The 124,507-nt window shown below is 42.4% G+C and overlaps 2 protein-coding genes and 1 long non-coding RNA gene across 7 annotated transcripts; 2 read left to right on the forward strand and 1 right to left on the reverse strand.

Annotated features, from left to right (window-relative positions):
• The first annotated feature begins 31,952 nt into the window (after positions 1–31,952).
• LHX8 (LIM homeobox 8) lies at positions 31,953–43,477 on the forward strand. Of its 2 annotated transcripts, none has more exons than XM_066193044.1 (9): positions 31,953–32,052; positions 32,597–32,758; positions 32,961–33,119; positions 35,886–36,007; positions 37,458–37,678; positions 38,155–38,258; positions 40,862–40,957; positions 41,992–42,175; positions 42,890–43,477. In XM_066193044.1, the coding sequence occupies exons 2-9, from the start codon at positions 32,678–32,680 to the stop codon at positions 42,964–42,966; spliced, it is 1,044 nt and encodes a 347-aa protein (XP_066049141.1). In that variant the 5' UTR covers positions 31,953–32,052; positions 32,597–32,677; the 3' UTR covers positions 42,967–43,477. The 2 variants fall into 2 exon arrangements, with proteins under 2 accessions (XP_066049141.1, XP_066049142.1); XM_066193045.1 differs by lacking the exon at positions 31,953–32,052 and adding an exon at positions 32,151–32,192.
• A 9,139-nt stretch (positions 43,478–52,616) lies between these two features.
• On the reverse strand, positions 52,617–116,726 carry SLC44A5 (solute carrier family 44 member 5). 3 transcript variants are annotated; one of them, XM_066193048.1, is made up of 22 exons: positions 116,666–116,726; positions 87,898–87,946; positions 86,383–86,456; positions 84,456–84,540; positions 80,196–80,280; positions 77,715–77,843; positions 76,910–76,970; positions 75,174–75,297; positions 74,301–74,384; positions 72,070–72,182; positions 71,516–71,647; positions 68,162–68,261; positions 65,275–65,367; positions 64,255–64,342; positions 62,308–62,570; positions 61,132–61,226; positions 60,653–60,756; positions 59,355–59,428; positions 57,433–57,503; positions 56,289–56,377; positions 55,577–55,661; positions 52,617–53,656 (listed from the first exon to the last, which is right to left on the reverse strand). In XM_066193048.1, the coding sequence occupies exons 1-22, from the start codon at positions 116,682–116,684 to the stop codon at positions 53,541–53,543; spliced, it is 2,133 nt and encodes a 710-aa protein (XP_066049145.1). In that variant the 5' UTR covers positions 116,685–116,726; the 3' UTR covers positions 52,617–53,540. The 3 variants fall into 3 exon arrangements, with proteins under 3 accessions (XP_066049145.1, XP_066049144.1, XP_066049143.1); XM_066193047.1 differs by lacking the exon at positions 116,666–116,726 and adding an exon at positions 116,241–116,423; XM_066193046.1 differs by lacking the exon at positions 116,666–116,726 and adding an exon at positions 115,930–115,976.
• On the forward strand, positions 98,280–108,784 carry LOC136294327 (uncharacterized). Of its 2 annotated transcripts, XR_010722367.1 has the most exons (5): positions 98,280–98,406; positions 98,667–98,804; positions 103,409–103,754; positions 104,391–104,547; positions 106,353–108,784. It is a non-coding gene; the product is annotated as an uncharacterized lncRNA (long non-coding RNA). The 2 variants fall into 2 exon arrangements; XR_010722366.1 differs by having other exon boundaries at positions 103,409–104,547.
• Positions 116,727–124,507: the final 7,781 nt, after the last annotated feature.

Consider the following 124,507-nt stretch of genomic DNA (forward strand, 5'->3'; position numbering starts at 1 on the left):
TCAAATTTACATTAAAACACAAATATCAGGCTGCCACAGCCTTGCAAAGGGTGCCCATATTGCCAGCATTTACATGGAAACCCCAGAGTAAACACTGGGATGTTCTTCTGCGATGAAGGAAGGTGCAAAAAGAAAGGACAAATGGGCCATCAGGTACTAAATAAGATGCCGGGTTTTCTTGGAGAAGTGTGGCTGTGCAAAGGCCATTTGTCAGCAGGAGGGACTTTGGAAGAGCACGCTCCTTACCACCATGCCGTTTGAGTATGAACTTTGAAAGTCTGCAGGGTCTGGTCCACAGCCTCTGCCAGGGGAGAAAATGAATCCTCAGAGCGTAACCTGATGCTCTGGACACCCTCTGCCTCTTCAATCCCTATACCACAAGCCAGGATTACATTCCTGGCTCAGTGTTGCCTTGGTCACAGACAGGTCACTGTCACAGAAATGCTCACTAACAGCAATGTCCAAAACAGTCCCACAGCCCCCTGAATTTACAGCAGGAGATGATTTTTGAAGTGTCGTGACATCTTGTAAAAACAATTAATTGTTGTCAGCATTAGATATTCTATTGTATTCTCCAAGCCTTGAAAAAGATCTCCAATAGTTTCAGTGAAAATTCCCTGAAGTGCATGTCTGATGGCAGAGAAATGTAGTTTAAACACCGTTAACTGATCACACATCATTTGTGAGAACTCTAGATTAAGTGATAGGGCACTCCTTGCTAAATGAAAGCCAGCTTCTGCCAATAACCATAAATTTGATTGTGCAAGTGTTTAGTGCAGATCGCAGTAGCTAAAAGGAGAAAAACCAGAAAAAAAGAAGAACCCCCCCGACTCCCCTGGCAGAGGCACCGGCACCTCCTGCTCCTCTGGCTCTGCTCTCCAGCCAGGGTTCCACCAGCGCAGTGTGCAATTCCACAGCAGCTGGGAGCACACACGGAGCACCTCTGTGCCAGCCCTGAGCCAGGGGCACAGCACCAGCCGCTGAGCCTGCACACACAAAACTCTCACTCCAAAACGCTCATTCCAGTTCTCGTTGACACGGCGAAAAACCACAATGAAACGCAACACACTAAGAAAGCCAGAAGAAGTATCCACAGAAAAGATTTGCAAGATAATTTTGGCTCATGGCAAAACTGAAGAAAATCCCAACTCCCACAGTACAAATACCAGGTCCAGAAATAAATTTCTTTCTCTGTGCACATGCTCGCTATAGCTATATTGCCTGCCAAGTGTCTTTAGAGAAACGTTTATATAAAAAAATGTGCTGATTCATCAACAGTAATTTTGTATGGAGGGAAAAAGGTCAGTTATGAAAACCTGACAGTTTCAATATCCAATCCAAAATCCAATTTCAAAAGTCTAAATTACAGTTCCAAGTTTTTATTTAAAGTCCATCTTTTAGTATGAAAAATTGATCATTTTTTCACAAATTTCAAAAATATGAAAAAAAAAAAAAGAAATTCCGACCAAAATATTTTAAAATATTCTAAGCAAGCAGCTACAACTGACTCCCTTAATTTTTGCATTTTCAGTTCTTCCTCACACCTAAATGGTACAGGCAGTAATATGGATAGCGGTCTTAAGTCTTTTCTCATTATTTTTTCCCTGCAGCATCCCTCTAAGCACTATCCACAGATGCCAGAGCTTCCCATCAGCATGATTCAGACCGACACAGAGGGCTCACTTCGCAGGGAGTCAAGTCCAACACACTGCGGCACCCCGTGAGTGACAGGTCTGAGGACCTGCTCTGACAAACATTTCCCATTACAGCGTCCCTCACCCTCCGCTAATGCTCCATCACAGCGTGGCACGGCGGGGCAGCCCTCTGAAACCGCCTTTGGCTCTTAAACTCATTCCGGAGCCCATTTTTCTCTCCCCGAGTGTCCATTTCGCCCAGTTAGTAGCAGCCGCAGGGCAGCGATGGTTGATTGATGGACACCGTCTCCTTTCCCCGCCGTTCCTCCGCGTCCCGCGGGAGCGCGGGGAGCCGGCCGGGCTCGCAGGGACCCTCTCTGCCCTCTCTGTCCGGGGTGCCCCTGCAGTGGCCGGACCCGGCTGAGGGCTGGGAGAGACTCCTCCTCATCCCGCGGGGCTGGCCGGGATGAAGGCTGCCCGCCCCGGCGAGCCTGCCCGGGCAGCGCAGCCTTTGCTGCCCCTCGGGGCTCGCCGGCCCGGAGACAGGCACCCTTCATCAGACACACAGGGTGATCTACAGCTCCATAAAATACACCGAGTTACTGAACGCTGTGTGCTGCCTGCTGTCCTGAGCCACCAGCAGCAGCAGCCACCCAAGGACAGAAGCCTAGACTGGACTGCAATTTGCTTCTACATTTCATCCAGAACTCCGAACCAAGCTTTCCTCTAACTCCCCACTAAAACAACGCCATGGAGGGTCTAACAGCATCCGCCAAAGTTTCTTTCTACAGTTTTATTTTAAACGAAACAAAAAGTGAAAGTTGCACGGGATATGTGTTGCAGGTCTCAGTTTTCAAGGCAATTAAATCCTTCTGCTTTAAAATCCCCAGGTTTTTTTACTCAGCAGAGCAGAGAAAATCTCTCTGTTCACAGGGAAAGTGACGACTGGGATTTACTTACTGGTTCTCATTGTGAGGCACCCCACTGCTAAAGCACTCCTCCCACCCTGACCATGCACCTGGGAAGGGCTCTCCCATGCTCCACGTACTGGAACATGCCCTTGGCTTCCCACAACCGTCAGTACCAAATGTCAGGAAAAAAAAACGTGAAGGAATTAAATTAAACAAAGGCAGTACTATAGGAAGGGTTCCTAATACATAAGATAAGCTTTCACGCTTTAACAAACATTTTACTTCCAAAGGACAGCAATCTGGGCAGCCCAGAACGTTATGTAGGGAAAATCGACAACAGAAGAATCATGAAGTTTAAAAGTCTCTCTTAATCAATGATGAATTTAGTACTTGTTGCTACAATTACAAAGATAATAGTTCCTTTATGTCAGTGCCTTTGGTTTTGCAGCTGTAAAATAGCTTTGAATTCAGCATTTCAAGTAACAGAAATTAATAGGAGGTCATTTCTACCAGAGAAATTTCAGGGGCCCATCCTCTCTAATCATCATTAAAAACTAAATCCACAGGAGAAGAGGCACTTTACTGATTGTCAAGTGGAAGCTATTATTCATTTGATGAAGCTCTTGGCACTGTGCCATTTATTCTGCTGTAGAGCCTGCTGGTTGCTCTACTTCATCTCATGCAATCAAGGTTGTTTCTGCCTGCCAAGAGTTATTTATAGAGTAGGGGAAAAAAATAGCAATATGTTCTCTTGCTTCAAAAGCAAGTTTCAAACTTTCTAAGTGAACAACTGCCTCCCTTCCCCATAGTGATATTCTTCTTTTTGACCCACACTTGTGCAAAAACAAAAGCACTTTCCTAGATTTCATCTTTCTTGAAACATGCAAACAATTCCCATGTCACGGAGATTTTCATTGAGAAATCAGGTGATTTTCTCCAGTTAAGATTCTGCATAGGCACACAGTTACACACCTGCACTGGTGCCTCTCACTGTCCCTGCAGAGTAGAGAAATTTGTTGGTGATGGGGACACTTTTCCTGTCTTGGTTAAGCTGCCAGGATGAGGAGGTAGCCAAGGCATTTGGGATGAGGGATGATTAATTTCTATCCCAAAGCTTGATTCTCCAGGTCCAGACCACGCACAATCCTCAGACCCAGGTGGAGTGGCCTGCAGTGCTGTAGAAGGCCTTTCTATCCACTTTATATCCGCTTGTATATTGATGTGCAAATGACCATAAATTCCTACACAAGAGATTAAAGTCTGGTTTTGACCTCAAGGACAGTTTAAATTAGGAATCCTGACTTTCCTGAACTGAAATAAAATCAGAAACAGTCTTTAAAGTGAATGTAGTAAAACACCACTAGTGTTGAGTTTGTAGACAAAATCGGAACCAACCCTTTATCGTTTTGATAGTTTTTACAAGTAGCTCCAAATAAAGCTCAGAATAAACATCTGAAAACGGGGGAAAGTAAGTTTCCTGCATGGTAAGACTAGAAGTTTTAAAAACATTTGGGAAGCAAAACTATCAAAGTGTATTTGAGTAATATTCAATTCTGATTTATTAATCTCTGTGAAACACAAAGCAAACCATGGTCATCTCCACTCCAGAAAATATTGCTAGCCCTCCATTTCCAGAGCTATTAATCAGTTTACTTGAACAGACGTGGTTATTTCAAGTTTACTCATTGCAATTCTGATACCTTCGCTCACACAAAGTAGCACCCTATTTCATGGGTGTTTTCCCTGACATCACACAATTATTTCCTGAACTATCTTACTCCACCTTAGGACTCCAAACATAATAAACAAAGCACAGTCCTTGCACCAGTCTCCATCACCCCTAGACCAAACTAACTATTCCCTAATAAAGTCTGTAACAAAGTCTCTCTGGCATCTGGTTTAGGGATGAGTAACAGCAAAGGCAGGGGCAGGCATGTGCAAACAGCAAGGGATGCAGGCAGCGGCTCTGCCAGTAATCACAGAGTCGTTTGGGTTGGAAAAGCCCTCCAAGACCTCTGAGTCCAAGCATTCCACAGCACTGCCAAGGCCACTAACCCGTGTCCCCAGATGCCACATCCACACGGCTTTTAAAATCCTCTGGGAGCAGGGACTCCTCAACTGCCCATGGCTGACAAATTTCTTGTTTGTTTTGCAAACTTTGTCTGGAGACTAACAAAGATGATTAAACTAGCCCTGTTTCTAAGCTATTATTATTATTATTATTATTATTATTATTATTATTATTATTATTATTATTATTATTACCATCTTTTTATGAACCTCATAGACAAAAAAAGCAGAAATTTGATTTTAGATCATAATTTCCTAAATAAAGTACCAACCAAATGCAGAAATCCTGTTTTCTGATGGGTTGCATTCCCTTCCTTCTGACCAATATAAAATTTGCTGTAGTTTATTGGATTGTTAGTCAAACGGAACTCCTAAGACATACAAAGAGCTACTTATATACAACTGCTATGGAGAGACTATCAGGAAATCCCTGGAGTAAAGAAAATGTTGAGCTTGGGTTAGCCAGTTTCCTAGGGGTTTTATACATAATAAGCAAAGTACATTAGGAGCTCTTGATTTAACAAAAACCCCTGAATTATACATTTGTGTAAGGACAAGTATTGTAGGAAACCTTCCACAAGTATGCAAATGTTATGTAAAATATAGTTTGCATATGGCGTAATACCCATCCCCCAAATAAAACATGGTATAATTTCAAGGAAGAATTTTCAGCACAGCGAGCTTGATCAAGAAAACACAGTTTTCTAACATAACCAGCAAAGCTATTGTTAAAACCGAGATGTGAAAAAAAAAAAGATGCATAAATCACTGGAAAATCATGTATGCTTTGAGGATTATGTCTCGGAGCTGGTTTTCCCATTGGATGACATGCCAAACCCCAGACACCAAAATGGGTTATGCTGAAGAGCAAATACCAGTCATTAACTTTCCTGTGGTTTAATAATTACACCTCTTCCTGGGGATGTGATTAAACCACACACAGCATTAGAAAACAGAGGGAATTAAGTCAATATGCCTTAGAGCTGATGAGTAAGTGAATGTGTAGACTCAAGAAAAAGCTGGATCAGATGGCTGGCTGTATGTTTCCAAGGTCCACACTGCAGTGCAACACATGAATGCAATAAGAATAACATCATTACCAGATGTAGCAGCACTCCCCCCTCCACAAGGAAAATGCAGCGTTGCATTACAGATCAGCATGAGGAGCCCCGTGGCCAGCGGAGACCTGAGCCCCCAGCACCAACTCTGGCTCTCCCAACAGAAGGATGACTCCCTGACAAAACATTTTGGTCCACTATTTATTTCATCACCAATGCTGTGGGTTTGTGTTCCTTCCTGGAATATAGGGGGAAAGCACCTGAAATGCCTGGCAGGGAATTGAAGCCCCTGAAATCGTAAATACAATCAAACTGGAGTCTGTGGAAAGAAGCATTTGGCTCAAAGACAAACACTCCCATTCCATACGTGCCTGGCCAAAGACTAACTGAGGGTCCAGACATTTGTGTTTTCTTCCCCTTCACCACGACTTTAGCTCTGCAGTGCTGGAAACAATCCCAACCAATGCAGTGCTGCAGCATCGTGCCATGGTCCGCGTGGCACTGTGAGATGACATAAGCCACAGGAAACGTCATTTCTGAAGAACTGCATTAAGAAAACACTCCCCCATTTCTCCATTTTTTAACTGGAGTAACTCCAGGAAATTCACTCTAGTTATGTCTGGGTGGGAAGCAAGAAAGGGGGAAAAACAGTTTCTGTGTTCCTGCCTGTGCCTGTAAGACAACACTGCACAGCACACTGGCCATGGGAAACTGGCACAAACCAAAGCATCTGGAGGGAAATAGTAAACTCAAATTGTGACACTGGCAGGGAGAGTTTCCAGCCCTACTCTGACACGTCTCTCCCTCCGCACATTTTTCTCAGCCCACTTGCTTTCCAACCCACGACCTCACTTTGTGGCTGAAGACCAGTGTGGCTGCAGGGGAGGCTGGAGGAGGAAGGACTCATTCTCCAGCAGCCCTTGGCTCACACTGGGCAGCTCCACCACATCCCCCTGGGAGGGCAGCTGTGGGTTATCAATCTGCTCTGGATCTGAACTAGTGACCAGGAAAGAAGGGACCGTGTCAAGCTTTTGTCTGCTGACCCAAACCAGTGCTTCTTAGGCTGAGCAGCAGCTTCGCTGCCAAGTGTTTGTGGACTCCAATGAGTGAGATTATTTACCCTGTGTCATTTTACATTCTCTGGAGAAGAGAGTATTTATAACAGCTGGCAGGATTTGATGCAAGCAATAAATAACAAATTCTGAAAACCTTCCAGCTTTATTAGACCCATTGCTAATACATCGTACATAATCTCTTTGGGTCAAGTGTAAATCTGAAGGCAGGGGACAGCTCTTTTCCTAGTAACATGCCTCTGCCCACTGACCGTGCTCTCTGACTGTGGGATGGGAAGAGGACTTGTCCTAAAACCATTTCAAGCAACAGGAGCAAGCCAAAAAGGCTTGGCAAAGTTCAGAAGGATGCTGGCTGAGGAGGCCAAAGTAATTGGCTTTGATGAAGCAACATCAGGGAGGAATTTAGGACTAAAGCTTTTCATTTGTGAGTAATTTCGGCTCCAATGTCACCATCTGGTTTTGGACAATTCTGTGACTGTGCTGCTCAAGGCTATGCTCCTGGGAAGAGCTGGCAGCCAGAGCAGGGACCCATAGCTACCCAGATGATATTTGCAGTCCCCAGGGAGGGGGGAATGACAAAAGTGACAATGTTTTTGAGCATTTTTCTTTAATAGTTTTGTGATTCTCTTTGAAATATGCAAGAAGACATTGCATCTTTCCATCATTTGAGAAATCATTTTCCGCTCAGTGGTAACATCCCCAGAACTTAATTGTAAGTGACTGTCCCTGTGCAAACTTGCACTTCAACAGAGAAAAAAATAGAAGAAAGAAATTTCCCTCCCAAAAAAATTTTGATCTCTCTTCACTTCCAAATCCATCCCTGAGTGACTACAGTAGATCCTTGGCACTACCCTACTTAAACCCCTGGTACCACCTTTTCTCAAAATTATTTCAGCTCAGACTAGCCCTGCAGATGAGCCACTGCGGCCAGGCCACTTGTGTGCAGCCTGACCCCTCAAGAGTGACCCCACACACTCCCAGGGGCAGGGAACCTGCTGCACATGATCCCACAGCCCCTGTGTGCTGCCCCAGGTTCTGCAGTCATCTTCTGCTCTCCCCACCGCTGGGAACCACTAACTTCAAGGCCGGACTCCAGGAGAGAAGAGGTCCCCTGCCCGAGGCGGCACTTCCCAGCTGCTGGCATTGGAACACCGGGGCTGCCCAAATCACACCTCTGCAAAACACTCAAGGCCCCTGTTTATGGGGCTTGTGAGTAGGGTTGGGATCTCTGCAGTGCTTAGCAGAGGTTTTCTGCCTGTCCTGTCTCTACTTACAGAGTTCCCCTAGTATGGAAATATTCTGGTTTGTTGCAGACAGGAGTCCTGAAAGCATAATATGGGAATGGAAGAACATGCTGATGGTGAAAGCACTGGAGAAATGCATTGTTTCGTTGGCAGCAAACTGAAATATTTTGGACCAGATGTATCCAATGCATCATTTGTTTAAATTGTAGGGGTTGCATCAGGAGTGGAATGTGTCACATCCCCAGAGCCAACAATGTGATATTTTATACTGCAAGAAGGCCCAAAAGCACACTCGTTTATTTGATAGACTGGTCTATTATTTAAAAGTTATAAAGATAACAGGAGTAAATAAAAATATAAATTGTAAATAAATGCATTTATTTGATAGAAAGATGATAAGTACATAATTTTTAATGAAGATGCATGCCTCTGAAATTCCTGTGACCACTGAAGCAGAAGTGCCATTTATCCCATCTTGATAGTCTAATCAGGAGCCTTTAAAGAACACCTATTTCACTGAATAAATAGTCATTCACAGCCCTTATTATCTAAATCATATGGATTTACAACATAAGCAAGGGACCCAGGAAGGGTAGGGAGCTCAAACACTTTGACTATAATGAGTGAGCTGATTCTGTATTTTCTTAATGTGAAAGAGACTGAAGAATTAAAATAAAGTCACGTTTCATGTTCTAAGCTTCTGGCAAGAGTCTGGCTCTTGTAAAATTCAGTAGCTCTTTCCCTGTCAGTGTCTCCTCTACCTGGACTGCCCCACTATTTTCCTTAATGAATTAAATCTACTCTGTAATCACAGTAAAGGAGACCACTCAGGTGATTGTGGTTTATTAGAGGATGTCACCTTTAGCCAGCCATCAGGCCACACTTCCACAGTCACACTCAGCCCGTATATGGCACATTCTCATTTTCTCCTGAGCTCTAAGGAAGTACACAGGACTGTGTGTGGATACTCTCATTTTGAATGAAGCTACGTTATTCATACAGACCCACAAATGCCAAGCTTAAATGTTGACATTCACGAAGTTCTACTGTGAACCCTATTTAAACAAAACAGATTTACAATGCATCTTCACGAGAAGGGATTTTTCTGGCAAATTCGGGGATTAGCCTAAAGGAAGTGTGAGACAATAAATGTTACCACTTTGATGAACATGTGTCTCGCTGGGGAAATAAAAAATTTAAAAAGAGAGGAGTCATTGTGGTCTGCATGCCAGATCGTTTCTGTGCTTCTGCCCTGTTACTCCATCTCGACGTTCCCACCGCGTTTAATGGAATAAATGGGCAGCCCTTCTGCACCTCCCTGCAGCTGGATGCCGCGTCTCCCGCAGGATCACCTGGGGACAGCACCAGGCGCAGCTCGGCAGGAACAGCCGAGCCCGGGGGCTGCCCCTGGGTGTCCCGCACCCAGCCCAGGGCACAGAGAGGAGCCGGCGTCCCAGCGCTGCCCCGGCACTGCCCAGCGCCAGCGCCAGAGCCAGCCCGGGCAGGTGCCCCTGCCGTGGCTCAGCGGGGCTGAGAGCAGGGTGGGCTTTGCCCCACGGCCCCTGCACGCCAGGCTGGACTTGACAAAGCGCAGAAACAGCTGCCACAGCCGCAGCGCCCAAGCCCTGCAGGCTCCCGGCTGCTCCTCGCCCGCTCCCGCTCTTTGGCTTCATCCTGCCCTTCCCTTCGATACAAGCGCACACGGGCTGGTTCCCTTGGAGCCAGGTAGAAGCTCGAGGATTCTTTTCCCCCCCTGTTATTTCACCCACAGTTACCCAGGGAATCGGGTTGTATAAATATTGACAGAGAAATGTACCTAACAAAAATATTTATCATTTCTGTTTCCCTCGGCACTGGAATTTTGCTTCAGGACATGAGGTGCCTGTTTCAGTGGATCTGCTCACAAGTAGACAAAACAAACAGGATTAGAAGGCCTTTTTTTTGAACAGGATCAGTGATGCATGCCCTGATTCAGAAACTGTCCCGCTGACACCGAGGCCCGAGTAGCCCCTTAGCAGAACACGGTCCCTGCCCTGGGGGAGCCGGGAGTGCCCGGGTCCCTGCTCGGGGCAGGCTGCACGGGAGGAACTGAACTGGCAGCTCTGCTGATTGAATGGTGGCAGCTTACTGGGGCAGACGCAGGGCAAGAAATGCATTCCTAAGTTTCTTGTTCTGACTATATTTAAGAAAAAAGCCGTTTTTTCCTGGCATGTCCTTCCTAGGATATTCCGGAGAGACTAGAGTATGTCTGAGTAAATATTGAAATGCACACTGGGATTCTCAGGATAGCACCAGAGCAGCATCATTCCCAATCCAGTCAGAGCAATTTCACTGCTAACAGCACAACTTACGGAAGAACCACAGTGCCCAAGTCAGAGCAACTGGAGCCCTAAGCCAGATGTCCATAACTGGCTGCAGCCAAAAGGAGAGCAAGAATAGCAGAGCAGCTGTGATCTCCAGCTCCTGCTGCTCCATTCCTGCCAGTGCCATTCCACGTTCACCAGGAACCCAGTGCGCAGAGCTGGGAGAGACTGAGGGTGCTGTCCTCGAGAACCTCAAACAGCAGTTCGGTTTATTGAGTCAGTTTTGTACCACCTGCCATAAAGAAAATAAGGGGAGCCATGCTGTATTTCTGTGAGTGGCTCAATTCCTATGCAATCCAGGCAAAACAGGAGCCCATGTTATTTCTGTCATTAGTTATAATTAGAGAACTCTAATCAACCCCCTGCCTGCCTCAGTACTCAAGTGTTTGAATCTGCAATTTTACTTGTGTTCTTCATTAAGAGTAGGGAGAAAGGAAAAGAAATTCATTCATGAAATTTCCATCCATATCAAAGACTTTTATTTTAGGATATACTTCCAAGTTATGTATATTTAGACCTTTTAAGCAGGAATACAGTCTCTTCCTCTACCATTTTCTTTCATGTAATGTCTTTCACATAATGCCTGTTAAAGAGCAGAGAATTCTCTTTCCTCTGTAGCAGTAAATATAGGACTTCAATGCAGAGATGGAGAAGAAATACTAAGAGAACATAAAGATCTTTAAGGCGACTGGAGGTATTTGTTGCACGTACTTTCTGGTGCAGAAGGGCAAAATAACTATAAAATCTTCAACATCTTAAGTCAGCTATTTCCAATAGATGGAGGTGGTGAGATAATTACTGGTGATTAAATTTTAACATTTATTAGTGAAGGATTTTTAAAGGCACAGGTTAGCAGCATCAAGCCCAGAGGGAGATCTTCACCATGACTGCCCAGATGCCATGACACCAAATTTCACTTCCACCCACTCCACTGCTTTGACACTGGGTGTCATAGATTTCATAGGCTTCTGGATTTCAGATGTTCCTAAAGATCAGAGTCAGAGTGATAAATAATCATCCTTTTGCTCCGTCTTATACTTGCCCAAAACCATACCATCCATGGAGCTGCATTAACCAAGGCTCCATTTAAGCCATGTGTTTCTCTCCTTTCTCACAAGCAGAACCACGTGTTACTAAGAGAGAGCCATGCGGACCAAGCCACCTGAGCCTGACACATCTACATTTGCAGGACATTGATACAAGAGACTTATACAGCAGATTTCAGACACCAAGCTGATCAAGGGATGTAAAAGTAGATGGAAAACCACACCAAAGGTTCTGCTTTAGAAAACACCACTCAACTGCTGACTGCAGGAGTCACCAATACGTACCGAAACCTGCTAGTCAAATATCCGAGAGGAATACCTTTTTATTTTCCAGAAACCCAGGACAGTTTACTCAGAATGTGCCCTCAGACACAGCTAATTGCCTATATATTTTAAAGAACTAGTAAAATTTAATTAATTTTTTTATGCTGCCTTGTGGAGAAGAAAAGTCCTCTCAACCTAGAATAGTCAGAGCCTCAGAGTAGAGAATGTTCTAATAAATACCCCAAAACATGTGGCCACACTTCCATCCCTGAAATCCCTCCAGCATGCTATGAAGTCCAGCAGTAATCAGGACAAGATTTACTGGGTGTTTGGATTCAAGGGGCTCAGTGTTACCAGGTGTACATCCAAGAGCCTTTCCATAGAGGCTTTCCAGACTGGAATGAGGAAGTGTGACACCGTACAACAGCGTCACCCTCTTTCTGGAAAAAAAACTCTGCTGTGTTCACACCTAGCCTGCGTCTGCATTTCCCTTACCTGAAGTTGCATGTTTTTGCTTAACTATAGCCAGAGCCCTGATTCTTCCACAAGATCTCCAAAAGCCTGTTCCGTTTTGTGGGAAAGTCTCTTAGGTACCAAGCAGGTACAAATCTAATACCAAAGGTATGTTTTTCCAAAAGCACCTGGTAGAAACTGAAACAGCAGGCAAAGAAAAATGTTTTTAGCACTGGCCATCCCCTGAATTTCACCCACACGGGAAATGGAAAATGTTCACTCTGCAAAGTTACTCAGGAAAAAATGCACCCAGATTTCAGTTCTGTTCTTTAACAAATCAGGCTAAACATCTGGGAAATTCAAATTCCCTGTAAGGACAAGGACAATTTTAAACAGTACTTACATTTGTCAGAAATACTTAAAACCTGAAGTCTACCCTTAAGGATAGACGTTTCATTTTATTCATCCTGAAACAAAGGGATGATAAGAAGTATCACCCAAGTCAGGAATAAACACAAGTACACAAGGTCAGGACCATCTGAGAATCTCAATAATGCAGATGGAGCTTGGAGACAGTCCACTTCAGACACTAAATGTCAAACTTCTACTAAGTACAAAAAAAGTTTGTCTTCAAACTTAAAGTGAATGGGTGCATATTGACGTTTATGATGATGCAATAAAGGAATGGCAGATTCGAGAAAAGGGTTAATAAGGAATTATCTGATTACAAATGTAACTAATGTAAAGAGTACATCAGAAGAAAGTAGTAAACACTTCCAGTCTGTGGCACATTTTGATTTTAAAACAGTTGGTTCCAGCAAACAAACTCAACCTGTTTCAGTCACTTACCAAAGGGAAAAAAAATCAGTTGACTTTTCAGTAAATCCTTAGCGTTACTGATTTACTGAAATTTGACAAAGGACTGATAATGAAACATTTGAAGAAGGTTTTGTAGTGGGAGATTCAGCAGAGTTCAAGCCTCAATAGTCTGGTATTAAGATAAAAAGTCTGCCTCCAAATACTCTTACTATCCTCAGTTTCCTAAAACCTGTGGAATTTATCGTGGTCTTAGATGCAGCAACGGAAAGAATATTTTCCAGTGTAAACAGATTTGAACAGAGTTCAGCAAACTGCTGAACACAGGTTTTTCTGGGACTGGGCTTAAGGTTAAAGACAAAGCAAAAAACTGTATTAAAAACTTCCTTGTTTGATTCAAAACAGCCACAACACGCGAGCGCAGAAAGCAGTAGTCCAAACAATAACATTAATAATGAAACAGAGTTGTATATTTGAAGAGAGTGGAAATACACACCAGAGGGAAAAATACATGTCACAACAGGGAGCTGCTGCTTCCCTAAAACACTTCTTCAGAGAATTTCCCCTTGCTTTTCAGGCAGTCTGTTCCTTTCAAGCAAGAAAGAGAGAAGCTCGCCGAGGGTCAGAGCAGGCAGCGCTGTTCCGGACACACGGCACGGTCTGGGTAATCCATCGCAGGAAGGGAGTGTGAGGGTGCGTGGAGTTTTGGGCTCGAAATGCTGGAGGGCAGAGTGGGGGCTGCTGGCACGTGCTTTCCCTGCACGGCTCAAACTCCTCCTAGCCTGCTGCTCCCAACAAGAAGCCATTTTCTGTACCAAGCGAACACTACCGACCAACTAGAAACACCCCTGACCCATTTAAGGTAGCTGCCTTTTTGTTGGGAACCACAAAAGTGAGTGCACGGAGAAGAAAGAAGGCAGTCACACATCACGTCTGGCACAAAGCCCGAATCCAGCACAGTCTCTCGGGGCTTGGCTGTCTCCAGCCTGCAGCCGGTCCTCAGCGCGGCATCGCAGGCTCGCACGGGCGGCACGGGGGGCTGGTGCCTCTCTGCGGGGCGTGCAGATGCCGGCAGCGGCTTTGGGAGGGCCGCCCGTGCCGGGAGGTGCTCGGGGCACGGGCTGGATGGAGCCACAGCCGGAGCCGGGACACGCAGCCTGTGGGTGGCAGCGCTCGGCTCCCCCGGGGGCACACGGGGACAGGGACAGCGGCATCGCTCCGTGCTCAGGGGACACCTCCGGGGGCGGCAGGGCCAGGAACCCACCCCTGCAGAGAGGCGGGATTTGGCCGCCAGAAAGGGAAGGGATGAAGTTTTAGCTTTGGATTAGAGGAACCCTTCGCCACCTCCAGTCAGCCCCGCGCTCCCGATCGCTCCCGCGTTCCTCGGCGCTCGGGCTGCCCGGGCGATTGTGTCATGCGAGCAGCAGGCTGCACAGATGTCAGATGTCACGCTCTATCTGATGAAGAGGTCTCTGCCTCGGGCTGTTTATATATAACCTACCAGAATTTCCTGCTGCATGATGAAATAATTAGGGGGCCCTCATGCAGGGAACAATGTTTCGAGTAGGTTGCAAAGGCATTACACATACAAAAAGAAAATTCTAAGCATTTTCCTTATCTGTGATACAATCTTCTAAGGCTCCTTAGATACATTCAACTCGTTTGTTCTATTTCTTTTAATGTTCTTCATACAGATGCTAAATGAAGGCTTCAGAAAGTTCAGCAGCGGTCTTTCCTCTATGCTCGGATTACACATTGGGAATAACAGCATGGGGAAACCAGAAAAAAATGGAGATTTATTTGGTTTTTTTAAATCAAGATTGCTTTTTGTATTGTAAGTCAGTGAACTCTAAACTGCAGATGCTTAATGGAAGTTGATCCTGTCATCAGACTCTCATTTGGTGGCTCTCCTTTTTTCTAATCAGTTTTAATTCACAACTGGTTTTATCCATGAAGAGATCACCCATATGCCCACAGATGCTTCATGTGCTGATTCATCTCAGCTCTCTCCCCTGCCAGCTCACTACATTACAAAACCAGCTGGATCATAACCTCAGCTGCAGTCCAGATCAGCTTCCCCCGGCTGTCAAACTTTCAAGTAAACTTTGGAATCTGAGGTTTCAAACCTCCCATGTCCTAAACGTGCCCAAGGCAGCTGAACTGGGCAATTCTGCTGGCTGGCACAGAAGTCTGTCCAGAAACACCCCCAGAGTGGAGACCCCCACGGCCACTCAGCCCTGCCAGGCTGTGCCTGAGCCCTCGCCCTCTGCTCTGTGGTGCAGAGCTCAGGCTGCCAGGAGAGCTGCTGGCAGTGAGCGGGGCCAGCTGGACACACTGGCCCCTCTAAAACCTCCTGGGGTCTCACAAACCCACTTTTAATGAGGTTGGCACATCTGAGGCAAAGTTGGAAGTCATCTTAAGGGAGAAAGTTTGTTGACTATTTGGCATTGGGGTAGGCTGCCCAGGGAGGCTGTGGAGTCACTCAGACCTCAGCTTGGTGCAGCTTTCTCTGTGTGAGAGTGAAGGTTTTCTCAATGAGAGCAGGCACTCTGGTGTCCCTCCAACCACAGCCATCCTCTCTGACTCTGTGGAAATAGCAGCAAGATTGTTTGTTAGCATAAAAACACTTTGAAGGCAAAGTCTTCCTGGATTCACGTTTAATTTGTGTTTATTCTATTAACTACTTACATGCAGTGAAGAACATTATTACATTATGCTTTCCCAGTCTGGAGACAGACATACAGTTGTCACCCTTCCCTGATGTCCTTATCTGGTGTGATCTCATGGGCATTCCCTCCATCCTCCTCACAGCAATTACCTGCTTGAATGGATATTTTGTTCAGAAATGTAAATATTTTCTTTTTGTCTTTCCTGTTTCCAATGCACATTATCTGTGTTCTACTAAGAGAGGCTTAGAAATGGCATTGTCGTTTGTTTTGAGAGGACAAAAATATTTGATAGATCCCATGGTTCACATTAAGAAAATTAATGAATATCAGTTTTCAGATTGGGTGTGTTACTCATAGCCAGCCACCCAGCCTGGATTTTGACTCTCTCATCTGGGGGGAACATGAATAAGTAATAAACATACCATTAAACAATCAAAAATATGTCCAGAGAGTTAATCAAAATGGGGTATTCTCAGAGAAGTGCAGTAGGAAAAAAGGATATGCTGAAGAAATAACTAGATATGATAAATTAGTAAGTCAGAGGTTTTTTTCTTGTAAATTCCTCTTATCACAAATCATTAAATAATTTGATTGGAAGGAACCTTAGATGATCTAGGGACCTGTACTCAGAGTAGGGACACTTTGAAAGCGGATCAGGTTTGAATGTGTCCAAAGGTGGCAGCAGCCACCACATTATTTACCTGCACTGCTCAATCTTTCCAACAAAGCAGCTGAGTGAACCTCTGTGACCCAGCTACACAAAATGTCAGCAATAAACCAAACAAGAGGTAAACACACGTGCCCATCAACACCTGGCCTAAGCTGCTGACCAGCCAGCCCCTGTGCGAGGGAACCAGTGGGGGACACTGAGAACACCTCAGCCTCTCGGCAAGTCACTGAGGAGGGCTTGGCTGCTACCAAGATCAAACCACAGCAATCATGACGGACCCCAGTGTAGAACAAACCAGGATGAGCCCTATTACCTTTTTTACTTCTTATACACCCTCAAACTACCCATCAAGGCATACCAAAAACCTTTTCAGAGTTCAGAATCAACCTATCTTCCAAATTGCTCAAGCAGTTGCCATAAGTGTGTCACATTTACAGACTTTGCTTGATTCAAATGACCCCAAATAACTGGAAATAGGATAACATGTGACCAAAACATGCAGAAGAGTTTTCAGTGTGGTGGCCCTCTGTATTTTCATGGTTAGGAAAACTAGATCCATGCTTTTGTGAGAACACAGCATGGAAAAGAAATTTACATTTCCCAAATATCAAAAAGTATATATGTCACTGTTTTACAGATACATAATATAAATCAATTTCTAAATTATCATGGCCTTCCTATGTCTATTTAGCATCTCAGCTGTCTTCCTTTACCTGTCTTCTTCTCTAAATGGATCCTGTCTTTCACTAAGCCATGGTTCAGGCACAATAAACAGACATTTGAGTGTGCTGTCCCTACAGGTACCAGTTCACATTATCACTTCTGAAGTTAGCTTTGTAGATAGCACAGCTTACAGCACTACCAAGGAAATCCATCTTAAAGGCTGAAATAAAACAACATTTCTTTGATCTTAGTTCTCCATTCAGCTCGCTATTTAATAGCTGCATTAACTATATCAAGGAGACAGACCCTCATTTTTTCGCCACCATTAAAATCACACAAGTACTGAACAGCAGTGGAGGTTCTGGGTGGGGGCACATGGGAGGCAGGAGTGCATCTCATACCAAGAGCAGCAGCACTCTGCCTCCTCTGCACCAGACAGCAATGTATTCCACTGTGCTGCTATTCAGCCACTGCCAGCTCATTTTAAGTTCCTTATTCTCAGTGCACATTCAAGAAAGAATAAAAAGGCCGTAAGAGAAGGAAATTTTTGCTGCTCATGTATTTGAGGACTACAACCATAACAGACATCAAGCCACCTATCATCAAGGCCAGGACACCCTCGACAGCAGTCATTCCTCTCTGTAAGGGAAAATCAGCAATGATACGTGATGATGGAAGGCATTGCCTTCCTCAAGGGCCAATTTAGCACAGCAGGAGAAAAGTAGCTCAGGCAATATGCATCTCAAAGCAGGAGAGAAATTAAAGGCAGGAAGAGGAAGAGTGGCTTTGGAAGGGAGAGAAAGGGATGAAAGCAGCAGCAGTAACTGTGGGAAAGATAACCATGGCAAGGGCAGTGGATAGAGTGGAGAAAATTTCGTCCTTGCATTTTGTTAGTGTATAGGATACGTGGACTGAGGAAATTGGGACACCACAAGAAGGGTTGGAACCTAGACAAGGGTAAGTTTACAAGAGCAGCTGTTTCTTTGTTCAGCTGCTTTCTACCAAAAGGTAAAAAAACCTTTAAGAAGCCAATACCTGGTGTCAGGTATCTTGCAGCAGGATTGCAGAGCTGTGGCTCTCACTGAGCTCTGCCTTCATCACTCATCTGCAAGTGCCTTGAATAACGAGGAGCTGCTTCTGGCCCGGTGTGTTTGTCCCCAAACCCAGCCCAGATGGGGCTGTCTCCCTGGTGGTCCCTCCACCCTTCTGACCCATGCTTGGCACAACCACTTCCACACAGGGCTGCCTCGTTCTTTCCTGGGCAGAGTTCTGCATGGTGGTGCCAGCTGACCACACCACCTGTGTGTGCCCACAGCACCACGTGCTGCTGGGGTGGCACTGTGCTGGCAGACCCCAATCCTCCAGGACCCCAGGAAAGTCATGAATCTCCCTGCATCTCTGTTTCTGCCTCCATTAAATTTTACTGACTTACCTTACACAGTTGAGAAGAAGAAGTATTAAATTAGCATATTAAAAGTTGTAGAGAATTCCTTTCACCACTGTCTGCTGCCAGAGTTGTGAAACTGTGTCTCAAACAATTTACAAGCCCTATAAGTGCCTGCTATTTGAATAAAGTATTTGTTGAATGAGCATTATCTTTTGACCTCGAATTTGTAACATCAAGTTACAACTTCTGCCTAAATGCACATATTATACAAAAACCCAGTAGTGGTAGGGTAGAGGAACAACAAAACCTTATACAAATTAAATATGATCATTTGAAGCTGACGTATGTAACACAAAATTTTTCACCTGTTGTGCTGCCCTTCAACCAAAAAATTTCATTAACTGAAATTTTTCCAGGTTTCTGTGGATTTAGGCAGCCTGTTTGAAATTGGACTTCCAACTGTTCTGTAGGCAAAGGACACAAAACAGAAACAAGGCCATTTTTCCAGGCTCACAGGAAATTTTATCTTGGTGGTCCACTAAATCCTATATATTGAGGGACAATACCAAAACCTTTTCTGTGTGAATAAGACTCTAGTCTAGGGGAAATCTGAACTCTCTTGCTGCCCGTCCTGGGAATTTTTGTGGTTGTTTACATATATCCTCATCTTAGTTTTAAGCCTATTCTTAGTTTATTTCATTTGCAACATTGCTAAGCCCTTTTCTGATAATAATTTTATTCCCTTGTCTTCATTTTGTTTGGCAACAGCTGAGCTGGCAGCAAGCCCAAAGCCTGGTAAATGACAAATGACTACCAGATGAAGCTGTGAGTTTTACACGGAGCGTGTCCTCCAGCCATGGAATACTTTTGAGGTCCAATAAAAATTACCAAACTCACCGAGAAGCCAAATTCAAGCTTTATGTGAAGGACTGCCGTTAACAAAAAAACGGAATAATTCTCCAAGCAGTGAAACTAGTTTGGGCTAACAAAGCCTCTGAAAAGCTGAAGAATCAGAAGCAGAGATAGAAATGCAAATCTTCAGCAGGGCCCCCCAGGCAGGGTTTAACACTTGCTGCCTCACAGGAGCAGGAAGGGCCCTCTGTTCCCCAGGAAAGAAGGCAGCCACAAACCAAAATGATCCACAAGAATCGCTAATCCCCCTTCCATGCTCCATGTCCAAGTTACAGCTCTGGAGCTGTGCCAGGTGTGCTCCCTTCCGAGCAGCTCAGCGCTGAGCTGACACGGGCACAGAAAGCTCCCCAGCAATCCAGCATTTGGGCCAGAGGGGAAGGCGACACTAGACAGAATTACTGCTGCTAATACCTGCAACAAATCCTTCCCTGCAGACTGTATCCCCACAGAGCGACAGCAGAGCGGGGTGAAGTTAGGATTGGGAAGGAGGATGTTTCTCCTGGGCACCCTCCAAGCAGGCCAACACTGCCCTTTTCCTGGGAGTCCTCCTTGTAGAGTCTAGTAAACCCAGCACTGAAACCGCAAGGCACGGAATACGAATGCTTTCCTGAACCTTGTTTCATCCTTCCCAGGTTGACACCACAGGACATCACTTTTTGTTACCCAAAATTATCAGACAACGACTGAGGAAAGCCACCTCGCAAAAAAGTCTCCCTATCTTTTGCTAGGTAGCTGTTTCTAGTCAAGGGTTTAGCACCCACAGTACCCTTGCAGGTCATGTAGAGAGGATCATTGCTGACTCTAGTAGTATAGACAGAAAACCTGTTTCTGTGTGTAGTGATTTTGTGGTAGATACAGAATGATACAGTGGATGTAAACCAGCACTGTTCTGAGTCCCGTAACAGGCTGGACAGCACCTGTGGACACGGCCAAAGATGTAGAGTGGAGCCATCAGAGTCCCGAACCCTCCTGAGGAGCACCCTTCCCACATTGTCATAATGCACGATATATCCACACAATGAATGTTGCAAAGTAACATCAGAGGGGAAGGAAAAGACTCAACAAAAAAGTGGCGTTTGGCTATAATCCTGTGCACCTAGATGTCGCACGACAACACAAATTCCCTGCAGCCTCTCCCCTGGGCTCTGTGAAAAGCACGGCAGCTCTCACAGCCCCCAGGAGCACCGGACAGGGAGCCCCAGCGCTGCCACTGCAGCAAGCTGGAAGGTGGAGGTGAGAGCGGCCTCAAAGGGTTAAGTCCAGACAACACTTTCCTGTCCTGGGGGCGTCAGCCACAGTCTGGGAGAGGCCTGTCAGCCTTCATTGGCCACAGGTAATGGAATAGGGTAATTTCTCCTGATAATGTCACCGGAAGAGGAAATCCTGCAGACTAAACTCATTAAGGTCTGAGGGGAGCACTGTGAGAGGCTCTTTCTGCAAGAGGAAGGACTGTAGGCTGGGTTTGTCTGAGTGGGAGAGCATCGCTTGTGGTGTGTGGTTGGAAAGCTCTCAGGGATTTCAAATACCCTTCTTTGGCGTATGTCAGCCTTAAAGTCCAAGCTTTCCCTTCGAAATCAAAACTCATCCCTCCTTCCAAAATGCAGCCCCCCAAAGGAAAACAAAAATACCAAAGGGAGATGGTAGATTGATGCTCAAGAGCTGTAATTTAGAGGCGTTTGGATAACCGTCATTCGTTTGCACTCTTCTATCAAGTAAAGGAATAAGACACTATAGTGCTGTAAGTGCTTGTTCCAGAGGCCGTTAAGGCTTTGAATCGACTGATAACGCCTTGAGCTGCTGAAGGGCAGCATCATCCGCCAAAAACAAGCGCTGCTATCCTAACAGGGCACCTGAGGTACACACAGGATTTAGCCCCTAGCTGTCGCCTCCTGTGTGCATGATCTGAGCAAGTCCCTTGTGGCACAGGAAGGAGGGGGCACCAGGACACTGGGCTGTGCATGGGGTGAGCGCCCGGTGCCCACGGGGCACCCATCCTATGGGCAGCCCTGCCAGCCCTGCAACCACCAGCTGCTTTGACCCCAATAAGCTGCCCACACTGGGCGTTCAACACTTTGGCCCACACCTGCTGTCTGACCTTGAGGTGTTGCCTTGCACATTTGAGAAAATGTGAAGTTCCTTCACTTTTGAGAAGCACAATGGGACACGTTATCTACTCAGCTCAACTGAAAAATGCCCTTGATTTCAGAACCAAGGCAGCCTGATCCCTGATCTTTTATGGGAAAATATTTTGACAGTGTAACAGATGAAATTAGCTAAAGCTAGGATGACTGGCACTAAATCTGATAATCCTTCTAGGAGCAATTACCTTGAAAGTGTCTGATAAGATGTGTTCAGTGTGTGTCTGGGCTGTGGCAGTGCAGGCACAGCCCAGCTGATGTGCAGCTCTGACCGGACCACCTGCCTGGGGACAGTGTCCAGGTCACAATCTTCTCCTGCACCAGCACGCCCATCCCACCCCTTCCTTGACAGCACAGCTGGTTTCCACACCTCTCGAGAAACATGGGACTTGATACAGGCAAAATTCAGTTAACTGGTTAGAGGACTTTGGCTTCATCTCAACACAATAAAAAATTGTGACTTTATACCAGCACCAGTCAGAAAATTTCTGAAGGACAAGCACTTTAAAAATCAGCTTGTCACAAGGGAAAAGATTTAGGGAAACAAAATGTCACATTTACAGAATGTTAAGCTTCCTTCAGTATCCCATTTGCAGAAGAAGATATTACACCATTTACTGCATCCATCATTCTTCCAATGCTTTCCTAAAATAACTTTTTTTGGGGGAATTTAAATGGAAGGAGGCATATTTATCTAGTGCAGAATATATTTAAATCATCACTTCTATGCACTGAGCTGGTCTAATTCTGTTTCCTTTTTCATTCCTGACCACGGACTTTAAAGCCTTTTGCATCAGATCCACGAGCTTGTGCTTTTGCCTAGATATTACCTCACACCTAAAACAAGAGAAGGAGGGTTGGCAAATCCTGCACCAGTGCGGCCCATGGGCACTCAGCATAGGAGGACAGTTCTTCAGGTGACCCTGAAGGAGGTGAGAGCTGTTCTCTCTGCTGGACCAAGCTGGAAGGAGCCTCCTGGCACACCGTCACGTGCACCTGGCTAAAGGCTGGCACAAACCCTGAAGGATGCATTTTGTGGGAGCAGATGATCTCAACTGAGCTTCAAAATTATGAACTTTTTTATTCCCAGTGCTTAACTGTCCTCTGAAAGTGAGGCTGAAGGAATCTCTTGCCTCATCCCCTGTGAGAAAATGAGAGATGTTGTGGCCAATGAAACCACAAAGATGCACTTGGAGAGGAGGCTGCCCTATCTTAACTGCCCTTGCTCTCAGAATGCAACTGGTGCTTACACAGTGGGTAAAACTCTGTTGAGCAAGTTTCATTTGCCAAATCAAACTGGTGAAAACATATTTGGTTCTTGATTTTCTCTTATAGTAAAAACAGAGTTCCTACAAGCCCTGAAAGACAGCAGAGCTAGAAAGAAGGCATGCTTCAGCTGCACCAAGCAGAACTCTTTAGTGATATGAAATTCAGAGAAAGCTGGATCCAGGAATGTATATAATACAATTTCTTAAGACTGACCCTGAAAATACATTCTATTTCTCTTACATACCTATTTTAAAACACTTTTCTTCCTACTCAAATAGAAGTGTTTCTGTATTTGAGGTCTTAATTATATAATTAGTAACAACAACAAATTAAAATGAATTAATCCCATTCTGATTTATTTTGCTTGCAGTGTTAAACAAGAGGTACACAAAACACAATTAAGTAATTTTAGGTCCTCCCTTTAAATCCTAATCAGAAATTGCCATATCCAGAAAAAGCCAAACCAAAACAAAGCTTTTCATTTGTTATGAGCTGAGAAGTGTGTAAAGTGCACAGTCCCCACTGACTCCATGATAAACACTTCCACTGCTTCTTAGGATTTCTGGCTAAAAAGCTGCTCAACAATTTCCCTATCTGCTATTTGGAATAATTTGTGCAAGGAAGCTTTAACCACGGTGTACAACATCCAGACAGACATTAGCCTGAGGATGGGGAAGGTCTGACACTCGCTAAAATAAAGACAGAAATGGCTTGTTGACTTGCACTGATACCTCCCTCACGTTGTGTACTGACATTTCCGCACGCACCTCACCCCCAGGCAGCCTGCTTTGTTCTTTTTTAAGCACCCAGATAGAAGCCAGACTTAAGTCTCTAGCTAAGGCACTGCACACACCCAGGTAACGACCAGACACGTGGCACACAGACCTCCTTTGAGGGTCAAAGCGCTCGCCCAGCTGCCACCAGGCACAGAGAGAGGTGGGTGCTGACGTGAGCAGAGCAGAGGCCGTGCAGTGGGGCTGGGGCTCGGTGCCAGCACTGCCACAGCCGGGGGCGCTGCCTGGGCTGGCTCAGGCTCTGCCTGTGGGAAAGGCGTGCACGTCCCCAGGGCAACGCCGACACCTGGGCTGCTGGCAATGTGCCAGCGCCGGAGGACACAGCCTCACATTCCTTCCCATCCCACATACCACATCGTGTGCTTGTGACAAGTAGAGGTCCAAGAGCTATTGACCCTTTTTGGGTGTTCTAAATTAGCCCACCTGTGCTCACACAGGGACACCAACTGCCTGCCCACAGACGTACACATGTCCCACCAATGCCCACTGACACTCACGGGGTAACTCCTGGCACAGAAGCTGGTAACCCTGCCACAAAGCAGAAAAGAAAATAACATGAAGCAGAAGACTCTTGTTGGATGGTCCAGCTGCTCTCCCACCACCTTGATGCAGTTTGTGGGACCCCCTTCTCATCTCATTTTTCTCCAATGGTGCCCAGACTTCTCCCCAACACGGGTGGACAAACCTCCCCCCTGAAGATGGCAAATGTGACCCTGCACTGTTGGGCTGCTCCTGGTGCCTGATGAGAGCCAGAGCTTCTCATTTGTGCAGCATAAATGAGAAGTTCAAGAATGGGAATCAACGTAGCTGTTGATTTTCAGGCAGCCCGAGCACCAGAAGGAAAGCGTTGTTCCCCTGAAATGCACAAAGATACAACTGATGCTAACCACAAATTCTCCACATGGCAGAAAACAGCAGAAATTAAACATTGCAGAGAAAGCTCTTAACTCTTCCCTGGGCAGCAGACAATGGGAAAGATACCTCACATGTCAGTTTGGCAAGCATATCAGTGAACCGATATGCCTGCCAAAACAAGTCCCCTCGAGGAGTGTCATCATAGACCACACTGGTTACCCTCTTACTGCAGGGATGAGTCCTGGCTGCTGCCTCTGTCGGCTCCAGAAGATGTATTTGTGGTTAAACGGGCACTGCACATTTGACTTTTTCATTTTTCGCCTGTACCAATCTACATTCTCAATCTACATTCACTATTAATTCAATATGGGAAGGAGTCCTTCATTATACCAACACCTACTTAGGTCGTTACATGTAATGGCTGTCTGGTCGGACTCCATTCTTTTTGTATATATCATCTAGTCACACATATCATAGCTGAATAGCACATTCATAGCCTCGAGCACTGAATAGAATCCATATGTTCTCCTCTTGTACCCCTGCAGAGATTTAGCTGTCTGAAATACTTGCTATGGCATCATGCATTTCCCATTCTACACCAATACTCAGACATAAAGCAGTATCATGAGAACGAGGGGAACAATCAAACATCATATGAAAAGCCCCCAAAACACTGGTATGAACTGCAGTGAAGATGGGATTAAATGTAGTTTCCATTTCTGAACTCTCTGTGATTTTGTCTCACCAGAAAGTGCAGATTTTCCACAACAACAGTAGAAATATCTGCAAAAACATTGCAGAATACAATCAGTAAACAAGGCAGAGAGGGGCCATGTCTCCCACTGTTTGCAGCCCCCTAGGAGGCAAAACCAGACCGACCCTGATGACCTCACATCTGCTGCTGTGACAGGCACAAAACCAGCAGGCGTTCGCAGAGTTGTCTTTCCACTTTGCCAAAATCCTGGGCTCCAGCCCAGCTGGACTTCACACACTGGGAGACTTTCAGTGGGCAGGAGCGTGGCAGTGCAAGGGCTTTACTTTTGTGACACTCTGAGCCACAAAACACTGAGCAAGGGCCCATTGCACTCTTTATTTTGTTAATCTGCTTCTCAGTGTCACCAGGGGCTGATTGAAGGGGGTGTGTTTGGATATTTATAACAGAGCATTAGAATCACAACAATATTATAGTCTGCATAACCCTGATGATGAGTCAGTGTTTCACTGAATTCTAAGTTTCATTTCATCCATCAAAACTTATTTCCCTGAGAGCTGGTGCAATAATTTTTCTCCTTCTCACGCACCAACATTCAGATTGGTACCAAGGAACAGCAAAACATTAAACAATGAGGTGCTGTTGTATGTAAACCTTTTTTCAGATAATCAGCCAGAGCTGACTCATCTTTGAGTGTTTCCTTATATATATTAAAATGAACAGTTGCTTTTAAAATTAGTGGTTCCTTCTGTCACTCTCTAGTCCTTCTGCAATCTCAAACTGAAGCAACAAACAGAAGCTTATCTTAGATGACCAGTAAAGAAATTCATTTTCTGCCGACTTGTGGAGTATAAAGAACAGTGAGAGTGCATAATGAGAGCACAGCATCTCCTGGGCCCCAAAAATGGGATGAGTAGTTTTGTGTGGAGCAGTGGGGGTGAACAAGACTGCGTTGTTAACATGCTGTTTAAGTAATCAACCTCTTCAGCTACTTTTTCTTTTTTTGCATATGCTCAGTGAAACCCATCCTTGCTGTCCTTCAGAAGCGAAGACACGATAGCTGTGGCACTGCTGACTGCAGCACGACTAGGACTGGATCCAAATTTCCATAATTAGAACCAAGGTACCATAGAACAATGATTTTTCCTAGAGTTACCATGTACTCACAGACAAAAGATGTTTTTTAAATCCTGACCAGTGTCTTTTCCTGTGTGAACAGGTTAGTTAAACTCAGAAAACAGCTCAGACCAAGCAAGTTGATAAAGGGAGTTGTGTTAAACTTACCATGGTATCTCCCCCATTTTGCCCCCTGCCCAAAAGCACTGGACTGCTTTCAGGCACTAAGCTCAATAAAGGATGTCTGAGCAAAAGCATACACCGTTCAGGCATTTCATTCTCCTCCAGAGCAACATCACTCTGCCACCAGCCAAAATTTCCCCACTCAGTTCTGTGTCAGCCAAGAGATAAGGTTGACATATCAGTTTAAAAAGAAGAAAAAGATTTCTCATTTCTACTTAGAACACAGCACTTCTTGCTACTTTAAACCTGCAGCCTCGGCACTTTCCAAAGAAATGTATTTTATTTCAGAGCATTACAGTAGCACTTTGTAGACACCAGTTACAAAACCGTAAATCTTGATTTACGCGTAGACACAGGCAAACATTTTGTCAATTGTAACTTGTGGGTAGCAAACCAGGATCTCCTTTCTGGAGGCTCTCGGTGTTTTTCAGACCTGGTATGAATGAATCGCCTTTGTTTCATGAGCTCCCTTCCCAATTTGCCAACTTACCAAACAAAACATCTCTAGCTCGCTGGTCCCGAATGTGCTCGATCTTTAACAGATATTTTCACTTCAATACATACTGTATAAAGACGCAGTCATAAATTGACTGGGGAAGAATTTGAAAGATTAATTTGCCCTGAAACTCTGACTTTTCTCTGAACAGCATTTGCTGTTCTGCGGGGAAGGGAGCTGTCGCTCCTCACAACGGTGTCGTTCCTCACGGCGTGTGTTCCCCCTCGGCGGGGGCTGGCACTCGGCAGGGCGCCCTGGAGCCCAAGCCAGCCTCCTCCGCAGGGACCTGGGGCCACCGGCGCTGCCCCGCTAAATTTCGTCCTTGCTAAATCCCGGGCCGGCTCGAGTCCTTCCTCTCGGGGACAACCGCCAGTGCGGCCAGGAGCAGGCTGCGGACCAGTCGGGCCCCTGGGGCCCCGCGGCCGCCCGCCCTCCCTGCCCGGGGCAGCCCAGGTGCCCGTCGAGCCGCTCCCGCAGCCGCGGCGGGTCCCGGCCCGGCCCGCCCCGCCCTGCGCTGCTCGCCGGGCGTTCTCCGCCGCCGGCTGTCGGCTCTCGCCTCGGCCGCCCCCTCTCCACGCGTCCCCGTCGCCTGTCCCTCCACCGCCGCAGCCCCGGCAGCGATCGCGGCCCGCGGGCCGGAGAGGGCCTGTAGGAGCCCCGGGGCGGCGGCGGTGCGGGACGGGGCCCGGCGAGCCCGCGGCGGCTGCTCACGGTGCCGGGCGCCCCGCACGCCGCGGGGATCGCGCTCGGCTGGACGCGCTGACCGCGCCGCCGTAGGGCGCGGCCCCGGTCCCGTCGGGACAGGGTTCCTCGGGGCAGTACCGGGTTTCCACAATACCTGCGCGGGTGCCGGCGCAGCCTTCCCCCTTCCCCCGGCCGCGCGGTGTCCTGCAGAGCAGCTGCGGCACCAGCGGCCGGCGGCGGCACCAGCCGGGCGCGGCTCCGGTGGAGGGGGCTCCGGAGGAGCTGGGCAGCCTGCGGTGGGCAGAGATAACTCCTGGGGAAGCTCTCCTACTGCCTCACCCCTCGGGTGTTTCCCGAAGCCCGTCCAGGGAGGGGTTTCCGCGTATGCCCTGTCCGCATGGACGACGGCCGCAGGAGCCGAAAATTTTCCGAGCCTACTGCGGCCCCCGGGTCCCCGGCTCCCCCGCACGGGCCATCCCGCCTGCCGGCCCGGGTCTCCTGCCAGAGAGTGATTCTTCATCGCAGGAAAAGAAGCGAAAGGAATCAGGCAGGCAGACCCGATGTCTTTCGGGCCCTCCAGCATGGATTTACCGTGCTCACCGAAACCAGGACATCCTTACGACGTTGTGCCTGTGTATCTATGGACAACCCGCCATGGTTTCCAGTTTGGCTTTGCCTTCTATTACGTTTAGGGGCAAAATGCTCTTTTACATAATCTGATGGGTACTCTAGTTCCCTCTGTCCCCAGCACTTTCCCTAACTGAGTGACAGAGGGACACAATTAGCACAGATGCTTAAAAAGTCAACTTTTACATCAAGTGTTCACCGCGATTTCAGGAACGTAGAGATGCAACACTCGATTTGGACAGGCACGGCTTTCATACAGATTGTGTGCTTCAGAGTGCAGCCACCAAGAGTTGAAATAAATGAAGTTTCGCAATGGGATGTCGAAATTACTCCCTGCACATCTGCTTGCAGTGCGAGGGCCAGGGCTCTAAAAACATGCAGGGCTGCATCTCACTGACTCCCTTCTTGCCATCTGCCTCTGCGCCCCAGCGCCCTCTTGAAGGGAAGGGAAAAATGCTAAAAATACTAAAAAAAACCTAAAAATAATTTAAAACAGCAAATTGCATCAAATTCTTGGTCTTGGTAGGGGAACCACAGACTCAGGAATCCCGTTAGGAAGTAGAAATTTTTCCCTTTGACTGATCTTGCCACTCAAAACTAAGCAACAGATAGCTCTACACTGGAAGAGCTGTAAACAAAAGCTACGTCTGCAGCCCTGGAAGATCCTGGACCCGCAAACCGGAGACAAACCGCCTGACCCAATGAAAGTGCCTTGCATTGATTTGGAAAACGAGTCATTGGTAAGAGACAGGGTTCGTTTCCTTCCCGTTAAATCAGCCCAGAGTCAATTATTCAGGGCTAGTCCAAACCCTGCATCTTTCACCACTGGTTGGGATCAGTGGGGGTGCAAACTCACAGAGAGCAAGCCTGAGGGCGCTGACTCGGTTCTTTCTTCCACAGCCCACAGAGGTTCCACAGCCCAAGACACGGAACTCTACAGATGAAAAACCTCTGGATATTTGCAGGTGTACAAACACCCAAGTAGCGCAGAGAGATGGCCGAGACAAGAGAGGGGAGCTTCCGGGGAAGTGAACCTTGTCCCGCACGGGTGTCTCTGAGCCGTCCCGCCTCTCCGGGAGGAGAGGCAGCAGCTGCTGGGGGGAGATGGGGTGGCGTTCCGCGGAGGGGACGGCGTGTCCCCGCGGTCTCTCCAGCCCTGCGACGCGCCCGTCCCGCCGGCAGCGCGGAGGGATCCGCCGGGCGGGCGCTGGGATGCGCCGGGCGGGCACCGACAGCGCCTTGCCCAGCGGGACCGGTCGGGGGTGGGCACCCGGTTCACCTGGTCTCGGTGCCCGTTTTTCGTAAGCTGACCACAGTGGCGGTATTAATTTCTTACAGAAATTGTTTTAACGGCAGAACCGGTGTCGCTGAAGAAGGCTCCAGAGAGAAGCACCCAGCCGCATGCCCTTGCAGCACGGTGCAGTCTCTGATGAAGGAGTCCATATGCCAACACCCTCTCGTGAAAACAGCCCTAATACTCCGCGTTCAGTATTTTCTTCGTGCTGTATCCTATCCGTCAAATATTTAAGAGATCTCTCCTATGTGCAGCTGGTCAGCGCTCCCACCTACATACATCCTGGTGTAATTCTTGAGAGAGGGGAACCAGAACCAGACACAGCCCCGTCGGAAGGTCCCGTCGGAGTCCTCTGCTCTTCTCCGCTCTCAGCCTCAGCAGGATCAGGCCAGGGCCACCCTGCCCGCCCCACGGCAGTTTTCCCTTCCCTCCCGTCTCTGCCGACACCGAGACGAGCCGCCGGGGGGTCCTACCCGGCGCCCCAAAAGGGGACACATCCTTCTGATGTGCACAGAGACGGCAGTGGCAGAGCAGGGTGAGCAAGAGTCGGAAATTCTCTAGAGCCTGCGTGTCTGCCTGTTTCCATCTCTTCAGCAAACGATGCAGGGAATATTCATTAAAATATCGAGGGCATGAAATTTAAGCCGTGAAGTTTAGACCGGACTTCGGAGACATGGGTAATAAAGGTGCACGGGCCAAGGTGTATGCCGGATAACCAAGCCCAAATACTTTCCCACGTCCACCCTGTACACGTTATCGCGTTTCCGACCGCTTCTCAGAAATAACGCCTCTCTTCGATTAGCTCGGCAAAACCGCTCACCTCTTGCGAAGCCCCTTCGGCCACAACAATAACCCGGATCTGCAGACGGACTGTTCTCTGGGCGCGTTTTCCTCCTGACTCCCGGAACCTCCCGCGCCCCGGGGCAGCCGAGCCAGCCTGCGGCTCAGCAGCCATCGGAGAGGCCCGGGGGGAGCCCCGCCGAGCCCCGCGCCCCGCGGCGCGTCCCCTGCCCCGCCTCCGCTGAGACCCTCGCACTGCGCGGGGTCGCTCCGAAGCCTCGGGGCGGGCGGAGAGACCGGGGCGGCCAGAGCGCAGCCCGGCCCGCTCGTCACCTGGCGGAGCCGGCTCCGGACACATACGAAACGCGGAGATCTCCCGCACGCTGGTTTTCCTCCAAGACTCACCGTAATCTCACGATCGCCGCGGGAAACAACGCGCAGATTGACTTTGTTGACTCCTACCGCTGTGTTTCCGGAGAGAAAAGGTGCACAGGAAGGGGGTTATTTCATAGAAATCTAACCCGCAGCCTTCCTCGGAGAGCGCACCAACCTTTTTAATTATCTCGTTGAAGGCACAGGAAAAGCACCGAGGATCCACAGCCTCGACGCTGCTCCCGGCCGTGCCCGATCCGAGGCGCCCGGGCTCGCCACAGGCTCTCATCACGGTGGCCCGGCCCCGCCGCAACGCGTCCCCCGGAGCCCCCCGCCAGGTGCTCATTTTCTGTCGTGCTGCCTGCGACAGACGACAGTAGTGCCATCGTGCCTGCCAGTCACGGGTGGGGAGATCCGCGCGGGGGACAGGACGGGGGCTCGGCAGGGTCCGCGCTGGACCTGCTCCGAGCCCACCGCTCCGGGCACCGGCCGCCGCCGCCCCGACCTGCCCCGCTGCGGGCAGGAGCAGAGCCCAGGGGGAGCCTTGGGCAGAGGGACAGGGAGCGGAGCGAGGTGCGGTTACCGGACGCTCTGCGGGGCCGCCGCCCGTCTCCTGCGGGGCGGGTGCTCGGGCCGGATCGGGGCCCGCATTTGTGGGGGAGGTTGCGCAAGAACACCCCGGGCCCTCGGGGGAGACGCCAGAAAGCCGGCTCCGGGCCAACACAGGTGCTGTCCGGGGCTGGGCCGGGGCTCCCCGGGGCCGGCGTTGTCCGTGTTCATGCCGCCGCTCGGAGCTCTGGACGCCGGGCCGGGGGTCGGTCGCGCTGCGCCCGAGCCACGTCACGGCTATGGCGAGCCCCAAATCCTGCTTGCCTCGCTGAGGCAGCGGTGTCAGGGACACCGAGGCTGGGTGTCAGAGAGATTCTGCCCACGGTTAGATCGGTTGGACAGACCGTTGCACAAACGAGTAATTGACGGGACATTCCGGCCTCACCGGGGCTCGGCACAGCCGAGTTACGGTTCCCTAAGATCGGGTCCTGGGATTTGAAACAATGATCATCTTTTATTAGAGGGAGAACAATAGGGGGCTTCTCCTTTCACACAGCTCCTCAAACGCTTTTATCAAAATTTCATTTTATCAAATCCATCATGTTTTTAAACGTAGGGACAATTCTCTCATATCGCATTAACGAGGCTCAACAACACGTCCTGCATCTATGGTGAGGTGAGGTTGAACCTCAGAGGTGAGGGAAAATATGGAAACTAAACGATAAGTTTAATTGAAAGCAGCTGGCTGGTTAAACACGTGCCTAGAAGCAGATACCCTGTTATTTACCTCACCTGCGAAGGACAAGCTACTGCTTTATTCTCCTCTAGTGTCCCGAGAGCACCATCAGTGTTTGGTGCGAGGGAACTCTGCGGACAAGATTTATGATCATGAAGAAAAGGTGTCTGTAATCCACAACTTCTCCGCGGAGAGACTCCGGCTGGTTCTGCAGGTAGCGAGGGGCACCGGCCTCCGCGCCATCGCGGTGTTAATCAGCAGCACCTGTGGGAGCACAGATCCTTCTGTTTTAGCTAAACGAGGGAGGTTTTATTACGGGATGTCGGAGGTGGAAGTAGGAGCTGAGGCAGTGAGGTGGGTGCGGGAGCTGTGAGTTTGAGCTACAGGATTCGCTTGGGCTTTGGGATTCAGGAGTGTGGTAAAATCGTTCCCGTCGCACGGGCTCTTGCTTTCCTCCGTGTTTGTTTTCTTCGCTCACTGGGAAATGTAACTGGAACGTGTGCTTAGGCTGGGGTGGTGGGGGGAAGCTGTAGCAAAATATAAATACAAGCGAGGGGGTTCTGGGGAGGCGGGGGGTTGCTTTTTTGTTGTTGATGTTGGGGGGGGGGGGGGGGGTCTGTGCCTCCTCCCCTCATCAGACCCGCACAGGCTCGCTGGTGGAGATAACGGCCCCGCCGCGCTGGAAGGCGGGTTCTGTGCAGGAGGTGAGGCCAGAGGGGCAGGTCCACCCACTTGAAAACAAAACTTTTTTCCTGCAGGCGCTGAGAGCAGAGACCGGCGCGGGGTCCCCGGAGCCGGCTCGCCGCCCGCCGGGGGCTGGTATGTGGTAGGGTAGGGCCATGTATTGGAAGAGCGACCCGATGTTCGTCTGCAGGCTGGAGGACAAGGACTTGCCCGCGCTCGGCGGCCCGGCGGAGAAGGTGCGCGGGCGGGGGGCGGCGCGGCTCGGGCGCCTGCTGCAGCCCGGCGGGTCTGGGGCCCCGGGCGCGGCGCTCCCGCCGGGGCCCGCGGACACCGCGGCCGCCGCCAGGGTCCCCACAGGTGTCGGTGGGCCAGGCCGGGCCCGCGCGGGGCTCCTGGGCGTGGCCGGGAGCTGACCGTGGTCTCCCCGCGCTCCCGCAGGCCAGCCCCGCAGCAGCTGACGAGGACTCCTGCTCTTCCTCCGCTGCCCTGTCGCCCTCCTCGTCGCCGCGGTCCATGGCCTCAGGCTCGGGCTGCGCCCCCGGCAAGTGCGTGTGCAGCAGCTGCGGCCTGGAGATTGTGGACAAGTACCTGCTCAAGGTAAAGGCGCCCGACCCGGAGCCCCCTTCGTCTGGCGAACTCCCCCACCGCTGAGGCCCGAGGGCCGCCCGCTTAGGGAGAGCCTACCCGGGCCGCCGGCAGGGCCCGGAGAGCCTGGGGAACCGGGCCCGGTGGGACGCGAGGGTACGGCCCCGGGCGGCGCGGAGCTGCCGCGGACACGGGAGTGCGGAGTCCCGGCGCGTTTGTTCGCGGTGTTCGGGCCGGAGAGGGAACCCCAGCTGCGGTCGGAGTTTCGGGTGACGCTGCTTGCTGTGGGCGGCGTGTTCCTCACGCGACGGGAGAAGCGGGGAAGGGAACGGGAACGGGCGGTCCCGACCGCGGTGACTCCCGCGCGCTCTCGGTCAGACACAACCTTCATTGTACTCAAGTGGGTCTGGGGGAACGTCGTGAGTCTCAAAGCCAGAAGTGCCTCTTGAGAAATGTGGAAATACGTTATTCATGCAAAAGGTGGTCAACAAACTTACTCGAAGGAAATTATCTGCGTGCGGAGTAGTCCTCTTGTCTTAGCAATCAGGACCGAGTAAGATAATTTAAAAATTAACAAACAAACCCAGGTGGCTTTGAACATGAAGTGTTACTGCGGAGGGGGGTCGGGGGTCGGGCGACGGGGGAAGTTTATTTGGCTTTTCTATTATAACCGTTAAAATTATTCTGGGTTAGGTTTTTGCTGTCTTTCCTTTCAAAAGTGAGAGTAATGATCGCGGCAAAAGTCGGTTGATTTCATCAGCCTTAAACAAAGTTGTTGTATACTTGCAAAGTGACAGCGGGTGACACCCCTGGAAGCGTATCTGTGCTGTTATTAAACCACCCGCTTAGGTCTTGTTTGAGGTGTGGAGGTCCAAGGAAAATGTCTGTGAGGGCTAGTGTTCAGTTAAAATGGGGTTGGTGCAGGAGCTGCCACACATCCCTGGTTCAGTTGACCTCGTCCCCTCTGCAGTAGCCTGGGCTGGTACAGAGCGAGTGGGTGGACAAGGAACAGAACTGACTTGAATTCAATTTCAGTTCTGTTAACTCCCGCGACATTTTGGCAACTCATTTATGGTTTACTGATCACTGCTGTCTCCTATCTGAACAACCAGGATAACAGGACTTGGGGCAAAAGACCTCTTAGTTATTTAGCCTTGAGTTTAAATTAGCTGTTATGCTTCTTGTGTAGGCAGAGGAATCGATGCTGGCATGCTCCTGTCGAGCAGCAGCACACCTTCCAACTTCAGCCCTGCCAATTGACAAAGTAGGAGCACAGACAAATGACATCAAATGGGACAACGACAGAAGCTGCTGGTCCCGCTCTTGGGAAGAGCGCTGATCCCTGCAGAAGAGGCAGAGGGGTCTAAGTGGCTGGGATGTCAGCCCGCGTTGTGCAGAGCTGTGTGCCAGGGCTTGGTGCTGACCTGGGGCAGCCCAGGGAGCCCTCGGCACGGCGGACTGGCCGCAGGGCAGGCTCAGTCTGGCTCAGCGCTGCCCCTCTGCTCTGCGGCCTTTCTGAGACGGTTGGGAGGGCGAGTTTGGTGGCAGCTATCAACTGCTGTCAACAGTTTCATTTATTGTGGTGTTACTTGTCGGCATACGGGAAGGTGGCTGCCAACAAGGATAAGGGTTAGGAAAGCATTGGGCAAACTGCAATATTACAACCCGAAGAATGACTGAAACTGATGATCCCAGCATGAGTGTTGGAGTCCATGCCTTGCCTTCTCTGTGGTTTGTCTGGCCATGCTCTGATGAAAGGCATATCCTGGATTCCTTCAAATCTGCTTTCTCATAGGTCATATATGGGCTGTTTGGTGTGAGATGAGAAATTGGCTCAGTGGGAAAAATATTAAACTTAGTCATTGTTTGGTTTTCAGAATTCCTCCTATACAGTATGGGATTATCCAGAGGGTTATTACTTAATTTTTGTGGTCACTAGGAGTCTTGGTTTGTCAAATGATTTATTTAGGTGATGTGCAATGTCTGCACAATTAAAAGTTCCTTTTATAGGAAAGTAGAAATTAAAATAATTTCTGTCATTTTATTTATTTTATACATTCCAAAATTATGTGCATTTTCAAAAACGCTGACTACTACGGCATTCCATTATGATGTCTAGTTTTGCTATGGACACATAGCAAAGACTTGATATTAAAGAAATACCAAATTTGCCATTAAAATACCTGCTGTTGTTTTGAAACTCAGATGCCATTCACCAATTTTGCTTGAATAGAAATGTGGCAAATGGAGGAGTGGTTCGTGGTGTGTATCTATTAGACAGATTTTTTTCCCTTTCAATTTCCTTTTAATTTTCCTTTCACTTTAAAAACAATACTCACGTTTCAAAATTTTAAATAACTGTGCGAGGTTTTTTTTTTTTTTTAGGCAGGAATTTATGCAGACTAGGAAATAGAAATGTGTAAGTTAGTTGCCTTCCCAAGGTCATATAAGGCCAAAACTTGCTTTCTTACTCTAAGGCTGTGAGAACAGAACTGGACACAAAATAACAGCATGGAACTTGTATCTCTTGCTTCCTCTTCTACCGCTTTTAATTACAAACTCATGAAAGCTTACTCTGAAGACCAGAATCAAATTAGTTAACCTTCAGTATGCATGCAGTTCTATAGAGAAAATGTTTTGCATTCAAGATAATTTTTCTGTGAATCGTGGTACATAAAACTTTGGGCCATTTCTGGAAAAAAGCGGGGTTTGTAAATACAAAATGCAATATTGGTAGTACAAGTTATTGAGGGGTCTTTTTCTGTTGGGCTTTTGCAGGTAAATGACCTCTGCTGGCATGTGCGCTGCCTCTCGTGCAGCGTTTGCAGAACATCCCTGGGAAGGCACACCAGTTGCTACATCAAAGATAAAGATATCTTCTGCAAACTTGATTATTTCAGGTATATCATCCAGGAATATAATTTATCAGATAACTTGTTATACTTGCTTGTTGCTTTTCACTTCAACCACAACTTAAATTCACTTGAGGCTCTTTCTTTTTCATTTGCTAGGTTTATTTTCAGCAGTTTGAACTCTGACTTTTCTTGAGGAGGGACTTGGGGAACCCTAAGATTGTGTAATGTGACTGCCTGCTAAATCTCCCATCTGCCCTTCCCCTGTTGTGCATAGCTGCTGTATTTATGCCATCACTCACTTGTGTTTGCACCAAGGGAAAAAAAGTCAGGGTCCCTGTCACAGTGTGGTATGTGCTATGACAGTCCCTGCTACCGTATGTGCAAAGAATTGTCCTTGGGTAATGCTGGCTGAGGGGGCAATGTAAAATTAAGATGATCTGCTTGGAGCAGTGCTTCACTGGTGTGGTGCTTAAGGCATCACAGGGAGCTGCAAAATCAAGCCAGAATAAATCCCATGATAGTTAAAAGAAGCTTTCAGCAGTTATACCTTCCTGTGATCAGTTTGATTTAGAATGTGATTCTTTCAAAATTACAGGCTAATCTTGCAAGGAAGAATATTATTTTTGTTGGCAGTGTAGTATTCAGGATGCAAAGTCTTGGATCCAGAAAGCAGCAAAAATTGTTGCTGTTAATTTTGATGTGATTGCTAGTACTTCTCTAGTTTGATTGCTAGACCAAACTATTTCTGGAATTCTCAGCTGTGCAGTGAATAGATTGCATCCAGCTAGTCAAGTTTGACACTGAGTGGGAGGGGGCAAGCCGAGTGCTGTAAACTTCTGAAAAAACTAAATTTTGTGGGACTTGAAAAAAGCTTGGGTCTGCAGAGACCTTCAGGACAAACTCTTATCTAAATAATAAATGTATTTTGGTGGCTAGTTTCCTCTTCAAAGAGAAATTTTCTAGTGTAATAATGTAAATGCAGATTTCTGTAGTTTATTTAAAAATCATGATGTGATGCAAATTGAGGAAATAACTATGCAGATACAGCATCTTCAGCAGAAGGGGGGAAAACTGTAAGATTAGTTAAGGGGTAACGTAGCTAAATATATTAGTTCAGGCTACCACTAGAGTACTGTGGAATACATTTGAAAAATTGGAAGAATTTTGGACAGTCTGCTATTTCCACTTTTCAGCATTTAAGAGTAATTATCCTTATAAAAGGAATGATGAGGAGCTATGAATTCATGGAGCAGTTAAAATGCTTCAGCACTGCTCTTTGCCTTCTGAAAATACTACTAACCTCTGTATTTCAGCAGTGTCTTGCCTTAAGCTATCACATAGAAACTTGCTGACTTTTTTTTCTTTTTGCAATGCCAACGCAGTCGTGCCGTGGGTTTCAGCTGCGCCGCCACAGCGCGGTGACCCCTAATCCCGCCGGAGCTTGGCTTTGCCCCAGACGGCGTCTAAGCCCCCCCGGTTGCCGTTGTCATTGCAGGCGGTACGGCACTCGCTGCTCCCGCTGCGGGCGGCACATCCACTCCACCGACTGGGTCCGGCGGGCCAAGGGGAACGTGTACCACCTGGCGTGCTTCGCCTGCTTCTCCTGCAAGAGACAGCTCTCCACCGGGGAGGAGTTCGCCTTGGTTGAGGAGAAAGTCCTCTGCAGAGTACATTACGACTGCATGTTGGACAATCTGAAAAGAGAAGTTGAGAACGGTAACATACTGCTTGTGTTAAGAGCTATGCTTGTGGTTCAGATTTAATTAAATTGTTGGGGTTTGCTTCATTTTCCATACGGAGAGATAATTGACTAGTTTTACTAAGACTGGAAGCACAGGTTCTTGAATCAAAATAATGGTAAATTATTTCACATTTAGGGGATTTTATTTGTTTGTGTTGGTTTTGTTGGGTTTGGGTTTAGTCTGTAGAACTTGTTTTGTATCCTAAGGAAAAGAAAGCAACGGCATATCCTGTTGATAAAACATCATGTTAGATTTATTTTTTCCTCACTTGCAAGGGAGTTGTTTAGGGCATAATTTGTTATGGTGCTAGATGAGTTTAACTTTGAATAGAATATGGGGTTTTTTAAGCTGAAATTCAGCTGACCAACTGCTGTTGGTTATTGTTGGAGATGTCTGACTTTGTGTATGTTTAGAAGGCAGTGTGGTTTTTTTTTCTTTTTAATGTTTCAGGTAATGGGATTAGTGTGGAAGGAGCATTACTAACAGAACAAGATGTAAATCATCCAAAACCAGCAAAAAGAGCTCGGACCAGCTTCACAGCAGATCAACTCCAGGTAGTGACAGTGCTAAAAACTTGTATAGCTCAGGTTATGGGTGCTGGACCAATAGAAAGTTTATGCATACAGGGGGAAAGAAAAGCTTGAAATCTTTAAACTATTTAATGAACTATCAAGACACAGCATGTTTCTGGAAGCTTAACATGAAATAGTACTCTTCAACCTCTTTAGTTCCCTGGGGGCAGATTGTAATTCTGAAGAGTGGAAACAAAATGTGGTTCTATTTTGATTGCTTGATGAAATCTATTTAATCAGCCATTTACATCACGAAACATAATAGAGAAAATATCTTCTAGATTATGTAATGTGAGAAGTTGTAGTAAAGATGGGTGTACTGTATGTGACTTCAAGACATTAATAGGATGGAAGTTGGAATGGTAATGCTTGCATCTCCTCTGCTTTCCAGGCTTCTTGTCTTTTTGTTGCCTTGACAAGAGTTAACTCCTATTGAGACAGTCCAGAGCTATTTCAAACTCTAGATAACCACTTCACTTAAATTAGCTTTCGAGGGAAAAACACTAAGATGGGGCCAGCTTCCAATGTAAGAGGGGATGGTAAGACAAGATTTAGAGGTTTTAACCTGTAGTGAGAAGGAAGCTGTGACTTTCTACCTTATCCTGGCTATGCATCCTTGCCTTCAGTTTAGCAGACCTTTGAATTTCTGGTCACGGTGTGAGTTCTGTTTTGTTGGCCTGTCCTCTTATTCATAGTGAAAGCAGTTGAGAAACTCATCTTGAGGTGCCATAACATGTGAGGTGTTAAAGTAGTGCTATATAAAAAGGGCATGGGGCTGTTCAAAGCTTGGGTTCCTATTATAGTCATGACTGGAGACAGAAGGTGGTGTTAACACAAAACAAGCACATAAGCAATAATCCAACCAGGTGCACAGGGCAAGGGCTCTGGACATTGAGCTTGAACTTCAGCAAAAGGGAACTTTTTTCCCCAGCAAAAGCTGAAAGGGAGCCAGGACCGGCCATTAGGATGGAACTGTTTTCAGGGCTTCTTCCCAGGGCTATCACTGAAACTTCCGCGTTCCCTTCTTTTCATGTTTAAAGTAGATTGTAACATTTTAAAGCAGATTGTAACATACTTTACAATCTACTGTAAAACATGTAACAGTCTACTGTGTTTGAGGTCTTATGGCATCTTGGTATTTTGTGATACTTTCCATCTGCTTGTTGCACCTCTGTTCCTATCCTGGAGGCTGCCATAAGACTTGACTTCCAACGAGAGAATCATTGTAGGGATAAGTGCACTGTCAGAGTGGTGGCCTGTAATTACTCAGCTCACAAAGTATTGCACAAAACAGTGTCCACGCTTTTTTGATGTTTTTGTTCTCTGGCACTCTCCAGGACCTAAAGGGGCTCCAGGAGAGCTGGAGGGGCAGTTTGGAAAAGGGCCTGGAGTGACAGGACAAGGGGGAATGGATCCCACTGCCAGAGGGCAGGGACAGATGGGATTTTGGGAAGAATTTCTTCCCTTTGAGGCTGGTGAGGCCCTGGCACAGGGTGCCCAGAGAAGCTGTGGTGGTCCCTGGCAGTGTCCAAGGCCAGGCTGGACAGGGCTTGGAGCAGCCTGGATAGTGAAAGGTGCCCCTGCCCATGGCACCGAGTTGGAACAAGGCAAGCTTTTAAGGTCCCTTCCAACCCAAACCAGTCTGTGATTCTATGAAAAACTACAAAAGTCAATAGTTTCTGAATGTGGAAAGTAGTAGTCTGAATCTTCAGAGATGAAGCCAGGCAAAGTACGATGGATCAAAAATCCAAAAAAAAGAGAAAATAATATTTTGAAATTGCTGAAGATACCCTGCAGAAATCCATGAAGCCCTATTTTCAAAAACAGGGCAAATCCCTAAAGCCTGTGAAAGTCTTCAGGATGAACTAAATTGACATTTACTTCCTCAAAAAAAAAAGGTGTAACTTATATCCTTAAGACAAGTGCTGACTTCAGTTTTCTGTCAAGAGATGAGTAACCAAACCACGAAAAAAGACATGTCAGCCAAGGCGGAGCCTTTGTTTCTCGGGCTGGTGAGCGATAAAGGAAACGCAGAGTGTTCCTGCACCCTCCGTGGAGATGAAACCAGCAATTCCTCCATATAACACAGGATGCAGATAGTGATTGACAAGTTCGGGGTGGGGATCCTGGCTCATGCCTTTTTTATGCTCTGGTCTGCTGCCATAGGCGTTTATTGAGTATATTTGAGCTGCTTTGAAATGAATTTTCTCCTACAGTTCTTTTAATGCAATCTTACAGAGGACCTCTTCCAATTTTTACTCCTGCCAAGCAGAATCCATTTATTTAATTTCTGGTAAATGTCACGGCTCAGTCAAGCATAGAAAGGCGTTCTATGCTTTGGTGGATTTTTTCTTTCTTTTTAGTTGTTTTTTTGCTTTTATGTTTGTCTGTTTGTTTTTGTTTTGGGGAGGTTGTTTGGGAGGTTTTGGGGTTTTTTTGTTATGTGATGGGTGCTCTCTAGAGACTAGTGATCACAAAAAAAGGTTTTCTGAAGACAGGCAAGGAGTAGTAAGAGAGTCTGAAAAGACTGTCTAATGTGACTTTTGACACAAATGCTCCTGCAGTCTTGTATCTTGCCTTTTCAGGTTATGCAAGCACAGTTTGCTCAGGACAACAATCCAGATGCACAAACACTTCAGAAACTGGCAGAAAGAACAGGCTTGAGCAGACGTGTTATACAGGTAACAGTGTGAAGTTATTTGACTCACAGTCTGATACTCATCCATTGGAAATGCTCAGTCACAATTTTCTCTGAGGTTATTCTAACATGGAAAAAGATCCTAATCTGTTTTAACTTCAGACAACATCCTTAGTCAGGAATAGGTCTAGAACAAGCATCGTAATTTGGAAAATTTGCTGTGTTTCTCTCCTCACTTTGTGTGGAGGATTAAGTCTTCTAGGAAGAAACTTCTCAGCCTAAATAGCATAGAAAGTTATTTCAAATACACATTTCTGACTGTAGTATTCTGTTCTTAAGACCTGCACTCTTTTTGAAAGTGTCTTGTGGTATGACATTAGAAGCACATATCTAGTAATCTGTTCTAGAGAGCAGAGTTAAAATACATATCCATGTCAACCAAGACTGAAACACAAACTTGGAATCTCTGCTTGAAGATGTCTCTCAGAAAACATACGGATGCATTTTCATATGTAAATGTGATTTTTAAAAGATAATACTAATTATTTATTTATGTATTAATATAAATAAAAATAAATTTTTAGTTACCTTGGCTCGCTCTAGTCTGGAAGACTGACAGAGTGTTTCTATAGAATGAGGTATCTGGCTGCTGTAATTAATAATAATAATAAAAAAAAGGAATCTTGTGTGCTTTTCCATGTGAAAAGAGAAGTGGGTACCATATAAAAAATATGCTTTGCTGTCAGTAGTTGCAGGCAGGGGGAAGACTCTGTCTGGGATGTGCAGTCCAAGCAGAGTGGGTGATGTTGCCTGGCCTGGGGGACACTGGCCCTGGGAGATGACCAGACCCCCACTGTGCCTGTCCCTGTCCTTGGTGGGCTGCTGGGTACTGAAGACACATTCCTCACTTGACCACATATGTAGGTTTGGAATGGCAATTTCTCCATTTGGACTGTCAGCATTGTGTCAAAGGCCCAATTAACTATGTAAACTCAGCTTAAGATAAACTCCAAGGTGGTTGTTGTGCTAGTGTAGAATGCAATCTCTCAATGTGATGTGTGTTTCCCTCCTTTTCAGGTGTGGTTTCAGAATTGCAGAGCACGCCACAAGAAACATGTTAGTCCTAATCATTCATCTGCTGCTCCTGTCACAGCAGTTCAGCCCTCCAGGTTGTCTCCACCCATGTTAGAAGAAATGGCATACTCTGCATATGTACCCCAGGATGGGACTATGCTCACTGCTCTGCACAGCTACATGGATGGTAGGTATAAAGATTTGCTGGTTTTATCCTCATGAAAACATTATCATTATAGCAAGAACAGTTTACAAAATTAATTTAATTCTGATTAAAGAAACCTAATGGATGTATCAATATTGTACTTAGTACCTACACCGCATTAAGAAAGCAGTAGCCCTTCACTCCAGTAGCATGGCTAAAGATCTGAGTATGAAGACAAGGATTTGTGCTTCTCCTAGACTGTTTAAACAAGAAATCAAATACTTATCTAAACATCTTCTTCACATATTTTAATAATACATAATTTAAATGAAAACTGTTTTCCACCTGCTCTCTGGTTTTTATACCATGGACTGTGAGTATGCACAATCCAGCAAATTCTCTGAGAGCTTCAGCTTCCCTTGCAGTGGTGCACAATGGGGAGGGAGGGGGAGAGCCTGGTGCTTCAATCTTTGTCTTATGACCCAGCAAGTCAACAAATTTGGCTCCTATTTGTCATTAGGAGAGACTGTGAAGGCTTTGGGAGAACCTGGCTGAGCTGCATGTGTGGCCTCTGTTTTCCTCCAGAGCAGTGGTGTTAAGGTTGGCTGTGGGAGGAGGAGCGCAGATGCTGGGTTAGGAGAACCAGAACATGCTGCACGGTTGGGACAGTGAACTGTCATTACTCAGTGGGATTTACTGACTTACAATCTTCTGCTACTTTCAATGAAATTGACTGGTAAATATTTCTTTTTGTAGCTCATTCACCTACAGCTCTTGGACTTCAGCCTTTGCTACCCCATTCAATGACACAACTGCCACTAAGTCACACCTAATTCCTTTTCATCAGGGATCTAAACTATGAAAGATGTAACCTTAAGTCATAGTGTATTGAAAATATCATTGGAAAGATATTAATGTTAACTTTTTATTTAACACCCAAAGCATTTTCAAGATAATTTTTGCCCAGGTATGTATGTCTATTTAGCCTGCAAGACACTTTTATGGATTCTCCATAAGTAACTATTACATTGTTTACAAGCCTTATTAAACACCTTTTTGTATTGTCTGGAAGTAGTCCACTCTAGTTATGTGTGTGTTAATTTATTTGTCATCAAAAGAGCACTTTGCCTAAAAGAGAGAACTGACAATTGTGCAAAATGTTTACAATTCTTTGTGAAATTGTAGTTTATGGTTAGTTTGTATCTGTAAGTTATTGCTAAAAGTATTACTTGTATTTGAGTTGTATACAGTCTATATGTTAAAGTTGATTTCTGTGAGTTTACAAAAATAAACTTTGGTTGCAAATATTTTCAAAAAGAACTGAATAAACTTTCTGCTGCAGCATGCCAAGCAAAAATGTTGCCGTGTCTATGAACTCCGATCATCTGTCAAGTGCTTAACTTGAATTTTCGATTTTAAGAGAAACTCCCTGGTATTCTGAGGAACATTACACTGAAGTTCTTCAGGAGGGCTCATATCTATTTCCATTGATAGTAAAAATCATTTAATGGACTTAGATGGGTCTTGGAACACTCCAAATATATGCTACACAAGTGAGTACTGGCAAAGCAGTGCTGTTCCTGAGGGTGCACACCTGGGGGGAGGAAATGGGATATGTGACAGACTTGGGAAAGGGAGAACCTGCAGTCACATCTGGTTTAACATTTTGAATCTTTCTTCAGTTTTTGTTTTCTTCCTTGTTTTTATCTTGTGATTTTGTTAAGCAGGGTGATATATAAGAGGCAATACTTAAACAGTCTGCTTTTTAAAAGTAAAATCTAGTTTGCCATTGACCAATAACAAACTGCATATGACCAGTGACTGGAATTCAGTAAAAAGCACTACAGTCTATTGTGTTTAGAGCTGTTACTGTGCTAAGACTTACTAGTAGAGCATGTTTTGATACACTCATTTGATGCACGAAGGTTACTATAAATTCAACTGATTTTCATCTTCAAAGACTAGTTTCCTTCAATTATTTAAGACAGTTAGATCCCCCTTGCTCATTTAAACTTTATTTGCATCAGAAGGAAACCATACTTCGGAAGGGTATGTGTGTCCATATCCCTTTTTTTTCTCTCCCAACCATGCATTAGTGTCTACTCTGTGAAATTCCTTAACAGTGCTGGTCAAACCATTTCAAATTGGAAAAGATAATGTTCTCTGACAACTTTTGTGAGCAGACCTTTGATGGCAAGCTCTGAATTAATAAAGTTCTGGCACTTAAAAAAGTGCTGCTCATAGATGTCTGAGCTAATCTGCGTAGCCGAAACACTCTCCTTGCACTGGCATAGTGGTTTGTCAAGGCTTTTAGTATCTGTCTTTTTTTTTTCTTTTTTTTTTTTTTCACAAAACACTCCAGATGGGGGCTGTTGTGGAACTTGACTGCACTTAGATTTTATTTGAGCATACATAACTTCTAAGTTAAATGCCCTGGGTAGAATACTGAGCTCCAGTTGCCATTTTCAGTACCTGAGCTAGTTCCATATATCTGCATGCTACCACAGTGCATGCGTAGCAGTAGGCAAACTAGTTTTTGTTCATTTGTCTGATATGCTGAAGTTTTACCAGTTAAATGCTAAATAATGTTAATTTGGATGTTAATATAAATTGGCAATTTATAATGCAACTTGGCTTGCACTGAGCCCCTTTAAGGAAAAGTAATTATTTACTCTTATTTGAATTAGCTTCAGGTTGCCTGAAACAAAATCAAGTTTAAGCTTCTTTATGAGACACCTCTTTCTGTTTGGTTCCAAAGCCAGAACAGGATTAAAGTCTATGGGGAGCAATTTTCCTATGAAAATAGGAAGCATGAGCATTCATCTTTTGCTACTGTTGGGTGCGTGAGCAGACATTTGTGGGTGGGGCTAGGAACATGAAGACTGCATTGAAAATAGGAGACTGCAGCAGAGCATCTGGGCTTTGAGTCTTCCTGTGCCAGAGCTGTCAGCAGCTGGCATTAGGCTGAGAGAGTTTTTCTAAAACACTGCCATACTGCAACAGAAACCAGTCCCCTTCCTGAATGATGCAACACCTGCCATGTGATGCAGCTGCACCAATCTTATTTCCCAAGTTAATCTCATGGGAGAAAGATGTCTCCTGCTCCAAGCCTCCCAAAAACAAAGGTTATTACCAAAACAGGGAAAACTTAGGATAACGAACAGTATACTAATATATAAAAAAATAACACATTTTCTTATTTTAAAATTAGGCCATTGCATTTTTATGATAGCTACTTGATTTAAAAAAATCACACAGGGAAGCATTTGACTTTTGTTTAAGTTAGCAGGTCATCAGATACATAAATACTATGTAAGCTGTAATATGCTGAATGCAGAATCACTAGCAGCCACTTTTTTTTTTTTACTGTTTTCAGAAACAATCAGCAGAAATACTAGTATTCCTATAATACGGATACAGGCATTTAGCCAAAATACGATTTTAAGATCAAAGAAGTGTGTACCTATGATATGCATAGTTAAATGCATACAAATGTTACCTTTCAACGTGCACTTTGATCTTCAGTGTCTCTGCAGGAATTTGTTCAGGTGACTGGGATGCTCAGACACGCTCCACTGATACATTCAAATATGCCCATGCAGGTTTATCACATCAGTTCAGAAAGAGTTGCCACTGCAATACAAGAGCCACTAAAAGAAAACTTACAAGGAGTTTAACAATTTTTTTAGGCTCTGGTGACCCAGAACCACTGCAGCTGTTATATTATGATTTGTTAATCTGTTTTGGACCATTGTTAGTGTCCTCAAAAAAACAACTCACTTGTGAGTTTAAACATACTAATGTCATGACTGTTCAAATTGTCAGTATTTCTCTAAGAAAGTGGACCTTTGTAAACTGAAATAAACAAACAAAAAGTAAAATAAAAACTACAAAACCCTTTAGACGTTATCATTTGGAGCAAAATAAGTACAGACCATTCTCCTGGGAGGACTTGGATTCTTTTCCAAACTTAGCCTCTTTCAGACTCTAAAATTAAAACAGATTGCCTGCAGAGCCCAGCCAAACCAACAGAAATGAGAACCTGGGACTTAATGAAATGAAAGTTGATTCAAGACAGGAAATTGAGTTGGTCAGATGTGTTGAAAATGATGGCAACCAGAAACTACATTATGAAGCTCCGTATAAAACAATCCTTCTCCAAGCCCTCTGCAGATGTGTGGATTTGCAAAGGAACATGCCAGGTTTTGCAGAAAATGCACCAAAAGCAACATTCATCTGCAAAGTCAAACCACAAAGATAGTACACATCAGACACTGGCTGAGAAAAAACAACAAAAAAACAAACAAACAAAAAAAAAAAAAAAAAACAAAAAACAAACAGAAATACTTTATATTTTGATCTCATATTTTTGACCAGGGTCTGTTTGACTCTAACAGGTCAGTTACAATACCATTTCCTTCTTTAGCAGAAATTTCAGTCAGCTCACACCACTTCTGCACTGTTACTGTGGCCCAGAACAACTGCAGCACAATGACAACTCGTGGTGCCCGAGCAGAGTGAGGCAGCCTCTCTTCCCCTCTCCCTGAGCAGCTGGCACCAGTGCCAAAGACGGCATCTCCCTGAACAAGGTGCTCATCAGAACATAGGTGCTTCCCAAAACAATCCTACTGACTGAAAATGAGTAGCCTCCAAGTGCTGACATGGGTCACTGGTCCACATTCCAGGACTGCTGGGGACACTTGCACATTCCTCTAGGCTAACCAAAAAGAACCAATTCCGCAAAAGTAGGATCCCTAGAAAAGACTGGGGAGCAGACTGCTCATACACGAGAAAATGCTCCAGGTAGGTTTTGAACTAATCAGGGAACACCAATATTCTTCTGAAGATCACTTTGGCTTGTTTGCCTTTCACTGTCTAGTTTGGACTGAACTGGCCCACATCTAAGCCTCTTAGGCTGTGTCAGTCTCCTCTCCATAAGCATTTACTTACACAGAATCACAGAATATTCAGAGTAGGAAGGGATATTCAAAGACCATCGAGTCCAGCTCTTAAGAGAAGAGCCCATACAGGGATCAAACCCACAACTTTAAGTTCCCTTTTCCAGCAGCTGCCTTCCACCCCTGGTGGGACAAGTACTGCTACTCACACCAGTGACGACAGCCCAAACCAACCAGTCTCCCCACCAACACTGATAGCATTTAACCTTTGCTAAAAAATAGCATCCTATGGTATAAGTTTCATACACACTCATTTTCCCTTAAATGATATGTACTGCAACTATACGTACACAGATTCTGTGTCTGCATCTATTTGCTTTTCAGCCACTGAATCCCAAACACACAGCCATACCAGACCGCTTTGCTAATTCAAAAACTTGCTGTGCTCATTCAAGGTCCCTTTGCAGGGAATGCTGAATGCCAGAAGGAACTTCAGACAAGACTCCCCACATATGGAATGACTTACAAGGCATACCTTAACCTTGAGTCCAAATTCTTCCTTTGTCCTGACTCCAAATAATTGCTCCACTGCTACCTCTGCTGAAATCCATTCCCATCCCTGAAAAGCTTTTCCACAGCGTTTGGTGGTGACCTTTTTCCTTTCTCGTCCTCCAGAAAAAAAAACGTATGCAACAGTCATCTGCCTGTAATGCTCTGCCAACTCATGGTGTACAATAAAGGTTTCACTTCTCACAAGGACAGGGGGAAATATGACTGTGAGCCTTCTAAACTCCAAAAAAGATTTCTACTGAGTTCTATGGTATCATTTCAGCCATACACCTTGCTTTATATAAGATCCCAATTCTGGTTGAGATAAAAAACAGCATGGTTTATTATTACATGGTTCAAAAATTTTAAATTGAAATGAAAGAAATGTAACAAACAATCCTCCATCGTTTATAAATAAACCCCAGACATCCTCTCCAACCACGAGCAGTGGCAGCGGCCCCTCCCGGCGCCTCCTCTGCTCCGCTCCTACGCGGCAGCAGTCGGCCCGCACGCCCTCGGCATCAAACTGCGCCTGGCAGCCCGCGCCCCGCCGGCACCAAACCGCGCCCCGCGCCCCGCTCCGCCCCAGCGCAGCCGGAGCCGCGCCCGGAGCCGCGCCCGGAGCCGCGCCCGGAGCCGCGCCCGGAGCCGCGCCCGGAGCCGCGCCCGGAGCCGCGCCCCGAGCCGCGCCCGGAGCCGCGCCCCGAGCCGCGCCCGGAGCCGCGCCCCGAGCCGCGCCCGGAGCCGCGCCCGGAGCCGCGCCCGGAGCCGCGCCCCGAGCCGCGCCCGGAGCCGCGCCCGGAGCCGCGCCCGGAGCCGCGCCCGGCGCCGCGCCCGGAGCCGCGCCCGGAGCCGCGCCCGGAGCCGCGCCCGGAGCCGCGCCCCGAGCCGCGCCCGGAGCCGCGCCCGGAGCCGCGCCCGGAGCCGCGCCCGGAGCCGCGCCCGCCCCGCTCCGCTGCTGCCGCCGCTCGGCAGAGCCCCCGCTCCCGCCCCGCGCAGCCCCGCGTACAGCCCGGCGCGGTGCAGACGCACTCCGGCTTATATCGAAATCTTTATTAGAACAATCCCCAAGAACTGTAAAATGGTGAAGTAACATCAAAATTAAGCACTTCCGTTATCAAAGATATTTAAACAATAGGACTCTATTTCTGCATAGCAGAAGCAACACGGTTTAGAGCTCAAATCATCGCGCTCGTGTTAATTCGGTTTTGGCAAAACAATACAATCTTAAGAATCATGTTAATGAAACAGTAACCTACCTTTCATTTCTTAAACATCAAAGAGCCATTTTTAAAACTCATTATTTTGGACAAATGCATGTGGACATTTTGTAGCATAGAGTAACAGACAATTTTAATAGTAATAGCACTAGTGTTACTTGAACATGAAGAAACACTCATTTTCTAATTGTTTACAGTGCAGTACAAATTACATATTACCCCAAAAATCATTGCCTGTATCAAAAGTTTAAAAATTTAGAACAATTTATAAAACGGTTCCAGTATAGGAAATTATCAGTCTTGAAATGGAGAAGGAACTTTATACTTATAAACACGCAAATAGATGTATTACAGTAATATATATGTACTTTTTAGCTTTATTCCTTCTGTTGTAAGTAGCAAGAGCCCAGTTCTACCCACAGTTACACAGGTACAACACGCATGATCATTGTAAACAGAAAGCAGAACAGGCCCTACTCAGAAGTCCACTATACCTCAAATTAAAGCTATTTTTAAAATCTGCTGTATAAAAATGGAACAGTCTTGCATTGTTTTCATTTATTTGCAACACTATTGTCATGTTTTCTTCCGGACCATACCATCAACTTTCATAATCTGACAACAGCAACAGGGAAATGATGGGTGCTGCATCACACAGTGCAAACACATCGGACATCCTTACTACAGTTCATTTTATGTTAGTCAATTTGAAATAAAGTGTTGGTTCTCCTCTCTAACCTCTTCTGTTTTGTAGTCTACATGGTATAAATGAATTTCAAAATGTAAGCCAGGTGAAGTAACAGCCAGTAAGGCACTTTGTCTGCAAGGACACAGCTGTCCAGGCTGAGCAACTGGTCAAAGGGAGACATTCTCGGTTACTCAAAAACAGTCAGTTTATTCTTCATTATCATTTCTCTGACAGCCCATTTGTGGAAGAACACTTACTGACTATTCCAGAATCAGCCTGACATTGCATCCACCAAAATATTTTTCCTGTTCTACAGCAGAACATGCAATAGTAAAATATTTCATTATATACTAACATTTAAAAGAATATTCAGCATCCTTGGATCACCCAAGAATCATCTGCTGAATACTGTCTGGAAAAAAAAAAAACAAACCAAAAACAACTCAGCAAAAGAAATGATCCTATCTTCTAATTTCTGTGTTTTGTTTCCATGGTTTTTTTTGTTTGGTTGGGAGGGTTTTTTTGGTGTTTTTTGTTTGTTTGTTTTTTACAAAATTTGAAGGCTTGACATTAAAACTTTGGTATAAAACATGTAAATGAAAACCATTTAGTAATATGCTCTAGGGAGATACTACAATGAATCCAAACCAAGCTAAACAAACGTGATTACATGGATGTGATAGCAGGTGTTTTCTACTGTCTTGGTTTCTACATTCTGCTTGTTTGTTATCTTGAGAATGTTCTTTATCCTACTCATCTGAAAGGGTCATTCTTCAGATCCACCTGCCTTTCCACAGCTCCTCCCAGGGGAAGGTGCCTGGCCTGACCCTGACTGACATCCCTGCCCCTGGCACGCCCTCAGCAGCTCGGGGGCTGCAGGTTTTGGGGTCTCCCGTGCCCTCCGTCCACCGGCACCGCGAGCACAGAACCAGCGCAGCTGGTGGCACTGCGGGCACTGTGCCACCAGCCCCAGGGGGCTCAGCAGCAAAGCACATGGCAGATTTTACCGTGCTCCACTCTCTAAAGTAAAAAATGGAATTTTGAATTTCATACTAAACCAAGCAGCGAAGTAAAAGTCCAAATCCATAAATGTCATTATTAGTACCTCCTCTGTGGTGCACATCTGCAGCCTCTGGCCCACAGGATTAATTAGGAACCATTATAATAAGATAGTCTTGAAATATCTTAGGTGAATCTTTCCCAATTAAATATTTGCATTAATTTTGACTTAGTAATTATTAGTAATTTATTTTTAGAAAGCCAATTTTAATATTAAATAATTACTACTTACTGAATTTATTGATTACAAAATCTACATGGTATTGCTTCGTATTTTCACAGTTCTCATAATTACATTATAAGAAAATGGCTTTTAAATTTTCTTCTCAGAAATGATGATCAGTTACATTCTAAATACTTTCACAAAATAGTGAGAGGAGCAAATTTTTACATATATATATATTTTTACTGTATATAAATAATAATACAATTTAAAACTTTCACTTTTAGAAATTCCTTTAGTAAATGCATAGGCTTGTTACAAAAGTTTTCTGACCAAATAACTGTATACTATTTCTACTATGTTTTATTCCCGGTAAACTCTGTGGTTACATTCATATGATAAAAAAGCAAGCTATATTCAGAAATACGCTTTTTCAGTTGAGCTCCCAGTAAGACACTCAAGTCCAGTAGAAATATAGATTATGTAATGCAGGTTCTTTAGGTGAAAATTAATCAATAGTACTAAAGAAAAAAAAAAAAAGCTTTAGAACATGGACTGTAATGAGACCAACAGCTTCTTTAATCACAGAATGGTTACACATACCCCCAAAACTTACTGACTTAATTCTCAGAAAGAATCATGGGGGGGGGGGGGGGGGGGGGGGGGGAGGTGGGGGGTGTAATCCATGTCATGCACATAATGAGAAAGGAATGATAATGATGATGATGATGATGATGATGATGATGATGGTAATGAAAAACTTCATCCCTCAGGAGTCCTTTTTTTTCCCCAAAGGATTCTCAGTCCTTTCTGAAAGTCAAGTTTACTCTAGGGTATCTCAGGAGGAGTTACCAAAATCTAAAGGTGCCTATAATCAGTAGCTACATTGGAAACCGTATGCCTTTATTACATCTCGAGTCCTACACTTAACCCTTCATTTTTGCTTCAGGGAAAAGGGCTCCAGAATCCATTGGACCACAGAGAAAGCTTACAAGGACACACCCATCTGCACCTCAGGTCACTGAATTTCAACATCTTACCATGTCCACGACTGCAAGCATGTGGATGGTGGTCACTTGTGCATCAACACGACCTCACACCCGTAGCAAGGACAGTGTTACTGCCTTTGCAGTGATCACAGTCATCACAAACCAGAGCTGTAAGTTAGAGAGCAAAATCCCATTGGGATGTGGATGGTCAGTAAATTTTCCCCAGAAACTTGCCTTCAAATAATCTGGAAAAGAATTTGCATTTCTTTTTGTGACACAAATGGACTTCTAGGGTTAGAAAAGTATTTCTAAGTGCTAAACTCCTGTCGCAGAACTGGCAAATGTATGGCACATGCCACTCCTGGAAAGTGGACAGTACTGGAATAACTCCTTCGGTACACTGGAATCCATGAAAACTAGGGGCAGGCCTCAGTATGGCTGGGTCCTTGGCTCCTCCAGGAGACTAATAAATTAAAATCTTTTTTGCTCAGGCTTGGCAGTAACAGACTTGAGAAACTCTCCAGTGTTAAGACTTTCCATCAGCAGAGCTGCTGCTTAATGGCAGTGACAGTTCCACTACTGGGAAGGTCATAAACGACACCAAATGTTAATGTGCTTTCTACCAACAGGTGTATTGATGACTTTGTACTAATGACTGGGCAAATTTAAGAATCAAAAAGCACACTAAATCTTTCAGAGCATCTCTCAGTAGCTGAACCATTCATCCTGTACCATGAAAAGACTTGAATTCAGTGTCCTAGTACCTTACTGTGTGAGCCACTGGGAGCATGGAGATGCGCAGGAAGTGCAGCCCTGGCTCTCGGCACCCACAGAGCCATCCCAATGGCTTGGTAGGAGCCCTTCTAAGCTAGGCAGAGGCAATGGAACTCCTTGTGCACACACACAGAGCAAAGACCTTCTTTCAATTAAAAAAACGACTGCATTTCATTTTCCTTTCAGTGAAGCTCAACCTCCTTGTAACACAGAACACAATCAGAGACTTGTCAGGGATAGGGGGATATTAACACATGTGCATCTCTCTTAGACATCAGCTAAAAATTATACATTCACCATCTTGTACCAGATGGAACCTCATTTGTGTGAACCACAAATCACTTCAGCTGCAGTGGGACCTTCTCTCAGTTGTATCATCTTTTAAGCACAACTCCCAGAAAACTTCACTTTAAGCAGTATCAACTAAAGTCTTTTCTGACTACTTTCTTTGGGACCTGCAGGGTACCATCATGTCTTAAAAGATGCAGTTGTGGATGTGATTAAAATATCACTACATTTTTCAGTGTAGGGAATCATTAATGCATGTATAATCACAGTTTAAATAGCTGTGAACCAGCTTGTACAAAAAAATACAATCATAGCACCATATTTACAAATTTAGTACCATCTCCTCGTTAACTAGAGTCTCAAACTATCTTTTTTTATGGCTAATTAGGTTATACGTTAGTGCTTTCAAAAAATTGCCTGAATTTCTTTTACAAATATACACTTATAAGAAGAAACATTATCAAAACTGCTGTCATCTAAGGCAGCAACTTGTATTACAAAAGTTATTAAAACATCATTATACACTTATAAAAGTTTCAAATTTACATTTTCCTTTTCATAGGCACTCTATAAACTAAAATGTGGCCTTGTTTTCACAGCTGTTAGTTTAAGCATTTAAACTAGTTAAATCATACCAGTGTTGCTCTTTTTTTTAATATATAAGCAAAATGAAAAAAGAATCACCCATTAACCAGAAGCATCATTTACAGTTTTTACTTTTGCCTACTTTATACACGTTTTGCTTAAAAGTGACACTTTTTGATGTTGAGGTTTAGCGTTCATTGTCCCACTGCCTTCTTAGGGCTTAGTTTCTTCTTCCCTAGAATACGGTGGAGGCTAGCTGACATGAAGTACGGTTTTGCTGTAGATCCATCATTTCTTTCCAGGTCTTCACCTGAATTTACACAGCAAAACCAGTCAAAAAAGGAAGCAGCAGTACAACCACACACACAGACACAAACAGAATTGAAACAAGGAGAGAGCAAAAGACCCAGCATTAAAAGAAACTCAATCAAGGTAATTTAGTTTTACTATTAAGTTGATGGAAGACATTATAAAATTTCTATTTTCTTAGACCACAAGAGGTTTTACATGATGCAGAGACACAAACATCTTGCCATTTTTTAATGATAGCAATATATCCTTTTTATTCTCCAGATCTTTGGTTTGGCAGTATAGGTGGAAATTTTCAGAAACTCTCATTCTTCCACTGAACCCTAGCACTTTGGAAATCCCTTTTTAGAAGATGTGTCACAAAGACTGCCATGGAGTTAAGCACTTTCTAAAACTGGACCATTTTTCACAGCCAAAGATAAAGTTCATGTGAAAATTTGTTGCCGTGAATTTATAGTATTCTATCTGATCTATTGTTCATCGCTTAATGGGAGCATGGGAAGCAGAACAGAATACGAATTTAAAACAACAAGGCAGACATTACTTTCTATCCTACAGCAGGTCATGACTAAATCACGAGTCAGGGTTCAGCCCAGTTGGTGCCATGCAGCAGTGACAGACCAGTGAACAATTACACACCAATGGGCAATGGGGAGGGAGTGCCACTGAATCACAGTCACTGCGACTGCAGCCCTGCAGAGACAGACAGCTGGATCTGCAGAGCCAGAAAGGGAGTCTGAGTTGTAAGGAATGGCCAAAGAAGCTAGAGGAGGCAAATCTTAATTTTTTTTTTCCGTGGCAATATATACCATGTGTCTCTGGAATAAACTAAAAAGGGAGTCTTTTAGGTTTTGAGCACACCAACAAACTTGCTATAATCCATTTCATTCTAAATAACCAAATACATAAATAAGTAACAGTAATAATTTATTTATTTAGTTGTGGTTTAGCTTATTTTTTTTAGTGTTATTAGTGCTATGTCTGCCTGTGTTCAAAGTTCATAACATGAGAGAAATAGGATGTAGCTCTCAACTAGATACCAATTCTGAGTTTTCTAACTGATCTTGTTCCTGTTATTCTTTAGCAATGCAGTTTTTCAAATCCCTGCTAACCTAGTTTCTAGGGAAATAAAGTGAGTGTTTAAAGATTCAGTATTACCATGTTTACCTCACTTCTGTAATCCATAGTGCATATTTATGAAAGATCAAGCCTATGACTATTTCCCTTAGTATTATAAAATAATTTGCAAATTCCAAGAACAATCATTACCATGTAACTAACTTCTACTTGGACCTACCAGAATGGCTTTCATTATAGAAAAATACAGCACATGAAAGGTTACCACATGCTAAGGATGTCTGCTTCTCATAATCATATCCTAATTCAAGACCAACAGATTTCTTTTGTGATTTTACTCTCCGACTGGACAGCCTTTGACAGGGCCCATGATTGTTTGCTATTGGGAGTCCAAGGGACAGTTAGTTTCAAGTGGTATTTTACAGAACCTTTGAGGTAATTCAGCATAATGCTTTGTTCAGGGTTATTAAACTGAAAACAAAGCACCACCTATATACCAAAGAATATATTTGTTATTGTCAAGATGCTTAAGCAAATCAGCACTGTACAGGATTCTTCACAAAGCACCCCAAAGTAAACTTAATGAAATTTAAGAAACATCTGGAAAACAAAAGCCAGATATTTCCATAAACCATAAAGCTACCTTACACTTCCTAAAGTAATTAAATTTGAATACTAGAACACGGAAGACCGTATCACAGAGCCAATATGAAAAGAAGATGCTGCTAATTTTTCATACAGTTTGCTAGTATGTCACCAGACCTCTGTAAGGAATGGATAAGGTGATTTTCTACTCCTCTCTCCATGACTTGCAGGTATTACTATAAGAAAACACAGTACTTACAAAAGCAGAGGAAAAGCGTGTCAACACACATTGCATAGACGCTGAAGAACCCGTGTGCAACTAGATAGGAGCCAATGATGACCGTCTACAAAAAACAAACCACAACAGACCCCCAAATGTCTTTTGGAACCACTGTGGTACTATTAACATAAGTCAGAAGCCTAATCTGCTAAGCAAATTTAGAAGAATTTAATGTCAGCTCTGTCTTTCTACCAAAGGCTACTAATGCTGTGGACAGGGATTACAGGTTCAAGACTGCATTCTAACATGTAGTAGGTCCTAGTTTTCCAGCTGGAAATAGTTCCCAACAGGAACTATTTCAACCTCTGAGGAGAATATATGCCAAGAATATTCTGAACTCCTCCAGGAACCACTCAGCCTGGAGATGTTCTGAAGTTTAAGCCTACAAAAGGAGAAAGAGATGCATTGCAAGTCCCTTCCATTAGAAGCCATTCTGTCATCAGTGTCTCGCTGAATCGGGAAATCTGAGGAGATGTGAAACCTAACTTTTCTGAAGATTCAGAGCTACTGCAGTTCCACTTCCACCTGAAGGATCCCAAGGACTGGAGTGCAGCAGCTCAGTCAGTCCACACTTGGGTGGACACTCTGGCACTGAGATGCTGACCAAAGAAGCTGTTCCCAGACCATGCCCTGAGTACTCTGAGCACCTCAAACTGCCGCAAGTGTTCAGGAGATTAAATGGTTGCCTTACCAACAATGGTACCCAGTAGTAATTTAGCATTGGCACTTCCTGTGCAAAGATTGGTATTCTCTGTGTGAAGAAAAAGAATGCAAGGACACCTGCAAGAAGCACAGGCAATTAGTGATTCCCATGTTAGCTCTGATTTCCCAGGATCTAAAGAATGGATAAGACAGACAACAGATCCAAAGCTGGTTTCAATGAAAGTTTGTAAACAATATATTCTTCAATACTAATTATCTAACAGAAGAGATATGTAAATTAATCAATTACCATAAAGATATTAATGGGCCCAGAAAGACTTTAGTGAGTTGTTTTGTTTCACCATTCTACTGAACTTAACAGCTAAATTAATAAATATTGTCATTCTACAGTGATGACATAATATTTTAGATCAGCTCTTGGTATTTGTTGTACTTGATTAAAATATAATTAATTAGTTAACTTTGAAAATAGACAGAATGCAAAATATGGTTATCTGTAAAATAGTTTTTTGAAACTGCTGTGACAATTTGGAAAAACCACAACAGAACACTGCCAACCTGAATTTCTGAAAGTGCTTCATTTAAAAAATAGAAAAACATTTTTCTGTCACATAAAACCATGAATAATCTACTTGATGATTACTCATAACAAAGAAAATCCTATAAGGATGCTAGAAATATTCTATTTCTTTTACTATAGCTTATAGCTATAATGGGCTCAAATACAGCAGAGCTTCAGGTCCATTCCTGCAGACCTGTACTACCACATCTTGTAGGCAGTTGTCTGTTACCCGGTGAATCTCATCTGTTGTTCAGTTCTTACAAAAGGAGAACTGACTGTGGCTGACTAATTGGATGCGAATTTTGTGTGATTCAACTATGATGCTATGGCTGCAGAAGTCCTTGCACCAGCCACACATACAAGAGCTGTAAAAGCAATTATGGAAAAGATACTGTCAAGGCAAACCAGGTGCTCGGTACGAGGGAGAAAGGGGAAGAAAAAAGGTTTCAGTTCAATCTAGCAAATCCTAGAAAAACAGAAGCAGATTTCCAAATGGTCAGACCAATGAGAACCTCCAGCTGCTAACTAAGCATATACGAATATGGCAGGCATGCTTGTGGGTAGCAGAAAACAGAGCATACAATTTAGAAAAAAACCCCAACCAGCTTACCTACACCACCAGCAACAAGGATTTTCCCCAGAAATAGAAGGAAGTCTGTAACTTTGTCCAGAACTGCAACCCTGTTTAGCAAAGGACAAATGATACATAATCATCACAAACCAGACATTTGTATTCTTTCTCCTTAAATCTATGGATAATTGCAAAACATGACCAGAAACTGTCTTCTGCTGGTTTTACAGGCTGAGGACATATCCCCACAGACAGGCAGTGCTGAGATGGGTGTTGCTACAGTGTAATCTCAGGAGGACAAAAAGCACTGAGCCTTTGTTGAGTAAGGCCTTAATGTAGCAACGCTGCTACAGGACTGACATGAAGACTGTTTATTCCTCAAGTTGATTTAAAAAAAAAATCAACCAACCAAAACTTCAAAATATTTTTATTTCAGCCTTACTTCTATGGGCACAGATAAGGCAGGCCAGATTAGGGAAAGTACACATCAAAACAAAAAGCAGTATTTATGTAGATTGCTGGTAGGCCTCCTTTTCACTTGGTCCTATCTGGCCATCTTTCATGACCTCAAATCTACCATTTTAAGATATCATGGTACAACACCAAAGGCAGGAGACCTCAAAGCAGGAAGATAATCACAGATGAAAGAAGGTAGACAGAAAAGCTGACGATAAATCTGCAGCTCTCATTGAAGCACAGCAGGGAGTTTCTGCTCAATGTCCTGCCAGCCTGTCTAATCAGAAACTGCAGATAAATAATGGGGTGAAATATGAACTTTGTATCATCAACCTCTTGACAGCACTGAGGGTCATAGTACCATTATGGATACGGTAATATTCAGTACTGACCACCGTGAAAAATAAACGTTAAGAACTACTAAAGAGACAAATCATCATTAACCTCTCAATATTCAGGTTAGGCAAAATACATGAGATAAAAACATCTTTACTTGAAATAGAATTATATGTCTAGCTTTTAACTGTTGTTCTTCCTGATTAAGAGCAAAATCAGAAGGAGCAGAGAGGTGATATTCTGTAAGGAAATAAAGGCAGCTTCTCTTTTCTATTGCACAGCTAGTACTCAGTATGGACATCACTGTCCTGATATTAGTGCAGAGTAACACAGTCAAGGTATTCCATCTCCCAGCTCCAGTCCTTTCCCCATCTTTCTTAAGCATCATTTCCACTTTCCTCTTTCAGCCTTCCCCTCCATTTCTCTCCTCCTCCCAGTCCTTCGCTTAATGCTTTAAACCACGTGACCCGTTTTACCATGTCTCTCGCTTGGTAATTAGATTGCGTGCTATTGCATCAACATGGCCTGCTCCTAAGTTACCCTCCCATTATTTTTTGATCTTACAGTAGCAAAGGAGGAGCCAGGAGCAATGAAGGAAAAGTACTGACGAGAATAGGGAGTCTGGCAACATGCTTGGTAGTGGAGAAAACAGCCAGGAAATTTCCAAGCATCAGAGGACATCTGGTTGTTAAAGACAATCTTTTTGAAAGGAAAGTATCCTGTCTTCTTTACTTCCACTCTCCAATACCTCATAAGATTTCTGAATTAATCTGAAAACTTAGGTTTTTCTGCTTCCCCTTTCTCAGACCAAGTGGACCAAAGCTCAAAAAACAAATATACAGCAGATGACGAGCACCCCATTCCCATGTATCTGCAGATCTCCTCTCAGGGACTCCACTTGTTTCTTGGAGGCATTGTTACAGTGTACTGGATACTTAGGAATTTAAAGGACCAATCACAACAGAATCATGAGATTACATCAGCTCTGCATGGGTTACTGTACTGGACAGCCTGTTGTTACACACTGAGTGTAAGAAGTGAGGGCCAGGCCTGAGGACAGAAGCAGCTCTCAGTATTTGGAGGAGATATGGGAGAGGAAAAAAGTGTGCCTGCAGGGTGCAATAGCAGGAACTCCTAAAATTTCCAAGGACTGGGAGATAATCCCTTACCTCACCACATTGCGCATGAGCAAAAAGAATGCATCCTTTGCCGAGGTGCAGAAGTTCTTACCATATATGGCAATCTGCAAAATAATAGTAGCTGTTAAGTATTTTAAATAATTAGGATACCTTCTTGTATGCAAGGATCTATCTGCATGTAATGCACAGTTCTCCCTAATATGTGGCCTTGAAACTCAGATGAACATAAAACACTTTCCTCAGTCCCCTGCTACTTCTCAATGCTTCCCATCAGGCTGGGACAGAATACTACTCCCCTTCAAATCACCTGGCGATGGGCATGCCACCCCTTGTGATCTCACAGGTAGTAGACTCAGTACTTAGTTGGCCAAGCAAAGCAAAAAAGGTGCTAGTTGATGGATTCTTCTCCCTTTGCTAGTTACCTACACTAGATTTATCGTCAGTGGAAAAGAATAGGCACTTGTAGAGCTGAAGTGAGCTGATCTCTGTAGTTATCTCCTTGGACCTGATGCTGCTTTCCCTGAAGAACAAATCAGCATAAAATAAAGCAGCTAAAGTTATTCAGGAACAAAACCACTTCTTCCTGGAATAGTCTCCACCAGGGTAAGACATGCTAGAACAGCTCTCAGCTCAGTTTGTCAAAATTGTCAAAAACAACATTTCCTCTTCAGGATGGCAAAAATTTGACACATTAATTGCTCAACACAGGTGGTAATGGATCCACTAGAGTGACCTCCTTTGAGACAAGAAGTCTGCAACTGTACCATTCAATCATTGAAATTGCTCCAAGCCAGAACATCCTAGGCTGAAACCTGAGTATATTAATTTATTAGTGAGGATTTCAAACTTCTCTTATCTGGAGGCTAAGAAGGCTTATTTGAGAGAAATATCACTGCTGCTGCTAGTAGAATTTGTGCTTTTAACTTTCAGGCGGAAATACAATTGTCACATGCCTTCTGACCTTATTCAAATATTGCCTCCAAACAGAAATGTCATCAACATGCAATATGAAACAAGCAAATATTCCTGTTGAAATCAGGATACAAATTATTGAATTACAGGGAGAGTTAACCAGTTATTCCATCCTTTCCCACTTATTTTGGGGGTGAGGGTGATGGACAAAGACAGGAGAAAAAAAAAGAGGTTGAAATTAGAAGGAAAAAATTCTTACTTTTTCATGGTAAAACCATATGCATGTACTGAAAACTCCCATAAATCCCATTATTTATTCAGCAGTTTCAAGTAATGCTGGCTTCTGATCAACTAGTAGTGTCTAGGATATTTTAGTGTCCTAGATAGGGGAGACCACATGCAGACACGTCACATACCATGATGTAGGCATTTCTGTTTATAAATTTTAAGAATTTTTCCAAACACCAGAAACAGCACTTGAGGCAGCAGAGTAGGAATCTAGTGAAGGAATTCTGAGTACCTGAAAAGAGCAGGAGAGAGTACATCATACACAGAACTCATGAACAGTCTTCAGAATGTAGAAAGCTATTCAGAAGAAGATCTTGAATTGTGACATTATTTGTTTATTTCTAGGTATGGGCTCTCTCTCTCAACCAAATTTAACTCACTAGCTTTCAATTAGATCAGACTCATATCGAATTTGAACTTTGCATGAGGTTCCCAAGAACACAGACGCAGTTTGAATAAATGAACACAAATTTACTGTCTTCAAAAGAAACTACAATGGATAATATGGAATTAGTCTCTTTTCCTTGCTAAAAAAAAGCTTGTAAAAGTGAGGAAGTAATTTAGCAAGGAAGGTCTTAACAACTTAGGGCAGATTCATAAATCTCACCTTTCAGTTTGTGATCCAGATACTCCAGTATTACTCTAATAAGCTGGACAATTGCAAGAATTAAGGCTCCAAATGCCAGCGAACCTGTATGGTATCTAAAAACAAAATATTTGACTGTTATGTCACACATGTGCCTACGTACATGGATATATGTATGCATATGTGTATGTATATACAAATAAAACCAGAAGTGAAGGAAGGAAGGAAGGTCCATCAATGGGAATTACATAAGACTAATAGACCTTCATCCCAATCTACCACAGAGGAACAGGATGAAGCCATTGGTGCTGTTGGTATGTGTGAGTGCTGTGTCCATCTCTCAATCTGTGTGCACATGTGTGGTATACATGTATTTTGTGTGTGTGTCTACTGGGGGTACCTGCTTAGGATTACAACTGGTTGGACCTAGGGGCAGGGAGCTGCAGCTGCCTTGGTGTTGTAGGGCTACAGGATTCAGCCTTTCCCTAGTAACTACATCTTCCCAGTTGTGCTGGTTGGATGGACTAGAGCTAGTTTCTTTCATAGTAGCTTGTGCTGTGCTATGTTTTGGATTTTTGACCAGGACAGCTATGACAGCTCACCCATGCTTTAGCCACTGTTGAAAGCACTTGCACAGCACCAGGGACTGCTCTGCTCCTCACCCTGCCCCACTGGTAAGCAGGTTAGGGGTGCATGAGGAGCTGGGAGGGGACATGGCCAGGATAGCTGACACCAAATGACCCCAGGGATACCTCACACCATACTGTGTCGTGCTCAGCAGTAACAGCTGGTGCAAGGAGGGATAAGAGGGGAGCATTTGGAGTTATGGAGGTCATCTTTCCCAGACACTGCTATACATGAAGAAGCTGTACTGGGGATGCCTGAACATGTGCCTGCCTGTGGGAAATGGGGAATGAACTCCTTGCTTTGCTCTGCTTGTGCATGCAGCTTTCTTTTGCCTATTAAACTGTCTTCAACTCAGCCGATGTGTTTTCACATTTTCACCCTTCAGATTCTCTCCTCCACCCCACTTCTGGGGAGCAGGCAGGTGGCTGTGGGGGGCTTGACTGCCATCAACATTAAACCATAACACTGACTAGTCATTTTCTTATGATATTCTAGGACTGGCTTCCCTAGATGTAAAAAGAGGACTTGTCAGATACATGGCAAGGCTCACTTCCAGCTCCACACTCTTACCGTATTGCTCGTCCAAACGAAGAGAAGAGTGGCCACAGTGGAATATCAGCTGGTTTTCGATAGGCCCAATAGTAAGAGGCAAAGGCACCAGCAAGGGTACATTGACCCAGTGCAATTGCAAAGTTCACCAGCCAGAGAAAGACAAAGGCATTGGCTAACTGGAAGATGAAGATGTACTTATGGTACAGGCTTTCTCCTCCATAAAAAGCAAAAGTACACTGAGCACCTGGGCACAATTTAGTCACATTGGTTGTGTTAAAAGTCTAAATAGAAAGAAAAATAAACAACACAATCATAAGCAATGAATTCTATGTACATAGCCTCTGAAGTTTTGCAGGTTAATACAAATAACATAACTCTGCTTGATGTTTTATTAGCTCATTCAAAACTGCAATACTAGGTAACCTGTTTACATATTTAAGGATTCATATCAAGGACTTAGCTTTGAACTGCATATTGGCAAACAAAGCTGTTCACCACATCCCTGAAACTTAAATAAGTGGAATTTGAATTTCAGGAATCTAGTTTTAAGATACATAAAGGCTTATATAAGAAATTCTGCTCAATTAAAAAAAAGAATTACTTGAAAACTAGAGGCCAAATCAGATGTTCAGGTAAATCACCATGGTTAAAATGAAAAACTGAGCTATACCATTTAATACAAACTGTGGATGTGGTCACAACTTAGCTTATGTATCTCAGACTATTAAGAAAAGGAGTAATCTTTACATCTAATTACTTTTCCCTATTTCTAGTGTTCATTTCATGTATTTGCTTGGTTTGGACATGAAACTAAACCAGAAAAATTCTAATTCCTTTCTTTTGTAGTGTTTAGACATGAACACAGTGTGCATCACCACCGCAATACCGTGAAATTTAATGCATCACTTTCTGCTCATTGCCTCTGGTGCCACTGCTGGGCCCCTGGAGCAGAGCCTGGTTCATGCTCTGCCCCCTCCCTGCAGACACTGACAGACTGAGGGCCTGAGACAGACAGGGGCTGAGGGCCCCTCTCAGCTGGGGCTCCTCTCCAGGCTCAACAGCCCCAGCTGCCTCAGCCTTTCTTGGGCACAGAGATGCTCCAGCCCTTCCTCAGCTCTGCAGCCTCTGCTGGCCCCGCTCCAGGAGCTCCATGTTCCTCTTGTCCTGATCAGCCCAGAGTGGGACACAGCACCCCAGATGTGCTTCACAGCACTGAGCAGAGGGGCAGGACCACATCCCTGACCTGCTGGAAATGCTCTTCCTGAAGCACCCCAGGATCCCATTGGCCTCTTGGCCCCCAGGACAAACTGCTGGCTCAGGGAAAGCTTGCCATTCCCCAAGATCACCAGGGCCTTCTCCTCAGAGCTGTCCTCCAGGAGGTCACCTGCAGCGTGTGCTGGTGCATGGAATTATTTTTCCCCTGGTGCATAACATTTGATAAATATTTCTGGTTTTTAAAGAACTCTTAAACGCAAATCCACAAACCAGTAAAAACATTTGACTGAAGGCAAAATTTAAAAAAAAAAAAAAAAACAGGACAAAAATTTTTGGAGTTTCATAAAGGTAATTACTGTGCCAGAGGAAGCTAAGCTTCTGCTTCAAATCATGGCTAGTCCCTGAGCAAGTTTGAGGTGTAGCTTTCAAAGTCTACCATTGCCTTTGGAAGACCAAAGAACAGACTCCTCACAAATTCAAGAACATCTTTCCAATAAAATTTTGTTTCTGTCTTTTCCTTTCTCACCCTGAAAATTAAAATGTTAACATTTACAGGACAGTTTAGTAGAAACCCTAGTTTATGTCTATAAAACAAAAAAGTGTTACCTGAACATTAGGTAATATTTTCAGATTTAACATGGGGACTCATTACTTAAAATACACACATTTTTTACTAGCAGTGCATTTAATAGTGATTAAGAAAAATAATTAGTATAGCTCTCACTATAGGTAAATATTTGTTACACTTACCTCCGGGTCACAAGTTAGGTTTGCATACTTGCACAGTGTTTGATTTGCCATTACTTTATACACAGGTTCTCCTGACGTGGCCAGAAAACTGAACGAAATATTTTAAGGAGGAATCACAGAATTGTGGCTTTTGAGCAACTTTGGGCATTGGGCAACCACTAGCTCTAAAGAACTTGTGTAGATAACAGAAAAACCACTCTTGCCCTGCAGAGATATATCTGAAGGGTTGGCAGACAAGACCAAGTACTCTTATTACTGAGAGAGCTAAGGCAAACTCATACCTGGAGCTGTAATAACCCCTGACCAGAATGGGCAGGGGGCATAACCTTGAAAATTGTCCCCATCTCTCCTCCACATCTGTCTTTGACAAGGCAGACTGTACAGTAGTTCCTGTATTTTGGCAGAAGTAGATACAGGGCATAAGGATGAGTTAACACTCCCTGAACAGCAACAACTGACCCTCTCTGCATATGAAATAAACAGCTGGTTTTTAAATTGCAGTTTTCCCCTTTTTTAATCCTCATCGAATCCCTGCTGGTCAGGAACAAACAGCGGTTGCTGTTAGGCAATTCAGAGGAGATAGTGCACTGTATATTCTATCACTCCTTCCTCATATTTTTCCGAACAAAACACACAGAGAACCCACTCCACTTCCAGTTAACTAAGAAACCATTAACACCGAGCCTATGGAGCACACAGCACAATAAAGACCATATTCACTCCTCGCTGAGGGCCCTTTTCAACCCTAGAGTCAACCTTCTGCAGTATACAAGGCTTTGTATGATGCCCCTGCCTTGGTCTGAATTTTAGTCCATTTTTTTTTTTAATTCTAATAAAATCACTGTCTGATTTGTACATCATATGTAGATGTGCCATGCGGAAGACCGCACCAGAAGAGTAAATGCTAAGTGACCAAATAGCCCTCTTAATAATGGTTTAATTAACGTAAAATAGCAGAAAATTATCTAGTCCTGCGGACCAGAAGACTTGCTCCAGATAGGTACACAGACAGAAGGATACACAGCTGTCACAGCCCAGTAGGAAATACAAATTGCAATGAGTAAGAAGGTGACGATTGGGTAGAACAGTGTAGACATTATATAGCCAATTGCCCTAAAAAAGAAACAAAATATATCAGTAAGCTACAACAATTCCAGAAACAGGCTTTTTATCAGTCCTCTTCTAGCAATTTTACTTTGAGAACCTTGCTGACACTCAGCATAATCTAATACTGGGATCTCAGAGTACTGCAGGAATTTTTTTCTTGTGTCTTCAAACCTTGACTTTGTCATTTCTACCACTCCACTTTTATCAATGGTACTACAATGAACTTTATCAGATTGCCATGTTCCAGCCTGTCTTCTACTTTTTCCTTCTTCATAACTGCTTCAGAGATCCATCTCTTTCTAGGTCATTAACTGATTTCCATGCCATCTTCTTGCCAACTGCTGCAGACATTACCCTTTATGTCCTTACCCCACTCTGCTCATTTTGTGTTCTTCCTTCTCTCTTACAGACCTGAAAAGACCTTGCTCTGTTTCGTATTTGACAACTCTGTTCCCAGAAACTTTCCTGCGTTAAGTGCTAGCTATTCAGGGGCAGAGACAATCAACTTGTCTTTGCAATGCCAGGACAGACTGACACCTTCCTGTGACTATGTGACTTTCCCTGCACGTGCTGTAGGCAAGTCGTGCTCACCTATGACTACTGGAAGGCAAAACGAATAATTGCCTTTTCCTGTTGACAGCTTAGAGAGCTTCTTTTAATATCAAGGCATACGTAGACTGATATTCTACAGCTAATTGCTGTGGCTAGAATGTGACTAGGGAGCAGGAACTCGAGCATTCTAGTTCCTACCCTGCCGGGGGCTCATTCTCTGTAAGTGGGAGTTGATACCAGCCCTCTTGGTAAACCTGCTGCTATCCCAGAAGTGAACAGCTCCAGCTGGGTATCTCACTGGATGTCAATTCAGAAAGCATGTGCTTTGTTCACTGAAACTTACAGGCTGACTCTGTTTACCACAAGCCTTTTTGTCTAGTATTATTTCCTACAGTATTTCTCCTATGACTTAGGGCACTTCTGATGCTGTTTGTTTTATAAGATGCAGTTTCCAGAATGCAAAAGGAGAAAAATTTACTCAGTTTCTAAAGGTAAAGTAGTAAATGCTGGGGGGAATGCAAGGAAACTGTCATGTGCAATCCAGAGGTTATAAGCAAAATCAATTTTTGAGCCCAGAGACAAAAAAGTCCATTTTGAGTCATACTGGAGAACACAGCCTTAAACTGTCTGAGAAATAATCACAACAAATTAGCTGTGTTCAGCAGTCATTGGTAGTAGGGCCTCTTAGTTACCATTAAGACCATGGTCTATTATTCCAACACTGACTAACAACTGTTGTTTCTAATTATGGATTTCAAGTCAATTATTTGCATTATAACTGTAATAAAAATGTAGCTAAAAGGTATTGAAAAACATAATTTTATTTCCAGTTCATTAGCACTTTACATTTTATCTTCCTAAATACAGGACATGGTCTGTTAGGTTTACAGTAATTACATACAGTGTTTCACCTCAGCCATTATGCACAAGAGCAAAAAGTTCACCTTCAAGTGACCTTTCTATGCTGCTGGAAAACTACATAATGTTATTACAAATCAGCAAGAAGTTTATGAACTTTCTAAAATCCTTCCATCTGTCAAGGTTGTGAACAAAGGTTTTGAAGAATGTTAAAAAGTGTTCCTGGATTTTAAGGAACAGGAATTTAAGAGTATAATTTAGTGCAGTCTAAATTAATTGCTATGCTCCAATTGCACAGCGTAAGACAGGAAACAAATACCTGGCTAAATGTAGACCTTCAGTATATTTTAATCCCATGACAAAAATCCCAAATCCTGATTCCGGAGAACCACAGTGGCAATAGAGATGGCAGAAAACCACAAGCAAGTGCATATAGATGAACTCAGAGCTAACGATGTGCTCTGAGAACACAGCCTTGCTTTCAGGGCCTATGAGACCACAACTTATTCGCAATGAAACCCAAGGGCCTGATGTTTTAAGTCAGTCAGTTTTAAGTCCATTTATCCTTTGTAATATTCCCATTAAAAAAAAACCAACAAAACCAAAACAACAAAACAAACAAAAAAAATCCCAACCAACCGAAAAAACCAACCAAACAAAGAAAACATCACCACTAAGTGTTTGCACTGTGTAAAACAGGAACTACTGCGAACAAAGCCTATGCAGATTTCAGGAAACGCACAATGAAGAGGTCCCTTAGACCCTAAACTCTCATATCCTGCTCCGCTCTCTTCTTTACTCAGAGCTAGAAAGAAGTATCTTAGACTGCACCCTTTTACAATGTCTGGTCATAGAAGTTTCCTTTTCTCTCTGCAGATTTATGCCTGTCCACACAGAAGTTTGATGGGAGCCAGTAGAATCTCCTAGTCTTTCCTAAATAGAAGCCACAGCCAAAACAGTACCAGTCCTCTACCACTAGTATATGACTCCAAAGACAATCCAATGACAGAGCAAAGTTGGCACTTACAGGTTCCAGTCTCTTATGAACAGTATACCACACTTGGCTTTTCTGCTGAGACACCTTCTTTGCACTAAGGATAATGTGGTAGCATCAACAGTGTATGCATTCTTAAGGCAAGAAGCGGAGTGATAAGAAATACCTTACTTTAAAAGAGAAAGCTCTATTAAGCACAACCTCATTAAAAGGTAACTGGCATTCCTTGAATGCCTCCCTTGAACTCCTTGTTGAATGTGTTTGATTCAACAAATGCAGTGCCGTATTTTAAACCCCAATTTTCTGCCCTTGGTGGCGCAAGATGGAGTTCAAGAAGAGTATACTCTAGAGATCATTTAATAAAATTCAATATATATTAAAATCAGACAAACATACCTACTACCTTCTTTCAAGAGTGCAATAGCAATCCGGATCCGATTTCTTAGGAAGATCAGCATCAGTATGATTATGACCTCAACACCACAAAGTATTATCACTGTAAACAAGCAAATAAAGAAGTCAGATTTATCAAGAACCAAACCAATATGCTGCCTCTGTAATTTTTTTCCTTGTAATTTGAACTATTCTCCACAAACTCTGTAAAATTCTCTGCTTGAGCAGTTCTTTCTCCAACTGCATCTGCCAAACTTCAATCCCATTTCACAGGTTTCTAAGTTCCATTCTAAAAAAAATTCTATATGCAGAGAGTTAGTCAGAATGTGCATGACCCTGATAATTATATTTTTAACAGAAAAATAGAACATGTAATTCTCAGGAAAAGATAAAAATTTACTTCAGTGTGGCTGCAGTATCTCGCCTTAGATACAGCTCGTCCTTTACAAATTCTACTTTCCATAAACAAGAATTTTGCTCATAATACAAGCATTTGTTCACACCACACTGTTGCTCATTTTCAGTATTTAGATAATTAAAAATAGGAGATGAAGAGTCAAGTTTTTCATGGAGAGTGCATTTTTCTGATCTACACTGTTCTAAAATGTAGATGTACTAAAATCAACAGGTTTGTTTGAGTATTAACCTGGCATGAGCTCCTTTCACCTGAGTTAAAAAAAAAAAAAAAAAAAAAAAGGAAGAGACTAAGATAGGATCATTCTGGACAAATTACTTTCACCTTCCAGTCATGTTGCTGGAATCATGCTCTGATATTACAGAGCTGAGAGCTCTTAGTGATAAGCAGTATTTGAATCATAACTCTGATTTCAATAGTCTACTTCTGTCTGATTTCCATTCATGTTGGTTCAAAACCTACTTTTGCAGTAGAAAGTAAGAAAATTCTGTGAACTTCACCTAGAGAAGACTGACTCTTTAATGCCTGAAGCACCCATCCTCTGACTCTGAGACATATCCATTTATTTTTGGTGCTTCAGATTGTTAGACAACGCTTAAACCAGCCCAGAAGGGGCAGGTTGTTCTATGCAGCAGGACCTGTGTCCTCCAGCTGAAACCAGGAAGTTCCGTGGAGGGAGAGGAAGACAGAAGGGACAGTACCCTTAAGTATCCCAAAACTTACATGAAGGTTTGCAAAGGAAGACGAGATTTGGCTTTAGGTCCCACAGCTTAGACATAGTCTCAGAATATCAGACTCAATAGTCACAGATGCTGCTGAATTACAATCCCAAGTATTACCCCTGGCAACAGAACTGCAAGTGGCAAGTGACTGCTGTGGTACTCAGAGCCATAGACCTTGCTCAAAACAAAGTTTTTGTTAAATACATTTCAATACCATTTTCCCATAAAGGAATATATAACTTCTTTAAAGTTGGTCTCATTCCAATTTGGCTCTGTTAGATGAATGCACTTGTTCGAAACATTGTGAAAAAGGCATGCAATGCCAGTACATGATGAGTTCTAGACTAGGACTCTGACTGTGTTTTCTTCAAGGATATGTAACTATTTACTTTGCTGGGTGATTTTGGAAAAGTAATTTAATTCCTGAGTACCTCAATTTACTCTTGTGAAAGTGACACTAAACTCTAAATAAACTATAGACTGCTAAGAATCAGGCAGGGGAAGAGCTTGAAGAGTTACAAGAAAAGAACACATAATAAAAGTCCTAATATTCTCTAGGCAGAGCACACTAAAAAGCTCTTCCTCAACAATACATATGGAAGATGCCTCATAAGCTTAATGATCCAGCACAGAAGTAAATGACAACAGAAACAAGAGAAGGGATTTAAGCAGTAAGCTACTGTTCTATTAATTTAGCTACCAATACGGAGAGGCGGTGTTTTTGATTATGACCCATTCATCACTAACTAAAAGTCTGTGTGTCTTCTAATAGAGCAGTAACAGGAGTGCAAGTAATATTTGGCAATTATTTCTTCTCTCTTCTGCCCCTCCTTTCTTGGGGAAGAACGTGTATGCTGCAGGTTGCTTTGACGGTTTCAGGTCGAAACCGGGTGGAAACACCAATGCGTGTATTGGTTTCAGGTTCATCCATTTTTGTTTCCCGAATTATGTGTAGTGGTTTGAGTTCTTACTAGAATTATTTACTCTTGTTCTGCTGTGAGATAGGATTAGGAGAAAAGCAAAGCAGGCTCAGAACTTAAAAGGGTATAAAGACAGGCTTATTAACAATACTACAAGAGAGAGAAAAAAAAGAATTAGAATAAAACCTTCAAAACACTTCTCCTTCCTCACAACTTTCCTTTCCCTTCTCAGGGACAACATATAGTGACAAAACTTTGAACTCTAGGTCAGTTTACTACCTATAAAATAGTCTTTCATGAGTTCATTTAGAGAGAGAAGTCTCTTTTGATCTGCCATGGAAACTTCGCACAAGAGAAGAACAGTCAATATTCAAACCTAGTCACTGATTGGTTTTGCTGTAACATTCTTGGAAAGATCACTTCTGTGCAAAACCAGCACGGCTGTCTTGTTCCAGCAGGATTTTGTTTAAAATGGTTCATCATAAAGTCTTAGATCAGACTCCAAGAAAATTCAGTGACACAAGTGTAAACTACAGGAGACCTCATTGTGGTCTTCAACATCCTCACAAGGGCAAACGCAGAAGGGCAGGTACGGATCTCTTCATTCTCATGACCAGTGACAGGACTCAAGGCAACAGCTGGGGCAGGGGGATTTAGGTGGGAGATCAGGAAAGGGTTCTTCCCCCCGAGCTGTGCACTCCACAGGCTTCCCAGGGCAGTGGTCATGGCCCCAAGGCTGCCAGACCTCAAGGAACATTTGGACAATACTCTCAGGCACAGGGTGGGATTGTTGGAGTGTCCTGTGCAGGGCCAGGAGCTGGATTTGATGATCCTGATGGACCCAATTCCATCTCAGCATATTTTATGATTCCAAGACACAAAAAAGTGTAGTTATTAATGTGACTTATTAATCTCACTTCCAGGGCTCTCAAAGAGGGAGAAAAAATAATCTGAGAGAGAAAAGTACCCCTCCTTATGCAACATCATTATGACAAACTTATTTATTGCCTTCTGTTTTCCCCATGATGAAGACTGAACACACAGGAAACAGCCTACAGGAAGTAGAATGTTAATAACAAAATTTTTTTTCACTCTTATCACTTGTGTGATTTCATTATCTCCCCTTACAAATATACCAGTCCCTTTAAAAAAAAACCACATTTTTACACAATACAGAGAAAGGGAGTTCTCTGAGCAACACATGTAGAGGAGGAGATTTAAGAAGGCAGAAAGTGTATCAAGACACTGACTGATTTTCCTGAATATCCATTAACAGATACCAAATTTAAAGGGCACTTACTAAATGCTAACCATGTTTGTCTCAGTTGCAGGTACACTTTGAAGTCTGTCTGGAATCCAATATCATAAACAGTGAGGTCAGATCCAGGTATTCCTTTAAGATGGTCATACTCCCAGTAACAATGCCAGATACCTTTTAAAAAACAATCAATATAATAGGAGTGTGTCTGAAGAGTGCAAAGACAAATTAAAAAAAATCTTACAAGCCAAATGTTTTGCATTTGTATAAGCTAGGTAAGCAAAACCCAAAAATGTATCACTATGAGACTAGCCAATTATGATATCATGTATACAGGAAAAATATCAATATAAGTGATTACAGACTAAGCGTACTGTGCATAGGTAATGCTGGTTACTACATCTGCTGCTAAGTATCAGCACAGCTGGAGTCTTACTACATTTTACTGCCATTTATGTCCTTCTCACTTAATTGTGTCTAAAGCTAGGCATTAATTCACCCATTTGTACTATTTAATTGAAGTAACTACTGATTTTCCTGGCTCAGACTTAAGCAGTAAGAAAAAATAGTCTCAGAGGCTAGAAAATTACACTTACCATAACCTATAATTCCAATCACACCAAAGATGAAAATCCAGAAGAGAACCCCAGCTGTGAATCTCAGCAACACAAGGAAGAGCAGACTCAGCATCATTGCAATGAACAGCCCACTAGAAAGTGAAGAAACAGAAACACAGGGAAAACGAGTGTGAGAATCTATTCACTTTCTTGCATTCCTATTACTCCAAATGAGGGTCACTTCATCTCACATAATAGCATGTTTTGTAAAAATGTATTTCAAAATCTTTGTTATGAAACACATTCTCATTGCTATTATCAGCCATTACAAACAAACAGCTTTATATATATATATATATATATATATGACGATCTCACAGCGCATAGCTTGAAATGTTAATGTGCACACTAGGTTCTCAGGCTGGTTGAACAGGATTAATATAATGCCTTTTTTGTCACTTACACCAGCTGAAAAAATCACTGCCTTTTTCAGGCCCAGTCTAATCTACAGTACAGAAAGTTAAATTGGAGGAATACCTATGTGTGAGGAAGTTGCTGGTTTATGTCCTCCACAGAAAATCCCTGCTTGCAAAGAACAATGTTAGTAAACAACATTCTAGGAGCTTCCTAGGTAAAAAAAAATTAAATTTAGGAGGAAAACCATCAGGAGGTTAGGAGGACATAATTTCTACTCATCATCGCTTCTATTAATCAGAAGCAGAAACAATCAGGGCACTATGATGCACAGAAAGAAACTGATAAGAGCCTTTCTATGGAGTCCCTAGGAAAGATGTCTACAGTGCCTTCTCTTCATCAAGATTATAATTAGTATAGTATAGTATAGTATAGTATAGTATAGTATAGTATAGTATAGTATAGTATAGTATAGTATAAATAATATGGTATGGTATGGTATGGTATGGTATGGTATGGTATGGTATGGTATGGTATGGTATGGTATGGTATGGTATGGTATGGTATGACATGACATTACATGAATATAATATAATATAATATAATATAATATAATATAATATAATATAATATAATATAATATAATATAATATAATATAATATAATATAATATAATATAAGTCTTCATTTCACTCTTAGAAAGCAAGTCAGAAAGGAAAAACTGATTGTAAAAGGCTTTTTTACTCCACAAGGCTTTCTAAACTATTATGAAGAAAGCAATATTAATATTAATCCCATCAAACAAATATCCAGCACAGGTGCTTTAAAGAACATTTAATGTTCCCTTATTTTCAGTAGATCTTACATCAGAATTTTTTTATTAGTACAGACTCAAAAAAAATTAAACCCCCTTCTTGCCTCCTGTGTTCAGTAACTTTTCTTCTGAATGATCCCAGATTATTTACTCAATAACCAAAGCTAAAAAATAGGGTTGCCTGATCATAAAAAAAAGACATCAACTTATTCAGTCAAACCTTTGTAAGCTTGCTTTAAGTCCTATTGCTTTAAAGGCCCTTACCCTAACCCTATCCATATTACTATCTAAAGTATGTAGTAATTTTCGTGGATTTGTATTCAGGATTGACTAATGTATGCTTAACATGTGCATGTTACAGGTTTTCACCTGGTGACGACTTCTGTTCGTGTTTAAACAGATCAACACACTGGTCCATCAAAATCAATATTAATGGCGTAGGAATTCACAAATACTTATCTGCTTCAGCAAAGTAGCTACTTCTCTTGTTTCAGAGCTGTGTTTTAATTCATTGGTGATTAATGAATATTAATTGTAAGATAAAGTTAATACTGCTACATAATTTTTTTCTTGACATTGCCTGCTGCATTGGATTTATGGATTTATGTTGCATTTAAGGATTATAATGGATTTAACTGAATATTGCTAGTACGAATTTAGAAACTATCTGTTTTATATATGTACTAGTGACACTTGGCAACAACAACTGGCTTGAAAGTCACTTAATTAAGATTTTTCAGTTTTAGAATTGCCACACACTTGGGTGCCAGAACAGAACATTGCACCTCCTGATCTTCTGTCTGGCAGGACATTAAAAAGCTATTCCAGAACAACTGACACTCTGTGTGTGTATGCTGTACTATCCTTACCTCGCACACAGAACCGTAACAACCTTATTATCATGTGTGATGAAAGGAAATTAGTTGCTCCTTATGTTTTAAAGTAGGATTTGTACCAAATACATAGAAGATCTAATTTTTTATTCCCTGCACACTCCAAAACTATTTTGGAAACACTAAAAATACAAAAAAGTCCTCCTTACATTAAAATCCAATACCAAGAAATGGCATAGTCTTCAAAAATTTTCATTCCAACTGATCTTGCATCCAGGACATTATTGATGCCACTGAGAAAAGAAAAATCAAATAAAAAGTTGTTTCAGGTAGAAAAGGAGAATTTATTTAAACGAATAGGATCAGTGAAAGAATCTGAAATATCTTTGGCAGTGATTCTCCACAAGTCCTGAAAAAAAATTCTTTAAAAAGGCTTTATTGTCAGAATTGCTTATTGTGTCACAAGACAAGTGTATACTATCAATATCTGCAACGCACCAAGTGACAAACAGCTGTGATCCTAGAACTGCTAATTGCATAGAACCAAAAAACATGTCAGTGAAGTAACTTCATAGAACTGTTCTTCTATCCTGCAGAATGCTTGCCCATAAAATTGTTTTCTGAAGAATAGCCCAATACATTACTTTTTACCAGAAGCAGGAGCACTCTAATGAGGTGAGATGCCCGAAGTACTAGGCCAGCCCATGGCAGTGGAAAGGTCATCACAGAACAGGATAGCCACGGCCATTGCTGGCTGGCCTGAGTCCTGCAGCACGAGAATTGCATTTTGAACCTCATTTAACTTTCCTTGCAAAATTTATTTTTGCTAGGAAAAACACGAATTATTTCAACAAATGACAGACCATCAGACTAAAACTTTTTGCATTTTTTGCTCCATTCTGTACACCACAGTTCTGGATTTCTTTAATGGAACTTTGGAAGTGCTCAGGCACAGAAAGACCATTTACCACTTCCTTGGGTATCCTCAGTCATTTGCTACAACAGATTCTGATTTTTTTTGCATTGCTAAATTATTGCACAATCTCAGAATCAAACAAACACTGAAGAAGAGTAAAACCTACTTTGCAGCTTCCCTGAGATCAGTTACATTTCTTGTTTTCCCTCTTCCATCTTTGAATGTAGTCTGATTTGCCACGGTCAACACACCATTCTTCGTGGAGAAGTCTGGGAAGCATCTCTTCAGAACTATTCAAAACATCAAAACAAAGCCTGCATATTACATTTCATGTTGAGCTCCACTTTTATCAATATGTGTTTTGTAACGTATTTAAATGATTTCAGATTAACAGTCAATTGTTTTCAACTGATTATCTAACAATATGTTGACTTTGACAAATCTTCAGAACCATCACATTCAAGATTATGATTTTTATTCTCTGGGGTTTTTGTCTAAGCACAGGCAGGGTGGGATCAGAGATTGCAGCTGGAGATTCAAAGTCCTACCAAGTAACAACAGTACTATACATAGGAGTTTAAGAATTTGTAATAACTGTGGAACTTACTCTCTGTCAGTATCTGGGCAGCTTATAAAAACTGCAGCTTCTCAAATATGCCACTTTATGGTAATAATCAGACCAGCCCCCAGGGACAGATTCAACTTGACTGGTCATGAATGACATTAGCCCCCAAAACAATATATTACAGCAAGTGTCAGTTTCCTTATATGCCAGAGAAGCTCCAGTACCAGCCACTACCACTAGATATTCTTGGAGATGAAGGAATTGAAAAAAAGACAAAAACAACTAGTTAGAGAGAGGGAAGAGGAGATTATAAAAAAAGCGAGAAAAGGAGAGATGTTTGCATACTCATTTACACTGCCCCGTTCTTTGCTGCAAAATGTCCTTGGTTTCATGCCAAAGAGGAGAGCAGGTGAGTCCCCCTTCAGAGCTGTACTTCACGAAACCATTCAGTGCTTTCCTTACCAGATTCCAACAAATACCCATGCCAGGGCCCAATATTTAGTCTGGTGTACCTCCCCCAGCAATTACTCTGACTAAATGATTCAGTAACATATCTTAACATATCTTTTTCTCCCCCTGTAATCTTTACACCTCGATGTAATCTAAAAGAATATAAGAGCTTCTCTGCAAATTATTTTGTCTTTTGGGTCAGTACTTCAGTTTTTATACAAATTCATACTACATTTTAAAAATTCAATCCATATTTTCTCCTTTTAATCACCTGTTGCTGGTTTACATGATCCCTACTTTAAAGTATGGCAAAAATAAACAGCAATTTCTCATTTACATAAGATTCTGGGTCAGCACTACACTTGTGCAGCTGAGATGAGCTCTGAGATCAGTGGTTATCTATTCAAAAATACTTCCTGACCACAGTGACATTTCTTCCCCCTTAATTCCTCTGTATGCCCTGTGTAGCCAGCATTGCACTCAAAAGAGAGTTGCATTGTAACTGGGTGAAGTATTATTTGAACTTCAACAGCTGGCCATACAATCCTTCCAACATTCATAGCATTTTCTTTATGCCAATGGCATTGCTTGGTTTTGTTTTGGAAGGCACAATTTGAGTTCAAGAGCTTTTGCTCAGTGATGATATAAGAGCAAGAAAGAGCTCAGCTTGACCTGATGACATGCTGAATGTTCCCAGATGACTTAGAAAAAATATTATTAAATATTTATATTTTAAAATTTAATTAATTTATACTGAATGGATGTCAATGTCAAATAACAGGCAGCTCCTAGTGATGTTGCCACGAAACACATTTCAGGCTGGAGTTCTGCTTTAATATGAATGCTCACAATCTGCTAAGATGTGTATAAGAAGTAGAAACACTCACAAGGCCTGCTTGGAACGATCATCGAAGGACAATCTTCATCACGTAGGACTTGAGCAACAGACTAAAAAGGGGAAAAATAGGAATGCTGAACACATAGCAGTATAACTAGAGTTGTTTGTTTCTCACCCAGCCTGCAGCTTTGTAGCCTCCACCCCAAATCTCACTGGTGGAGCTGCAAGATACATTTATATCTGAGAATCCAAATCGTGATCTGGAAAAAGACTATTCTTTTCTTTTCTAGTGACATAAAAGACCTTGGGATCAGCATCTAAGCCAGAACTGACTGGGCAATTGTTCCTTGCATACCCTAATCTTTTCTCTTAAAGAAAAGTAAGAATTTAACCCAATTGATATAGCTGAATTGCAAGATGTTTTAAAGATGGGAGAAGTAACACAGTACATTTGAGTGCAAAACCAGTTACATGAAGGATAGATTAATTTTCTTAGCTACTTTCCAAGTAGCTATAGATGACATAGGAACCTTAAGAATTGGTTTGAGACACTCCACTCTACTGCTGTGCGGTATCTAAGTACTAAAGGATACTGCTTGCCACAGTACTGCAACTACATGAGTAGTTGCAGGTAGTCTTTTAAGCAAACTGAAATCATTTGAAGAGTGCAGGATTAAGTGTCCATTCAAGACCTTCAATCTGGATTAAACAGTTGTCAAATCACATAAATAGGACATCTCCATATATGTTGAAATCAGAATAATTCAAATCCTTGATGCAGCTCAGTAAAATCATGCATATTACATACCGCTTGAAGAAAAAATGTACTTTATCATCTACAGATACATACACACCTTGCGAGGATTGTTAAAACCAGGTTTGCAGAACTGCCTGAAGTAATTCCACTGATCTGGTCTATATCTGTAGGAAGCCTGAACATCAATGTAGGTTGCAAACCTGTCTGGGCACTTTGAGACACAAAGCTGCAAGAAAAGAAAAAAGTAAGTAAAGATACACTCTGGGTAGAGAAGGGTAAGGAAAGCTGGTGTGATGAAAAAGCAAGAAAAATGTCACCTCCTTCAGTAACATTTACTGCAGGATTTAGAAAGGATATGTTGTCCTTTTGATTCCCTAAATGAATACTTCTAGAATTCTTTGACAGAAAAGACTTTCAAAGTGTGCACTCCTCATATCTGGCATATCAAGCCCTGCTCTGTATCTTCTTAGGTTCTACACATTCTGATAGGTAAGAAGAGCTTTCAGTCTGTAGAAAAGAGTATTTTTTTTTTTTGGACAGCAAGAAAAAACCTGTGAGGTCCTCCTCTACATCTATCAGCAGCAGTATATAAAAGCAAGGTGGTGTGACAGCTACTTTTACAGGATAAATCCGATTTCTTTCTAATACATGTATAAGGAGAACTTTATTTAAAGAAAGTCTCACTAAAATCAAAAGTCTCAGATAATGTTGTTCCACTCTTCTACACAACCTATTCAGTCAATTATATCTCTACAAATATTGTCAAGTTAGGTGCAAATCACTCAAAAGTGAATTTTAACTGAGGACTAAGAATGGATCTCCCCTAGTTACAAAGCCAGGGGATGCACATGTCAAGAATGAAGCTCACATGACTCAAGGTACAGCTGTTATAAGCTGTATTTATGTGAGAAATCAGGTGAGGACTGGGGTTTACTGAATGCATCCACTAAGAAGTTGTGATTGAAGAAGTGGCTGCCCCGATAAACAGACTCTGAACGTTCTGCTAGTCTCTGGAATTACACAAGTGGACAGACATTCTGACTCAGTGTTAAGACTGTGAGGTGGTTTGAATTCCATCTTTACAGCAAGTTTCAACCTTTCCTACAAGGCAGTTTGTTTCCAAAGCTGTGCTATCCAAACACGCTTTGCAAAGCTCTGCTGTCCAAGTACCAGAGAGACATCACGCACAAAAACTGTCTTTCCTGTCAAGGGCATTCCGTCATAAGTAATTGGGAAAAGGTCTTGCACTAATCCTTAGAACATGGCAGATGCTGCAAGAGGGTCTTTCTAGATGAGTACTTCAGTCCTACGGACCACCCACAGGCCGAGGAACAAAGAAGGGTTTTGTCCTTGCTGGGGCAACAGGTGACTAACAAGTACACACTTTGCTATGAACTGTTTGCCATCCATGAAACAGGCAGTGAAATGTGCTGTCTCTGGATCCAATGGACTGTAATAACAGATTTCAAATCCAGACTTATTCAAGAACTGAAGTTCTTCTCATATTAGTTCTTGGAGTTTTATTCTCCTGCTATTTATATGTATCGGTTAGGAATGAAGGACCCTGTTTGCAGTTCCAAAGAGGAATCATCAAAAAAACATTTCTTCAGTATTTTCCAAAAAGACCAGTAATTTAACCATCCGCAGTAACAAACAGCATTCAAAAATAGCATTCTTAATTTTGAAGTTGTTGCGTATTTGAAAATGAAAAATAACTGCTCTGAAAACCTTTCTTTCAACAAGTATTTCACATTATTTGATTCATGGCCATTGCCAACAGCACCAGTCAAACCCCACACAATGATCTCATATTTCTGACTGAACTGTTCCAGTAAAAGAGTCTGAAGACTGTAGGGTAACAGTGCCAGTGTCTGCATGTGGGCAGATGGGGATTCCTGAAGCAAATCTGCAGCTGATGGAGCAAGTTTTCATTCTGACGGCAACTAGCCAGTGTTAAGAAGGTTCTCGCTCTTTCTTTTTGGAGATTTCCATGTTTTATGGTCAGGAAAATGGTCCTGGTAAGAAAGATCAGGAGGCTAATCTTAACCCACACAAATGACATGACTAGGTTTATTTCACAACTTCATGAGGAGTCACAGCACAACAAACGGAGTGCAAATTGTGGCATAAGACAAGAACAACCTTTCAAAATCTTCACTTTTTAAAGAGCCATAGGCTCTAACCATATCCAGATACTCCTGTCACTGGCATTATGCACAGTTCCTTGAACATGTCTAGCTTTGAAAACCTTAAGTGTAAATCCATTTTTTCTGCATGCACTGAATACTACTGGACAGTTGCCTGTGATAAATTCAGAAGTAATAAATTGCTGTATTCAAATCAGCAGACTTTTTTGGTTTACTCTTAGCCAAAATGCACAGTCTTGTGCATTTCCATTTCATTTTTCTGACTGTCACATGCTACAGAGAGTGTGTGCTACAAGTCATTTCTAAAACAATCCTGTTATATTTTGAAGGACATGAACATCAATTCTTAAATCCAGACAAATACATGTCACATTTTTAAGCACCATGACTAAGATGAAGGGAAAATATTTTATCTCTACATTTTCACTCACCTGTGTTGTAGGGCACTGTAGGTTGATTAATACTGCGGGGCTGGCACATTTCAGAATGTTGAAGTAAAACAAAATGGTCTTGTTCCTATGGAAATGGATATAATTATCATCATACATATAGGTGCTTATACATCCTACCATTCCAAAATACATTTATATTTAAATTCTATTATGTGAACATCCATATTGCAAACACAAGACAAAAAAAAATCCCAAGCAGACTCTGAATGTTTGACATCAAGATATCTATGATATCAGAAATATTTGCTCTAAAGAATGCTAATTTTGACAAGCTTTTCTCTGCAGCAAGATTTTAAGCTGAAACACTCCATGTATCTGTAGCCCTGCCTCGAGAGGGTGAGGTTTGTAAAATAACCCTGCAAAGACACCATAGTCTCAATGCCACCAACATTCTGTGTGTGCACGGCATGTAAACTCACCATCAGCAAATGCTTCACTGTAAAAGCTGCCTAATTTTTGTTGATCAGAAGGTGGCACCAAAATCAATCAGAAGCTTTTCATGGTTGGAAGCCAAAAGCAGCTGTCCAGAAAACAGAAAATAACAGCATCTACTAAAAACACTGACAAGATCCCCCTCAATATAAATAAGGGTCAGTCTGTCAGTCCAACATATTTGACATCTACTGGAACTTGGAGCCTTGTGATAGCTGTCACTTAAGTCTGGATTAGTTGGAAATTGAGGACCCCAAGATCTCTTGACTTAAAGACCTGTGTTTTGAAGACAGCAAAATGCGCTGTTAGTCTTTGCTACGTCAGAAGATTATCAGATAGCTCTAGTGAAGATAACAGGGCAGTATTCCTGCCCTTTTTAAACAAGACTGCAATGCCAGCTGGTCAGGATTATGCAGTGTCCCTGTAAGAAATGGTGCATTTGCTCCCCTATGGACTATGAAGGGCCGCCAGGTTGATCAGAGAGATGGAACATCTCTCCCATGAAGAATGGCTGAGAGAATTGAGACTGTTCAGCCTGGAGATGAGATAGCTTCAGGGGTGGCCTAACTGTGGCTTTCCAGTACCTGAAGGGAGACTACAAAAAATACGGAGATTATGCAGTGAAAATATGAAAAAATGCTATTTACAAGGGCCTGGACTGATAGGATAACAGGGAATGGCTTACCACTGACAGAGAGTAGGTTTAGATGGGATATTGGGAAGAAATTCTTGGCTGTGAGGGTGGTGAGGCATAGGTCACCCAGAGCAGCTGTGGCTGCCCCAACCCTGGAAGTGTTCAAGGCCAGGTTGAACAGGGTAACCTGGTCTAGTGGAAGGCGTTCTTGACCTTGGAATGAGGGTTGGAACAAGATGAGCTTTAAGGTCCCTTTCAACGCAGGCTAGTCCATGCTTCTGTGATGTGCAAGAGACCCCACAAAGTAGTGTTTGAGCCCTCACTGACCTTCACCATGGCAATGGAGCTCAGTGGGAGCTCTGTCTTGTGAGCAGGATGGCAGTATTAACAATGAAGGGTGCTTGGGCTAACAAGGCTGCCCCTCTTCTATCAGTCCTGCCTCAACATCAGTCCTGCTTCTACACCTTATTGTATCCCCCAGTCCAGGACATGTCCTCTGCTCTCCCACCAGCATGTGACTCCCACCGATTGCCAAATAGGGCTATGCCTTCAAAGCCATTATATAGCACCACTTTACATTCAAGCTCCATTTAAGACTGGAATTAACTCAACTGCCTAACATTTTACAAGATTAACTTGTTTTCACTGAGCTGTGTTCTGCTATGTACTGTTTAAGAAAAGATGCATCCTGGCAAAACTAATTCATCACTATTAGCTGTTATTTCTTTAAATTAGTAGAATACAATCTTGGACTGAAATGTCATCATTCTTCAATAGTTTCTTGATGGTATTTAAGTTTAGTGAGCTGCTCAAAACCATCCTTAGCCCACTTGTTGATATAATCAGCAAAAAAGAAAGTTTGAACATATACATAATACACGAAAACACCCACTGAGAATTATGTCTGTATTCTGTATAATGGAACTGGGCTGTATTCCATTAGTACATTATGACCTGTAGAATGCAAAACAAGTTCAGAGATTACACAGCAACTAATGGACAGATTACAAGAGGACATGAAGAGGTCTAACAGAGACTTTCATGATGATACAAGAAGAATATATTTGACTGCACAGCATTCACTGCAGTTCAAATGGGTTTTTGCACAAGCTGTGAGTGTTGGCTTTGTTTCTGACTTGTCTTTTCTACTCCTCAGTGAGATTTTTGAAAATACTTGTTACAAGGACAAGATTCAAAATATAAAAGACTGTGATTATTTTCCAAGAAAAATGTCTCAGACTAAACCCTCAGGGACTTTGGAAAACCACAGCTCTGGGTTAGTCTTTCACACTGCTTGCTTTCAGGGAGTCTGAAAAACAGGAGTATTGATTCAAGTCTCACAAGCATATCCACAATCCCACTCCAGGGACTAGAGGGACTCATTCAAAGGGGTGTCCTAGCCTACTGCCATAAATACTCTTATTTTCCAGAAGGTTGTATTACGTGTCTTCTGATTTATATTTTTATAAGAATCTCCTCACTGTACCACGTGTCAAAATGTGGTCTCAGTAGATGCATTATTCTCCAGCAACACTATATAGGGAAGGTAATTTCTAAATACAAACCTAAAACCACAGTGTAAGAAGTAACTAAAGGGAAGACTCAAAAAACGAAGAGAAAGAGGGAATGGGAGTGAATGGTAAGAATCAGAGAGAAACACCTGGCACCACATCACACAGGCTATTAAAGCTGTGTGTCTGAGACTCCCAAAGTCATTTGTCCACTACTTCCTGCTGGTGACAGAGGGGACAAGGACAAACTGGCAAACGAGGCAGGGAGCAGAGAAGAAGTGTGGTGAGGGGAACACACACCACTACAACTTTTTCTCCTTGTTTTTCCTCCTCAGGAAGTTTGACTCTCCAACAGCTGCTGTGAAGAGCAGTCAGAAGGGTGGAACAGGCTTTCTTTTACTAGCCTGTTTCTGCAGTAAAAAAACTTGAGAGGATATATAGCCCTAGCCCTGCTTCTGTTCCAGACTCCATCTCCTGCTCCTCCCCTTCTGAACTGCCCTTTGGACACTAGGTTCCTCATTTTTTCCACAGAAACCCGCTGCAATGACGTGTCGGAGGCAGGGAAGGGACATACCCACGTGAAGATCATGCAGCAACAGCCCGCTTTAGTAAGACCTCTTCTCCTCATATAGATCAGAAGGCACATGCAGTTAATCCTTATGGCCTGAGCCAGTTGCCACCCGGCCAACCAGCCAAGAGCAGCCTGAATCCCCTACGGCCTGGGCCTGCTCTACAACTTACTGGACCAAATTACATAATCAAGGTAATTATACAATAAACCATATTTCAGTTATAAAGTTGGAATTATTTATAGGTGTGAGGCCTACAGGCCAGCTGTAGGCCACCACAGAAAACTAAATCGGGAAAGAAAGAAGCAGCAAAGAGTTGTTATGACACACTAGCATAGCATCCAGCTTCTTGACAGTGACAAGGGCATAACGCACGCCTAAAACTTACCTTTTGAAAGGACGACAGTGAAAGAAAAAGCAAACCTTTTTTAAAATTCTGTTTCATAAACCACTTAGATTTTCAGAGAAAACATTGATGCAACATCTTTCTTCTCCGAGCAGCTATTTTCATGTGTAAGCACTCTGTTCGTATCAACTAACTAATTTAACTCTTAGAATTCAAAATCTAAAATGACTGAAAAACAGAGATAAGTAAATGGAGCCATTTGGCTCTGCTTACCTCCTGTTTATCCAAGGAGAATGTGGTTACACAAGCACCAGAAAAAAAAACAAGAGCCTTTCACTACAGACTTTTTTGTTATTTGGTGCATGTTGAGAAAAACTATAGACCAGGCTACAATGCCCTAAGACTACTCTTATCCCAAGGTGGATGAAGAATTACTCCACAGGTTATGAATTACCCAAACTTTGGCAGTTAGAAGCTGTGCCAGCTAGTCACTTTCCATGCAACTGCTGACACAATCTTTAAGTTATATTGATACCTTGCAAAAAATATTCTCTAAATGACATAAACAACTGCATTACAGTAATAATTTGGATCTGGATTTGCACTGGGAAACTAATATATTTCTGAGCTTTATTTGGAATAAATACAGTAAGAGTGTCACTGTCTCTTCGACAGAGAGATTTGAAACCTTTCATCTTATTCAGAGTGCATGAGTAATAAAGGTATGTGAATGGATTTAGTACTCACTCATTGAGGGTATCTCTCTGACCACAGAACTGCCCATAGCTGTCAGTTGGATAAATCACTTTCCTGGGGTCCCCATGCACCCAAGCTGCAAAATATACAATATCTCTTAAGATTTTAGTCAAGTGTTCACAGTTAATGATTAAAACTAGCTAGCATGAAAATGTATAACTTCTAAAGTAACATTTTGTACTCTGTTGATCAACACTGAAGAGTACTGATTAGTGGACTTCCTAATGGAAAACTAAAATGCAAAGCACAGTAAGATGTATTAAGATATGGGTTAACCTGCAAGAAAGAAATCCAGTGCCCTAAGTCCCCTCCAGCCTGACCTGGAACACTCCCAGGGATCCAGGGGCAGCCACAGCTTTTCTGGGCAACCTGTGCCAGAGCCTCCCCACCCTCAACAGGGAAGAATTTCTTCCCAATCTCCAACGTATCTCTGCCCTTTGTCAGTTTAGAAGCCATTTCCCCTTCTTCTGTCACTCCATGTCCTTGTGCGAAGTCCCTCTCCAGCTCTCTTAGACACCATTTCGGCACTGGAAGGGGTCCTAAGGTCTCCCCGCAGTCTTCCCTTCTGCACACTGAACAACCCCAACTTGTCAGCCTGCCTCCACAGCAGAGGTGCTTCAGTCCTCAGAGCATTTCTCTTTCTGGACTCGCTCCAACATGTCAGTGTCCTTCCTGTGCTGGGGGCCTCAGAGCTGGATGCAGGAGTGCAGATGGGGTCTGACAAGAGCAGAGCACAGGGGCAGAATCCCCTCCTTCGACCTGCTGACCACACCTTATTCAACACAGCCCAGGATATGTTTGGTTTTCTGAGTTGCAAGTGTACGTGGCTGGCTCATGCCCAAACCTCATCAATCAGCATTGCCTATTCCTTCTTCTCAGGGCAGCTCTCAATCCAAATTGTTTTTCTCTGGCGTCTGCTGCCTGAAATATTCTATCACAGTTACTTTAGGATTGCAAACTTATCAAACCGTGTCATTTTTTCAAACACACTTAATTTTGAGGGGTTTTTTAATCAGTAAACACATAGCTTTGAATTTCTCCCTAATTACCTGAAGGAAAGCAGCTCTTCAGAGAAAGACCTTGGGGCCCTCGGGGACAAGCTTTCCCTGAGCCAGCAGTTTGTCCTGGGGGCCAAGAGGCCAATGGGATCCTGGGGTGCTTCAGGAAGAGCATTTCCAGCAGGTCAGGGATGTGGTCCTGCCCCTCTGCTCAGTGCTGTGAAGCACATCTGGGGTGCTGTGTCCCACTCTGGGCTGATCAGGACAAGAGGAACATGGAGCTCCTGGAGCGGGGCCAGCAGAGGCTGCAGAGCTGAGGAAGGGCTGGAGCATCTCTGTGCCCAAGAAAGGCTGAGGCAGCTGGGGCTGTTGAGCCTGGAGAGGAGCCCCAGCTGAGAGGGGCCCTCAGCCCCTGTCTGTCTCAGGCCCTCAGTCTGTCAGTGTCTGCAGGGAGGGGGCAGAGCATGAACCAGGCTCTGCTCCAGGGGCCCAGCAGTGGCACCAGAGGAACGGGCAGGGACCAAGCCCAGGAAGTTCCATCTGAACATGAGGAAGAACTTCCCTGTGCAGTGATTGCCCACTTGAACAGATTGCCCAGAAGAGGGTGTGGAGCCCCCCTCACAGGGGATATTCCAGAACCATCTGGACGCAATCCTGTGCCATATGCTCTGAGACGACCCTTCTGAGCAAGGATGTCGGACCAGATGACCCACTGTGGACCCTTCTAGCCTTACCCGGTCTGTGATTCTGTGAATTACAATGAATACTGAATGTTAATTCATTACTTAAAGGAATTGCTTATTGATTGGAAAGCTTTGCACAAATATAAGTAAAAGAGACATTTCAATTAAAAATTCTAACATTCACAAAGCTGCTTCCCCTCCATATGAAAAGGCATTACTATATCTCTGTTTACTTACCCACAACTCCTAATGCAATGTAACCCAGAATGACAACTATGAAGATCACACAGCAAATAATGTCTGTGCAGTGCCTAGGGGCAAGAAGAAACACTTAAAAAAAATGTGTTTAATATGACCCCTCAAAATCACTGATTTTAACATCTGAATAAGATATCTGCACCAGCAGTCTGCAGCAGTTTAATTCACAAACTCATGTTTGAGGTGTAAGGTCCTGTTTGTGCAGCAAGACTAGCAAATAAATGTGAATGCTTTTTTCACTGTAGTCAAGAACATATTGAGGAACAGATCTAAATATTGTTGAAACAATACCTTACAACACAGAATCCATGAGACCACTTATCATATAAGTGATTATATAAGTGGTAAGACATACTACAGGACATCTGCCTCATTTTCATTTTTGAAAGAAATTATTCATTTTTAGCCTCTGCCATTCTTTCTGTTTTCCCATCTATGTTTCCTCTTACAGAGAAACATTTTTAACATAAAAGAGATAAAGAGAGCAGGTTTTTTAAACAGCTGGAGAACTTGAAGTGTGTTTCCAAGTGTGGATACTTCTTTAGAGAGGAACTGCTTTATCATCTCACTGAGATAAACTTTTGGTGAGGCTGAGGTGGTACAGGATCCAGGGTCAATATGACAGTAACCTAAGACAGGACAACTGCTCAAAATTGAGGAAGCAATGCTAAAACAATGCTTCTCATTTGCCCAGCCTCCATTCAGAAGCAGTTCTGACACCGCTCAGGCTTGGCTTGATACACTGGCAGTATCATAAAGATACTTCACAAATTAGGATGAACTCCCTAAGCAAGTATTTCTATTTATTTCTAAAATTATTAGCTTTCAGAAAGGAAGAAATGCATCCTGCACAGATAAGAACAGTCTGTGTGTTCAAATGATAGTATGACAAGTCTGCAGTGTTCTTCTACGTCATAAATTTTCTCCTGAGAATGATAAAATTGAAATAATTAGTGGTTCTCTAATTCATTCTTCTCAGTATGGACAGTAAATGCCAGTTTAGAACTTAGCTTTCTACATCTAGAAAAACACTGAAAAATTGCCCACGATTAAAAGTTGGACTTGATGAACTTGGAGATATTTTTTAACCTTAATGATTCTATGATTTCCTTAGATGCTTTCTGTGCAATTTCACTCTGTTTTATGAAATGCAGATGAAAACATGTTACCACTTAAAAGGTTCATTAGTTAACAAGCAAAGTGAAGTCAAGCCAGATTGTTCTGGTAGGAGGCTCTGTCACAAAGAGGTATATCAGAACAATTGCACGTGTTAGACAGCAGATACTTGTCACGGCAAGGCACACAGAATTGGCATTCAAAATAAAAGGACTTAAGAGAACACAGTTTAATACTTCCCAGTAATCATCCATCCTCAAGGGTAATAAAGATGGTGGTCTTAGAAGACTTACAGAATCAAATTCACAAATTTTGCTATCAAAAGTTTTTAACCCCTGTTCACCAAAAGAATTTAACAGAATGAGTTATGATACTTACCTGTTATGAATAGGTCCTCTGAACTTCGGGTCAAATTTCCTTGGTTCACCTGCATTTAAAAATAAACAGTATAAAAACATGCCCTTATTTAAAATAAAATCTGTCCAGAGGGGGGTGTTAACACCAGCCTTCAAAGAGCATCTTCCATATATTCCTATTTAATCAATTTTGTTAAAATCATTTCATACGGGCAATACCAGTAATTCACCAATAAAATTACCTAGGTTTTGTATAGAGATTAAAGCTTTTTTTCTCCTAACTTAAAAATATTAAGGGCCTCATATTTACCATGTGATAAATTACTTTTAATGTACATCCTATGACTACACCTATGCACAGGTTCACAACATATTCAAGAAACAAGGATTATATCTCCCAGTCACAGGCTGTGTCTGACAGTGAGCAAATGAACCTACCTCTCGGCAGTTACAGGCTATGCGCTTCTGATTTTTCTCTAGAATCATAGAATGTTAAAGGGTTACAAGGGACCTTAAATATAATCTAGTCCAAACACCTCCTGCCACGGGCAGGGACACTTCCTCCTAGACCAGGTTGCTCAGAGCCCCATCCAACCTGGCCTTGCACACCGCAAGGGTTGGGGCATCCACAGCCTCCACAGGCAATCTGTTTTTCATGTGGCTATCCTAGTTAGCACACTTCCAACTGATTTACTCTACACGTAAAAAAGCTATACTAAAAACCTACCAAAAACTAACCCACCAACCTGTGATTCCAATGTGAGCCTGAATAAGAGAAATTAAAGTATGATCTCACTTGGTAAAGAGTAACAAAAAATTATGGTCAAATTAAAATTTTCACATTTTGAGGCACTGTATGAAGAGGAACAAGCAGTTTTCTATTCAGCAGACCAAAATCTGGATTTTTCCTTTTGAAGCTAGTTATCCAGCTTTATGGGACTTTTTCTTTACAAAGTTCAGTAATTCTGAAGGTCTGCTGAACAAAACTCTGTGCAATGAAAAATTACTTCTTCATTCAAATGTCAAAGATACAATACAAATTACTTCTTCAAAGTGCTTTTTCCCTGCTTTCTAAAGGATTTCCTCTTCTGAAAATTCCTGGTATTACATGGTGCTACCAGCCTAAATTTCCTCCCCTGGGCCCCAAAGAAAAATACTTATTTTGTCAAGTAGAGAACAATTCAGCAACTTCTCAAAAGCAGAATTTGCTTATTAAATGCCAGACTTTGTCCTTGGCTTGTATCAGGAAAACCTTATCAAAATACACACAGACCAGTACAATAAACACAGCAGTTAGTAAAATCCTATTTACCCTTCATCTGAGGTATTCAGATCCACCTCAGCAAGCTCCTGGAACAAAAATATCTTAATACAGAAGAGATCAAAAAATTTAAACTTTGGAGAAGTGATGTATGATAGCAGTACTGCGGAGTGGAAGAAGCTATGCTGTGATACGTGGTCGGGAAAGCAAACGTACCATACACAATACCTAATGCTGGGCCAACACCTGTATATTGAATGAAACTTTTTGAACAGAAATTTCTACAAAATAATTTACCGCCATAAGAAAACCGTATGTAACATCACACCTTACTGACAAGTTCTGGCCTTAAGGCACACTGAAGTTGAACCTCTCTGCTCATTGCTCATACAGGACCTGCTAAGCACATAAGAACAGCCACACCAGATCACACAAAAAATTCCACTGAACTCACACCCTGAATCTTACAAGGGGCCATATGTGAGGAGGAATACAACACCAAGGCAAACAGTGTTGTATTTCCCCAACACTGATATTACAGAGATTTGCAACTGCATTTTTCTTAACGAAAAGTACTGAGTTTGCATTTAATAGCTGTGAGTGAATTTCTTTTTCATCCATTGAAAAACTGAGATTCAAGGAATCTCTATTTACCTTGCATATACTTTAACAATCTGCAATGCCCTACATCACAGAGTACTACAGGTTAATCAAGCATTGAAGTACTACCTCCTTTTATCTGTTTTAAGTTTGCAATCAGTTTATAACTGTATTGTATAACATGGCAGCATGTTATGCTACCAAAAATGTTACAAATGTCCTGGTCTGCTCAAATGTTTCTTGCACATAAACCATTTCATAGTCTCAGTCACACTTATACTCCTTTTCATACCTTTTACAGTGCTGCTACAGATCACAGAAAAGGAGGGGGCCAGTATGGCACAGGATATTCACCACAAATACTGGATGTGATTCAAATAATTCTATAATGACTCTTCCTATCTGACTCCATCCATTCCTAACAATTCTTTCTAACAGTCTATGGGCAAACATTTTTACTGAGTTATCCGTTATGACTTCAAGTTCTCATTCTTGAATTTTAGTAGTTAGCTCAATCCCACTACTGGAGAAGCCTATTCTCCAAAGCTATTCAATGTTTTGCTTAAAAATTAGAACAATGAAGTAGAATGAACACTTGGAAACTGTGCAGGTGACAAGTGTTAAAATACTTCTGGAGACAAGCATTTATCAGAAAGGATTTTGATAAACAACATTTCAAAGTGATTTCTGTAAAGTAGCACAAGTTATAAAGACAAACTCTATTCAGAAATCCATACAGAACAATTGATTTCAAAAACACTTGAGAAGAATCCTAAAGGATTACAGCACACTACAAAGAGAGAATGAGTCAGTCAAGCAATGTCTGCAAAAAAAGCACCACTCTTTCAAGATGTACAAGCATGACTGAAAAAGTCACTGTTCCTTGTGCTTGGGGACATGTGAGGCCTCAGATGAATAACTATTTCTAGATCATGGCACTAGAATTTCAGAAGATACAAACAAACTGGAAAGAGTAGAGGGGCTTATTAAAAGGAAGATACTAGGAGGTTTACAGAAAGCAGTAAATCAATGCAACTTCAATGTCTGTGATTAAGCAAAGGAGCACAAAATAACAGTCTTCAATCACCATACAAAATTGATAATGATCAACAGTTCTGTTTCCTCGACCGGTTAGATAAGCTAACTTCATTTGCAGCAAGGATAGTTTCGATCAGGCATTAGGAAATCTTTCAGGACACAATTATACTCTGGAACATACACTGGAATCTTCAGCACCCTAAGTTTTTAAGAAAGGATTACACAAATACCACTTGGGAAGAGAACAGGAAAACGCAACATCTCAGCACACAGACAGCCAAATGGATCTAATAAATAAGAGGACAAAAACAAAGCATTAAGAAACAGAGCTCTAACTCAAATGGAGACTCTCATCTCCAACAAGCAAGAAGACGGAAGCTGTGAAATAGTAACAGCCACTAACAGCTGTGAAATAATTGCGGTACTGCGAACTCCACCCAAGAACTGTTCCTCACACCAGTAGTCTGTATGCTTATGGTGGCATGGTGTAGGGCAACAGGGCTCAAACTGCCTCCTCTGTCACTGAGCTCTTGGTATAAATTCATTACAGAATATGGTAAGAAACGGTAACAACATTTTAAGTTAAAAATACACTAGAATTCACTGTCAGAAGTAGTCTGGATCCCTGGAACACTTATTACAGTTGACCACAATTGTGATCAGTTTCGTGGAACAGAAAAAAGAAAAATACTATTTGTTTAATCTAATTTTTCTAACTTAATTCTAAATTAAATTCAAATTCCATACTTAATTACTACTATTCTCTAAAAAAATCAGAAGATTTTTTGGAGGGTGAGGTGGGAATTATTTATATTTCTAATATCTACATAGCTCCGGGTAAAAGCAAACCACTTCCCCAGCTACAAAAGCCCAAATGTATTTAGAAAGCAAATTCCAAGCTTTAGGAGTTTGGTAGGCACAAGGAAGAAAGCAGTGGTGAGGGGGGACTGACACTTTTCACTAAGATTAAAAACTGAGATTATATTCATTCTTTGCAGATGAGACAGATCTATTTTACAGGCTGCCTTACAATACGGAACTTGTGTATGTTGAAGTAAAATATCATTTCAAGAAATAACTCTCAAGATATTTATGAATTTTGACTCCAAACAGCATATGAAGTTAATTGTTACACTTTACCATTGTAATAATTTTAAAAAACAACTCTGAATTACTTACTTAATATAAAAATTGACTACATACACATATAAAATTTACCTTTTATGTGCAATTTAAATAAACTAGCAAATGACATGCAGGAAAAAATTACAATACTGCCAATAATTGAAGAAGTTACAGAAACCCATTTGAGTCTGGATCCAAGCCCATTTAAGACAATTAAAACAACACAGTTGAAATAAGTGAGATTTAGATCAGGTGTTTCGAATTGTTCTAAGAAAGCAAGTAAATTACCATGTTTTCCATAGTAGCTTTCTTCATCTCTATCCATGTTACTGTACCTGGATCAGTTGAGCAAGCTGTCTGTGTGAGATACTGACTATGCACTTCTGTGTTGCTGAATAGCACACTTTCCCCAGCAAGCAGACATACACAAAAATACTATTTAAATAGATTTAAAAATAAAGCTGATTGTCAGGGACTTCTCCAACCAGAACCGAAATTCACAAAGCAGGCAGGCCTTTCTGCGAACAGAAAGTTATCACTCAGTGACTTGCTCACCTACCCAAGCCAGTCTGTACAAAGAGGAATGACTCTTATCAGCATGTATTAATCTACACTGTACATGCAGAAAGGGAAACGGCTGCACCTAAATACCATTTGTGAAATAAATGTATGGAAGTCAATACAACAACAAAAAAATCCTGATGATTTGCAAACTGAAAATAAGGTATAACACTGTTGGCTACATTTCTGTAGCCTGTGCTACTGTGACAGTAAATCGTCTTTACATGCAATCGGTGGCCATATCTTTCCTCCTCTGTACATATGACTAGCACCCCAAAGTTCAAATCATGTAAGTCTTAAATGTAAATTGTTTGTTGTGTAGCAAATTTCCAATCTGGTCAAGCGGAAATCTATGTGTTGAAGTAGTCATTATTTACTAAATTATTTTCTTACTAGAAGGCGCTTTCTGTATCTTTGCACAGCACAAAAGTGCAGAACAGAAGAGGTAGAGCTAGAAGGTCTCAGCATTGTTACATTGACACTGTAATGTTTTTATAGTGAAACAAAGTCCGAGGCATTATACACAATATGTGAATCCGAAAGCCTGAGGCAATTTCTCCTTTGAAGCCCCAAAGGAACAGAATCCACATGTGGTAATCCTGACCAGAGTGAAATTTCCATTCTCTGTGGAATATGATTAAAAAACACCGATTGTAGAATTCTGCAATGAGAAATGTGTACACTTGCATATGCACTCCTACAATAATGTACAAGACAAGGCTGAACTACATGCTGGAACGACAAAAACAACACTTTTAAGTCAGTCCTGTCACTGCATAGCACACAATGACAAAGAAGAATAATCTCATATGACATTTAACCAGTGATGCCTGTAATATGAAGTCAAAGCCCATTTTGTTACTACAGAACTTAGCAGCAATGTTCTAACGTTTACCAAATTCGACAATTAGTATAACCAGTATCAGGCAATCAAGGTAAAAGTAACATGCTGAAGACGTAGAGTGACCTCCTGCAAATTTTAACTGTTGACTGAACCCTCCTACTTAACTACCTCCCAAGACCTCCTGTCATCCTTAGGCAGATAGAAATAAAAGAGAAATGCAGTGAGGCCAAATGGCTGATTTTACTGTGCTCCCACTCAAGTTTGCATCTCTGTGAAAGGCTGCTTTACTAAATCTCAATATAGTAAAGGAACAGAAGGCACTGAACAGACAGTGCTAAGCAAAAATGCACACTAACTAACATGCATTTGGTCAGCAATATATTACTCAACACCAATAAAATGCTATTTCTAGTTTGATAACCATTTGTTTCTTCAGGTTTCTTTCTTGGTCTTTGGTCAACAATTACATGTGCCAGTGACTAGAATAGGCAGGGCTTTTTAAGAAAATAGTGGTTTTATTAGCAAGCCGTTGGACCTGCATGTGTAGCCGCTGCTCCCCTCTACTGGAGCACATCAGCCAGTTCAAGTATTCAAAGTAGTGCTAGAAAAGGCCTCAGCAACAATAAGGCCTCCGTGTACTCAAGCTGCTAATTGAATGCTCGAAGATCCAAGTGCACACGACAACGAATCAGGCTGCTAACAAATGCACAGGGTGTAAAAGGATTGAAAGAGGTTCATCCCAGTTATGTTTCTGTAAAAAAATCACATTAAGATTCTGATGCTTCTGCCCATCTGTTCTCAGTAGGATCATAAAAAAATCTCAACAGAAGTTCCTGCACAACTGATCTATCCCTTTCAGAAGTAGAAACTTCTTAAACATATATAAAATCCTAAACTTTTCAAGGTTTACTGTCTTAATTTTGCAAAGAATTCAAATAAATGTTTGAAATGCACTGCTGTGTAGTAGTAGTCTAATCTTACTTAGAAGATTTTTTTAGGCAAACTTAAGGTACATTTTAAGCCACATGCAATATTCCTCATGCAGACACAGCCTAATAATCCTAGCAATGTAAAATAATACATTATTAATGTAAGACACACGTGTTGAAGCAGTCTATTAAGTCAGAAGGTTGACATTAATACAAAACCAATTCTTTCTCTAAGTCTTGTACCTAGTTTACCGACATACTGGGGTTTTTTTTCCTCTTGGAAAGATTCAGATATAAGTAATTTTTAAGATCATGTGTTGCATATAGGTAAAACCTTATAAAATAAGGGTGTCGTCACCCTTGTAAAATCATGGCTCAGGCCTGCTGCTTCCGCTAAGCAGAAAAGGACCATGGAAAAGTGACTCAGCTGAACTGGAGGTAGAAAAAGAAGTTATATAACCATTACATGTTCACATTGTGGTTTAAAGTGGTTGGTTGGATTATGTTTGTTACGTTTTAAAACCGTGTAACTGATAATGGGCACCTGCTTTAAGAGGCCTGGTTTTTGCAATAAAGAGGCTTTCCTTTGCACCTGTCTGGGGACTCTGTGTTGCTTTGTTTTATAGAATCAGGCACACATAAATTGCAATTATAATAAAAATACACGATTCGTCTCATGTGTCATAAATCATACTAAATGGTACCTGCCTTTGAAATATCTTTTATATGCCAGCATAAGTTTCTGGACTGCCATCATACTACTGATATTCCCTCATGACTTGGAAAAATGGAAGGGTGAGGAGGGGAGAGGGGCGATAGATAAGATAAACAAGTCACCTCATCACTTTAGTGTCCTTTTCCTCACAAAGCTGCAAAGAAAGAGATCTCAACATGCAAGTTAGTTTCCACCCAGACTCAGTCCAAGTTTCAAGAGTGACTGTCGCTGACTCACAGTGAAGCTCAGGGCATTCACACTGCTCACAAACCTAGCGGCACTGCTGCAAGTCTTACCAAAGGACAGAATAAAGGAAGAGGGGGTAAAAAGCACAACACAGTGAAAGGCAAGGGATTAAAGTTTCAAGCAGAACAAACTACTATGTACTATTTAGTTTTACCCATCATTTAGACTCCTTTGCTTCCCAAGAAGTCCAGGGCATGCACACCACATAAAGAGAATTGCCTAGGAATCCTGAGGTCAATAATGACATTTCAGTGGAGAAGGCTGACTGTTTTTCTACTGTGGTTAAAAAAACCAAGCACTAAATTAAACTATAAGAATGAAATTATTACCATTGCAGTCACCTAGTTAGTCATGTAGCTGAAAAAGTATGATGTACACCATGTCATAGCCACAAGACAAAGTGAACAATAACACATCATACCCCCAGACGACTACCAGTCCAAAGATAATGCAATATGTTTTCCTGAAGGTGACTATACAATTAACGTGCTGCCCATGTTCACTTAACATTAGACAAAACATCACCAGCATTATATAATCAAATGTCAAAGCTCCACATCTAACATTCTCCCAGTATTAGTGACAGCACAGGCTATTAGGCAGGTATTGAAATACACCAGTTGTCAAACAATTACCCTCAGAAAGGGGACTGAAAATGCATACAGTTGATGTATTACAAGCAAATTATCACTGAACTGCAATTCTGTCACGTGATCAAAACCACCAATACCTAGTGGAAGTTTTAGAGTTCTCTGAAGAACAAACAAAATGTTCCCACTAATTTGGGTCACATACAGAGCTTCATTATGGTTTCCATTTCAATGTGCTTATTAGCTGCTCCCTCAAATTCTTCTTTGGAGTTCAAATTGTCTGTTCGTTTTGGCCCCCAGCTTTCATTTCTTATTCTTGTTCTGGGACTAATGCATCAACAAGTTTCATGGAATATCCAAGCAAAGACACAGCTACCAAGATACTTCTGAAATGGTATGATGTGTGGGAAGAGTGCTTCTCTGCAAGCTCAACTACTCAGCAAGACATTTTTTCCTAAGTGAGGTTGGGCCCAGGAGACTGGGTGAACTCTAGAACAAAGCAAGTTCCGTTTGTTGGTTATGTTTGATGTAACTGTTTCGTTAAATATTTCTTTTTCAAAACATTTTGATGTATTAATTCAGCCAGAAAGAGCTCTTGGTCTTGGAACACACTTCTCATGCATTAGAAAAGACAGCACCTAAAATACAGCTTTGACAGTGCTTTACCCTGAAAAAGGAATTTTTGAAATAATCAGATGCTTCCTCACCAGGATCAGAAAATGACAGTTTTCTGTTTCTAGGCTGCTTTACTCTAGCAGATCTAGAATGACAGATGGCAGATAATGATTTTTTCTCCTAGCAGAGTCTCTAACGCCAAGCTTTATACCATTACATATCATTGCAACCTTTTCTAGTTATTCTTATGCAGTAAAATGCTGCATGCAGATACCATACCAAGACCTTTTCTATAAATCATTAAAATAGCACTTTCATAATCTCAGAGGGAGGGTGTTATCTTCAGCATCTACCATTAATAACCACAACACAGCACTGTTGCTACTGGGAAAAACGTGCAACTATACACATTTTTTTAGATATAAAAATGCCAGGTGGATGAAACAAGAGCTGGATTATTCTGGACTTTGTGTACATCATCTATCTGCCACTATTTTATTTGTGCAAATGCATTCAATTACTTTGGAAGCAAGAGAACAGTTAGACTCACAAACTTATGAATAATCTAGTGTCTAACTCACAAAAGCCATGTTGAAACTACAGTAATCAGACCCTTGATCGCGATGCATAATTTTGAAGATCTGTCTTTCACTGTATACCAGGCATTTTCTAATAGCTGTGTATTAAACCAATGGTTGCCTGTATTTGTTTAATGAGTTGACGTTTTTTTCAAAGCTAGACATCAAAAATCCTGATGTAACATGTTGGTACAATGTCCAATATAAAATGAACACAGCTAGCACATGTCTCAAGTTCCATAATTCCAAAATTCTTCAGTCAGTATTACTTAGACGATTCTCAGAATACTAAGATAAGGTTCTATCCTTTCTCTCCCCTTTTCCCCGCATGGCCTTTTTAAACATTTAAAAACGGAGCTTGTGTCTTGAAGACAATGGATCAGCCATCCAAATTTTAAAGACAATTACCTCTGTTTTATCTCCCGTTATGGTTCTTCATGTCTTGGAGACTCTACCCTGTTCCTTAAGTAGTAGACATGTACAACACTTCCACTTCAGCAGGAAGTGCCTGCTGAGCTCATTCTGAAACTGCCGAGTTCACTTTTACAATTAGGACCTCACTTTCAAGAGGAACTGTATTCCTGCAGGTAAACACAGGAATTTGAACATAATCTTTACACAAAGCCCTTTATTCTGAGGGAAAAGGGGACACAAATCTAAGTATGGTCTTAAAAAATAGCACAAATTCTCTGGAAAAATCATCTCTAGTCATTAAATGCACAGCTTTCAGAAACTCTTAGCCCTACAGTCTATGAGAATCTGGCATGGGAACCACACCCAGCTATGATGGGTGATTACTAGAGAAGACAGAAAGCCATCCAGAATCTCCTATCCCTGCACAGCTTAGAGAAGTAGTAAAATTTTAATCAGTTTCTTTAACAACTCCTCGGATGTCATTATTGTATGACAAGCGGCTGCCACGCATATTCTGTGGGCGTCGTCACCATTCCCGTTGCATCCCATATCTGAAATAAAACCATTCTTTTGCTTAGAGAGATTGAAAAACTGGAAGCAGAAGGCGGCATTTTCTGCCGCAGTTCAGGTTTACGCCTCAGGCATCCCCGCTGTGCTCCCCTGAGCGAGGGCAGCGCTCGTGCCAAGCCGCGCGCTCCGCTCGGCCCCGGCCCGGGCTCAGCCGCCTCTGCAGCGGCTCCGGGGCGGCGCGGAGGCCTCAGCCGGGGCCGGTCCCTCGCCAGGCACAGCCCGGGCCGCCCTCGCTCTCCTGCCCGAGGCCACGGGGGCGTCCCGCCCTGCTCAGCCCACGCGGCCCCTGTCGAGCCCTGCGCTGCCCGCGGCACCGGCCCAGCGCCGGCCCGCTCGGACCGGCCGGCCTTGCCGAGCGCCCTCCCGCCTGCCAGCCCCATCCCGGCTCTCCCGGCCCAGCTTCCGGGGCAAACCTTGATCTGGCAGCAGGATGGTTACATAGAGGGTGAGTAATTAATTTTTATTAAAGAACAGCGTAACAGAACTTCAAGCGTATTTAACATTAGTAAAACACCGTCTCTCAAAAGAATACCCTCCACAACTGCTGAAGGGTTGTTTCACCCAAACATTGCTGAATACCAATACACCGTGTCGGCAGAGCAATGCCTGGTAAATTACACTACATAGAGCTAGACAATTTAACATGACTTGTTGATAGTTCAAGGCATTTCCAAAGCTAGAAAATGTCTTATTTTGCCTTTACAGAGTGCGTTGTTTGAACCAGGCACCCACAGTTGCACTGAGAGTCCGGCTGCCCAAATGCATGACCAACTGTTGCACTTGGTTACTCGTATTCAGTATGAGATTAGAATACAAAAATAAAACCATTCAGATGGTGATTTGGTGAGTCATGAGTATTGCTGCTTTAACAGAGGTTAAAATTTATGTTTATTTAACATTGTACATAAGATGTGTTATTATGAATGCCTATCTTTCTGTACAGTCTCTGTACAGTATACTGTCTGGTATAATGAACAAAGCATGAGCTCTCCCTGGTTGTTTCTGAACCATTAGATATGCAATGACAATTAAGAGTTTGTAAGGCTATGTTAATTAGATCCAGTATTTTAACAGGCAGGCACATTTTCATTTATTTTGCCTTAATTTCTGAGACCTCTGCCACTTACTGTAGGATGTGCTCTGTAGTCTTAGCAGTGTTAACAGTGGCTCTGTGTCTGGAACAGTGAATATATTCTCAAAATTATAATACAGGCAGATGTAATTTAAGAATTTATTTGAGCAAACACAGTTGTGTAGAACGGGTCAGAAGTCACCCTTTATTCCAAGTTTTTTTCATTTATTAATAAAAAAAGACTTCCCCTGTATTCTCTGTTTCGTCTTCATGAAAGAAAATACTCTGGAATCAGAAGCTTGACTTTACACAAAGCCAAATGCATTCTTAGACAAAAGAAGAGGACTGTGACTACTAATGTTTTCTATTTCTATAGGGTTCTAGAGGAACAACATATTATGCTAAGTTGGTCTGCATCCTTTGAGCCAGGTTTGATTCCTAGGACTGTGAGCAAATAAATAATCCAATATTAGTTATAGGTTTTTATTCCTCAAAGGAACTTGTTGGCATTTCCAACATACATAGTTAATGAGAGATTGTTACACACTAATGCAGAAAACAAGGTCTCCATACATTTCCTTATTAGGTGTTACAACAAAGAAATTATGATTTGAATGGTGCTCTGAAAACAGAATAATTTGGGATGTAAGAGGATTAAGTCTGGAAAACTTCAGTTAGCTAGATGTTTGTAAAAACTGATACACAGCGACCCCTAAATCTGTACACAGACTGACTTGCGACGCTACTGTACCAAGCACTGTGCATTATGAGAAAAGTCTTTCTAGGAAACAAACTGTTTCTGCAGAAGCAGGTGTCAAGTTAGTGTCTAGAGCACAGAACTCTCTCAGATTCCCCCTCCATTTCAACAGAAAAATACACTATATGCTCATTGTATAGGACTAGGTTTGTTATAACTAGTTTGAAGATTTTCCAGTTTATGATGGGTAACCTAAACCTAATTTGGAACTTGTCTTCTATTTACTGCTCTTGGTGTATCAATTTAGAACAAAACAACTGAAAAGTATAAGCCTAGATGTAAATCCACAGACACAGTGGCATAAATAACAGTCCTGAATGTCCCTCTAGACTGAAATTATTATAGGACTGAAACTCATATATATGAATCATTAGATGTGTATCAGCTATATGTGGAATTTATGAAGACGTGATCATGAAAGATAAAATCCTCTGGGAACTTTTCTACAATGCTTCTTGTTGTTCAGAAGAAAGGGTACTCAGTGATAACTCAGCAAAATATCTGCTTCATTATAGGAATGGGCCATAGGCCATCTTAACAAGGGTTCAGGATCCAAAAGCTGGGCATTTGGTTAAATACAGATGCTGGATCAGACCCTCACTGTTTTCTAAGGGGAAGGAGATATTCTTACAAACTTTGCCGCAGCTCAAGAATACGACACACTCATTATACATAAAGAACATGTAAAGTGCACTCCAGCTGCTGGAGGGAGAGGGAGGAAGGAATGAGAATCACAGTCCACTGGGATGTGAATATTTAATGTGAATGTTTAAGACGTGAGTATTTAACAGACTGACAAGTAACTTGTGTAGAAGAAACATCTCAAAGGCAAACCAAAATGAGACCAAAATAGGAGGCAAAATATGATTTGGGGGACTTGGGGAGATTCTCAGAATATGTATTAATCTTAGAAACACAAGAAAGCTTTTAAGAGAGTTGTGAAAAAATATGAGAAGATGGAAGCCGTATGAATAAGAATTTGGTTTACTCTGATGAAAGATCAGAAAATTCTTTGTTAGTCTCAGAAGTAGAACAAGTCTCACCTTCTTACAAAAAGTTACAAAACCTGAGCATTTTACAACCCTAGACTCAGCTTTATGCACTGCAGATGTACTTTAACATTTTGAGAAAAACAGCAAGCAATGAAATCATAATGTATATAAGAACTTGCCGACTGTAAGTTCTGGTGCTATTTTCTCAGCTAAAATGCTTAATATTAGGCCCAGATGCCTAAAAGTTAATCTCTGGTTTAATCTTCAACTCATTCCTAGAAATGGATGTCTTGTATTTGGTAAATATTAATAACCACGTAAATTATATCTGGAAATGAGTTTCTGCTCTTATATGTGACAAGGTTGTAATATCCTGTGAAAACTCTGAAATCCTAGGAACTGGAAGCAAAGTAAATTTTGAAAATTAAGCCTTTAGCATTACAGTTTTATTGCTAAGTCAACTCCAGTTCTTTTTTTTTTTTTTTTTTTTTAGTTATCTGGCACTGAAAAGCATAGTCAAGAAATATTATACTACTAACAAACAACTAACCCATTGTTATTATTGCTGTTATTGTTGTTACATGTCCCCAGCAAAACTGCATTTTTTAAAGTGGTACACATTAACACCCAAGTTACACTTTTCTCTGCAATGCATGAAGCCAGTTGCTAGTACACAGATACCAAAGAGATGGACTGAAAGCACATAAGCTTAACATTTAGCTATGAAGGTGCTGCTAACATGCTTTGCTACATGGAATTTTTAACAGTAGGGTTTCTGTGGGTAGTAACTCTGCTATTGGTGCCATGAAGAATTCTACTCTGTCTTTCCCAATGGTATTCTAAGCAAATGCCCTCAGGACACATGTACTTGGAGCCAGTGCAGGTCACAGCACTCTTTTTATGGCCTTCAGATACTGTGCTTAAATGATGACTAAGCCTAGAGAAGGCATTACCACAGGACACCTAATCTCATCTCTTGAGACCTTGAGGGAATTGCATATCAACAGAAATGTTATGGTGTGCAGTCCGAATCTGCCTTCTCCGGTGAGCCACCACAACCTATTCATTCAGACGAACCTCTGGTTGATGCATACAAATGGTATTGCAGAACTAAAGTGTCAGTGCGTAGAGGGAAGATTCCACAGTGCATGCTTGTACCCTACTTTTTCCTACATTCTGTTAATCCACTCATCTCGTTAAAGAATGGAAAGTGAGGAGAAAGACATTATATCTGTACTATATTATGTATAAATGCAAAATATGTGAATTTATTATCAGCACTCACTAAATATTCCAAATCTCTGTAGAAACTAAAACACCCCAAATGATTAACTAGCAATTTTGCAGTAATTGTATTTTACCTACTGTTTGTTTCCATGTGTGGTCTGTGAGCATACACATGTATAAACTTTAAATTTTAATTGGAAGGATTTTCTTCCAGGTGACTCTAAAATGCAAGATTTTAACACTCCAGGGTGACATGTGTCCACATACTATTGCATAGTAACACTTTTTGTCACCTATATTTGGCTAGCGGGCTACATACTTCCTTTCCAGTTGAGCAGAAGTGACTGTTCGGCTAAGAGAGCAATCCCTTTGTGATAGGGAGATCTTCATGGAATACTTCTGGCTAAAAAATCAGTAGAACATGCTCAAGGATTCTTAAGTACTATTTCCATTATCTGTGACCTCCAATGTTCCAGGTCCTGCAATCTGTTTCCTTCTGTTCTGTCAATGTCCTTCAATCCTCATTTCCTAGTTCACATCCTTAAGTGATTCTCCATCCTGAATCTCAAATTATTCTCCCTTCTCTTCCTAACCACATTTTTATTACCATTCTGCTGACATAGATGAAACGGGACTGCTCCTGAATGACAGGTTTCCATTCTGTTCACCCTGAGATTTAAAAATGTTTTATACACTTTTAATGTGGAGAGCTAGTCCAAAATCAAAAGGCTACTTAAGAAGGTACATAAAGACCAATCATATAAAGGGACTACTGTAGACTCAGTCTGCTTTCTATACCTTAGAATGCACAGCACTAATTAAGTATCTCAGTGAGCAGTAGCATTTGTCTAGTCTCCTCTGAATTGGTGTCATTTACACCATTGCCCATTAAAACAAAATCAGCTCTTCGTGTCCCTAAAACATTTTGCCAGTCAAGAGTCAATCTGTTTGGAAGCCCATCACAGAAAATACCTGTGAAGAGTGAAATCAACATTCCAACAATATTGTAAATTATGTAAGTTAACCAGAAACTAATGTGAAAAAACAGAGATATTTTGTAGAAACAACCCTGTGTTGACAGAGAGATTAATAAAAGGAAATGTCAAAAAAAGGACTGTTTATGTTACAAGAAGAAAAATACTTGCTTTGATATCCATTCCCCTCCTGGTATAATTCAGCATTATGAATTTTAAAGTTGAGATTCTAAACTTTGCTAATCTTTTTTAACTTGCTCAATTAAAAAGACAGGTATCTCTATGAGTTCCACAGGAAAGGGCCAGGTTAAGTCTTTCCTGTAAGTCAAATGAGACTTGAACTAGTCTGAAATAATGGTTCCGAAACTTCATCTTTCTCCACTGCTTCTAAATTGTATCTTCTCATTTGTTTTTTTGTAAGACAGATGGAGTTCTTAAAGAGGAACTTAAATTTGTGTGACAATTACTACAGAAATTCCAAGAAGAGCTGCAAACATATGCACTGAAAATAGCAAGAAATCTTCAGTTTCTCTCATGTTTTGAGCAGCAGACCTTATGCTAGAGAAACTGATGCCAAAGATAAGTATCAGAAGTTTTTGACTGCCCTTTTACTATTTCCTGGAAAGTTTTCTCTATTCTAGTAACCCAGTTTGGGCTCACCTAAGGTGAAGAAACAGATCTATAAACTGAACTAGGGGTGTAAAAAAAAAGTAAAGAAGTAGACTTACGGGATCCTGCTACAAGCAGACCACACAGACAGTAATTTAAAAGGTGAGATCACTGTCAGTAAGCCAAGAGGAAAACAGGACTGGTTGACAGATACACTTGCCAATCTCAGAGTACTGATTTTATGTTAAAGAGCTCCCAGAAAAAAAATAAAAAACCACACCACAAAACAAACCAACCAACCAAAACAAAAAACCAACCATACACAAAAAAACCCCCAAAACCAAAACTCCCCACAAAAAAATAAAAAAAAGGAAAAAACCACCGATCAACCCTGCCCCCCCCCCCTCCACATAAAAACACACCCACATAAAACCCCTCTACTTGTTCAAGACTTTCCTTGGCCTCTTAGTGAGAGCATCCTCATGCAGGAATCACTCTGATGAGATTTTTTACAGCAGTAGAGCTCTTCTGAATGTCTGGCTATCCAGATGCCCCAGTCACCTAAACAAGACCTATGTTATTGCTAAGAAAACACGTGGTCTGTGCAATAGCAGTGTTTCTTACTTTTTTATAAGTGCTCCTTCCAGGATGACAGGATTATGGGGTTTTTTGTTTGGTGCTGTTTTTTTTTGGTCAGGTATTAAAATAGGACTGATCAAATGTTTTAGAATGCTAATGTTTTCAGCTTCCCAGACTTCTTTCCCTGTCAATGCTGCAATAGCAATATTTGTTTTTCAGCTTGAAAGACACAATACCAGATGTCCATCTAAACTGCAATTAATGGGGCTTGATTAACGATTAAGTGGAACAAAAAAAAATCTTCTTGAGGGAAAAAAAAAGAGGAAGGAATGAAAAAAAAATAGAGGGGAAAGCAAACAGAAATGGAAACAATCAGGTAAGCAAAGGAAACAGGAACAAAATGATGCAGAAGGGTAAATTGAAGAACAAACTGTAGCATAAGTGTAGGAGAGTTTATAAGACTGATCAGGTATTCAAGAATTGCAGCAAATTATCCATATGCCCTTCACTAAAGCCAAGTCCACCAAAAGTTGTATTTAGTAAGCAATCTAAAGGCATTAAGTTAGAACTGGACTTCGGTTATCCTGACAACTGCAAAATGGAATAAAGTATTCAAAAAATCGATTTCTGAATCAAAATTTTGAATCTAAAGCACAGCAAACTTGTAATTAAGCACAGTATGAACTGAAAGAAGTTCAAATCCTAGCATGTTTTGAAGATACAATCCATATTATGACTTACAAAGAGTTGTTTCTTGACTGTTAACCATCAGCAATAATTTCTTTAATGCACCTAACATTTTCTAACTAACACTACACTCCCATCGACTGAATCCATTTAAGCCAAACTATAACTGTAGTAAACTGCATAAATGAGTATTTGATAGTCACAATATGTTATTACTTGATTTTGATTTCTGGATAATACACTAATGAAATGATTCCTGAATGCCAACAACAAAGACAGAACCCTAAAGATTATGAGCATGTACTGGTAAAATGCAGAATGAGATTACAGTATATATACATCCTGGATGCTTTAGAAAATGCAATAAGGAACTTGACTGAAGAAAAATTTCCTGAAACACAACCATGTATTTTCCTATTATTAATAGACAAAATGAAGGCTAACAAATGGTTTTCTTCATAGAGTACCTTTTGTGAGAGATCTCAATTACTAAACCTAACCAAAGCTTCTACAAAACCTGAAAGGTTTAATATAGATTAAATGGGACAAGTTGGGAATACTAGGACACAGAAGACTGACTTTCTAGTCTCACGTGCCAGAAGGCTGTTCCAAATTACTATTCTATTCTAAGGATGGAAGCCAATGGTTTTCAATCTCAGGCTTTTTTAGGCATACCAATAATTATCCTCAGTCTCTCTTCCTGCTTCACTACAGGCTAGGAAAAAAAATTAAAAATTGCTTCAGTTGTAGATTACTGTCCAAAAAATCTGAAAATAGGGAAATTAAATCAGTTTGCCAGCGCCTCTATAGTCTTACAAAACACTTCCAACTATGGGTTTGCTGATTATTTTTTGCCAAGACATGGTCCCCCTTTCCCTCACTGTGATTTGGATAGCTACTCTGCTAAGCCCTACTTTGTAAAGCAACTGGTGCTGGAACACTGAAGCAACTGTGTCTTCACAGAAGATACAAAAGCCATCATTCAGACTTAAGGGAAAAAAAAAAAAGATGGCAGTAGATTGGCCCCCCACTCTTTAAATACTTCCCACCCACTAGAGAATTCAAGCAAAAAACTGTCCCACAGTGCACATTCCATCCTACTGGTACTCCCAGAATAGAAGTGATTCAATTGTTTGGCTCAGTGCATCACCAGGAATAAATACATCAAGCCAACCAGAGCTTGCATGAGGTATTAAGACCTATTACTTCTGGGATACTCTGACATTTTGTCACAGTATCAATACAACTACATTTACAATTGCTTCAAGCACAGCTGGGAAATGGTCCTGAAGCATGAACAACTTCTCACACATTCCGCAAGTCTCCCATCTCGAGCAACACACAAGTCATTCAAACCTAACAAACAAGAGGCTTCCTTTCCCAAATAAACATTTCCTCACCTTTTTCTAATATGATAGAACATGGCACCATTCTTCTTACTCAGTACTTCCAGAGGAAAACTTTCTTATGGCCAAAATATTTCTTTTATTGCAGATTCAGCACATTTACTCAGCAGAAGATTTGGAAAAGATTTGCAAACAACTTTCAGCTGTATAGAAAATCTGCTGTAAAGTGCTTTCTACCTAGTTCTATGAAAGCTGCAAAACAAATGAACAAAATCACCTCCAACAACTTCTTGATCAACATTTATCACTACTGAGGTTTTGCCAAAGAAAATGGCAGGTTTCCTACAGGGGTCCATCGTGCATTACAGAGGATTCGCAGCTGGAAGTCAAGTACAAACTCCTCCTGAGAGAAATCTTGTGTTCTAAATACATTTATTTTTTGGCAATCTGCACTAACCTTTAAAAAAAAGTTCTGATGGTGAAATACACTGCAAATGTAACACAGAAAAAAGCTTCAGATTCCTTGCTTGTTGCTCATATTTATTTTGATGTAGGTCAGATTTGCAGAATTGAAACCAATAGAGTGAGAATAGGAAAGAAAAATCATAAAATTCTTCTAAAAGAGAGGACAACAATGAAGAAGCATGCGATAAGCTGAAACTGTATTTTGTGACAAATTGACAGAACAGAGAGAGACAAACAGACAATAATGAAAGACAAAGCAGATACTCCAGATGCCAGATGCATAGATGATGTCTAGATAGATGCCTGTAATGACAACAGCTATAGCACAAGAACTTGACATCTGTACTAATAATTTGCATAAACTTTCTTTATCCTTGCAGGGATGCAACATCACAATTCTATAGAAGCATCTACATTAGTAACATTAGCAGCATTTGGTTGAGGGATTGTTCCAAATGGTCAGGAGGAGGCTGTGAGTAACTTACCACAGCTTTTGTAGTGCAGCCAAAGGAGCAGTGAAAGACAACATAATACATAGCCGTCATCAAATATAAACATAGCCCACAAAAACATAGGTACATAATTTCGCCTTCTAATCAAATATTCAGCTTTCATCTATCTTTGAAAAAGAAAAGGTAAGGACATGGGTGAAGAGTAAACCAATCCCAGCTGTAAGTGGAAATCATGTACAAGTCCATAGCAAGGGAAAGCAGGCACATTTGGCTTTGCCCTTTCTTACACTAATCATGACTCATACCAAAGTTAAAATGCCCTAACACCAGGAACACGTTTTAAGATAGTGTCCAGCTATCCCAAGGGTTTGCAAGCGCTCATCAGGTCTGCATGAGAGGATGAGCAGACAGGCCAAGACAGTGCAAGCATATCTGAAAGGTCAAAAAAAAGCACAGCTATACAGACTACAGTCCTACCCATCCACAAGTACTCCAGAAAGGCTCTTAGGATCACACAGTGAGAACAGAATCCACTTCCTCTTTCAGTTTAATTAATTATGCAGGCTGCAAGCAGAATTTTACCCATAAGCAAGAGAATCTTTCCAAACATATAGCAGTCTGTATTAAGGACCACTGTCATTCAGTTGCCCTTGTTTGGTTGGGCAACTGCGACTTACTATTTTAATGGCAAAATCAATACAGGCAAATCCAATACTTTAAAGCAAATTCACTGCAGGATGCCTTTTAAAGATAATCTTTGGTACAGACATAAAATTATGATACTTTGCCTTAAAGTATGACAGAAAATGGTTAGAGACAACACAGTTTAGGGCAAGTCCATTAGGACTAGTCAAATCTAATGAACTTTAATTCCTACACTGCGTGTAGTATTATCATTAACTCATCCCACTAACTGAACTGACCCAACAGCTTAAAACAAGTCAAAAAACAGGTGACCAAAAATACATTAATTGACCATCCACATCCTCTGTGTGGAAAAAAAGAAACACTTCCCTGCATTGATCCTTTACCATGCCATCCTTTCTTACTATATTTTTCTTATACTTTTGAGTGAGACAGAGCATAAATAAACAACATTTGTAGGTTTTTCTCATATTTCATATTCTGGCAGTGGTTACAGTCTACATAACAGGGAAGAGTCTTGGAAAAAAGCTCTTGGCTGTTGGGGGGGAGGCGGTATTTTTTTCTGCTAGCAGAACCACATTTCCAGCTGTACTGTAGAACTTCATTGGTAGTCACTGGCTCAGAATTCTAGTGCGCTTATTTATTTACCATCTCCACTTACAGATTCACTTGATTTGGGATTACTTTCACTTTGTTAAGAAACTTTCACTGATTTCTCTTCCTATTCTGCTTGTCAGTATCCCAAACCACTCATTCACTACCTACAGATTTTTGATTCCCTCAGTCGAAAGGAAAACCTTTCATTATAAAAGGATTAGAAGAAAAAGCCAAGTTTCCAGTAGCTGAGCTCTCTATTATCTTCTCTACAATTCCAAAATAAGCTTCCAGGCAGCTGCCAAGACGGTTGTTTTTCCTCAGACTGGAGACCAAAATGGTGGTTAACCTCAAGCTTGTGGACTGGTGTTACATGGCTCTTGCCACGACACTTAGTCATTTGTGAAGAGCCTATCAGCATAAATTAGCAAGGATCTGCTCTGCATAAACTGCATAACTAGAAATACATTATAATGTAACATTATGTTACTTGCTTTCCAAATGAAATTATGTATTCCTAATTAAAATAATTCTGTTAGAAACATATATGCATATATTGTATACATATTTACTTAAATACACACACACATATATAAGTATAAAAGAACTGTATTATCTCACAAATCCTACACAAACCTTTAAATTACTTATGGAGGTAAATATTATAAGAGTTCAAGAGTATTGGTCACAGGGCACATAATTTCTCTGTTTATAGCAGTTGCCTAGATGCTAGCACAGATATTGCATTGTACTGAAACCAACAAAAAGGCGTATTCACAGATACAGCTTATTGCCTTTTGTCTGACAGAATAAAGCAACAGCATAGGAGTTATTTATAATTGTGCTGGGGGAGGGGATCTAAATAGAAATACTGTATTTTGCTACACTTAGCTATTTTTTAGCAACCTGCTCACATCCAAGAAATTATAACTCTTATAGAAAAATATCAATGATGAAAAAAGCAGATAATTTTAATGTAATATCCACTATAATCATATATAAAAAATACCAGAGGTATTACTCTGCATATTCATTTATTTCTAAGTACACTGATTATAAAGGACACGAATTCAGCTACCAAATTTCACAGCACATCAGCTTGTACAATCTAGATGATCTGCATGCAAAGAGATACTCACATTCTTCTATATAGAATCAGCTGTGCAGAAGAGATAATTATGTGGTATCACAGCCCACTCATGTTAGAGCTCTTCTTTCTGGTGAAACATACTCCTAAAAGTACAAACGGGGTCCCACCCTTATCACATTGGAAGTACATACTAAATCGTATATTTTAACAGATATCTACTGGTTAAAAGTAGGTACAAGCATGGGACTTCCTGCTGGAGAAGTAGCCCACCAAACATCCTTTGGGAACCTTAATCAGTGGTCCTTCTGAGGTAGAGGATTGCCTTAGGCAAAACTTCCTTTTCTTGGCAGATGTCAGAGGTCAATCAAAGGCACTGCCCAAGTTTTAGTAAAACAGAAGACCTTTGATTTCAAAGTGACTGCTCAACAGAGTACCTTCAAGGAGTACAGTCACTTGCTGCAGCTCTCTTCAGCACAATCCAGGAGGGAAAGGATGATTTCATCTATGTGGAGTGAGGCTGGAAAAATGCACATATCCCTTAGTTAGAAGGAACAGTCAGATGTATCCCATCTCTGCCCACAAAAAGTTGCCCATAACTTTTTGGGCATGTGGACAGCACTGAATTACTATAGCAGCAGTAGACTCTGTGGGATTATCCCATAAGCAAGAGAGATTCCCTACTGGCTACTTTTATTTCTGGGTGCTTATAGCATTCCAGCTGCTGCGAAGTGCCACAGCAAATTAATGTGATTGGAAAAATCTCTTGATTTTTCATATGGATTGGAGCTCTATTAGTCGGAATGGCAGGTATAAAGCTATTTATTCCAGAGACTGGTATTCCAGTACCATAAAAACAAATTCAGACTGAACGATATGAAGAAAAAAAAAAAACCAAAACAGCAGAAACATACACATTAAGTTTAAGTTGCACAGGTCTTCTGTCCAAAATTATACTCAGTTGCTGTTGGGATCTGTTGCCTAAGAATACTTAGATACCAAAGACATCCACTTAATTCTAACAGCTCACAGGCATTTATTTCCTGTCATCCTAGCAAAAATAAAACACAGTTTTATTATAAACTTATTTTTCCCATAGTTACTTATTAGACTTGTTACCATTTTCCCACACCATCTTCATGGACTTTGAGTCCTGTGTATCCACCACCTCCCAAGTAAGTGCCAACAGAAAATAAAGTTGGAAAGAACTTTGAAAGGTTATTCTGTTAGACTTCTTCCAGGATTTCTTGGGTACTTCTTCGCTGTTTCCTCAACCTCTGACTGAAACACCTTCTTCAAAGTCCCAAATGAATCAGTACAAGTTCCACATATGGAAATCTAAATGTCCAGGTTCACTTATGTTGTACAGTGCAGACATCACAATTTCCATAGCTTTCACTGTAACGAAGTAAGGTTGTTAACAAATTAGGGTATTTATCTTCCCTGTATTAAACAAATCAGAGTATTACTCCATAAAACACACCTTGTTCCCGACATCACAGAGGTTAGGAACAAGGCAAGAGGAAAGCTCTTAACATTTATTTGCTTTAATGGAATAGTCCTAAGTTAAAGTATCCTGCTGGATGCTCCTGTATTATTTTATCAGATTATTAGATAGTAATGACACACTAACTCCCTGACATAATACCCAGATGCTAAGGAATCACATTAGCAGATTTTGTAAATCTGACTGCCTCTGAGCCAGATACCAGCAAGAGGAAACACAAACAAACACAGTTAAGCAACTGTGAGCGTGATGTGCCTTTACACTTCAGGAGTGAATGCAGAGCAAACGGATTTTCTCATACCCAAGTGAAGATCAGTTACTGAATTTACTAAATCACCTCCACATTCCTGTGTGTTTAACTGTAACAGCATCTTTCCTTCTGACCAGGTGATTATGGCAAATTTATTTTATTTTTGCTTATTATGCAACAGTAACAACTAGTTAGCCTGGGCAGAATGAGATACTTATGGCTTTAATATAAGAACACAGTGCAGAGAAATACAGGCCTAGAAGAACATGAGAGACTTTGACAAGCAGAGATGCAAGACTGGATGATAATATACTATACGTGCTTGGGATGGTAGTAATGACAATTTCCCCTCAACCATGTATCAGTATCCTGCTTGTTAAAAGATATAACCAAGTTTAATTAGTCAACAATAAGCCTTGCTTATTAAACTCTTTCTAGATAATATTCAGTGAGAGTTATACATAACTCACTCAATAGTGTATAACTATGTATAACAGTTGCATTAATCTCCTTACTTATAGATGTTCTGATTGTATCATCCTTGTTCATGGCTGAGCCAATACCTTACTACCAAGAATGGCTCAGCTTAAGTAAGTCAGTAAGCTGAAAGATGTACAACAGTCAAGTGCTAAAGGGTAACAAATGTTACCCTAGATGCTTTCAGATACTCTAGAATCTTAATTGGAATGGAAAATGCAGCAATTAATTTGGCTCAAGAAATACAAAGAAGTGCTAGACCACTAGGTGAGGAAAACTTGTATTACCTAAATCCTACCAGTTTTATTGCCTATTCACTTACTGACCAAACCATCTCTGGTATGCAGTACTTTTCATATTTTCATAGAACCACAAAATGGTTTGGGTTGGAACGGACCTTAAAGCTCATCTCACTCGAACCCTAAGCCATGGGCATGTACACCTTCCACTAGACCAGGTTACTCAGAGTCCTGTTCAACCTGGCCTTAGACACTTCCAGGGATGGCGCAGCCGCAGCTTCTCTGGGCAACCTGCCTCAGCACCTAATCACCTTTGTGACAAAAAATTTCTTCCTTATGTCCAACCAAAATTCTCTTTCAGTTAAAAACCACTGACCCTTTTCCTGTCAATAGAAACCTTGGGGGAAACAAAACAGGGGAAAAAAAAAAAAAAGAAAACAAAACAAAAACAAACAACAACAAAAAAAGAGGCCTTTAAAAATATAATTAATTCTCCCTCTTTCTTAAAAACAGCCTTTATACATATCAAAAAGCTAAACAATCTCAATTCTTTTGGCCTTTCTTCATAGGAGAGGTGCAGAGGTGCTTCAGCTGCTAACCATCTTTGTGGCCCTCCTATGGACCCGCTCCAAGATCCCTGTCTTGCTTGTGTTGGGAATGCTGGAGACACATGCAGTACCTTCAGGTGGAGTCTCACCAGAGTGGAGTAGAGGAGGGGCAGAATTATCTCCCTCAACCCGGTGTCCCACTTCTTTTCATGCAGCCCAGGACACAACTGGCTTTTTGGGCTGCGGGTGCACATTGCCAGGCCACAGTCAATTCTTCATCCACCAGTACCATAAGTCCTTCTTCTGTAGCATTGCTCCCAAACCATTCATCCCCCAGCTTGTGCTGATAATGGGGATCACCCGACCCACGTGTAAGACCTTGCACTTGGCCTTGCTTGACCTCAAGCAGCTTGCAGATCCTCAAGCCTGTCATGGCCCCCTGAATAGCATCCTTTCCTTTCAGTGCATCAACTGAAGCACTCACCTTGGTGTCATCTGCAGCTGTGCTGAGAGTGCACTTGACCTCATTCAGTTTGTCGATGTACATACTAAATAGCACCGGTTTCAGTACGAACACCCACTCATTACTGGTTCCCACTTGGATACTGAACCACTGACTGTGACTCTTGGGACAAAGGTTGTGGAGCACATTACCACAGAACCAGACAAAAAATGAAGCAGCATGCTGAGAAAGAAAGTTTTCACTCAGAAAGACCTGTCTGCAGTAAAAAACAACAGGAAACATATTACAAAGTGTTTAAAATTCTTTCTCTGTTATTCTGCCCAGCCTCCCAAATGTGTTCCACAGCAAATTGTTTTATGTAAAACTAGAATGCTGGCAAAATCAGGTATGTCTGAAGTTCTGTAACTGTATCTGTAGGTTCAGCAGATGTGCTCAAAGAGTAAATGATTTATCCCACCTGAAACATGCACTGCAAAGCCTAGATGAAGTGGACGAAATTTATGTCAGAGAAGAAAGGTTTAAGCCATCCAAATCTGCATTTCACTACTTCCAACACTTCTGAGTATATTAAAATATTAATAAAGTGTTAAATTGAGTTTCGTTTTTGATATGAACCTACCCCACTGGTACGAAATTCAAACCTCAGAAGGCAAAATGAGTTACATATCACATGCACAAGGATTTACCAGCAGGAATTAGGGAAGCTTTATCTGCAGTAGTGTCACAGCCAATAGCTCCCACATTGTATGACACTGCTGTGGCTAAACGGCCCATTTTCCTCAGTTTGAGGATACCCTTTTTGCGTGGTACATGCGCATAACTGGGGGAAATCAGGAACTGTAAATACAGGCCAAGTGACAAGAATGACATCTTGATACCAAGTGTCACAGTTCCTCAACCGCTCTCCCAAGTGAAACAGAACTTCCCCAGCTTGGGAACAAGAACAAATCGAATTCTTCTTAAGAGAAAACTAACATGATCACTTCACAGCAGCAACTACGAAATCACTATTATAAAATCAAGTTTTGGTTGCATCCATTACTGGCAAAAAAATCATAGGTAAGTAGTTCTTCCTAGAGAAGATTTAAACACCAAATATTAAAAAGCTAGATGAATTTGAATTGGAAATAATAAATTGGGCCTTCTCAATGTTTCTTAAAATAGTGATAAAAGTTAAAGATGTCATCATCCCTTTGGCCTTCAGTGTTCGTTTGTAAGGTAAAACTGAACTGCAGTTCACTGCTACAGGAAATTGTTTACGGGACAACCACTGATTCTACAATGAAGTAAAAAATAATTTCAACAGTCACATGACAGCAGTAAAGACTGCAATCACATGAAAGAAAAGTACTGCTTCCCTTAAAAAATGCATCTGATTAATTTCTTCGAAAGAATCGGACTGATGACACAAATTAAAAATCTTTGAGACGAATTTGTCTTTGTCGTTTATTAATGCTGTAAGGAATTCTTGAGATTCCAAGGAAAGAAGTTCAGGACATTTATTCCTCTGAAAAATATACCTGCAGGCTAATAAATAACCAGTTGCTGGCAAAGACAACAAAGTCAACAGAATAACTATTACAGCAACCTAATTTAAAAAGAAAATCATATTCCGTAAGCTCAATTTGAAAATGCTGCACTTTCTGTTTTTAAGTCCTTAACGTTATGGGATCTAACACGGCAAAGAACCTTGCTGCCCAACACAATAGTAGAGTAATTGCTCAAGATTTCTGCAAATATAGTAACACAACAAACATTATCACTACTAATATCCATACATGTAAATGAACTAAAAGGAAGTAAACACACTGACAAAACAGCTCAAATAGCAAAAATTCTATGATTCTTCAGAATACTGTCTGCATCCCTAAAGGTGAATAAAAAGACTCACCCTTTCTTACCCATGTAATATGCTTTCAAAACGAAGTTTAAAAGATAACTGTATTATGACAGTAAAACACTTAGTATTGCTCATCAAGACTTTACTAGAGTGTTCTTGCTTACAAACGACAAACGAGGAAGCCTACACAGCACTTACTGAACTCTATTTGAAAGCTGTTTTTCCCCTCCTGAATACTGTGTTCCTGCTCTTCTTTCAGAGTAATACTTCCACTCTTTCTGCCATCAGCGCTGAGTATCTATGATCCTAGGCCTACACTCTCTCTGCAGTAACCTGCGAAACCATTTGAATTCCACAGGAGTGGAAAAAGATTCCCTCAGAAGTTAAATGATTCCAGACTCACCAATTTTTATTTCACCTTTGCTTTGTGGCTTGTCTTCCTTCCCTAAAGGCTTGTTTTTTTCTTTTTGTATTTCCCTCTTTCAAAGGAAGCCAAGCCATGGATTTTCCTTTAGTCAGATCAAGGTTCAGACCACGCCAGTGAATTAAAAAACAGATTTTTCAAAGGTGTAAACATGTCTCACAGCATGTCTGTTGTACGGAGGCAAAGGCCGCTTTACCAAGCCGCGTTTACCCTTTTGCCTAACTCGGCTCATGGCTGGAGGCCTTTAGGGCTCCTGGAGCAGCAGACCTGTCCTAAGGGGGTTTGCTCATTCTGCACGTTTGTTTTTGCCATGGAAATCTCGCGCACACTGGAAGAGGAAATCGGCTTTGTAGCGACACCTTCAAACAGGCTAAGCGGCTTTGCAAACCCCGTGTCCCGCATCGCAAATACACGGCCTGCCATGGAGCAATTAAAGCAGAGCCCAAACACCCAGATGAAGTTCTGCCCCCGGTGACCTTCCCGCGGCGCCGGTTAGCAGGAGCAGCGGGAAGCTCCGGCTGCACGCGCCCCGAGCACCGGCAGCCCACAGGTAGCGCCGCTCACCGGGCTCCGCCCCCGCACACGGCTCCGGGCGCCCCACGGCCCCGCACAACGCTTCAGGCATCCCACAGTCGGCCCGGCCCGGCCCGGCCCGGCCCGGCCCGGCCCGGCCTGCGCACCTGCCGCCCGGCCCCTCTCTGCCCCGGAACGCGGACAAAGCGGCCACAACGCACCTGCTCCCGCGGCGGCGGAAGCTCCAGGTCTGCCCGCCCCCATCTCTGCGCCCACCGGCTCTTTCCCTGGACCGATCGTCCTGCTTGCTCCAGGCCGGGCCAGGTACTCCGGCGTCCCGGGGTCTACCTCCGACACGGAGGACCCTACGATCACCGCGCCCCCACATTCGCCAAGGGAAATAAACTCCGTCTGCCTCCGGCCGTCGCTGCCCGCCGGGCGGATCCGCGCCGTAAACAGGCCGGAGGGCAGCACAGGCGCCAGCCGCCCCCGCCCCAGCACCGGCGCTCGCCCCGCCGTGCCCCGCGCTCACCGTAGAGATGTGCGGAGGCTTCGCCCTTCCTCGCCATCGTCTCCCGGTGCCCTCCGCGCCGGCACTGCCGGGGCACAGCCAGGGGCCCGGCGCCTCCGCCCGCCGCTCAGCGCGTTCTTTGTTGCCGTGAAGGCATGAGAGGCGGCGGCGGCCGGGCAGCCTCCCGCTCCGCTCTGCCGCGGCCGCCCGCAGCACCGCCCGCACCCCACGCCCACCCTCCCGTCCCGCCGGCTCCGCGGCGACGCCTGCGCCGACCCGCGGGGGCGGTGCCGGTGCCCGGGTCGCGGGGGGGGGGTGCGGGCGGAGCGGCCGCGCCGAGGGCCGGCGAGGGGAGCCGGGACGGGTCGCGCGTCGCCAACTTCGCTCGGGCCCGGCGGCAACTTCGGCATCCGGCGAGAGCGGGGCCGGACTCGGCGGGGCCGTACCTGGCAGGGCGGTTTCCATCCTCCCGCAGCAACCGCCGCTGTCGTAGCCGGGTTCGCTGCCCGTCTGCGCCCCTGCCCTGCGCAGAGCCCGGAGGTGCGGCCGGTGGGGGAAAGCGGCCGGCCGGCCCCGAAGCGGCTCGGCGCCCGGCCGGGCCCCGCCGGGAAGCGCCTCCCTTGGCGGAGCTGTCCGTGCCGCCCGTGCTGAGCGCCGGGCCGGCCGGGCCGCCCTCGGGCAGCAGCCTCGTGCCCAGCAGCCGGCACGGGCTCCCGGGGCTGGAGGAGGGCAAAGCCTTCTTACGTGCTCACAGACAGCCGTGCGTCTGTCTCCCGACGGGGGGAAGTGTGTTGGTTCTGGGTTGGGGCATTTTCATGATATAGTCAAAAAAAAACCCTCAGTACTGAGAAATACGCATTTCTGGTCATAAACTTTCCATCAGTTGACATCCTCCTCCATGCGTTTTATCTGAATGGGGCAACGGCCACTTACGAGCAATTAACCTGATTGCTGAGATTCTTTTACAGTCGTGACAGTACAAATCATCAGTACAGCAAAAGGCCACTATGCGCAGATGTCACAATGCTATTAGTCTGTTGTCACTAAGTCCAACACACATGAGTATATTGTAAGGCAAAACATTTTGCAGTGACAGAACTGCACCTGTTGGCCATTATTTTTATTTTCGGACATGAACTTTAGGGGAAAACTGGCTTTCCAAGGCTTGCAAATAAAGGTACCCTTTCAAAAATTGGTTTAAGACTTCAAAAGCACATGGCTCATTTATTTATGAGTAAATTAATGTCCATAGATCTGGAAGTTGTTATGCTTGTATGGAAAAGTAAACCAATCATCTGTGCATTAGCGAGGGTATGTGCCTCTTACATACATGGTCCGTGCATCATCAGGTCTTGTAGAGGTAGCTGCCTTGGCTGGTTTCAAGAAAACTAAATCAGGCATATGTATGACCTTATCCATCCTCCTAGACGTCTCCGTTCAGGCCAATCACTCCAATAATTACTGAATTTCACATATGTAGTTTTGTCTGCTAGTAGTGGAAATACTGGGGGTAGTAATTCTCTGCCCCCCTCCACACACACAAATATATTGAATTGTTAAAAATTATACTTTTAAATACTATATTTTCAAATGAGTACTTGCTACCTTCAGTCGTCCCACTTCATCAGAGTATTACCTGGGCAGAGGTTTATAATTCTGTGCACTGCTTGTGGTCTACAAATTAAATGAGAGTTCCTTCTTAACCTCACCCCCCTATCCTCTAGGCCACTTACCTCACCTAGCTACCCAAGATGCCTGTGTTCCAGGAAATGGACCTCAAGTAAATACCTGATGTGGAAAAGGGTTGACATACTTTGCTACCTAAGAAGAAATTCTTATTTCATCTCAGTGATGTTGACTAGGAAAACAATTCAGACAATCTCACCTACAGAAGAAAGAGCTTGCCTCAAAGACTGAGTCAAACATGAGAAAAGCAACATAGGACAGCTTTGTAAGAAGGAATGTATTCATGTCTTCTGGCTCATTCTGATAAGGCATGCCAACCTAAAGGTAGCGGGGCATGACCAGATTTGATAGTCAGAGCTTCGGTAGCATGCTTGAGGAAGCTTCAGTATTATTCTACAGCTCAGTGTTCTTCTGTTCCCCTTGTGCAGAGGAATTTATCTATATATAGCTGTATTGGTTTGGCATGGCCTTGTGAATGCCTGGCATTGGGCCAGTGTCAAACCACAACAACAGCCTGCCTTCAAGAATGAATACTGGAACCTCAACAATAAAAAAATATAGGTAATACAGGTAGTATAGTCTGTTCTACAAATAAATGTATAAGATATATAGGTATCGCATATTATATATTATTTATATAAAAAGTATATAATACAGAGCATATACAATGTCTATTTTGTGTCTATACTATACAGTTTATATAATATAGTATTTATCTCCTCCAGGAGAAGAAGTAACATTTGACTTGGTTCTGACTACCAGAACCAAGGAATAACTTAAAAATACACTAAAATAAAAGAGAAAACTTGCTAAAAAGAATTTAAAAGGTTAGAATAGTGCTAAAAACTACAAGACAGCTATTCAGATATATAGAAGGCTATGTAAGGAGACCGCTCTGAGACACAGCAGATCATCTTTGTATATTCATGTTTCTCCGAAGGCCCTGAGAAATGGCAGAAGGAAGTCATCAGGACTAGACAGAATGAAAAGGGCAGCAGCTACAAATAAGGAGGAATATTCCTGTGTTCCTATAACCTACCAAAATAGGGAACAGTTGTGTTCAAGTGAGTAAATTATAAAGGATCACAAAATTTGGCACATTAAGTGTGAAAGAAGAGTAAGGCAGGTCAAAAAAGAGCTTGATTATTAATGTGCAAAAAAGTATGGATGCTAAGAAGAATCCTTTTTCCAAAGGCCAATAGGAGGAAGAAAATATGTAGAGTTAGTAGGATAGTTTCCTTAAGCCTCCTATGCACATATCGACTTGAAGGTGATAAACATTTTCAAAATTTCTGAAATACTTCCGATGCAAATCCATAAAACTGCAGACCTTGCCTCTGCATGTTGCAAATAGTGAAAACTACAATAATGCAGACAGATTTGGAATATGTGATATATTGGAAAGTATAATTTTTGAAAAGAGAAGTCAAGGCTCAGAGAACTACTGAAGACTTCCCAAGGAGCCGCAGACATGAAAATAAGGGAATACAGCTGATTTTCAAGTTACTTGGATTTCTGTAAACATTCCACAAGGTTCGTCATGAAAAAGGTTTTAAATAAAATAAGCCACCATAGAAGGAAAAGTCCTTTTATGGCTAAAAATTGTTAAAGGGTGTTAGAAGGGTCTGTCATTTCTTGCAGCTCCAGGACCCCTTCTGTCCTGCCCAGCTGCTGGAGCGCACACTGGTGCCTGGGGATGCGGAGTCTGTACCAGGCAGAGTGATGTGGCCGCTGCTGCCTTCCTATTTGTGGTGCAATCTTCAACAGCACCTACATGCAGGGCTCACCCTCAGCTCCAGCACAGACCACAGGCAGCCATGTCCTCTCCTCCTCTCAGGCCGGCAGAGACAAAAGGTCACTAGTGCAGGCACACACAAGACTCCCTGGATGCCCGAGCACATGCAAATTCACCCAGATCCCTGCCCAGCCTCCTTACCTGCCTCAGAAGTGCCAATTTCCAGGCTGGTTCCGTTTGATGCTGCAAACATTGCACTCACACAGCCACAGGCACTCCACACTCACAGATTCCCATGGATGACAGGATGGATCCCTGCCTCTCTGATGACCTGATTACTTGCCTACTCATTGGCAAGTCCAGCTTGAAGTTTGCCAGGAAATGAGACGTGCAAACCCACTATGGGGAAGATAATGGCACCCTCTGCATGCAGCACCATGCACACAAGCTGTGCCACGCGGTCATGCTCCAGCTACTGGTGCTGAACCCCTCACTCACCTCACCCACACCAGTCCCTCCCAGCAGAACATTTTCAGGACATGAACTGTTCCTACCTCAGCAGCTGGCAGCTAAGCCCTCCAACCACTCCAGCAGCAGATACTGAGACCTCCCCAACATCAGCAGCACCAGTGGGCACCCACAATCCCAAATGTAACCTTGGTACCAAATCCACTCATGGAAGACCCTCAGTAGTTGTCACTTCATCCTTACAACACACATACAGATGGGACAGTGAGATAGGGCTCAGTCAAACGAGTGTACCTACTGCCCTTTTGAACATGACTGGTCCATTTAATGCTCCATTCTTTATTTTCTCCTCTGTTCCTTCAGATGCCCTTTCCCTGCACATTTCCTTCATCAGTTTGAATAGCTCCACAGATCCATTTCTAACATTGTGGACCCTCAGGTTTGCATCTTATCAGGTGCAAAGTCCCAGTTTGTCTGTAGTTTATTGAGAGGCAGTTTGTTTCTTGTCTTTGTCACTGTTATCTTTGACTGTCAAGTTTGTGTCTCCATATTTTGCTTATGGCTTTCCACCTTTGCTTGTTATCTCACTTGACAAGACCTTTGATCAGATAATCGTATAATCGTACTGAAATAAACATTCCTCATCAGTTAGTAGGACTGTCTGATTTGCGTCTCATCCCTGACTCCCTTACGATTTGACAGCCTCTTCATGTTCTTGTTTGTCTTCCTCCCTTTCTGCACTGAAAAGGTTTATGGTCAGATATCCTTAAAGACATCCTTATCCTTTTACTTCCACATAACCATATGAAAAATACTTTTTTTAAAATCTGAAGACTAACCAAAAATTTGCGCAATTGTTGCGGTCACCCATGGAATCTCAAAGGCTTGTATGTTGGGACTCTTGTTCCAGATATTCATCAAAGATTTAAAAAAGGAGAGGAATACTGAAGTGGGAAAATTTGATGCCAATAGTTATGGGGCTGAAAGAATTTCAGATAAGGTCAGGGCAAATAAAATGTAAAATGACACAGATAAGGGGTGCAGGGAAATAATTATTTACAAAGATGAGTTGACCTTTACATCCCACATCTTGTTATCACAGACAATATACGAAAATTTTCACTTCAGTATTCAGAGGTAAGAAAAAAAGGGTAACAGAAATTCAAACAAAAAGACCACAGAAGTTATACTCTTATCTTTTTGCAAGAACATGAGCGACTTTATGATTATGATTCTTGGACACAAAGCTAGGATCTTGTAGAAAGTACTCAAGGATGATTATTCAGCTTGGAAAAGAAATTGCTATGGGGATATCAACATATTTTTTTATTAAATCTTTGACCCAAAGAGGATGACTGCTTCAAAGATGTTATGTTTGAATGTGCCTGTTTGAATTCAAGAAGTAGGGACCACCAATTCATTTAGCAGATGTCTGATTAAGAAGAAGCAACCTGAAGTGGCTCTTCTTAGTGTAGAAACTAAGCTGTGGTTCCCAACATATTCAGAAAGCAACTAGTCAAGTGAATGGAAGACATCTATGAAGCACTGTTAAACACAAAGGCATCACCTCCAGCTCAGAAAACTTACAAATGGAAAAAATTTTGGAGGGTAGAAAAATTTTGGAAAAAAAAAAAGATAAAAATCATCACTGTGTTACTGGTAAATGACCTGTTCTGGAACCATCTCCTGACCATTCTTCGTTGCACTGCCATAAACTGGATACTATGCCAAACAGATCTTTGGTCTGACCTAGTACAAGGTCTTGTTACTTCCATGGCAAAATGAGCTCCAGCTATTCATGTTGTAAAGGGCCTCATTGTTTATCACATGAATGTTAGATGAAAATCTCAATTGCCACCTTCTTGTGCTCATATTCTCAATCCCAGGATTCCTCTTCCAGAATCTCCAACCCAAGATTTCTCCCCTTCTTTACTTTTTCACTGCATGTGCTTCAATAAGGCTATAATCTCAGCTAGTGTTTCTAAACTCTACCTTATACAATTCAACAACAAGCAACAGCTATAATCATTACTGAATTCTGTCTTTATTATGCAGGCATACATTCTGTCAGCTGTTATAGAAATGGAATTCTTGTGATTTAAGGCAGGTTTGACTTTCTGTTTTGTAACTTGCTGCACTTACTAAAAATAAGCATACATGTTTTACTACAAAATTAGTATCTACATTGTATCAATACACATTTACATGGGTAGGTTCTTGTATACTATTTGATGTTAGCATTGGTATGATCTTGCAGAGCCACAAATGGAGTTTTACAATATAAATGTTTATCAAAATCCCACCCACTGTACCGTCACGGTGCTGCTTATGTGGTACCTCACCTTTAGTCAACTTGGGCTGGCAGAGTTGTAACTTCACTATCCTGGGTTCTAGCCTACAAGTGTTAAATTCATTTGAGAGAGAGATGTTCACTACAACTGGACTTTTATTCCTATCTGATTCTACAAGGAGAAATGTACCAAACAATATATCTTGAGGATTTTTAGGCTGCTAAAGTGCCAGCTGCAACATGTTTAGTGCAAAAATGTCCTAGACACTTCCTTTACTCATGGCTAGCCCTACCTCACTTTCTTAATGATTTTAAGTTGTTTCTATTTCATACAAGCAAAAGCCCTGCTTGTCAAACTAAGTAGTTGTTTCTTAAAGCAGTTAGTCCTGAAAAAGTCTCACCATTAAAAAAAAAAAAAAAAGGACAGGATGATTTTTACACTGAGGCATGGTTCAAAAATTATCTTCTCAGGTTTCTACTGACTTTCTGTTTCTTCAGAAAGTCAATGGAGAGCAAAATTAATACAGGATGCCACTGATTGTTTTTCATTTGTTCTCCAGCTCTGTACATCGTTCCCTTCTCTTTCCTTACAGTTCAAGACTCACATTATCTTGATTTTCATTTTTCCCAATACATTTATTGCTTGAAAAAACATGAAAAAGCTGGGGGAAAAAACCCTAACCACCCACCCTGGGCCCTCCAACTAAACCACAAGACAACACAAGACAAACTATAAAAGTCACAAGAGCTTGCATCAGAAATTTAGAAAAAAAAAATGTTGGGTTTAAGATGTTTCAAGTTCCTATTGTATCAGGGATCAAAGAAAAGCAAAACATGTCATAATTCTATTAAGAAGTTGCTATGCTTGTTGCATTGCACTACATCAAAAATTATTCTGCTTAAGAAATCATGAATTCAGGACCTGCACACTAAATTTTACTGTTTGTTTAGTGCAGTAACTTCTGTAATTTTTAATACATAAATCACTGGAGAAAATTCCAGTTGCTTTCCATTTCTAAAACAGAATTTCATTAACAAAGAGTAAAATCTGGTTTGTTGTTAACAATTTTAAAAACCCCAAACCGTAAAACACTTTAAATTACTAATAAAAAAATAACACTTCAGCCTAGAACACAGTCGCTAACTTTAAGGGATAAGCATGCTGGTTCTGGCCAGGATAAGGTTAATTTCTGCAGTGGCCAGGAGGCACATAGACACGACTCAGAGGTTATTCTTTACCTCTCACCATTGTTGGGATAGGGGGGAAGGGGCTGCTTCTAGTTGGAGTAGTCATGATTAATGAGCATTTTGCATGTGAATCACTCTCTCTCTTTTGCACACTTTTATTATTATTGTTCCAGTTACTGGTAATTTTTCTTATCTCATTGCTTTTCCCAATAAACTGTTCTTATCTCAGCCCATGACCTTTGCCTTTTGTACCTCTGGTTCTCCTCTCCAGCCTACCATAGGGGGACTGAGAGGGGGAGAGGGAGCAGCAGTGTGGTTTGGATAGTCACAGTGGGCTCTGAATCATGGAGTACCATTCCTAAACTACGACATTACAATATCTTCAAACAACCCAATATCTAACATTATATAATACAATTTATACTTTCTTATGTTTCGTGGAGGAGCATGGAAAAATATGGAATTTGCAGAAATGAAATTCAGAGATCAGGTTATGTCCTAGTTTGAAAGACAGGTGTCTGCTAGGGATGGCAGAAGCCTCCCTTGGAATGGAGAATGTAAACCCCCTCTGTAATAGATGGTATAAAATAATTCGTGCTTGAGAATTAAAGATTTCAGGAATTGTAAAACCACAGTCAGCGACAAGGGAAGAAATCGATTTGCAACAGAAAAGAGGGTGGCATTGAGCAAAGATGGGCTGCCTCCGGAGATGGCTCTGAAAACGCCCCGTGATAAGCACCTGATACGCATCTACGATAAGATAATATGCGTCGTCAAGGACGTGCATTCCCAAACCGGATTCCCGTAAAGGGAATCAAGCATCCATCTCTTCCCAGAAAACTTTTTGACAGACCGGCAGCAAGAAAAGAAACTACATGAATATGCTAGAAGAAAAAGAGCGACAAAAGAATGAGAAGACCC

Source organism: Chamaea fasciata, unplaced genomic scaffold, assembly GCF_029207755.1.
Source record: "Chamaea fasciata isolate MVZ Bird 193981 ecotype frontalis unplaced genomic scaffold, bChaFas1.0.hap1 SCAF_10, whole genome shotgun sequence".
NCBI lineage: Eukaryota > Metazoa > Chordata > Aves > Passeriformes > Sylviidae > Chamaea > Chamaea fasciata.

Coding starts and splice junctions, on each gene's coding strand:
- LHX8 (XM_066193044.1), top strand. CDS start 32,678: ATGTATTGGAAGAGCGACCCGATGTTCGTCTGCAGGCTGGAGGACAAG. Junction 32,759..32,960: donor TCGGCGGCCCGGCGGAGAAG/GTGCGCGGGCGG, acceptor GCGCTCCCGCAG/GCCAGCCCCGCAGCAGCTGA. Junction 37,679..38,154: donor GAAAAGAGAAGTTGAGAACG/GTAACATACTGC, acceptor TTAATGTTTCAG/GTAATGGGATTAGTGTGGAA.
- SLC44A5 (XM_066193046.1), bottom strand. CDS start 115,972: ATGGGGGCGGGCAGACCTGGAGCTTCCGCCGCCGCGGGAGCAG. Junction 86,457..87,897: donor AGAGGACCTATTCATAACAG/GTAAGTATCATA, acceptor TCTTGCCCCTAG/GCACTGCACAGACATTATTT. Junction 61,227..62,307: donor TCGTTTGGACGAGCAATACG/GTAAGAGTGTGG, acceptor TTTTGTTTTTAG/ATACCATACAGGTTCGCTGG.